Here is a 140,776-nt window from a genome sequence, read left to right on the forward strand (position 1 = left end):
TTTTAGTTAATCCATTCCTTAATTTCATAGTAGGTAGGACTTAGCGTTTTTGAGCTAATCCCCCTGGTATGTCACCATTCCATACTGGTGCATACAATCCATCATTCCAACAGTTAATAATACAGACCATGCATGTAAATATCAACTAAGTCCATAAATCCAACAATTGAGAATAAAAACATTTTCCATAATGAGCATACCTAAAGTTATGTATTTTAATATGTTGATTTAAACTACACAACCAAAAATCCAACAATTAACCATACAATAGTATATGTAAATATCAATTTATTCCCAAGATCCGTATAATTGAGAGGACATAAATAAATGTCTGCACACAATTATAAATATATTCATTGATTTCATATAGCCATGATATAAAACATGGATACAATCTTTGCATATTATTTAGCAATAATAATCTAAATAGCATGCATATAATTTATTTTATACAAATTATCAGGTATCTCAAATTGACTATATAACATCCCTAACATAATTAAACTATTTCAATTCAATTGATTGATTTAAAACAGTTTGAATCCATAAATTAACCATTACGTTAATTTTATTCCAAACCTAGCATATCATTTATATTATGCATTCCAGTTAATTGTCGAGTCCCAGAAGTTCACAAAAAATTAACCATTATGTTAATTTTAGGCCCAACCATCCCTAAATACCAACTCCCGTGCCAAAATCCAACACTGGACAACCCATATGAGAGTTACAGGAACTAGTTGATGTAAAATCCCAAGTGTTGACTGGTATGCCTAAACTGGTTGATGTAAAATCCTAGGTGTTGACTGGTTCGCCTAAACCGGTTGATGTATACATCCTAGATGTCAACTGGTTTGCAAAAATTCACTGTGACAGTTCGTCTTCCACGACTCCGGCGATTGACAGAGCCTCTGTAATGTTTTAAATACTCATTCTAGGGTTTAAACTTAGTCCCAGATTAATTACAAGACATCCATTCACATACTAATCTCAATTAAACAAAGTTTAAACCTAAACAACAAGAGGAACAAATAACAGAAAATCAAAGACTAAGCAAACCAGTTAATTCAACGAGATTAAATAAAATTCATATATGTTTAAAAGATTTTTTATAATGTTTGTTTAAATCTGTTTGATCCTTTATTTAATCCCTGGAGTCTATCTAGGCATGCACATAACACAGATTAAAGGGAAAGAGAAAAACAAAGACTTGCCTTGAGACTTTGGATTAAAATCTCTAACTATCGTCTGTATTAACTCCGGCAACGTCGGTTGTGTTAAACTACCTCTGCTGCTCCTAATTCAGTCTCGAACTCCTCCTTGAATCCCTCCTTTAATCTCTTAAGGTTCTCTCTGTATTTTGTGTCACAAAACACACTCGGTTGTTCCCTGTATTCCCTCTGTAATCTTATGTACGTGAATATGGTGAATAGGGTTTACAAAAACCTTTAGCAGACGCATACTTATGTATTTATAGGCTTTATGTGAAACCCTAAATTCAAATCCTAAACCAACTACAAGTGGGCTCAAACCTAAGACACGATTTAATTTAAGCAAAACCCTAAGTAAATTCACGTAATTAATTTAGTCCATTTTAAAATAAAATCTAATTACAAACACATGAGATTAAAAATAATTAACCACATAACATAAAAATAAAACCATTTAATTTAACGAAAATAAAGCACAAGTAAATAATAATAAAACAACAAGTAATTCAAATAAAAACACTTAAATAATTAAACCAATTAAAATAATTCAATAAAATGCAATTAAATATAATAATTAAATTCCAGAATTGTCCTTTTAAAATTAGGGATATTACACAAACACAATTTTTTTTTTGAAATTAATTCACAAAAGCCCAAGAATATATGGATTAGAGACCTCTACCTCAAGGAGGATGAAAAACCCCCAAAATGGGTCTCAAAACCTGAATCCCTAGAGTGCACTAAAACTAAAATTGCTTATATGGATGTGAAGATCTCGCTGTGCTTTTCGAATTGCCGCAAATGGCTTCCAAAATTTCTAAGTATTGAGGAAGAAATCAAGGTTTGTAGCCTTGATACCAAATGAAAAAGAAAAAGCAAAGAAATGGGGTGAGAGAGACTAGTGGGGAGAGAGAGAAAATAGAGAGGAAATGTGAGACCTAAATGGTCTCTTAGCCAATTATAGTGGTGGTGGGTCCCACCACCAAAAATATTTTCTTTTTCTTTTATTTTTCTTCTCATTTTACACCACACACAAATATATATACACATATACACATATTAATTTACAACCACATAAAATACATTAAATAAAATGATTATGATGTATATGGACCCAAACAAAAACCCCATACGCAACAATTCCGGTAGCGGGTCCCACACGGAGTTGTTCGGCTCGAAAAACGAAAAAATGCAAAAATGATCATCCTTGCATGTCAAAGAGTCATGGACTTAATGAAATGCTCCAAACAACTCTCGGACATAACCGACACTCGCAAAAGTGTTCGGTACGCAAAACGACAAAAGACGAAAATGCTCTCACTGTGACAAAATTTTCGAAAAAATGAAAAATGGCGAAAATTTGGAAACATCACAAAAAGTTTATAAAAATAGGGTCAAGTGCAAAAAACACCCCTAAAGCATATTTACAGTGCATATCATACCCCTCAAGTGCATAAAACACTCATAAAGTTTCAATTTGATGCAAATAAGTCCCTTGACAAATTTAAACACTAAGTTGACTAAATTACCGTTACTGAACTATTTTATAAAATATATAAAAATAAATAATTTTATAAAATGATCGGAAAAAAAAAACTGTTTGAGAATGTCCCTTCTATGTAAAAAAATACTCTTAAAATTTTAATCTAGTGCAAAAAAAAAAAAAAAAAACCCCTAAAATTCACGTTGTTCCGCGCCATAACACTTTATGATCATGATCAATTGATACACCGGGTTGTGTGTTAGACTGTTGGTTGTGTGTCAGGGGGACATTTCATGGTCTTATTTACTGGTACACCCCTTATTCGAATTTCGAACTGTAGTATATGATTTAACATTTCATGGTCTTAATGTCTTATTATATACGGAGTACTAGGGTGGAATTCGAATAAGGGGTGTACCAGTAATTCTGGTGGCATCTTTAATAAATTCAATTTTTAGATAATAATTTTGTTTGATTTACCAAGAAAACATTTATGAATATTTTCTATAGGTTGGCTATTTTATTGAGACTCGGTGACATTAAAAAAAAAAAAAAAATTAATAATAGTTATTACAGATGCATGGTGTTGTACTTCAACCTATTAAATGCAACATCTAAAATTGTAGATGATGTCTACACCTTAATGATATTTAAGTGTGCCAGATGTAATTAATTAATTACTAGAGTCAATCGTATCTAACTTCATCCCAAAGGCTAAATTTTATATAAATGTACCTGTTGTTTACTAGAGCAACATGGGCATTAACGAGTGCTTCATTGCAAAGATCTTGTTACCATTTTGTGTATCTTCAATTACGTGCTAGTATTTTATTTATATATAACATAATATAATTACGTGCTGGTATTTTTTTTTTTTTTTTTAACGGAAAAACTTTAACTTAATTAAAAAATACAAAATAACTACTAATAAAAGTATGCATGAGGAATCATTGCAGTTACTATTTAAGTGCTATAATTTCTAAATGATCTAGTTGAGGCACGTGTTCGTGTGGTTAAATTGTTACTCATTGTGAATTTGTGAGGCTAAGAGGGAACTCTAGTCCTCTCTTTCATAGTGTGAGGGACACGGAATAATATGATATATATATACACACACACACATATATATTTCTGAAAAGTAATTTATTCTCTATTACTGATTAAAAAAATAAGAAGGTATATATACTAGATGGCTGGTTGCTTATGGAGACGAATGGCATCAATTCTGAATAATCCATATTCTTGCTGCTAGTTGATACAGTGATATGTGTGCTTTCTCAAATCAATAGAAGTCTCTCTTTTATAGTGACACAAGGATGTTGATTTTTGGCTGTTGACTTATAGAGGCTGAGGAACTTTTTTATATACCTATAAAATTCTAGTGTTGCCCTTCCTGAAATTAGAAAAAAAATTCACTTTTACGCGTCACGCTTCACTCAATTTCCCGGGTCCATCTGTGACTATGCCCAGTGCAGCATGAGTAAGATTTTTTCATATTTGGTGAGAGTTATTGAGCAAACATGTGTTATTGAAAATGAAGAGTTGGTGACTTTTTTTCAAGCAAACTCGGAAATAGCGCAACTGATACGGAATATTAGACACCAAGAAAGTTCAGGATATTAGACCAGTAAAGAAGTTGAAGTGACGTGAAAGCTCAAGAATCGAACAGACTACAAGTAATGAAAATAAGAACAAGTAACTTTCGTACTCCATGGTAAAAAAGTCAAGGAACCGGTATCACTTTCAAGACTCCTAGTGGTTAACTATTAAGGTACCACACAATTAAGACGGTAGCTGTCGTTGTTTGTTTGTTTTTTTTTTTTTTCCATTAATAGTTGGTGTGCACCGAGCCGACACTATGTCGATCTTCATTTTTATGTTCTTGAAGAAAAGACCGTCTATTCTGAATTGTGATAAATTTTACATCAACATATATATTAATTATATTTTTCAAATTTTCTAATTCGAAAGTATTGAGAAGAAAGAGCAGCAATAATCAATAAAACCCTCCTCTCTTCGACCACTCAACCAACATCCAATTCTCTTAATTTTCTTAGCTGACTATTGCAAAGTACATCCAAACTGAATTATTTCTAGTGGTTGGAGTGTTGCTGTGAGCCTAGACATACAACTAGATAGGGGGGAATAGAATTTTATATAAAGGGTGAAAGAGTCATTTACATTGCAAGATATTATTATTATTTTAATATTATAAATTGAAGGACATTAAATGACATTGAGTCAGTGCAATGAGGAGGCTACACACAACTAGATTTTTTTGGGGTATACAAGGGTAAAAGAGGCATTTAGATTGCAAGATATTATTATTATTTTAATCTTACAAATTGAAGGACATTAAATGACAATTAGGTCAGTGCAATGAGGCCACATACAACTAGATAGAAGGGGGGAGAGTTTTATATAAAGGGTGAAAGAGTCATTTACATTGCAAGATATTATTATTGTTTTAATCTTATAAATTGAAGGACATTATGACAATGAGGTCGGTGCAATGATTCATGACCACGCCATTAAAATTTAAAATACGTCATGTTTTGTTATTTTTTGTCTTGATCTTAAATTGTTTTTTGATTAATAACTTCAAAATCACTATGTTTTGGTAGGGTGAGTTTTAAGGGAGAGGATAGCATTAGTTATATCTGCTCGTGTAGAAGGGAATAATATTACTTATAAAGTAGTAATTTTTGAAAAATATTCTTCAAAACAAATTACTCTACTACCAAGATAGACCACTTAGAAAAGAAAGGGAAAGAAAAAAGAAAGGGAAGAATAATTTTGGTCTCGTGTTTACCAAGATAGACCACTTAGAAGAGAAAGGGAAAGGAAAAAGAAAGGAAAGAATAATTTTGGTCTCGTGTTTGGTTGATTATTGAATGGAAAAGAAAGAGAAGGATAATAATCATGTTTGGGGAAGAAAAGATAAGAATAAGAAGGAAAATTATTTTAATAAATTTATTATTATGCCTTTTTATATTTTAAAATATAAATTTATATATATAAAGGATTGGCCACCAGAAAATGAAAAAAAAATTTAGAGCAAATCATTTCAGCCTCCATCTCTATTCTCGTCCTCAACACTGAACTTGCCCTCTCTCTTTCTCTCTCTCTCTCTCTCTCTCCAACTACAAATACAAGAAGCAGCTGAAGTTCAAAACCCATATATTTCAGTTTATATATTTGTCTACAAGAATCAAAACTATAAATCCTATATCGGCATCATTTCAGATTATTCAAAAAATCAAAACTCAATTTCAGATTGTTCAAAAAATCAAAACCCATATCGATCTTTCAGTTTCCATCGCCCACGGTTCCAATTCGGGTTCGCTTTCGCAAGCTTCAGCCATTGGCCCTCTTTCTCTCAACTCTCAAGCTTCCCCCCCCTCTCTTTGTGTAACTGCTAAATTAACTAATCAAGGTCTGTAATTCTTATTTTGCAAACTAAATTCACATGTAAATTAAGGACAAAATTGACATATGAAATCACACACCAAACCTCTCATTTCCTTTTCCTTCATTTCCTTATATTTTTGGAAAGTTAAGAAATTTATTACTAAAACCTTGTGTTAACCCTCCAAAATTTTCCCTTTCGTTCCAATAATTTTTATCGAACACAAATATTTAATCCCTCTCTGTCACTTTTCCTTTCCTTTCTTCTTTTTGTCATTGCACCAGATTGACCCTAAAGTGGGTTTAAGAGTGGGAGTGCGAACCGATAAAAATTTAACTTAAGTGGAGGAAAATAACAAGAAGAGCATGCAAAGCTACATGAACGAGAAAGCACAAAGCGTAAAAAGACACATGTTTAAAAGAATTATGTTACTGGATCAATTCTTGATTCTTTAGTATTTATTTATTTATCATTATTTAATTTTGTAGGCCAACGCCCTATAGAGTCCTTCCATGCTATATATATATATATATATATATATATATATATAGTCAAGATATAGAAGTGACCCTCTCAACAGCAGTATACATGGAATCTGAAAGCAATATGAGCTCAATTAGTGCCACTGGTTCCCTCAATCGACGCAGTTTTCCAAATGATTTTGTGTTTGGTACTGCTTCATCAGCTTATCAGGTACATTATACATTTCTCTCACCGGAGCATTATAATGATTTTGTGTTTGTGTTTGTATTGTACCATTTTCAGGCGTTTGAACTGTATTTTATATTAGTGGGTGGTGAAGTAATTCATTTCATTTATTTTTGAATAAATTTCAGTTACATTTCGTGATGTTTGCTCCATATTAGTGACACAAATTAGTCAAAAATCCATCCCTAGTCTCCTCTGCATCGTCCATCCTTCACCCTCAGAACCCTAACTTTTCTTTCAATTCGATCCTCGAACCCCTCCTTCGCGGACGTGATCTTCAGATCCTTCGATGGAGACCACAGCAGCAGCGGCGAGATCAACCGTCACGATAGCACCGGAGCATTATCCTCCACGCCGTCGTCGAACTCTGAGTGATTTATGAGGTATTCGATTGAGTTTGACCGATTCAATTGAAGGTGTCATTGGATTGGATCGGCCGCTCTGTTGCTTCCTGGGGCTTAGTTGCCCTAATTGATTTTTAAGGATATTTCTTTTTTATTTTTTTATTTTAAATTTTGGCTGTAATCATGGATTGATTGATTATATATATATATATATATATATATATATATATATTTTAGGATAAAGTGCAAAAAAAAAAAAACCCTCAACTATATCTAGATTTGCAAATAATTCTCCTGAACTATGTTTTGTACATAAAATCTCCTAAACTATTATAAATTAGTTGCAAAATGTTCCATTGTCTTAACTATTTTTCATTAAATGACCATAATACCCTTTCTTATTGAATTACACTTGATGAAATATTTTTCTTGTTAAAATAAATTATGAAAAAAATTCATACTAATTTGATGAAATATTCTCCATTAAATTTGCATAAGTTTGCTTTTAATTTTTTAAACTAATCATTTAAATAAAAATTTTAAATGGAAAATTTTGAAACAATTTAAGTAATTTCTTAATTTTCATGAATATATCGCATTAAAAAGAAGATATTTTTTATTTACGTAATTTATTAATTTTTCATCAATATTGTTTGAAAAAGAAGATATTTTTTTATACTATTTTTTTTTAAAGTGGGTATAATAAGTTTTATTATAATAAGTTAATCATTTTAGAGAATGATAGTTACAAATTTATTTATTTTTTTCCATTTTTATAATCAATTAATACTAATTATAAAATTAAGGTAAATGGTATAATTAATATTTAAATAAGAGAAAATTTAATAAAAAATAATTTAATAAGAAATTACAAATTTAATAACAAAGGGTAAATTTGTATTTTGTATTACGTTTGTCCTTAATTGCAATAAATCAATAATTTAGGGGGTCAATCTTTAGTTCAGGGGGGGTTAGGTGCAAAAAGCCAATAATTCAAAGGGTTTTTTTGCACTTTACCATATATTATATTTATGTTTTTTCCTTCAATCTAGTCTTCCTATGATTGTTGATTTTGTAATGTGTGCCCCTTGTTTCTATCTCAATTTGGTTTGCTTTTTTATCATCAAATTCTGATAATCTTTAAAGCAACTGTGGGTTTGATTGAAAAATAATATTGGTAAAAACATATAGTAGTTTCATATCAGTTGCATTACAGAGTAAGGAGTGCAATTTGGTCACTTAAATTGTGTCTAATAGAGTTTGTTTAGCAACTTTAGGTTTTTTTCCAAGTCAAGTGAGAGGCGAAGGGTAACCATATCATTTTGTATGGTATCAGATCTCTGCAAATGGTGGCAGGGTGTTTGTGAATTACCTTACTGACCTGAGGGGTGCATTGATGACAATCGCCATAGTTTGTTTCTAACTGACATTAGGGCGAACCTCAGAGGATATTACTGAAATTTATTCTTTGTTTTTTGTTCAGTATGAAGGAGCAGCAAGCGAAGGTGGTAGAGGACCAAGTATATGGGATACTTTCACACAAAGATACCCTGGTCTCTTCTGTCTCTCTCTCTCTCTCTCTCTCTCTATATATATATATATATACACACACTACCATGTGTGTGTGTTCTTTTGTTAAAAATGTTTTATGCAATTTACAGGTAAGATAATAGATGGTACTAATGGAAACATGGCAGTTGATTCTTACCATCAATACAAGGTATTCTCAAACTTTGTGTAATCCAATTTGACATCATGTGTCATTTGGGCTAATTGATCAGTCACTTTTTAGGAATTCAAATATATTTAGATCACTTAACTCTAAACCACATTGTAATATTAGTATGAAATTGCAAGATTTAGTGGGAACTTCCTTAACCATGTTGTAGCCTTGTAGGAGGATGTGAAGATCATGAAGAAAATTGGTCTAGATGCATATAGATTCTCAATCTCATGGTCTAGAGTATTGCCAAGTAAGTACTGAATTTTACCATCCTATTCTGCTATGCATTCATATTTGGAATTCCCAAGCAACTAGAAGTATACAACCATACTTAACATTAGAAATTTCAAAAAGAATTTTTATTTTTTATTTTTTCATTCACAACATGCCTCTAAGAGAGCTTGAAATTTCAACCTCTCCTTTTGAGAGGAGAGAACATGTCAAAAAAGGATTTTGAAACTAGAGAATATTGTTTATTCTTGATTGTAATAGAAACCAAACAATAAAATCCCTTCTCAAGACGGACATGAAGTATTGGATTTAAATAAATAGATTGACCTTCGTATCACTGAGTAGAGGGAATAGCTTATTATGAAATCGAATCATTCTGTCAGCTTAACTAAGCAATTTAGTGCGGCATTTTAGCCCCTTTGTTATTATGCCATTTGCAAGTTTTTCATAAGCATTTGATACAAATTTGTATATATATATATATATATGTTTTGAAAGGTAAATGTAATTGTATTAATGTACAGGCCCAATAAGATTGGGCCAAAAGCAGGCCTAAGCCATTACATGCGTGAGACTCTAGCCCAAGCCCAACACAACTTTTTGCCTGTGAAAACTATATTTAAAAAAAACAACCCTTATGTAACAGTTACTAATCCGGTGATCTTAGCAGCAAATTTGTGATGGCATCAATGGTTTATCATCCTTTAATTCGTAGGTTAAAATTTTTGATTCTCTTATTCTAAATTGTTCATTTTATAAATATTGGAATTATGTCAGCTGGAAGTCTAAGTGGGGGCGTGAACAAGGAAGGAATCGACTACTATAATAACCTCATTGACGAGCTCCTAGCTAATGGTTGTGATACAACTCCTTTTTTTTTTTTTTTTTTTTTCCCATTATTGTTAAATTGTTAACATGTTACTTAACATAGTTTTCATCTTAAATTGCTTATGCTATCAAATATATACATGTTTAGGGATAAAGCCCTTTGTGACCCTGTTTCACTGGGATCTTCCTCAAGCCTTAGAAGATGAGTATGGTGGCTTCTTAAGTGGTCGGATTGTGTAAGTGGCTGATTTTCATCTTACAATCCTTTTGTTTAGTTGATTAGTATTTTTTGTATTAGGTAAATACTCACACACATATTACCCACATCAGTCATTTTATAATAAATCAGGTAGGGATAATGAAAAATGGAGCAGATCTGGAGTAGACGTGTTAAATTAAGTCTAATTTCATATTCTAAGATCAAGGTTCATTTGTGGATTTGAATCCAAGTCATATTCAATCCATATAATAATGAATAGTCCAAAACAAATTCTAATATACTAAAAGCCATATGGGAGGTCCGTGTCATAACTTTGTACATGTGGCATTTAAGAGAAGAAAACTACTCCAATTCCAAGCAGAATTATAGTACATTGTAAGACTTAAAGTGTGTGCCTGAAATTCTAAGGATATTGTGCATTTAACTAATACCATTTAATCTGCTTAACAGGTCAGATTTTTGTAATTATGCCGAGCTTTGCTTTTGGGAATTTGGTGATCGAGTGAAGCATTGGATCACGTTAAATCAGCCATGGACTTACAGTGTTTATGGATATGCCGATGGTAGCCTCGCACCAGGTAGAGGTTCTTCTTCGCCTGAGCCTATAAGGAGTCTCAATCAACAACAAAATTGCTCCTATGGAGATCCAGGAAGAGAACCATATATAGTGGCACATAATCAACTTCTTGCGCATGCAACTGCGTTTAATTTGTATAAGGAGAAATTTAAGGTTTTACACTTAACCCGTATGATCCATATATTAATTTTTACATTATTGTTTTTATTTTATTTTATTTTATATTTTTTATGTTAATCCTTGATGACAGTCTATACTCTATACCAAAGAAATTATCCAGGTGTGAGTGTTTTGTGATGGTTGTGATCAATTGAATGTTGAATGTGCATAGGCAAGTCAAAAAGGAATGATTGGCATTTCACTTTTTTCCCATTGGTATGAGCCTCTCTGCGAAACCAGTGACGAGGACAAAGACGCTGCAAACCGTGCTCTTGATTTCATGCTTGGATGGTGAGTATTCCATGTATTGCTTCATTCATAGTATTTAATAGTAGGTTGAATCATGACTTTGTTTTGTTAAGCATGCATAGTTTGCCTATCTGATAATAAAATTTCATTGGTTGAAGTAAACCCATAAAGAAAAAGTGGGACAAGATCTAGGTTCATTGAAAGTGCTTTTGGATTAAGTTGGCCATTTTCATGAGGTCCTAGAACTATATGAGTTAGAGCCTAAATAAATTTCTTACTTCAAAGAAGTACATGGTAGTCTACATGATATAAGAAAGGTTATTCCATATTTTGAAATTGAAACCTCCAGATCGCAGTGAAATAACCTTACTGTTATGTTACTCACTCTCACTAGTTTCTGTGATACTACTAATATGATCGCTATCTCACTTTGTATATTAGTGTCCAAAATTCCAGGTTACTTCTTGTTAAGTATACCATTCCTATACGACCAAGGGTTGTCCGATGGTTTCCGGTTCGAGTCCCTTAAAGGATACTTGGGTTCAGGAGTAGTGGTGGAGGGAGCATATGCCCGAGGGGGGACTTGCCATCTCTAAATTTTCTGAAATTTCGCAAATATCCCCCCAGATTTTTTACCCTATAGATTAGTGATGCTATAAAAAACTTTGGTGCTTCTCCACCTACCAAATAGAGCCCCAAGAGAAGAACATGAATTCATTCTCTCCTAACAACACAATACCTGCTGTGGGGTATTATTATTGGTGCAAAATACTACTACTAATATAGTTGGTTGTTGTGAGACAGTATTATTGATGCCGTGGCTGGTGCTTTAATTGAAGCTACACTAACTGATATATATGTTGATGGATTGCATCAATTATACGTGCAATAAAAGGAATTAGTGTATTAGGATTGAAAAATTAGTGATTTTTTTATGAATTTTTTTTTCCTTGTTTGCATGTGAAAATTTTATATTTGTTATCTTGGTTGATTTTTTTGCATGTGAAAAATTTATATTTGTTATCTTCGTTGATTTTTTTGCATGTAAACCTTATTTTTTGTGGTTGGTATGTAGTCATTGATCTCCGTTGTTCAAGTAGCTTCGGTTTTTTTTTTTTTTTAAAAAATTGTTTTCATAAAATAAGGTTTAAATTTGATTTTTCAATTTTTTTCACTAGGTTTTTAAAACCCTTGACAAGTGGTTGCTATCCGTCTACCATGAAATCTAAGGCTGGAGAGCGGCTTCAGGACTTGGATGATAAAGAAAGCGATTTGATAAGAGGGTCATTTGATTTCATCGGATTGAACTACTATACGGCCAATTATGCAACTGGAGCACGCCAACCTATTGGTGTAAAGTTCAGTTACATTACTGATTCTCGGGTTAAGTTTACAAGTAATTATAGCCAAACTTTGCATTGTTCAATTACAAAATTTCTAGGGAGCTGATATTAGCATTCCACATTGACCTCAGGCAGTCCACTTTTAATTTAAATAGTTGAAATAACAAGTACCCTTCATCTCCTTAAATGAAGTCTATAGGATTTACTTGGAAAGATGGTACAAAAACGGGGACAAAACAGTATTTCAATTGCTAAATTTAAAAAGTGGAGTTTCATAAGTAAAATTTGACGTGCTAATATCAGCTCCCAATTTCTAATGTATCACTGTAATAAAATGACCACGGTTTTTTGTTTTGGTAGCTGAGCGGAATGGAGTCCCCATTGGTCCAAGGGTAAGACCTTCAAATAATCGACCTCTTTTTTTTGGTTGAAAATTCAAGCATACACACATATTCACAATATTATTCTTAGCAGAAATCAAACTCTCAAATTCTCCTTTAGAGAGGAGAGATGATACCATTTGAGCTAATGTCCATGGTTGGGGGTAATTTACAACTTTAGATAAATTGGGGGTGTTTTCTGTCCAAAAAAAATGAATTTTTTTTTTTTAATTTTTTTTTTAATTTAAAAAAAAAAGAAATTTATTGTAACTTTTTGATAGTACAGGGGATTTTAGTGCAATTTGACCTTTTCTATATATAAATTTAGTAATTATAAATATGCCCCACTGAACCCCTAAAAAAATTCACAAGAGATCTTAAAAAACTTCAAATTTACAAAAAGAAACCTCATTTTCTAACTTATTGGTCCAACATAATTTTCGAAATTCAAAAAAGATCCATGCCTTTTCTCTCACATTATAATTAAAAATAAAATTTTAAAAAAAACCCACTTTGCTATTTGTTCCAAATTTCCTATCATATTAGTGGAATGGTTGCCCCATCTGATTTTTTTTTTTTTCCAACTCCGCCCCTATGGTGCTTCTTTGGCAGAGTTACTTCTACAAAATTATAATGTGGTTTGAATAGTAGTAGTCGATTTTGGTTTCAGTTCACTCAAATAGAATATCAGTTTCTATTGATGACACCAGAGTGGCTTTGAAAACCTATGATGGTATACTCTCTCAGTGTATATTACAGTAAGATCATTAAGGATTGATTTCTAAGTCTTGTCTGCAGGTTTCACTTATTACTGGAAGCTTAATGAATACATTCAGTTGTCATATATAACTGTGGATCTTTTAATATTGTTACAGGGTGCTTCAGATTGGCTCCATATTTATCCGGAAGGGATTTACAAACTTTTGAACTACGTAAAGAAAAACTATGGTAATCCAGCCATTTACATCACAGAGAACGGTAAGTATTCAAAATAATCATTAAATTTCTCTCTAATTTACATTGTGCAATGTTAATTATTATTTTTATTATATTATGACACACCTACGACATGCCCTGGTAAAGTTCGAACTCTCGACCTTCCCATGTGGAGGTGAGATCATACCGTACAAACTAGTGGCTATGTTGGTAATTTTATTGTCATTATCTTTTGTTGTTTTGTAGGGGTGGATGAGGTAAATGATCCCAAATTAACGCTTCTTGAAGTTCGTGATGACAAGATTAGAAGAGATTACCATGACAAGCATCTTCGTTTCATTCGAGACGCTATCAAGTAATTTTGTCATAAAACTCACTGTTTCTTGTGTACATATCCCCAATTGTGCTAAGAAGTAAATTTTATAATAGTATTAATTTATAGAAAAATTTTAGTTGGTAAAGTAAAGAATCATGAGCTCAAGTGTTATTTATTACTATATTTTACTAAAAATAAATAAATTATGTGACTTGGATTTTTGCAGCGAGGGTGTCAATGTGCAAGGATATTTTGCATGGTCTTTGCTAGATAATTTTGAATGGACTGCGGGTTACACTGTTCGGTTCGGTATGATCTATGTAGATTACAAGAATGGGTTCTCAAGATATCCAAAAGACTCAGCAATATGGTTCATGAATCTCCTCAAACAAGACGGTCAAAAATCTCTCAAGGATTCTGGCCCTGACGATTATAAACAGGATAGTTAAAAATCTCTCAAAGGATTATGGCCCTCGTGGTTACTGTATTTGAGTCGATAACTTGGACCTAAAACAATTGTCGGAAGGCTTATCTATCCTTATGTATGTTTCAAGCGAGACCGATGTTTATTACTGAAAACATATATGGGGATGAAAGCCTTTTGACTAGTGTTTTAGGTCTGAAATTATCGGGGTGAGGTTGCATGGTTGTTCGGCAAAAGCTCTGTACTTAAGAATTATTCTGAGAAGGCTCTGTAAGTGTGGTATTTGTGAATTATTTACCACTTTCTTCTATTTTTGGTTGTGATCTCAATTTTATTTCTGGTTTATCTGTTGTTTTATGTATGGAAAACTCAAATTAATAATGATGCAATCAGCTTCCTGACGAATGCAATAATTAGACTTCAAGATATGCACTTCATATTATGGGGAAGGAAAATGATTTTAATGTTGAGGATTTTGGAAGAATTTCTTAACCGAATACTTTTAGTAGGAGAATGTGGGTTTGTAATATGATCGTAGGGTTATATCTAACCGTCGCCATGCAAGGTGTGGATAAAATTTGTTACTCGCCCAGTAGAGTGTTTTTTATTTTATTTTATTTTATTTTATTTTAACACAAACTAACAAGGAAGAAATCAATGAGAAACAACATACTCGGTGAGAAGAGTATTTAATAAACACGAGAGCCATATGCTCCACTCTAAATCGCCACATTTGGCTTTAAAAGCAAATTTGCTCAACAGATGAGCAATACAATTTCCTACACAAGGAACCCAGACAAGGGTAGAACCCAAACACAAACTAACATACCAATATCCTTAAACACCACCTTCAGAGCAGTCGTTGAAGCCTGCAACTTCATAACCGGAAGACAATCTGCTTCCACAGCAACGTTGTGATAACCCCATTGATGAAGCAGAGCTAAAGACTCCCTTAACACAAGACTCTCCGCCATAGACGGGCTGCACACATTGTCAAAGAACACTGAAGCAATCTTGACTGGATATCCTAAATGATTCCGCAGGACCATGCTACGTCCGCAATGCCTCAAGGAAAGGTTGAAAGAAGCATCCAAATTGAGTTTAAAACATCCAACTTCCGGCCCCTTCCACCATGTCGGAAAAGGCAAAACCGACACCGATGTAGAAGGCAAGAACTTTGGACAGTTAACTACTGCCAGAAAATTTTGAAAATCGTGGAGCGCCTGCAGGCTAGCCTCATGCGGATCCCATCTCTTTCAAGAAAAAAAACCAAGTCATTGCGATACTTCCAAATCGTCCAACAAATGTAAGCTCCCAAACCCATGCACTAAGCGGACCGCTCTATCCGACCAACTATCACACAAAGAAATCCACCTTTTAGGCCAAAAAGAATGCTTCTGCCCACTAAAGTCCAGACGAAGAGGACAAAGTTTTCAAACGAGGCATGCAACGGACAAGTGCAAAGAAGAGTTCGCTATTCACCACTCTCTTTATATAATATAAAGATAATATATATTTGTGTTAACGGTATTCTCAACAACCCTAAACTAAGAAGTAAACTTTTTATGGAGCATCCAACTGCATTTAAATAGTATTTGACATTATTCTTCACTTAATTTGTCGAATAAGTCCCAAAATTATATCATTTTTATATGATATATCACACTTCCCACCAGCAATCTGAAATCGTTGGCCAAGTGCATAGACTTTGGATGGACATTGTGCCTTGAATAAAGTTATAGAGATGGGGAAATATATATATATATATATATATATATATAAGAATTTTGTCTAATGCTTATTTATATGCATACCCTCGTCCCATCTCTACTGAATTTTGTCAAATTTTCATTCACATGCGTGGACTTTGTGCATTCAATAAATAATAATTATTTTTAGGTTCATTGTATTTGTCCAAGTTTATCTACTCGACTACTCCACTTGATGCATTGGAGTTACATGAAAGTTTTTAAAAAATTATTAGATAATTTTAAATCATATGCTTGTGATCCTCTGCTGTAACTAGTCCCTACTATAGAGTGAGATTTTTCTGAGAGTTCGTTTTTCATAGATTCATAGTTGTTATTTATAGTAGTAGCTAAAAATTTGTGTCTCCTAAACATACACACATACACACACACACACACACACGTCATAGACTATATAAATATGGCAGTGTACAGGCATTAGTTAATATGTCATTCTAGCAGAATGAACTGGCAATGACTGGTTGATGTTCTCACTAGTAGAATTCAAGGTTCCACATTCTCTTTCCCACGATGCGCCCACCAGTCATTATATAATGCACCGGCAAGATAAACGACCTATTAATTTTTCGAAGTCTTCCTTTTTTGCTCTCAGTTTGAATTCTTTCAGATCTGACCTATGTCACACAAATTTTCTTAGCGGGTGTTGCTCTCACGTTCCGAGCGCGCACTTGTTCTTAAGCTGCGCGCGCATTCTAGCTTAAATTCTCACTATTTATGACTTAATTATACCGCTTTCATACTTTTGCTCTCGAATCTCCCACTTTATGTGACTTAGGATCTAACCAAGTGAGAATTAAAAAAAAAAACCAAATGTCTAGGTATGGTTTTATACTACTAGTTGCTTGATTAATGTGATAGAAATTAATTCCAAATTAAAAAATTTGAGTTTGGATTCTTTAACTATTTTATTCTCCAATCTAAACTCAAATTTATTCAATTAAAAAAGCAACCCAGAAGTCTTAGCGTCACAACTATTTATATATTATGGCTGACTTCAACGAAAACATAAAAAATTTAGCTAGTGAACGATCTTAAATTATTTTTTTAAAATGTGAGTCATTTTTTATTTTATTTTTTGTTTTGATCTTAAATTGTTTCTCCGTTTACCTCCCTCTTCAAAGTCTTCCTTGAGAGTAGGGTGCGGGTCATTCTTAATTCTTCATTTATTTATTTATTATGTTTTTTATTTTTTATTTTTTATTTCTTAAATTTTTTTTAGGCCAATGCTTAGTGTCTTTCCACTATATATACAAGTCAAGATATAGTGAAGCTCAATAACAGTAGCTAGCCAAATTAAAGCAGTTATAAATGGAGTCTCAAAGCAATAAGAGATCAACTAATACCACTGTTCCCCTTAACCGACGCAGTTTTCCAAGTGATTTTGTCTTTGGAACAGCATCTTCTGCTTATCAGGTATACATCTTAGACTTTTTTCGACCCGGGTAATGTTACGATGTTGGAATTGTTTTCTTGCTGATTTCAATAATGTCTAACAAGGACTGTTACAAATTAATCAATAAAATAGAGTTTCTCTTTGTTTAACGTATTTATAGTTCAACGATAGCCACATCAGCTTGTTATAAAAACTAATCGGTACTTTTATCATTTTCCTTTTAACATTGTTCGTATCTTTAGAGTTTCTCGATGTGTTCCTAAATAAGTACCTTTCGGTACATTTTTAACACTTTTTCAAATTAATAGCCTAAACCTATAAACTTTGAAGAGTTAGCTTTAAAATTTTATAAGAAACAATGCGTGTTTTCTTAAAAGTTGAGACCCCTAGAGATAGTGATTTTGTAAATAATTAAATGTTAAAATTAGTATTACATATTTGTAGAGTAATTTTTTTTTTTAGCTCAATTTTGAGCGAATAAAAAACTTTCAAAGACATCGGTTGGGACTTCATCCCTCTTTGCTTTCACCATCTCTTCACTTCCGTCCAATAAAACAAGTGAAGTTTCTTATATATTTCATGTCTTCTATCATTCTTCAATCCTCCCTTTCCGAACGATGAGAAATCATTGGCTACTATAGGAATTTGACAATATAGTGATGTAATCCGATAAGAAATGATTATTTTTTATAAACAAGAAAAATAGTTACTACTTATTGGGTGAGGACACAATGTTCTTTGGTACCCAATACTCATACTAAGTTGACGGTGACCGACTCTCTCACAAGAAATGTGAGCCCCACTTACATACATCCTGTGCCCGACATGGTTGGAAAAGAATTATTCTATTTTTCTATTTTTTTTTTCTTTTTTGTGGTTCAGTTTGAAGGAGCAGCAAAAGAAGGTGGCAGAGGACCAAGTATATGGGATACCTTCACACAAAGACACCCTGGTCTCTTTTCACTCTCTCTCTCTCTCCACACACACACACACACACACACACACACACACACAACTAGCATGTGTATTATTTTGTTAAATAAGTTTTATTCTTGACATTTTTTATGGTGAATTAATGATAGGTAAGATAAAAGATGGTACTAATGGAAACATGGCGGTTGATTCTTACCACCGATACAAGGTATAAAACTCCTCAAACTTTGTGCAACTGTAACCTAATTTGACATCATTTGGGTTAATTGGTCAATCACCTTTTAGGAGTTCAAATATATTTACATCACTTAATTCTATACCACATTGTAATAATGCATTATATTAGTGTGTATATATATTCAAATTTTATATTAGTATATGACATTGCAAGATTTAGCGGAACTTTCTTAATCATGTTGTAGGAGGATGTGAAGATCTTGAAGAAAATTGGTCTAGATGCTTATCGATTCTCAATCTCATGGTCTAGAATATTGCCAAGTAAGTATTGATTTTTATCATCGAAAAATCAAAAGTTAAAGTAATCGAAGGCACAATTTTTGAGACCAATCTGATTTAATAGAGTTTAAATGGATCTGATCCAATTCGTAAAACAATCTGATTGGAATCATATATATTAGTGTTATATATTGGACTTTTACAACTAGCCCAATAAATTATTATTATTTTTTTAATCCAATGTGAAATTGAGATTAAAGAATCTATTAGAATACTATTTATGATTCTCCATCCTTTAATTGTGATAGTCTCCCTGCAGAGCAATTGACAAAGCTAAATCATTGGGGGCTAAAATACATCCTCAATTCCAATTTCCAAATAACAAAATCCTACATTAAATTTCAGTTTCATTAAATCGAAAAACAATCTCAACTATATACAATATTTATATATGTTATATAAGTAATGGATCGAATCAAATTCACAAATCGAATTGTATTTTTGAGATTCAAATTCTTGAATTGATCCAATCCTTCAAAAAAATTTATTTATGAATTCGCTACTGAACAGTTGAGCTAAAAAATCAATTCGTGGTTATGGATCAAATGAACACGCTTATGTAACGGTTTGCTAATCTGGTCATCTTAGTCAAACGCAAATTTGTGATTGCATCATCGGTTTATCATCCTTTAATTAGGTTAATTTTTTTGATTCTCTTGTTCTAACTTTTTTATATGTATATAAATATTGTAATTATCAGCTGGAAGCCTAAGTGGGGGTGTGAACCAGAAAGGAATCGACTACTATAATAATCTGATAGACGAGCTCCTAGCTAATGGTTATGATTCAACCTCAACTTTTGTTTTTCCTACCTTATTACTCTTAATATGTCACGTACACATAAATTTCATCTCAAAATGCTTATGCAATTATATATATATATATATATATATATTCAGGTATAACGCCCTTTGTGACCCTATTTCACTGGGATCTTCCTCAAGCTTTGGAAGATGAGTATGGTGGCTTCTTAAGTGGTCGAATTGTGTAAGTGGCTGAATTTACATCTTATGTTCCTTTTGTTTAGTTGATCAGTAATTGAATTATAATAAGTAGCTAGAGATTAAATGGAGCAAATTGCTTTTTGGCAAATAACTCCCTGAATTATAAATTGCCCACTTGAACTATTGATTTGTTGCAATTAAGGACAATTTCATCACAAAAAACCATTTGACCCTTTTTCATTAAATTTGTCATTTCTTATTATATATTTTTTATTATCTTTTCTCTTTATCTAAATGTTAGCTATACAGTTATACCATTTACCTCAGTTTTATTATTAGTACATCTATCATAAAAATGGGGAAAAAAATAAATTTGTAACTACCATTTTCTAAAATGATTAATTTATTATTAAGAATTTACTATTTATAATAAAATTTATTATACTCTGCTTAAAAAAATTTATCATAAAAAATATATATATATATATATTTTTCATTCAATATGTTCTTGAAAAATTAATGAGTTACTTAAATAAAAATACCTGCCTTTTCATGCAATAAATTTATGAAAAATTAAGAAACTACTTAATTTTCTAGTTAAATTTTTTAATTTAAACAATTAATTGAAAAAATTAATGGTAAATTTAAGCAAATTTGATGAATAATATGTCATCAAATTAGTATGAATTTTTTTTCACAATTTTTTTTAACAAGAAAAATACTTTTTAGTGTAATTCAATAAGAAAGGGCATTTTGGTAATTTGATAAAAAAAATTTAGGCATTGTGACGTTTTGTAACAAAATGTGATAGCTCATGGGATTTTAAGTACAAAATATACTTCAAGTTATTTGCACATTTGTACATTGTTTAGGTTTTTCTTTTTTTTGCACTTTACCCAAAAAAAAAATTAAAAAGGACAATTTACGTGACTGCCCCCATTCATATGGGACAAATGTGACGATGATGCATCTTACTTAATCTACTTAATTAACAGATCTGATTTTTGTAACTACGCGGAGCTTTGCTTTTGGGAATTTGGCGACCGGGTTAAGCATTGGATCACGTTAAATGAACCATGGAGCTACAGTGTTGGCGGATATGTCAAGGGTTTTCTAGCACCAGGTCACGGTTCTTCTTCACCAGAGCCTATAAGGAGTCTCCATTCCCTTTGTCGTTCTTCTTTCCATGAACAACAAAGTAGCTCCAAAGGAGATCAAGGAAGAGAACCATATATCGTGTCACATAATCAACTCCTTGCTCATGCAAATGCAGTACATTTGTATCGGGATAAATTCAAGGTTTTGCACTTAACCTATCACCCATATATTATTTTTATTTTTAATTTTTTGTTAATCCTTAATAACAGTCTTTTCCAAAGAAATTATTCAGGTGTTGAGTGTTTTCAAATCGTTGTGATTAATTGAATGTTGAATATGCATAGGCAATTCAAGAGGGTATAATTGGGATTTCACTCGTCTCGAGTTGGTTTGAGCCTTTGCATGATAATGAAGATGACAAAGCCGCTGCAGACCGTGCTCTTGATTTCATGCTTGGATGGTGAGTAGTCCATAACGATTACACGTAGTAGGTTTGAGTGACATTGTCATTATAAGCATGCATGGTTTGGCCCATTAATTTTTACCCTAAAAATTCACTGGTTGTAGTGAAAGATCATGGCTAGATTTAGGTTCATTGAAAATGGTTTTGGATTAACTTGGCCATTAGTATAGTGTCTCATGAAGTATTACGTGTAAGATTCGACTTCCCTCGAGTGTAAACAATTTTTTAAGATCATGTGGAGGAGGCGTTTTGCTTGGTGTCTCAAAAATTTATTCGGAGTCAGGACAAAGCTTCAGAAATATCCCCAGGGACGGAGCCAGCTTATAGTCGGTGGGGGCAATTGCATGCTCCCATTGATTTTTTTTTTTACTACTATATACCACTAATTTATCTTATTTTCAATTATATACTTATAAAATTTTTACTTTGCCCCTCCTAAAATTATAAAAAAATTACACTAATTCACTTTTGCGCGCCCCGCCCCCAACTTATTGGATCCGTCCCTGAATACCCCATTTGCCTATATATATTCACACACACGTCTAGTCATACACATCTATTTCCAAAATTTAAAAGAACTACTTGTTGTCTATGCAAATCCTATACCGCACTAAGAGTTCTTTAATTACAATAGTATTTCTTTTATCTTTTGAAGTAGATGGTTGCCGTTTCAAGCAACTGGATTGGTGACTAATGGTTTTGTTGCACATTTTATAGCTATCAAAGTATAGAGTTTTTTGTTTTTTTATTTTAATTTAAGTCTTAATAAATTACTAAGGATTAAATTGGAATTTTAACATGTTTTTATTAGGTTTTTAAAACCATTGACAAGTGGTTGCTATCCATCTACCATGAAATCTAATGTTGGAGATCGGCTTGACGACTTTGATGATGAAGAAAAAGAATATATAAGAGGGACATTTGATTTCATTGGATTAAACTACTATACTGCCAATTATGCAACTAAATCACGTCAGCCTATTGGTGTAAAGCTTAGTTACACTACTGATTCTCTGGTTAAACTTACACGTAAGTAATAATTTACAGCCAACTTTTGCATTGTAAAATTACTAAATAATTTCTAATAAACATTGCAATAAAATGACTTGTATGATGTTTTTGTTTTGGTAGCTGAGAAGAATGGAGTCCTCATTGGTCCAAAGGTACAGCCTTCAAAATTCAAATAGTCAACCTCCTTTTCTTGAAATACGTTTAAAAAATCGATAATAATTCTTAAACCTAATAATTTAATCAAAAGGTCTTATTTGAAAGAATTCTATCAATGACTTTCTATTAAATTATTAGGTTTGAATAGTATTTAAAACCTATCGAACTATTAGGTTTGAAGCTGCTTTTCAAAAAAAAATGAAAAAAAAAAAAAAGAAACAAAAAAAACTACTATTAGGTTTGGAGCCGATACGCGACCTTTTTCAAGTTCGATACGTTACGTAACTTGTATCGACTAATTTACACTTAATTTATCCAAACCCGTTACACCGCGATCTATTAAAAACCCATCGAGGCTTTCTCTACAAATTTCACTTCTTACTATAAGTACATGTAGTTCTCATATATAACCATGTATCTTTAAATATTGCTGCAGGCTGCTTCAGATTGGCTCTATATTTATCCGGAAGGGATTTATGAGCTTTTGAACTACATAAAGGAAAATTATGGAAATCCAACAATTTACATCACGGAAAATGGTAATTATTTAAAACAGTTATTCAATTTTTTCTTTAATTAAGGTTAATTATTTATGTATCACATATTTGTTAAAAATGTTTTGATCCTGATTGTTGGAAAAAGACATTGATTGTTGTTGTATTAATTACATTGTTAACAACATCTCATGTTTCACAGGGGTGGATGAGGAAAATGATCCCAAATTAACGCTTCTGGAAGCTCGTGTTGACAAGATTAGAAAAGACTATTATGATATGCATCTTCGTTTTGTTCGAGACGCAATCTAGTAATTTTCTAATCAAATTCACTATTTTTCTTGTGTATGTATATATATGAAGAAGTAAATTTTATAATGGTAGTAATTTATAGAGCAATTTAAATAAATAATTTAAAAATATAAGGGCTCAAGTATTATTTATGATATTCTTCTACTAATAAATGGCAGTTTATGACTTGGATTTGTGTAGCGATGGTGCAAATGTGATAGGATATTTTGCATGGTCATTTCTAGATAATTTCGAATGGAGTGAGGGTTACACTGTTCGTTTTGGAATGATTCATGTTGATTACAACAATGGGTTGTCAAGATATCCAAAAGATTCAGCAATATGGTTCATGAACCTGCTTAAACAAGATAGTCAAAAATCTCTGAAGGATAATGGCCCATCCCAGAAGGACAATGGCCCTAATGACGATTATGTTAACGATTTTGATATTTGAGTTGATAAATTAGACTTAAAATACTAGTCATTCGGCTAGTGTTTTAGGCATAACTTATTGATTAGGCTAATATTGTTTTTCCACAAAAGTCCTACCTCAAATAGAGATTCTTGAGAATTATTCCGAGAAAACTCTCAAGTGAGACATTTGAGAATTATTTACCACTTCTTCTCCTTTTATTAGTTGTGATCTCAATTGATCGTGACAGGTTAAATTTCCATTTTGATTATAAGGGAGGGCTACCCCTGTTGTGTAGCTCACTCAATAATGAAGAAAAATATTTATTGGTGTTTGTCAGAGAAAAATCACATTCGTTTTTTTGTTTAGGTTGGATAAAGAGTTTAATTGCTTTTGTAAAATATTAGACAGATTTGATAAGTACGGAAGAAAATAATAGAATTTAATTGCCATGCAAATATGCTGTAATTTCCTGAAAAAAAAAAATACAAAAAAGACTGTAAAACGCCACATTTTCACTATCTATACCTTTTTCAAATCATTTCTTCAAAATTTAGTTTAAATTAGGTGTGAAATTAACAACTAAATCAAGATTGTACACACAAAATTCGTGTCTGGAAATTTAGAAACGAAAATGAGTAACAAATAACAATTTCATTAATAAAGCATTTATCAACTTTTTTAATCGTGTTCTCACTTAACTCAAACATTTTTTTTTTTAATCTTTTTTCTCATCCTTAAACGGAGCAAGCGACTATGTTAAAAAATCCATAACATTGGAATTTTGGATGCAACGTGGTAATCTTTCAGGGGAGAAAATTTTAATTGTAAATACTTTCGGCAAAGGAATGGAGTCAGGAAATTGTGTGTATAGCGGAAGCAATAGTGAAATATTTTTATAATTTTGGTGGGATAATTTTTAAATTTTTTTAATATATATAATAACCCCAAAAAAAAAAAAAAAAAAAGAGTATATATTATATAATATTAAATTTGTCAGTGCTGGTACATTCTTTCCTTGGCAATTTTACAAAAATTAATGAATTGTAAAATGATGCCATAAACATTATCTTCTATTTTTCTCTATTTTTCGTTGGATCACCATCATTGCCTTAATTCAAATTTAATAAAGCTTTTAAATTAGGTAAAAATGCAATAAACTCGTCCGATGTTCCACCAAATAAGCATAATATCAATTTATTTATTTATTATTTATTTTTATTTATTTTATTTTTTTCATAATTAGTGTTGAAAGCATAATATCATTTTGTGATATAAAAGTAAGTTAGTCCTTATAATTTCAGAAGTGAATAACTTACATTCTGCGTTTTAACTCCGCCAACTTTTAATCCGATATTTTTTATATTTACAAAATTATTTTGTATAATTTACTTTTTTAAAAGAATTAAAAAGAAATAAAAGGCAAATTACTTTAAAAGTCATGCATTACGTGATCCTAAATTGACTAATAATGAGTATGTAATTTCCATGAAAATATACAGCCTAATTGACTAAGTAGACATGTGTAAGCGTGACACACAATTAAACCATAATCATTGCCTTCACACTGCACTACATCAATTACAATATTGGGTGAGACAAAAAAAATCTTGGGTCAGACAAATTGGATACATATTACATGACTAGAGCTATCAAACTCATGAGCAACCCCATTGCATTTGTGGCTCACCTATCCCAACCCCAAACCACCGTGAGAATATCTTACTTACCCACCGTCCACTGCATTGCATTCAATACGACCTAATAACACAATTTAAACATGACACAAAATTAATGATTTGGGTTGACTTTAATCGCGTTCGTATTAACCTATTTAATATATTTAATTAATTATGTCGTATTCGTATTTTAAAGCCCAACTCATTTAATTTAATCCGATTAAACTCGTTTAATGAATCGTGCCAAGTCAACTCGTAACCTATTTTAACCCCATTATTATGAATATTTCTATTATTTTCATATAAATTCAATATGGCTGGTGTATTTGGAACTTTTTTTTGTAATTGTATTGTCTAAATTATTCTCATTTTCATGAATTTTATTTTTTATTATCTCAATTTTATTTTATTGTATTTTTACTTTTTATACTTAAGTTATGGTCACGTTCGTATTAAAAGTTTCTGACATAATTATCAATCAAATTTTGTTCAAATTTACCTATTTAACATAATACTCATAAATCAACACGATACACGTGAACATAAATTATTGTACGAAGGCAGTGTGTGTGAGTACTAACTAGGAAAAAAAAAAAAAAAAAAAAAAAAAAAAAAAAAACCGGCCAATTCATTGAGTGGGCCCATCACATTTATGACTCATTTTCCAAACCATCCTGGCACCATGCATGTGCTTTCACTAAATTTTAATTTAATTTGATAATCTAACTAATATTGGAGAGAAGATAAGACTTCATTCATTTGGTAGAAATTAGAAACGAAAGGAAAGGAAAAAAAAAATGGATGAGTTATTCTTTTTACATTACAAATTTTCAACCCTTTAAGTATGAAGAGCTTATTATATAATGTCATATAGTGATTGGACCCACTCAAATAAAGAACTTTTACTTATGTGGTATGATACAATTCATAACTTGATGGCATAGATAACGAAGTATTAAGGGTAGGTTTTGTTAGATGAAAATAAGTAAGAAAATAAAATATTTGGAAAATGAAAAAAAAAAAAAAAAAAAGTAAAGTGAATGAAAAAAAAGAAGTTATTTTCTAGTATGCATTTGGTTAATATAAAAATTTATTCAAGAAAATTGTAAGAAAATTTTAGTTTGTTATTGTGAATAGCATGAAAATGGAAAAAAGTGATTGAATATACCAAAATTGCCCTTATGATTTCAAAAACTAAAAATAAATGAATTTGTATTTTGTGATTCTATTTTTAGCAAAAAAAAATAGTAAAATGATGGATTATTAAATTTAATAATATGATTGTTTATATTTTATTTATATTTAAAATAAGGCTTCATAATATTTTTTAGGTAGAAGTAAAACTAATTATTAGTTTAAGAGAAAGAAAAAAACAACAACAACAATGGAGATGAAGAAATTGACGGTAATACTAATTTTTGAGAAATTTGATTGTATGTTGTTATTGCCTATGAACTTGTGGAAAAACAAAGAAATAGTTGTTTTGCAGAGAACTTGGTTCTTCGAAACCAGTAAAAAAATAAAAAAGAAGTTGCAAAAATATTATTTTCATTGTTTTGTACAGCAAAAGTTATGAGATAAAATAGGCAAGTATGAAAAACAAAATTTTCATTAGGTTTCTTTTTCATCTATCCAAATTCCAAAAGAATTTAAAATTTTTCCTTTTTCTTTTATTTTCTAGTTCATTCCACCAGACTAAAATGAAACTTAAATGATTGTATATAATATTTAATATTTATAATATATTTGTAAAAAATATAAAATTAACAAAACCAAACCGATCTAATGGATTACCACTTTTAAAATTCATAATCGAACTGTTGGATTTAAAAATCGATTCTAAGTGTACAAATCGGACGGAATGGATCAAAATGAACAACTTTGAGCTATATAAAGAAGGTAATAATTACTATTTATTCCTTCTCTGGCTCTGCAATTAAAAGGAGAGGTGCTCAATTAAAAGGTCCTACAAAGTGTAAACGTCGGCGAATTTCAGAAACTTTTTTCCAATGTTTCGGCAAACTATTTCCATTACTGATAGCTCGTTACCGTCAATAACTAGTGTTCTGGATTATCGATCCTCACGTCCGCTCTTCTAGCAGAAAAATTAGCACAGAGCCGACCTAGCGAAGTTTAATCAGTTTACTCCAACCTCTCAAATAGCATTAATTTTGAAAATACATTCTATTATTTAATATAACACCCAAAATCCAAAATTATGCTATAACTCCAATTATTTATAAAAAAAATTGGATATATGAAATTATGTAGTCTATTTAAAAAATAAAATCACAGCATACACCCGAGCATAAGTATAGCATGATGGAAATGATAATAAGATTTAAAAGCACATAAAGTGTGGGAAGTCAGAGAACATAAAAATTACAAATTTCAAATTTTTTTTATGAAGAAATGGTGACTAGAGCAAGTACATAAAAACCGACAATATAATTTTATCAAAATATCAGTAGATATGGCAATATTAGCATTGCATACAAGCACCACACTTGATTTTTGTAATTACAAAAATCAAGTGTGGTGCTTGTATGCAATGCTAATATTGAAAAATAGCATAATTATCTCTAAAAATCAATATTTAGGAAAAAAAGGAAACAAGTTTTGGGGGAGTTGAATGGTGTGAGTGCTTTTGGAAAAATTATGTTTAAAAAGAAACCTCCGAAGATTAATGAAGAAAAGTTGGTGGTTTGTTTATTCGAGATTGGAAAAATATCGATTGGATCTATTGAAATGCGTTTTTGCTTTTAGTTTTATGTTCTGCTCTAAACGATGCCCATGAGTGAGCTTATAGGATGCTTTATTTCGATGAACCAACCGGACAGTTACAAACAATAATAAGGAAATAAAAATGAATCATATAATATTCATAAAACCACTTATATTTGTGATAATGAACTAATGACTGTTGTTTCTATTGCATAAGATAGTGGATTCATTGATAAGGATAAATACTTAACAAAATGTTACATTACCAGTAAGGATTTTTTTATATAATTAATATATATATATATATATATATATATATATATATACACAAAATAATCAATTAGATAGAACTAGTCCAGACTCCGGATAAATCTAAAACAGTCCATGAAATATATTAAGCACTGTTCTAAATTCTTAATATGCAAAATATAAGTCATTCATGTAAATTCACACAATTAAGCCCAAGTCAACTCAGCCACCGTATTAAAATAAAGGCCCAAGCCAAATAAGCCCAAGTTCGGCCTTCACCTAAGGCCTACTAACATAACTCGAGACACAAAATTAATGAGTTTGGGTAGACCTTAATTGTTTTCGTGTCAACCCGTTTAAGACGTTTAATTAATTATTCATATTCGTATTTTGGAGCTCAACTCATTTAATGAATCGGGTGAGGCCAACTCATAACCAATTTTAATCCAATTATTATGAATATTTCTATTATTTTCATATAAATTCAATATGGCTGCTGTAGTTGGACTTTTTTTGTAATTGTATTATTGAAATTATTTTCATTTTCATGAATTTTGTTTTCTATTATCTCAATTTTTTCATTGGATTTTTACTTTTTATACTTAAATTAAGGTCATGTTCATATTAAGAATTTCTGACCCAATTACTAATCGAGTCATCTTCAAATTAACCTATTTAACATAATATTCATAAATCAACACGATACATGTGAACACAAATTACGCACTATACATATGAACACAAATTACTGCACTATTGTGAACACACCACGCACACCATTTTGCATAGCAATGGCTGCCAACTCATATACACAACATTTTCTATGAAAAATATTACATGGTCCCGAAACAATTAATTTTGTCATTTTGTATAGTGTGTAATTTACGACTCATTCTCAAACCATCCTGGCCCTATCAACGCTAATAGTCATGCGGTAGAAGATAAGACTTTTGTGGTAGGGACAGAGAAATAAAATGGATAAGACTTATGTGGTAGAGACAGAAATAAAATGGATGAGTTATATATTTCTACATCACAAATTTTCAACTCTAAAAATATGAATTATAAGGAGGGAGAAAATTTTAAATGAGTCGGCTGTAACGATGACACAATATCACCGCCTATATTAAATAATTTGTCATATAATGATAAGACTTACTAAAATTATAAAAATTTACTTATATGGCATGATACAATTGGTTATTGGTTAATGATACAAATAATAGAATATTAAAGGTGTAAGGAAGTTTTTCTCCAAAAGAGGATAAAAGATAAATAAGATTGTTATAAAATTTTAAAATTACAATATTACCCTTCACAAATATTAGATGAATTTAATAGTAGCAATCTCTATCCCTCCTCCTCCTAACAAATAAAATAGGGTGTTACATTATTCTTTTCTCTCCATCTAACCAAATAAATAAACAAATAAAATAATAATACTATTCTTCCCTTAAAATAATCTCATCAATCTACTTTTCTTCCTTCTAATTAACCAAATTGAATATTAATTTCGAGTATTGCTTGATAAAACGTGTAAGGAATTTTTTCTCCTAAAGAGGAGAAATAAGATTGTTATAATATTTTAAAATTACAATATCACCCTTCACAATTATTAGATATTTTTAATAGTAGCAATCTCTCTCTCTCTAATCCATTTCGGATATAGCCCACCGGTTTACTCGCTGGACTTTGAAGCTTAGCAAGCCCAATGTTTAGGTTCGAGTCCCGCTGGGTGTTCTTTGTGGCTAGCATCCATAATTCCTGCCGTGACTTACCCGGCCCAGATAGAGAGGTACCCTTCCGGGTCTTCGGGGATAAGTAAGGTTGTTGAGGGGCCCTAAAGGTTCGTACTATCCCGGACACTCCGAATTAATAATAATAAAAAAAAAATCTCTCTCTCTCCCCTTCTCTTAACAAATAAAATAGAATTAATCTCTGCTCTTCCATCTAACTAAATAAATAAAACTATTCTTCCCTTAAGATAATCTCATCCATCTATTTTTCTTCCCAAATTGAATATTAATTTCGAGTATTGCTTGATAAAAGGTGAGCCATTTTTTTACTTTGTTTTAATCTTAAATTGACAGGGGGGTGTGGGTTATTCTTAATATATTTTTTAGTCTATCATGCTTCAAAGTGTTAATTTCTTGACAGGGTGGTGGGTCATTCTTAATTAATTTTTTTTGTTCTTTTCTATTGATTTTTTGGGCCAAGGCATCGAGCCATTCCATGCTCTATATATATATATATATGCATGCAGTATAGGAGCCAAGATAAAGTGAGCCTCAATAAGTAGCTATATATCCAGATTAGATATACATATATGGCGTCTCAAACAAATCCGTGCTTAATTGATCATGCCATTCCCCTGACTCGACGCAGTTTTCCAAATGGTTTTGTGTTTGGTACAGCATCATCAGCTTACCAGGTACAATACAAACACACACACACACACATATAAGGGTAATCATCTCTTTCTCCGAGGTTAAATTTATTGTACCAAATATTCTGATAACAGTTGGATACATATGATCTCTGACTCCCTGATGTGTATAAATATACACACACATACAAATTTATTGTACCAAATATTGTCGTGCATTATATATAAATATATATACACACACATACACACAGAGACGAACACTAAAAAAAAATAATTGACTATTGGACCAATCGATATCATTAGATTACAAATTCCTTGCTTAATTGACAATTCTGTTAACACGTGTGAGCGTGTGGGTCCCAACCGTCTCGCTCGAGAAACAATTATTCTATTTTGATTGGGTATATCCATTCATTAATCATTATTGAGTCAACTCTATTTTTATTTTTTTTATTTATTTTTCCAGTACGAAGGAGCAGCAAGCCAAGGTGGCAGAGGACCAAGTATATGGGATACTTTCTCACAAAGATACCCTGGTCTCTTCTCGCTCTCAACTTTTACCACTATATCCGTAAACATATTGGATTTGGACTATTCCAATCCGAATTCGATTATTTATTGGGATGAATAATTAATTAATAAATTTATATTCGATTTGTTATTAATTAATCGAATATTTGAATGCCCTTAATCTACTGTTGTTGTTGTTGTTTCTTTTCTCTTTTTTTATTTCTTATTTTTTTTATAAAAAAAATTAAAATTAGGAGAGAAGGACAGACACTTTTAAAAAAGAATATAAAGGAGGGAAAATCGAAGACAAATAAAACATGAAAGGAAGAAAAAAAGAAAATTTATTTTTTTACTCTTTGTTAAGAAAAATAATACATTCTTTAAATTCGAAGAAGGATGCGAACTGAGTATTATGTGAGTGGAGATATTGACTTTACCAGATGACATCACTCTGATCATATAGTGGAACCTACACCCTCACTCACATATTTCCTATGCAGAATCCTTCGAACTGGGAGGATCCATCGTTACTGGTTTTGTTAAATAAAAAACACTTGTTTATCAAAGTAAAATAAAAAATACTTCAGAGAAAATAGAGAGACGGAGAAGAGAAAATCATTATAAAATCATTTTGACAACATGTAAATATTAGTATATATTATAGTATGAATAATATATGTTTAAAATATTATATAATATATTATTTATGCAGGATTGGATTATGTGTTGGATTGATCTTAATTCGCATTTTCGATTTGTTTAGTTACTCGATTATTAAATTTGGATTAAATTTTTAATTTATTTTTGAATGATCAAATTAAATTTAAATAAAATTCGGATTAAAATCCGATTAATTAGCACATATAAACATGTGTGTATTCTTTTGTTAAAAATGTTTTACTCTTAGACATGTTTTTATGGTGCAATGACGACAGGTAAGATAGCGGATGGTACTAATGGAAACGAGGCAGCTGATTCTTACCATCAGTACAAGGTTTTTGCTCAAACTTTGTGTAACCCAATTTGACACCATTTGTGTCTCATTTAGGCTATTAATTAATCAATCACTTTTAAGGAGTTCAAATATATTTATTAGATCACTTAACTCTAAACCACAATATTGTAAGCCTTCTTAAGCATGTTGTAGGAGGATGTGAAGATCATGAAGAAAATTGGTCTAGATGCTTATCGATTCTCAATCTCATGGTCTAGAGTATTGCCAAGTAAGTTCTTATTTTTACCATCTTATGCATTCATATTTGGAATTTCATTAAACATACCAAGCAACAAGAAATATAAAACTATACTTAATACTGAATTTCGACGTGGGACAAATAATCTCTTCTAACATTCTTCCACCTTTTAACATTCTTTCCATTTATACCTTTTTTACTTTTCATCTGAATCACGATGTGGGACAAACACCCCTTGTAACATTCTTTTCCATCCGAATTCGCAATGCCCTCATTGCGATCGGGCTACCCTGCCTACCCGAGTGGCTCAGACGCCTTCCGGGCCTGGCGTGGTATCAAATCAATGATAGAGTTTGACTTTAATACTAACTGTAATGGGTGGACGTTTGCTCATTTACTCAAATACTCATTGTAAGTGTTGTGACAATTATCTGTCACGACGAATAACAAGACTCATTTGTGATTACATTTACGACTAATCATCCTTCAATTGGAAGGTTAAATATTTTGATTCTCTTACTCTAATTAATTTGTTATTTTTATAAATATTGCAATTATCAGCTGGAAGGCTAACTGGGGGTGTGAACAAGGAAGGAATCGACTACTATAATAATCTCATAGATGAGCTCCTAGCTAATGGTTATGTTACAACCTTAAACTTTTTTCTTTTTTCTTTTTTTCCAACCTTTTTTTTTTAATTTGTCACTCAAAATGTTTATGCTTCCATATACATAAAATTTCAGATATAAAGCCCTATGTCACCATATTTCACTGGGATGTTCCTCAAGCCTTAGAAGACGAGTATGGGGGCTTCTTAAGTGGTCGAATTATGTAAGTGGCTGATTTTCATCTTTTGATCCTTTTGTTTAGTTAATAATTGAATTGATGAGTTATTTTATAATAATTAAGTAGAGACTAAAATGGAACAAAAACATATGTAAGATGAAGTCTAATATATTTAACATTTAAATTTCAAGGCTCACATACGGATTTTGAATCCATGAAATTCTAATGTAATTGAACATTTAAGAATCTTTGAGGTTACTACTATATATTAGGCAAAGCGTAAAAAAAAAAAAAAAAAAAAAAAAAAAAAAAAAAAAAAAAAAAAAAAAACACTCTCTGAAAAATACCCTCTGAACTATCTGACCAATTAATACTATCATGTTAATTAATTTGCTTAACAGATTTGATTTTTGTAATTTTGTGGAGCTTTGTTTTTGGGAATTTGGTGATCGAGTGAAGCATTGGATCACGTTAAACGAGCCATCAATGTTCTGTATTGGTGGATATGTCAATGGTACCTTCGCACCAGGTCGAGGCGCTTCTTCACCCGAGCCTGTAAAGAGTCTCCATTCATTTTTACGTGATGCTCCCCATCATCACGAAAGTTGTTCCGATGGAGATCCAGGAAGAGAACCATATATTGTGGCACATAATCTGATTCTTGCTCATGCAACCGCTGTACATTTGTATAGGGAAAAATTTCAGGTTTTGCCTAACCTCATCATCATTACTTTCAGCCACATGAATTCTCTGTCTTCATATTTTGTTTTATTACATGTCATATCATTTATTATATTTAAAATTTTCAAGTCATTTTTACCCTATAATCCATATATTAACTTTTTTTTTAATGTACGTTAATCCTTAATAACAGTCTATGCCAGAGAAATTATTCACGTGTGAGTGTTTTCAAATGGTTGTGATTAATTGAATGTTGATTGTTGAATTTGTATAGGCAAGTCAAAAGGGTATGATTGGCATTACACTTACTTCACCTTGGTATGAGCCTCTTTGCGAAACTAGTAAGGAGGACCAAGACGCTGCAAATCGTGCTCTTGATTTCATGCTTGGATGGTGAGTAATTCATGTATATTTATATATATATAGATACACACACACACACACTCGATTCTTTCATGATGAGTACATATGATATAGTAGGTTGAGTATTCTGTCACTTTAAACATGCACGGCTTGGCCCATCTGACCATGGCCGAAATGCGAAAGAGCATAAAGAAAATTGAAAATGCTTTTGGATTAAGTTGGCCATTTTCTGATGTGCGTATGAGTTAGAGCCCAAATAACATTCTTAATTACTTGAGTCTACGCAACCAAAAAAAAAAAGAACATATATACTAGTGCACCTACGAGACTCTTCATTTCATGGTTTGAAAAAGAGTTAGTTATACGTAATCTTACTTTCATAATGGATAAATTAGTTTTAGTTTTGAATCTGGAACTTCCAGGTTGTAATGGAACGATTTTACTGTTGCACCAAAACTTACCCTAAGTATTTTCATAAGACTATCTACCAAGAGTTGTTTTGAATCACCAAATATTGTAATATAGTGATATTTACTCACTTCTTAAAGTGAAAGAGGGGTTCAAATTCTCGCAAAGGCAAATAGTGGGTGTGTGAATTTTGAAAGAAAAAAAATAAAAATAAAAAAGTTATTTTCAATCATATTCCTTTTTATATCTCAAAGTAGAGAGGTTGCATATTCAAGCTCACTTGAGTGTAAATTGAATAATTGACATTTTTTTTTTTTTTTTTGTACACCTTACATTTTTTGGTTGAATAATTATGCACAAGTGGTAGTTATTATTGTTCTTTATTGCACATTTTATAGCTATCTAACTAGTTTTTTTTTGGTTACCGATGTCTTGATAAATTAACTAAGGTTTAAATTTTATTACTCCATGTTTTGATTAGGTTTTTAAGACCCTTGACAAGTGGTAGCTATCCAGAAACCATGATATGTAATGTTCGAGGCCGTCTTCCACACTTTAATGAAGACGAAAAGGAGTTGGTAAAAGGGTCATTTGATTTCGTTGGATTAAATTACTATACTGCCACTTATGCAACTCAACCTGTTGTGCCGCCACCACCTCCACATCATCGTGGAAAGTTGAGTTATGCCACAGATTCTCATGTTGAGCTTACAAGTAATTTCACTGAACTTTTGCATTCTTTAATTACAAAATCAATTTCCTAATATACACAACATTGTAGTAAATATATTGACTATGATGTTTTTGTTTTGGTAGCTGAGAGGAATGGAATTCCCATTGGTCCACTGGTAAGTGTTAGGAATTGTCTCTCAAATTCTATTGTAATTAGGTTTTTATTTTTAAAATTATTTTATTATGGTAATTTTTATTTTGTAGAGACATGTCTTAAACTTTAAGAAATTGTAATTATTGTTCACCAAGAAATTGGGTATGAGATTCTATAAACGTATACCTAAATTATTGTTAAGAGGTATGAGTTGAGAGAAATGGAGCCTCATGAGGATTGGAATTGATGAACAGAGTGTAGTTGCACGTTGAGTAGAGTGAACACTGATGACGGAAGGAAGTCTCGTAGAGTACACGGACAAGGGCGGAGCCAGGACTGTCCAGCTGAGGGATTCCAAATTTTTTTTTTTTTTTTTTTTAAATTACCACTGAAATATATATATAGGAGCTAGCATCTATGCATCGAGGACTTTTTTAATTGATTGGTTTTAAAAAAATATACATCAATTTAATATTAATTTATATGCTTATATATTTATATATATATATATATATAATTGTATATATTATACATGCATATTGTATAAATGTATATCAATAAATGTAGTGTACCGTATATATTCCATTTATATATCATTATGCATAGGTATATTTGATGTATACAAGAGGATTAAAAAACCAAAAAAGAAAAATAGGATTAGGACTTTGCTTCGTGTAGCGCATTCCAAATTTATGCTTTGTTATGTAGTTTTGGGTTATATTAGGTATACAATGTATAACACATCATATTATATGGTACTAATATTATATTACCATAGCTAATCTTTTATTATTATTTGTGTTAAGTGTACAGGACAACAGCATGTATATGTTGTTGGATTTGGGCTTAAATTTTTTTATATGGGTTTAAAGTTGTTAAAGGCCCAATGAAGAATTTTATTGGGGGGCCGAGTATGGACTTATCCTTATTTATTTTTGTTGGGCCCTATAGCAATAATCACTTTCAAAAAATTTGGGGGGCATAGCCCAATACCTCCGCCCTGTAACATGGAGAACTTGGTCTAAAGTTTGTGGTGTGCATGGTCCAGTGCTAGAAATTCTCCACTGTTATAATATCTCTACATATGTAGTGAATCACTTCTCATCCGTGGACGTAGCCCCCTTGATTTTGAGTAAACTACGTATATCTTGTATTTGTTGTGTGGTCGTTTATTTCTTCTTTTGCTTCCGCAACCCCCACCAGTAAGGCCTTCAAATTCAACTCTCTTTTGTAGAGTTGTATTACTTTTAAATAATTTGCATAACAAAAATGATTAATCCTCCCAACTTATAGGACTGAAGGGGAGCAGATTGACCCTGGTAGGTATTCGATGCTCTAGGCTAATCAGAGTCGTGCATGTATAACACGTGCTGACGTGTGCACATCACAAACATCTCTGATTAGTCAGGTGCACGCTGCACCGATTACACTAAATATCTATTCTCACATCAGACGTTGGGGGTGACCTTCGGTCCCTATTCAGCTTCCTGCTCAGAGGTCGTACCATTGCTTTTTGCATAATGGTTTCAATTTAGTGTCATCACAATGTCTTTGATATCTATAATGGTATATTACAGTAAGATAATTAAGGATTAAGTTCTAGGTGTTCTCTGCAAGTTTCCTTAATGAGTACATTCATTTCTCTTATTTATAACTGCAAATCTTTAAATATTTTTGCAGGCTGGTTCAAGTTGGCTCTATATTTATCCGAAAGGGATTAAACAGCTTTTGAAACACGTAAAGGAAAATTATGGTGATCCAGCCATTTATATCACGGAGAACGGTAATTATTTGAAATCGTTATTAATTTTTTTTTCTAATTAATGTTAAGCAAGGTTATTTATTTATATATAAATCACATATTAATTAAAAAGAAGTATCAATCTCAAATAATTTGAAAAAGACTTTAGTAACTAGTTATTGATTAATTGCAATGTCAATAAATGTTTCATATTTCACAGGGGTGAGTGAGATAAATGATTACAAACTAACGATTCTGGAAGCTCGTGATGACAAGATTAGAAGAGATTATCATGATAGTCATCTTCATTTCGTTCGAGACGCAATTAAGTAATTTTCTCACAAAAATCACTCTTTCTTGTGTATATGTCCCTATTTGTGCGAAAAAAGTAAATTTTATAATACTATTAATTTATAGATAATTTAAATAAGTAATGTAAATATTTTTCTTCATGAGCTCAAGTGTTATTTATTAATTTTTACTAAAAAAATGACGGTATGTGACTTGGATTTTTGCAGCGTGGGTGTGAATGTGAAAGGATATTTTGTATGGACCTTACTAGATGTTTTGGAATGGAATGTGGGTCACACTGTTCATTTTGGTTTGATCCATGTAGATTACAAGAATCGGTTGGAAAGATATCCAAAAAGCTCAGCAATATGGTTCAAGAATCTTCTCATAAAAGGTGGTGGTGAAAAGTCTGTTAAGGACAATGGTCCTAAAGATTCCACAAAAACTCTCAAGTAGAAGAAGGTATTAGGTGTGCCCCGCACATTATGAATTAGGCTCATCCAAATTATACATGTTGCACACGCGTGAATGCGTGTTATATATATACAATTCAGATGAACTGCTGCATCATGCACATGGCGCACCCAATATTTATTCATACTTGAGAATTATCTACTTACTTCTTCTCCTTAGTTGTGATCTCAACTTTCTTTCTGCTGTACTGTTGTTTATGTGTGACAACTCAAATTAATAATGATGTTTGTGTGTGTGAAAACTCAAATTAATAATGATACAATCAGAGTGACCGGTGAATTGTATAAATAATTAGATGGAAATGTATGATAAATTTCCATCTTGATTATAGGGGAGGGCTACCCACTGTTGTGTAGGTCACTCAATAATGATGAATAATATTTGGATTAGTATTTGTTAGAGAAAAATCACTTTTTTTTTTATTTTTTATTTTTCTTGTAGTTTTGCTTGGGTTGAATAAATAGTTTATTCGCTTTCGTAAAATATTAGACATAAAAGAATCATCAAAACATGATTTTATAAGTACTGAAAAAAAATATCAAAAGGCATCCAGCCTAATTGTATAACCTCCTCATTCTCAAAGAGGAAGGGAGGGAGTTCGAGACCGGGTGCTGAACGACTTATATGTGTGAGCAGGTACTGAGCATGTAACATTTTGCAGTAAATTTTCTTTTTACATATTTTTACCAAAAAAAATCACCTCAACCAAATGAGGGGCCTACTTTTAATTTTTTTTTTTTGCCAAGAATACCCCTACCAACTAAGTCAATGAGAGTTTTATGCAATTCATCCAATTACGTAAATTTATCCAAATGATTATTCTTCTTCTTTTTTTTTTCTTGAATAATATATTTGAATTATATTTTCTATTACATCCATCAACATATTTTTAATTAAAGAAAAACATAATAATCAAGAAAATAAAATTCATAATTATGAGTGCAATTACATATAAATTCAAATCTTGTATGCAATTCATCCAATTGTGTGGATTTATCCGAACATTCTTCTTCATTTTTCTTTGTTGAATAATAATATTTGAACTATATTTTCTACTACATGCGTCGCCATACTTTTAATTAAAGAAAAACAAAAAAAAAAGTAAATTTCAATATTATGAGTGCAATTACATGTAAGTTTGAATCCTATATGTTTACTCATATCATATATTATATATATCATTACTGTATTATTTATACAATGCGTATAGAAGAGTATATGAGATGGACACTTGATCCTCGAATAATAATATTTAAACTCATATTTTCACGCATCACCATACTTTTAATTAAAGAAAAGTATCAAAAAATTAAGAAAGTAAAATTCATAATTATAAGTGCACGCAACTACGTATAAGTTCAAATTTTATATGTTTATTCATATTATATATTATATATATCATTATTATATTTTTTATATTATATATTTTATTTTATACAAAAATGAATTTAATTACAAAAGTAATTGAATGACATAAAATAGTAGGTTTTTCTCTCATTTTGTTCAGTTGAATAGTAAAAAAGAAGAAGAAAAAAAGTAAGGGATATTGCAACATTTAATTTTGTCAGACATATGCTAAATAAAAAACATGGGTTGCTACATGTACAACAAAACCCAATCCGTAAGGAAAAGCCCAACCCAACCCCAATCCGTAAGGAAAAGCCCAACCCAACCTAAAGATTGGGTTGGGCTTTCCCTTACGGATTGGGTTTTGTTGTACATGTAGCAACCCATGTTTTTTATTTAGCATATGTCTGACAAAATTAAATGTTGCAATATCCCTTACTTTTTTTCTTCTTCTTTTTTACTATTCAACTGAACAAAATGAGAGAAAAACCTACTATTTTATGTCATTCAATTACTTTTGTAATTAAATTCATTTTTGTATAAAATAAAATATATAATATAAAAAATATAATAATGATATATATAATATATAATATGAATAAACATATAAAATTTGAACTTATACGTAGTTGCGTGCACTTATAATTATGAATTTTACTTTCTTAATTTTTTGATACTTTTCTTTAATTAAAAGTATGGTGATGCGTGAAAATATGAGTTTAAATATTATTGGGTTGGGCTTTTCCTTACGGATTGGGTTTTGTTGTACATATTGTTATCCTTCGGCCAACTTGCTATTGGGCCTATGTATACATTTAAACTTTACCTTACACCAAAAATAAAAAATTAAAAAAAAAGTTTACTTTCAAAGCGCTACAAGTTAAGAGAGTTTTAATGTCTTAAAAAAAAAAAAAAAAAAAAAAAAGTGATGTAGTTTATGCAAGAAAATAATGCAATTTGACATACAAATACAAAAAGAATGTCAACGACACCACAATTTTTTTTTTTTTTTTTTTCACGATACCACATTTTCACCATCTGGTTTTTATGTCAAACTTTGGTTTTCTTACACGGTTTTAAGTCAAACTTTGATTTTCTTGCACAAAATGCAAAATGTAAGAACTTCAACTTGAAAATTTCCCCTAAAAATTGTTCCTTTTAATCAGAATTATGATTTTAAAATAAAATTAATTCTTTCTAGAACAACCAATTAGTAAAAGTCAATGAGATATTTTTTTTCTTCAATTTTTTTATTATTTTTTTCTAATAGGCAAGACAGACACTCTTAACTCGCACACACAATTATACCGATGAAAACTTGACCACTCAACCTCCTTATACGCCACCGAAGGATGCAATATCACTTGATTAAATGCACAAGGGTGGCCTTTAGTTCTAAGTTTTGGCAATCTATTAAAAATACTTGTCCGAAATTTTTCTGAAAATGACTTCCTCTTTAGATATTTGTTGTGAATGCATCTTGCTTGCAACGGTGCACCTTAGGAAAAAGACTGAAAATTATCTTTAGAACATAATATTAAATGCTAGATTCTATCCAAGTTCAGATCTAAAGAGGAAGTCATATTACAATTGATCTAAACCAAATAGTTTGGAGCGAACGCAATTCATATTTCTAATAATATATATGCATTTTTGAGTTAGAAAGAGTATTACACCGAGTGGTTTACCATATCCACGAATTTGAAATGTTGTTACTAGTAGTTGGAGACCATTGTATCCTGAAAGACAATCATTGTGGAGTCCGTCAACACTATATGGGGGAGTAAATTGTCTTTAAAACATAATATTAAATACTAGATTCTGTCCAAGTTCTTTATTTATTATTATTTATTTTATTGATTTATTTTGCTTGATAAATTAATTATTTAATAAATTATTTTTTAGCATATTTTAATTATCTCACGACATATTAGTATAAGGTTTGTTATATGTTAAGTGTCATATAAGCATATATTTTCTAACATATTTTTATAAGGTTTGTTATATGTTAAGTGCTATATGAAGCATATATTTTTTAACATATTTCAGTTTATATAAATGAAAATTTTCTTGTGTGTTTTTTATTTATTTATTTTTAATGAGGCCATGAAAAGTTTTACCACGGATTTGCAATTTTACATAATGCGGTAAAAGAAATGGAGAGAAAAATCCTCTGCAAGGCACCTCTCACTGGAGGCTGTCCATGGTGGGGTAAACTGATGACATGGTTGTCAGTAAAAAAGGTATTTACTTGGCTGTATATATATGCCTATGTATCTGTTATTTATACAAAAAATTTATACGAATTTCTTCTATATACAAAATGAAGTTCAATTTCTTTAGTTCACCGTAAGAGAGAGAGAGGAGAAAGAGAGACTCATATCATCTGAGAGCATCTCCAATGCTAAAATGTCAAATTCGGATGTCAAATTTATATTTTGACAGTGTTACAGTGTCAAAATGTTATATTTTAGCAATAGTGCTCCAACGATGAAAATGCTATTTTTTAACAGAATTACTATTCTTTTTCAACTACCATTCCTACCATTCATATTTGCATCAGTAATGTTAATATTAGGCACATTATTAAAAAGAAACTAAAATTAAACTTAATTAAAAAGAATCAAAAATCTAAAATATCTCGTCAAAAAAGGACCCAAAAATATATATATATATGTATAAATTTATATATTTGATTATATTATTATATAATTTTTTTTATATATAATTCTTTTTTCTTTTTAGGAAATTTATATATATTATCAATATATATATGTATATTATATATATTTGATTATATATATATATATATATATATATATATATATTTAGGGCAAATCATTTCAGCCTCCCCAATCGCCTCCATCTCTACTCTCGTTAGAACTTGCCCCCTCTCTCTCTCTCTCTCTGCAAATGCGAACTACAAAATCCACTTGCCCTCTCTCTCTCTCTCTCTCTCTCTCTCTGCAACTGCAAACTACAAAATCTACAAGAATTTCAATTTATCTATCTGTCTACAAGAATCCAAAATTCAAAACCTATTACCTATATCAAAACCCATATCATCTCTCTCTGCTTACTCTCTGTATATCAAATTTCAGAACTTCCCTCTCTCACACACATTTGTGTGAAAAGCAGCTTTTGAATCTCTGAAGTTGGATTATGAGAATTAGTGTTGTTTAATAGCAACGATGGGAAAGGGGAAGAGCGAGAGGCAATTGGTGGTTTGAATCTCTCTCTCTCTCTGTTGCCCTGTGATGGAAATAGGATTCAGTCCGTTGCTTTCTGTGGCCCCAGCCCATATAGCAATTGCTATATATTTTGAAAGTAACAGCCCAAATAGCATTGCATTGGAGAGCCCATTTTGAAGTCCAAATAGCATTGCATTGGAGAGCCCATTTTGAAGCCCATCTATTATATTTTGAATTAACAGTCCAAATAGCAGTCCCATTGGAGCTGCTCTCAGGCTAAAGGTTGAGACTCATCCCATCTTCCTGTAGCAAAAGAGAAAAAGAAAAAGGCAAAATCAAAACCCTAAAACAATTTTACGAATTTCTTTCACCAGAAAACAAAATCTTTATCTCCTGATCTCTCACACACATATACACATCATGTACGCATAGATGCTGATAGTATCTTGGATCGGAAATCATCGGACCTAATCAATCCACTTTTAGATTGATCAAAACGTTTGATTATATATCCATTTATATATGTTTGTATGTTGTGAAATGGAGGTGAGGGTATTTTGTGGTGTTGATTAAAGGGAGGTGCAGTTCTTCTGGATCTGGAACCCTAAAACATCAGCTTGGAAATCGATAAGCATTAGCTGAAGGTAAGTGTTCGTAGTTGTGATTTTGATTACAAGATCCCCAGATCTGTATCACAAAACCTTGATTTTTTCAGTCTTTTTGAGACTAGTCTTCTGTTTGGACTTAATATGACCTAAAGGACCGTCGATTTAGGGTTTATGTTGAAGATTTAACTGCTGATTTCAGCTTAATAATAATTATAATAATATAATGAACAGGTCCTGTGGACTGTAATTTTTGTAGCGAACTTTGATTGAAAATTTTGGGTCTGAAGAAGTAAAGTAAAAAGTGAATGGAATCAGAGGATGATGAAGGAAGAAGGAAGAAGAAGAGAACAGAAGTTGAAGAAGAAGGTAGACGAAGAGAACAGAGAAGGAAAAAGTTAATTGGGTAGGTAAAAAAATAATATTGTATATAATTTTTGTATACGTTATTTTACATAGTAAAACAAAATTGAGTTAAGTAACTTTATTAACTTAAACAAGACAAATATGAATGAGATGACTTCATCACAGCCATTAAATCCTCCATGAACATGAAGAGGTTGTTTCCCCAAGGGGGTGTGATGCATGTGTAAACCTCTGATCATTTTTCCTTGGAAGTCAAATTTCACTTTTTCGTTCTTGTGTAGAAACATTGATTGCAATTAAAAGAATTAATTTCTAAAATTATCTCCTAACTTCTTCTTTTTTCATCTATCACTCTTTAAATTCCTTTAACTCCTTTGAAAAAGTAAAATTTATATGCTTCAATTACGCATTAATTCTTTTTCTTTCAAAGTTATGTTTTTCTTTTTCTTTTTCTCTTTTTCTTCTATTTTTAAAAAAATCTTCTACTCTTTTTTTTTTTTTTTAACACTACACACGCTGGCTCTACCCATGGTTACTTGTACTTTGGATATTGACGAGGATGTAGCGGATTTGGTAGAGAATGTTACAAGAATGATTCTTTCGGATGGCAATTAAAAGAAGTCCAGAAGGTCTTGAAGCCTATAAGAATAGGTAAATATCACCATCTCACAATTTAAACTTAACGAATTTAAGAATTTACGCAAATTTGATAAATGAAACTCATATCTTAAATAAAAAAGTTTTTATTTTTTAAAAAATGAACAACCATTTCTAGTTCGAGGCTTCAAAGGGAAGCTCCCAAATGAATGGACTATGGCTTGATAGAAAAATTATAGTGCGGATTGTGAGCTGATTATTAAATAAAAGAGATGATTTATGCAAACCTTTCAACCTTACGGATCCGGGCAGATTCTCAATTGATTTATATGGGTCAAAATCGGATTATTAATCAAAACCGCATATTTAACGGCCCAACCCATTCCTCACATTAAGCCCTAGAAAGAGTCCTCCAAAAAAGTCCAATGATCCTCGTGACCCAAATCCCTCTTTTTTACTAATCAATATACATTAGGGGTGTAACTTGGGCTGGCCCAACCTAACTCAACCTAACCTAACCTCAATCCGAAATCGGGTTGGGTTGGGTCAACCCGAATTGTACTAAACATGGATTGGGTTATAACTCGGACCAAATATGTTTGGACGGGTCGGAGCGGGTTCACGGTTGATTTTTATTTTTTATATATATATATATATGCTAAAATATATTTAAAAAATAAAAAAGAGAGATGAATTTTGTTTTACAGATTGCACTCCACCTGTCTAATCTTTTAAGTAGAGTGACAGGTTATTCATAAGCCATTTCTGCAATAATTGCAACATTTTTTTTTATCAATCTCAGTGGAGACTTACAAAAATAAAGTTTAAATTTTGAATGCAACTTCCAAAAAGATTGTCCAAAAACGATTCTACAAGGTGAAAGTGATGTAATTAAAATTAATATATATGTACAAATAGTATATATTATAATTTGACTAAAAGATAAAGTAAACACATCAACATAGTTAAACCCAACCCCATCGCTTACACAGTTACACTCCTCAGTCTATTCTTTTATATATATATATCTACACACCTGTGTCTTCAATCTAGCAAAATGGCCACTCAGACCCATTCACTCCATTCTCTATTCACTTCCGTCCCACTCACCTATAAAAGCTCACGTTCATCAATCCCACTCTTGAAGTTGAAACCAAACACTCTGATTATCGCCGGAAAATCTGACCCACGAATCTCTAGCCGCAAGCTACGCGCCGTCGTCAGCGGGGGCCCAGCCGGATCCTCCGCGGCTGAAACCCTTGCCGCGGCAGGGATCGAGACCTTCCTCTTCGAGCGCAGCCCCAACAGCGCCAAGCCCTGCGGCGGCGCCATACCTCTCTGTATGCTCGACGAGTTCTCCATCCCGCCGGAGCTCATTGACCGGAAAGTGACCCAGATGAAGATCATCTCCCCCTCCAATCTCACCGTCGATTTCGGCAAAACCCTAAAGCCCCACGAGTTCATCTCCATGCTCCGCCGTGAAGTACTAGATTCCTACCTCCGCTCTCGCGCCGAATCCAACTGCGCAAGCATCATCAAAGCCCTCGTCGTGAAGTACTAAGTTAGGGTTTGTCACTTCGTGTTTATGGTGGTTTATTATTATTATTATTATTATTTTTTTATGAAATGTTTAATTTGGGCTTTCGGGTTGGGTTCGGGTTGAACCCAGCCCAAACCGAATAAGGTTGGGTTTTCAAAACTCAACCCGACTTAAACCTGAATTGTGAATTTATATGTCCAGATTTTAAAATTTATGGCCTGAACTCGGGTTGGGCTGGGCTAGCCCGCCCAAGTTACACCCCTAATATACATTAGTAAAGTATTTTTAAACTTTAAAAAATAACTTACCCCTTTAAATTTCAATAAGTTCTTATGAGATAAGACCTGGTGAAACTAAGGTCGATTTGTAATTTGGAAAACAGTTTTTTATTCTCATAAAACTGAAAGTAGAAAACTGTATAAAAAAATTCTATTTAGTTCAGTTTTTTGAAAATTCGGTTATAAAAAGACCTGTTTTCAGATAACTATTTTTTATTGTTCTCTGAAAACTGTTTTATGTTTTCTGAATTCTTAAAAATTATTTTTAGAGTTACAAATCAAGCAAGGCATAAGTGTAACGACCTAAAATGATACCAGTCATAATAAATAAAAAAAATTCGGCATGACCTCTGCTAAAAAATATCCTATCACAACCTGTTGAATTGCATATAAAAAGTAATGGCCTCACTTGGCCTTAAACTAATCTATCCTGTCCCAATGTACAATGCAAATAATATAAAACATTTCCAAAATAACAACATACGTATAAAAAGAGTCTCATTCCTCTAATTCCTTCAAAAACATGGAAGCGTCAGTCCACTACCTAGTCTCATACTCATTTACAAAGAACATACTCTAATTACATCAATGTACAATACATGAAATATAGCTGAAATCAAAAGTATATAATTTAAAACATTATACAAATTATACTAAGTTTTACAGAATAGTCAAGATTTACATTTACAAAATATTAAATTTCTAAAACAAAAATAACAAAATATGAATCTCTAATCCTGTCTAAATTTGTGGTGGATGGTTATCCGCCACCTTCTTTTCGTGTTCTGAAAAATATTAATAATAAAGGGGTGAGCACAATGGCTCAATAGGAGGTGCCTAAGACATACCTCTTGTGACCCAATGAATCCAAACAAGGAATAGGAAAAAGAACCGGGATGATGCCATTTCTGGGAAAAATATAACCACAACATCAACAACAATAATCCAAGTTATAAACGAACCATCTCATGTTATGGAATGCAATGTCACTCTCCATTTCCAAAACCTTTTCCGTCATCATTTTCAAACCATTAGTATAACTCGTCCCATGGCAACTCTATGGCGGCACGAGAGAAAGATTGGTTAACTGTCCCTGACCCATGGCAAATCTATGGCGTCATTTGGGGCTCAGGTAACTCAACCACGTTAGGGAAATCTTTCCAGTTCCCTCTATGCCACACTAACGCCGCAGTCCCTAGGCAACTCCTAGACGATCGGGTTTTTCTCAAACCCTTTCATAAAAAAAAAAAATTTATTTCCCCAAAAGATCATTTATTTCCTTTTCAAATCAAATTTCCCATTTTCTGCCCAATGCCATACATGAATGCATCATGCCTTTCCATGTCATGTCAATATCAATTTCCACATATTTTATATACATCATTCTTGCATACAAAAATAAATAAAATAAAATAATTAACTCAAAAGCTTTAACAAAAATCGAACTCAAATTTATAACATATAACATTTTAGGCATATATGGAATTCAAACTTAGCATCTTTTTTCATATAATTTCAATTAAAACATATTCATAGCATTAATTTATCACATAACAATACAACTAGCATGATTATTACACATAGCCCATATAACCACAAGCAAAATCATATAATTAAGACATGGTCGAGTCAAATAATAGAGAAATAATTCACTAAAATCAAAGATTGTATGCATTAGAGACCCCTACCTCCAAAAATGAGAAAATTCCCAAAATGGGTCCAATTTTTTGAAATCCCTAAGGTGGCCAAAAAGTGTGAATTGCTGGTATCTATGTGTAGATCTCACCGTACTCTCCGATTTGTCACAAATGGCACAAAAAATTTCTCAAAGTTAGAGGAGAAATCAAGCTTTAAAGTTTGAAAAGAAAAGGAAAAAAAAATAAAAGAAAGGAGCGAGAGAGTTACAGACGTGAGGAGAGAGAGATAGCTGATCTGCATAATGGCTTTAAGGCCATAAAAACGAATGAACAGGTTGGTGGGTCTCACTTGCTTTAATAATATCTTATTTTATTTTATTATATACAATGTACATCCACTAAATCCACTACACCACATGTACAAGCACACAACTACATAAAATGCATCAAATAATAATGCATGAAATGAAATGGACCCGATACTCAACCCCTGTGCTTAACAACCTCGACAGCGAGTCCTGCTTGGAACCTCCTAGCCCGAAAAATTGAAAAATGGCAACTAATGCATTTTCAAGAGTCTTGAACTCAAGGAAATGTTTCAATCAACTCTCTGACACACCCAACACATCCCACGGTATCCGGCACACAAAACGAGTAAAGACGAAAATACCCTTGAAAAATTATAAATTTCCAAAAAATGGAAAATAAAGAAAAACAGGAATATTACACTACGCATCTAAGAGAGAGATGTTATACTAAAGATGTATGGTTGTTGTGGCCTCCCATATAGTTGCATCTTTTGGTTTTTGAAAAATATTTCAACAATTGAAGCCAAAAATCAGAAAAATAAAAAGAGTTAAAAATTATTTTACATGTAAAACTGTTTACCATAAAAATATTATATATGTAAAGAAATGATCATAATGTCAAAGTAACAAAGATGAAGTCTTATTCCACCTTGTATCTTCTTTTTTGAAATATTGAGATGCTCCTAGGCTCCTAGTTATAAGGGTGTTTTGAAAACTAGGTAGATCGAAAGTTTGGACCGAATCGGACCGGACTGAATTGGACGGTTTGGGCTAGTTGTATAGCGGTTTGGTCCGATATTGGGCCCAAAATTATAGAAGTGTTATTTTTTAATCCGGTCCTAGTTTAAGGTCCTGTTGGACCGGACCGGCCCGGACCGAACCGTTACTATGTTATATATGTATATCCATACCTTAAATCTAAATCAAGTAAAGTTCTCACATGCTTTCCTAAATTTTTGATTTCTAAAATTATCTTAACTTCTTTTTTTCTTTAAATTCTTTAAATTTCTTTTAAAAAAAGTCAAATTTCCCTTTCTGAATCATATCTCAATTTTCTTTCTTTTTTTCTTTTTAAAATTCTTCTTTTTGCGTGTTATATCAATGGTAGTTGAATTTTTTTTTTTAAAACTTTGCCTCCTCTGAATTAAGTCCATATTGTTGGTTTCTATTGATGTATTATATACTGAGAAAAATAAGAAATTTTGTTTTTAAAAATAAGAAATTTTGTTCGGTTCGGTTCGGTTCGGTTCCATGGGTATTATGGTTCAGTCTGGTTTTAAAAATAGTGGAACCATTATAAATAGTTTTGTCCCAAAAAAAAACTTTCAATTTGATCCAAATCGAACCGTGTGCACCCCTACCTAGCTATACCAATCTTATCAATCACCTCCATCTCTTCTTAAAAGTCAATTACATGCACATCCTCTATTATTGTTTTGAAATGTTGTTGTTGATTTCTTTGATTGAATGATACTGATTTACTCGCTGTTAAACATGTTATCACTCTTTTATTTTTTTAAATTGTTGTCATCAATTTCGTTTATTGAATGATATAAATTGACTCACTATTTTTTCATAAATAGATGTTGTTTGATAATCTAATTTAGTACTACTTAATTTTGAATATTGAAAGTATTTATCCAATTAAAGTTCATTTGATAACGTAATTTATATGACTTAAAAAGGTAAATGCCACTTAAAATGACTCGAAGGACCACGGACTATTAAATTTTAATGACATTTATATCAATAATATTCCTTAAAACGAGGTCACTTCGATGACACCTAGACTTCAACCTCCAAACTAACTACCCCTAGGATTCCAATAGTTACTCTCTCTCTCTTCGTTTTTCTCTTTTAATGCTTTGCTCTAAACCTAGTTTCTTCCCCCTTTCCCCTTTCAACAGCTGATGTATATTCTCTGCACATTCTCTTTCAACAGCTGATGTACATTCTCTGAAACAAGTTCTAGAGCTTGTATGGAAAGCTCATTACAAGGCAGATTTGCGAGATCAAAGTTCAGATGGCAGAACATGTGCACACTTTTATCACACTTTTACGAAAACATGACTACATTTTTATTTATTTATTTTCACTCCTTTAAATAAAAATAGGATACACAATTTCATATATTGTTTGAATTTGTTGTAGAGAAAAATGTTACAAAACGTAATCATACAAATGCCATAGTGATTCTCAATGCTTTAAAAATTAATAGAGAAGTTTGCACTTTGTATTAACAACAAATTTTGAACTACAAATACTAGACCATTTTTTTTTTTTTTTTTTGCTTAAAACGATTTAATAATAAAGTGAAGAGTGATCAAGAGCATGATTTGTTATCTTACTGAAAGTTAATTTCAAAATTATAATAATAAAAAATCTCCGAAAAAAAAATAAAGTTAGCTTTGCAAAATTGTCAATCAAACAAAATTTTCTAACAAATTTTAAAAAAAATTCTTCAAATATTAATGGCTTGTTTATGAGTTTATTGGTAATTAAAGTAGGGTCTTAGGTGAATTAGTTTCTAGGTAAAGTAAGGTCTTAGGTGAATTACTTGCTTGTTCATTAGTTTCTTGGTAAAGTAGGGTCTTAGGTGAATTACTTGCTTCTCCAAATTGAGAACATACTGAGATAGTTAGAACAAGAGAAATTAAATACTTCATAAAGGTGCCAACAGTCCTAAAGATATCTATATACTCTATTTTGTATGGATTATACGAAATATGTGAAGTATATTCGAGGTAAATACATATTTATTCTCTAGTTTCAGCTCATGAAATCATAAAAAAATTACAATCCAAATCCGAATTTTTACCAATAAAAATGCTTCTCAAAAGTCAAGTCTTACAACTATTTATAGCAGATTTTAAATAAAATCTTATTAAAATAACTAGTAAATGATCCTAAAAAATTAGATAAATTACACTCACACCCGTACTCACTAAAATTTGTCTTTATCATGCATGATGGTTAAGATTGGACCTAACTACACGGCCTTAACATGAAATTACAATGACCCCTTGGCAATTACTTTCGGTTAGAATGGTCAATATATATATATATATATATATATATAGTAATGATTAATTTGTCCTTTCCCATGACAGTACACTACCATGGCGGTATCTATTTGTATTACATTTTTAATTTAAATTTAAATTTAAAATTTATTTCATTATATTACTATATATAAATTAAATTTTCATATCATGATTTACAATGAATTTATATATATATATATATATATATTGATACGGAATATTAATAAACAAGTAAAAAAAAGTCTAGAATATTAAATACCAGTATTTATTTATTTATTTATTTATTGCTGCTTAAAAAGAATTAATAATAAAGTGAAGAGTGATCAATTGAGATCACAATTAATAAAAAGAGAAGAAAGTTAAATGAATAAATATATGAGAATGAATAAATTCGTTGGATCACAATCATTTCCTTAGTTCATATTTTATAAAGCCTTTAAATTAGGTAAAAGTGCAGTGCAATAAAACGTCCGATGTTTTACCAAATATAAATTCAATACCCTCTTGTGATATGAAAGTTAAATAAGTAAGTCGGTGTAATTTTATAAGTGAGCAACTTATACCTCCACATTTTACCTCTATCAACTTTTTGTCGGATGTCATCGTATATTTATCAAATAAATCTATATAATTTACTTTTTTTAAAAAATAAAAATAAAAGATTAAAAAATTCTTTACAATTGATGCATTATAGGATGCTAAATTGACAAAGTATGTAACCCTAATTGGCTAAGTAGTCGTACCCGTTACATAGACACGTGTACATGTGACACAATTACATCACAATCATTGCCATCACACTTCACTACATCAATTAAAATCTTGGATCAGACAAAAAAATTCAAAAAAATAAAAAGAAAAATTTCTTGGGGCAGACAAATTCGACACCATTTCACAATTTTTTTTTTTTTTTGTTCGGCAGGTCACCATTTTACAATCTTGTGGCTCACCCATCCCAACCCCAAACCACCATATATTAATATCCTCTACACCCACCGTCCACTGCATTATTAACGCCTTGACTTGAAACAAGACATGGTGCAATATTCATGCACGCGTTTGAAAATTTAGGGGTTTGAATTTTTTTAGAATCGTCTAATGAAACGTCTTTGAAAATTTATACAATTTTTACGATTTAATTATTCTATTTATAAAAAAATATGCAAAAACAAATAATATTTATACCGCGTTCAGTGATGACATAAACCAAAACAAAAAACATAAGATTTAAAAAACAAAATACAATAAATGTCACAAATTCATGAGAAATTCTCTCAAAATAGTCTAACTCGGTTAAGAAGTTCCAATATCATACAGTTAGTCATTCACTATTTAATATTTATACGAACTTTGTGTTTGGGCAAAAAGACATTTAATTTTAAAAGGTTCTTACCTTTTATTCTCAAATTTAAACATCAATTAATTAGTAATTAATTAGTGCATACCCATTTTTAATGTTTTCCAACCCAATTTGGTGGTTTCGAGGATACTCATGTATCCATGTGGATTAATTTCGACCCCAAAACACACACTCATGTGTTTGGATAATAAGTGTGTTTGTTTTAAATTTTAAAATAAAAAATAAATAAAATAAAATTAAGGATTAGGTTGTTCTTATTGACTCGATCGGTTGAGAGAGATTATAGGTAATATATATTGTGGGAGTGGCAAAATTCTACAAGGCTTACTAACAAAACTCGAACACGATACGAAATTAACAAATTTGGGTTGATCTTAATTTTGGTCGTGTCAACATATTTGGAACTCAACTCGTTTAACTCATCTAATGAATCGTGTCAGGTCAATTCATAACCAATTTCAACCCAATTACTATGAATATTTCTATGATTTTCATATAAATTCAATATGGCTGCTGTATTTGGACTTTTTTGTGATTGTATTATCCAAATTATTCTTATTTTCATAAATTTTGTTTTTTATTATCTCAAATTTTTCATTGTATTTTTACTTTTTATACTTCAATTAAGGCCATGTTCATATTAAGAATTGTTGACATAATTATTAACCGAGTCTTTTTTTTAATTGACCTATTTAATATAATACTCATAAATCAACACAATACATGTGAACACAAATTACAAAGGATACATGCGAACACAAATTACTGCTCCGTTGTGAACACAACACGCACACCATTTTGTATAGCAATAGCTGCGAACACCAATTTCTATGAAAAATTATTACGTGGTTCGATGAAATAATTTCGCCATTTTGTATTAGTAAAGTTCTCCCAATTCATTGAGTCACATTTATCACTCATTCACCCAACCATCCTGGCCCTATTAACACCTATTAGTCATGCATGTGCATTCACTAAATTATAATTTAATTTGATAATCTATCTTAGTTGAAGGAAGTTATTGCAGAGAAGATAAGACTTCATTTGTTTGGTACAGACGTGAAATAAATGGATGAGTTATCATTTTTACATCATAAATTTTCAATTCTATAAATATGAATGGGAAAAGGGTTGAAAAATTTAAATGAGCCGATTGTAGTGATGAGATGGTATCACCAACTTATTAAATACTGTTATATAGTGATAGGATTCTCTAAAATTATTAAAATTTACTTATGTGACATGATACAATTTGTTATTGGTTGATGACACAGGTAACAAAGTATTAAAGGTGTAAGGAAGTTTTTCTCTGAAAGAGGAAAAAAAAGAAATAAGGTTGTTATAAAATTTTAAAATTACAATAAAATAGGATATTACATTATTCTCTCTCCTTCTCCTAACAAATAAAATGGGGTATTACATTATTCTCTTCTCTTCTCTTCTCTTCCATCTAACTAAATAAATAAAATAAATAAGATAACATTATTCTTCTCTTAAGATTATCTCATCCATCGAATTTTCTTCCTTCTAACCAAATTGAATATTAATTCCCGATATGAGAAGTGCTAATTGCAGTCGCGCTTGCGACTACCCTTCCACAGTCGCGCTTTTTATTGGTCACAATACTTATATGTTCATTTATGAGATATTCCTTACCTTTATGGAAATTTAAAATATAAAATTTTAAGACAAAATTGCCCTTTAACCTTTTCTTATCTCTCTCCTTTTATTCCCCTCCTCAGGCATATATATATATATATATATATATATATATATATATATATATAACATTCTAGATTGCCAAAAAAAAGGGGAATATATTATTTACTTTCTTTTTGGATTTGTCAAAATAAGTAACATTACGAGAATTGATTATTTTATTTCTTTTTTTAAAATTATATTTTAACTATACATATACGGCTCTAAAATGATATAAAAAAACTTATACGTATATATAGTGATATATATATTACATATGCTATATATATAATGTACATCAATTAAGAGAGGAGAGAAAAAAAAAAAAAAATTATATGAATTATGATTATAGAAATTGAACCTGAATTCATATATAGTGCATATATATATAGATAGTTAAAATATAATAAAAAAGGAAATAAAATAATCCATTCCCATAATATTATTTGTTTTGTCGATATATATATATATATATATATATTGACAATCTAAAATGTTATTGATATAAGAAATAAAACTACGGAGATGAAAATAAAAGGAGAGTGATAAGAAAAGGTTAAAGGACTATTTTGTCTTAAAAATTTATATTTTTAATTTTTATAGAGGCAGAAGATATCTCATAAATAAATGCATAATTATAAAAATTATGACTAATAAAAAGCCTGACTGTGGAAGGACAGTCGGGACGCAGTTACCCTTCCTCTTTCGAGTATTGCTTGATAAAAGGTGAGCCATTTTTTATTTTGTTTTAATCTTAATTGCTTTCGGTTTATAACACGTGTCTCTCATTTTCGTGTATTATAGATATACAGCAAAAGATCATTTTCGTGTATTATAGATATACAGCAAGCAAGAGATTATTGTCAATTTGTCGTGCATTAATTATATATATATATATACACACCAACAAACACAAAAAAATAATTAACTATTGAACCAATAGGTATCATTTGGCTACAAAATTCTTTGCTTGGTTGACGCATCGTCTTATCTCTCACAAGAAATGTAAGTCCTATCAATTCGTGTGAGTGTGTGGGTCCCAACCGCTTGAGAAATAATTATTCTATTTTGATTACGTAGTTTATCCATTCATTAATCAAATTGTTTTTTTATTTCAGTACGAAGGAGCAGCAAGCCAAGGTGGCAGAGTACCAAGTATATGGGATACTTTCACACACAGATACCCTGGTCTCTTCTCTCTCTCCACTTTTACCACCATATCCGTAAACATATTGGATTTGGACTCTTGCAATCCGAATCCGATTATTTATTGGGATGAATAATTAATTAATAAATTTATATTCGATTTGTTATTAATTAATCAAATATCTGAACCCCATTAATCTTTTGTTGTTGTTGTTTATTTTCTTTTTCATTTTTTATTTTTTATAAAGAAATTAAAGTTATGAGAGATACCCACAATTTTTAAAAAGAATATAAAGGAGGGATAAAAGAAGACAAATAAAATATGAAAGGAAGAAAAAAAGAATAATAAATTCGAAAATTCGATTCATTAACAAATTTTTAAATTCGAAAGTAGGATGACAACCAAGTGTTGTGTGAGTTAAGGTATTGGCTTTATCATGTGGCGGTGCTCACATCCCACTCACGTATTTTCTATGCAGCATCCTTCGAATTGGGAGGATCTATCATTACTCGTTTTGTTAAATAAAAAACACTTATTTATCAAAATAAAATAAAAAATACTTGAGAGAGAGAGAGGAAGAAGAGAAAATCATTATAAAATCATTTTGACAGCATGTAAATATTACTATATATTATAGTATTAATAATATATGTTTAACATATTGTATAATATATTATGCCGGATTGGATTATGTGTCGGATGGGATTGATCTTAATTTGTATTTTCGATTTGTTTAGTTAATTGATTATTAAATTCGGATTAAATCTTCAATTTATTTTTAAATTATTAAGTCAAATTTAAATCAAATTCAGATGAAAATTCGATATTACCACATATAAACATGTGTGTTCTTTTGTTAAAAATGTTTTATTCTTAGACATGTTTTTATGGTGCAATGACAACAGGTAAGATAAAAGATGGTACTAATGGAAACGAGGCAGCTGATTCTTACCATCAGTACAAGGTTTTTGCTCAAACTTTGTGTAACCCAATTTGACATCACGTGTGTCTCATTTAGGCAATTAATTAATCAATCACTTTTTAGGAGTCCAAATATATTTATTAGACCACTTAACTCTAAACCACAATATTGTAAGATTTAGTGGGAGCTTTCTTAACCACGTTGTAGGAGGATGTGAAGATCATGACGAAAATTGGTCTAGATGCTTGTCGATTCTCAATCTCATGGTTTAGAGTATTGCCAAGTAAGTTCTATTTTTACCATCCTTTGCATTCATATTTGGAATTTCATTAAATATACCAAGCAACCAGAAATATAAAATTATACTTAATACCAGAAATATGTATTGTCCGATAATTCATTAATTCAATACCTATTTATGAGTAATGTAATTTCAATATCATTTAAAATGTGGCATAATCTTAAGTGACAGTGATTTCATGTATCACTTAATGATGAACACTTAATATTTAAAAATATATTTTAAAAAATCTCAAATTTTATTTTTTTTCAAAAATTATCTCAAATTTTATTACTCCTAAAAAATTTTGACACTTAAAATTCAATTATTAAAATTTTTAACAATTAATTTTCAGTTTATCACTTTAAATTTCGAAATGGGATTTTGAAACAAGAGAATATTGATTATTGTTGATGGGATGGAAACCAACAATAAAAAAATGTTGGCACCTTTTGTCGTTGCACTGCCATTTGATAGTGTTATCATAAGCATTTAATACAAATTTGTGAAAGAAAAATTACAATGTATTTATTGCAAATGGCTACTGTCTTAACATTCACAACTGCTTTTGTGCGGTATATAGTGATGGTATGTCATAGTGTAATTTTCATCCGAATTTGCACGCCTTTGTTGCAGTCAGGCCACTCTGGCATCATATTAAGGATTAAATTTGATTCTAATACCAGTTATAATGGGTAAATACTTACTCATTTATTCAAAAACTTAAGTAATTGGTAGTATTTACATACCCACCAATTTATACTCCTTTCACTTTTTATCTGAATTCCGATGTGGGACAAATATCCCTTATAACATATAGCCTCAGAATTCATTTGTGATTGCATCAGCGACTAATCATCCTTTGATTAAAAGTAAGAGTGGCAAATTATGACATGACACGACAACACGACACGAGTTTAAAGGGTTTGGGTTTCGCATAAATTGGTTTGGGTCATAAAAGAATCGACACGATTAACCCATTTACTTAACCGTGTTGGGTTAGGGTTGAGGGGTTCAACCCGTGTAACCTATTTATGACATATTTAACTCAACATGTTATAATCGTGAATATGACTTTTGTAATATGTTACTTGTTTAAACCCAATTACTATAGATAGTTAAGTTATTTCAACATAAATCTTATTTATGCCTTATAATTTTTCTTTTTATTTTGAATATTTGGGTTAATTATGACAATTTTTTTCTATTATTTAATATTTGATTAAATATTAAATGTCTCGTTTGGATAAACAGGTTATTAAACGAATTAACACGTTTACCTGTTTAATAAACGGGTTGGGTTAGTGTTGAAGATTCTTGACACGATTATTAAATGGGTTGGATTTGAATTTACCAATTTAGTATAATACCCTTAAATCGATACGACATGAACATGACCCACGAACACGAATTGTCACCCCTAATTAGAAGGTTAATATTTTGATTTTTTGATTCTAATTAATTTGTTCTTTTTTATAAATATTGCAATTATAAGCTGGAAGGCTACCTGGAGGTGTGAACAAGGAAGGAATCGACTACTATAATAATCTCATAGATGAGCTCCTAGCTAATGGTTATGTTACAACCTCAACTTTTTTTTTCTTTCTTTTTCCAACCTTTTTTTTATTAATTAGTCACTCAAAATGCTAATGCTACCATATATATATATATATATATAATTTCAGATATAAAGCCCTATGTCACCATATTTCACTGGGATCTTCCTCAAGCCTTAGAAGATGAGTATGGTGGCTTCTTAAGTGGTCGAATTATGTAAGTGGCTGATTTTCATCTTTTGATCCTTTTGTTTGGTTGATTATTGAGTCATTTTATAATATTGAATTGCTATTTTATAATAAGTAGGGATAAAAATGGACTTCTAGCATATTTAATATTCTAATTTCAAGGTTGGTATTTGGATTTTGAATCCACGAAATTCTAAGGTCATTGAACATTTAAGAATGTATGAGGTTACAACTATATATTACCAACTAACTAATACTACCATGTTAATTAATTTGCTTAACAGATCTGATTTCTGTAATTTTGCGGAGCTTTGCTTTTGGGAATTTGGCGATCGAGTGAAGCATTGGATCACATTAAACGAGCCATCGATATTCTGTATTGGCGGATATGTCAATGGTACCTTGGCTCCAGGTCGAGGCGCTTCTTCACCCGAGCCTGTAAAGAGTCTCCATTCATTTTTACGCAATGCTCCCCATCATCACGAAAGTTGCTCCGATGGAGATCCAAGAAGAGAACCATATATTGTAGCACATAATCTGATTTTTGCTCATGCAACAGCGGTACATTTGTATAAGGAGAAATTTCAGGTTTCGCCATTAACCCATCATAATTGCTTTCGGCCACGTGAATTCTCTGTCTCCAATATTTTGTTTTATTACATGTCATATCACTTATTATATTTAATTTTTTCAAGTCATTTTTACCCTATAATCCATATATTAACTTTATTTTTTATTAATGTTAATCCTTAATAATAGTCTATGCCAAAGAAATTATTCACCTCAGTGTTTTCAAATGGTTGTGATTAATTGAATGTTGATTGTTGAATATGTATAGGCAAGTCAAAAGGGTATGATTGGCATGACACTTAATTCACATTGGTATGAGCCTCTTTGCGAAACTAGTAAGGAGGGCCAACACGCTGCAAATCGTGCTCTTGATTTCATGCTTGGATGGTGAGTAATTCATGTGTACATATATATATATATATATATATATATATATATATATGATTGGCGTTACACTTAATTCACATTGGTATGAGCCTCTTTGCAAAACTAGTAAGGAGGACCAACACGCTGCAAATCGTGCTCTTGATTTCATGCTTGGATGGTGAGTAATTCATGTGTACATACATATGTATATATATACATATGTATATATATATATATATATATGATTCTTTCATGATGAGTACATATAGTAGGTTGACTGATTTTGTCATTTTAAGCATGCACGGCTTGGCCCATCTGACCATGGCCGAAATGTGAAAGAGCATAAAGAAAATTGAAAATGCTTTTGGATTAAGTTGGCCATTTTCTGATGTGCCTATGAGTTAGAGCCCAAATAGTATTCCTACTTCAAAGAAATACATAGGAGTCTATGCAACCAAAAAGAAAAAGAATACACCCACGAGACTTTTGTCATTTCATAGTTGGAAAAAAACTAATTACACGTAATCTTACCTTCGTAATGGAGAAATTAGTTTTAGTTTTGAATCCGATGCTTTTAGGTTGTAATGAAACAATTTTACCGTTACACCAGAACTTGCCTGAGGTATTTTTATAATACTATCCATCAAGAGTTATTTTCAATCACCAAATATTATAATCTAGTGACATTTAGTCACCTTTTAAAGTGAAAGAGAATGGTTCAAATCCTCGTACAAAAAAATAGAGGGTGTGTAAGTTTCGAAAAAATTAATTATTATTTTCACTTATGCTTTCTTTATCTCACAAAGTAAATAATTGCATGTGAGCATAAAGTGAATTGGAATTATTTTTTAATATACACCTTATGTTTTGTGGTTGAATAATTATGCACAAGTGGTAGTTATTGTTCTTTGTTGCACAATTTATAGCTATCTAACTAGTTTTATTTATTTATTATTATTATTATTATTGTTAAATATGTCTTAATAAATTAGCTAAGGTTTAAATTGGATTTTTCCATGTTTTGATTAGGTTTTTAAGACCCTTAACAAGTGGTAGCTATCCGGATGCGATGATAAGTAATGTTCGAGGCCGTCTTCGACACTTTAATGAAGACGAAAAGGAGTTGGTAAAAAGATCATTTGATTTCGTTGGATTAAATTACTATACTGCCAATTATGCAACTCCAGCTCCACATCATTGTGGAAAGTTGAGTTATGCTACAGATTCTCATGTTGAGCTTAAAAGTAATTTCACTAAACTTTTGCATTCTTTAATTACAAATTCAATTTCCTAATATATGCAAGTAGTAAATTGACTATGATGTTTTTGTTTTGGTAGCTGAGAGGAATGGAGTTCCCATTGGTGAACAGGTAAGTGTTAGGAATTGAGTTTTAAATTCTATTGTAATTAGGTTTTTATTTATAGAATTATTTTATTATGATAATTTTTTTTTGTAGAGACATGTCTTAAATTCTAAAAAATTGTAATTTTTATCCATCAAGAATTCAAGAAATTGGGTATGAGATTCTATAAATATATACATAAGTTAGTGTTGAGAGGTATATATGAGTTGAGAGAAATGTAGCCTTAGTTACACGTTGTGTAAAGTGAACACTGATGGTGAGAGGGAGTCTCGTAGGGTACACGGACAGGGGCGGAGCTAGGACTCTCCGGTTTGGGGGGCCAAAAAAAAAAAAAATTACAACTGAAAAAAATAAATAAAATAAATATAAATAAAAATAGGAGCTAGCATCTATGCATCCAGGATTTTTTTTACGGATTGGATTAAAAAAAAAAAAAATACATCAATTTAATATTAATTTATATGCTTATATATATATATATATATATATATATATATAATTGTATATATTATATTTACATATTGTATAAATGTATATCAATAAATGTAGTATACCATATATATTACATTTATATATCATTATGCATAGGTATATTTGATGTATACAAGAGGATTAAAAAAGCCAAAAAGAAAAATAGGATCAGGACTTTGCTTCGTGTAGTGCATTCCAAATTTATGATTTGTTAGGTAGTTTTGGGTTATATTACATATATAATATATAGCATCATATTATATGAGACTAATATTATACTCTCTCTGTCCTAAAAAAAATATCATGTTTTTATTTTTAGTCTATCCCAAAATAATTGTCACTTTCCTTTTTCAAATAATATATTTTACATTCTTTTTATATATGTCAATGGAGTTTAAAATTTCAAACTTGAATATTCAAAACTTAGAAGGGTAAATTAGTAACTTTCTAGAGAGATAAGACATGTCCCACATATTTCCTTAAAAATTCCTATTCTCCAAAAGCGACATCTAAATTGGGATAGAGGGAGTACTACCATAGCTGATCTTTTAATATAAGTTGTGTTAAGTGTACAAGACAACAACATGTATATGTTGTTGGATTTGGGTTTAAATTTTTTTGTATGGGTTTAATTTTTTTGTATCCCAATGAAGAATTTAATTTGGGGGGCCTAGTATGGACTTATCCTTAATTATTTTTGTTGGGCCCTATAGTAATAAGCACATTCAAAAATTTGGGAGGCCATGGCTCCTGCTTGCCCCCCTGCGTCGGTCCTATAACAAGGAGAACATGGTTAAGAGTTTGTGGTGTGCATGGTCCGGTGTTAGAAATTTTCTATTATTGTAATTTCTCTACATATATAGTGAATCTCTTCTCATCCGTGAACGTAACCCCCTGATTTTGAGTGAACTAGGTATATCTTGTATTTGTTGTGTGGTTTCTTTATTTCTTCTTTTTCTTTCGCTGCCCCCCAACAATAAGGCCTTCAAATTCAACTCTTTTTTGTAGAGTTATTACTTTTAAATAATTTGCGTAACAAAAATGATTAATCCTCCCAACTTATAAGACTGAAGGGGAGCAGATGGCCCCACATAGGAAGTAGGTATTCGATGCTCTAGGCTAATCATAGTCGTGCATACACAACACGTGCTGATGTGTGCACATCACGAATGTCTCTGATTTCGGCCTCCTGCTCAGAGGCCGTACCACTGCTTTTTGCATAATGGTTTCAATTTAGTGTCATCACAGTGTCTTTATATTTATGATGGTATATTACAGTAAGATAATTAAGGATTAAGTTCTAGGTGTTCTCTGCAAGTTTCCTTAATGAGTATATTCATTTCTCATATTTATAACTGCATATCTTTAAATATTTTTGCAGGCTGGTTCAAGTTGGCTCTATATTTATCCGAAAGGGATTAAACAGCTTTTGAATCATATAAAGGAAAATTATGGTGATCCAACCATTTATATTACGGAGAACGGTAATTAATTTTTTCTCTAATTAATGTTAATCAAGGTTAATTATATATATATATATATATATATATATATATATATATATATATATATCACATATTAATTAAAAAGAAGTATCAATGTCAAATAATTTGAAAAAGACTTTAGTAATTAGTTATTGATTAGCTGCACTGTCAATAACTGTTTCATGTTTCACAGGGGTTAGTGAGATGAATGATTACAAATTAACAATTCTTGAAGCTCGTGATGACAAGATTAGAAGAGATTATCATGATAGTCATCTTCGTTTCGTTCGAGACGCAATCAAGTAATTTTCTCACAAAATTCACTTTTTCTTGTGTATATGTCCCTATTTGTGCGATAAAGTAAATTTTATAATACTATTAATTTATAGATAATTTAAATAAGTAATGTAAATATTTTTCTTCATGAGCTCAAGTGTTATTTATTTATTTATTTTTACTAAAAAATGACAGTATGTGACTTGGATTTTTGCAGCGAGGGTGCGAATGTGAAAGAATATTTTGTATGGACTTTCCTAGATGTTTTGGAATGGAATGTGGGTCACATTGTTCATTTTGGTATGATCCATGTAGATTACAAGAATGGGTTGAAAAGATATCCAAAAAGCTCAGCAATATGGTTCAAGAATCTTCTCATAAAAGATGGTAGTGAAAAGTCTCTTAAAGACAATGGCCCTAAAGATTCAACAAATACTCTCAAGTAGGGAAGGTATTGAGTGCGTCCAGCAAATTGTGTATCGTGTTCATTTGAATTGTACATGTTGTACGTGCGTAAATGCATGTTATACATGTATAGTTTAGATGAATTGGTGTTATACATGTATAGTTTAGATGAATTGGTGCACTGTGTAACTAGCGCACCCAATATTTATTCATCAAGTAAATGATATGCTTGAGAATTATGAATTACTTCTTCTCCGGTTATTGGTTGTGATCTCAACTTTCTTTCTGTTGCTTGTGTGTGAAAACTCAAATTAATAATGATGTTTGTGTGTGTGAAAACTCATATTAATAAGGATACAATCAACTCTTATTAGTGAATTGTATAAATAATTAGATGGAGATGTATGATAAATTTCCATCTTGATTATAGGGGAGGGTTGGTCACTTAATAATGATAATAATATTTAGATTGGTATTTGTCAGAGAAAAATCACATGTATTTTTGCTGTTTTTTTTTTTTTTTCCTTGTATTTTTGCTTGGGTTGGTTAAATAGTTTATTCGCTTTTGGCTTAATGTAGCGGGTGGACACTTGTCCATTTATTTAAAAATTTAAGCTGTTAGGTAATGCTGCATACCCACATATTTATACACAATTCAACTCACATCCAAATCCAGTGTGGGACAAGTCCCACTTGTAACATTCTCTTTCACCCGAATCCACATAACGCCCACATTGCGGTCAGGTCACCCTGCCTACCCTAGGCCAGACCCGGACGCCCTCCGGACCAAGCGCTTGGCATGACACCGGATTAAGGACTGGGTCTGGTTCTGATACTAACTGTAACGAGCGAGCTCTTACCCTATAACCCAAAAACTCAAATTGTTAGGTAGTGCTGCATACCCACCCATTTATACATACTTCAACCGTCATCCAAATCTGATGTGGGACAAGTCCCACTTGTAACACTTAACCTCTTCATTCTCAAAATAGAAGGAAGAGGGTTCGAGACTATATGATGAATGACTTATATGTGTGAGTAGGCACCGAACTTGTAACATTTTGCAGTAAATTTTTTTTTTTTTTTTGGCTGGCACCGGAACTCCCCTAGGTAGGGCCCCTTAGGGACCCACCCCAGATTGCAAACCGGGGAAGCTGTCGATGGCCCTGCACCTCAGCAACAATTTTAATCACAGTAATAAAGGAGCGGGAAGAGACTCGAACCTGGGCCAGGGATAGCCCAAGCCAAGCCCCCTCCCATCTCATCCAAGCCGCAGGGGCATTTGTAGTAAATTTTCTTTTTACATCTTTTTACCAAAAAAAATATCCCCTCAACTCAATGAGGGGGCTACTTTTTAATTCTTTTGTCAAACATACCCCAACCAACTAAGGGTGCACAAAAAAATCGTGGAACTGTGAGAATCGAACCTGGGACTTCGGTTCCGGTTCCAGTTTCAGTTCCGGTCTCGGTTCTGAAAATCTGGAACCCTGGGTTACGGTTATTGTTACGGTTACGATTCCGGTTCCAAACCCGTGGGAACCGAAACTGTATATATATATATATATATATATATATATATATATATATATATATATATATATATATGATTATATATTTAATTATATTCTACTATTTTGTATATATTATATATATTATTTTTAAAAGTTTTAGAAACCCAATATGCTTTATTGGGCTTAGTGTTCTACATTTTCATTTTTTATATTGATTTCATTTGCACGCCTCTGGTCTCCATTTTGTCCCACTGTCCCAGCTGTCAGATGATCCCACACTCACATTCTCTCGTTGAACCAACCCAGATCACTAAACCCAATCTTCTCTTCTCTTCTGTCGTCTTCTCTATTCTTCTTCTTCTTCCTCTCTACTTCTCTCCCATCTATTCTCTTCTCTTTTTATTACTTACCCATTACAACAACATAAAAAAAAAATAAAAAAAAAAACCTAGGCAAGTAAGCATCTCCAAATAATTTTCGGCTAGTTCACAAACTTTTTGTTCTTCTCTTCTATGAATTTTTGTTCTTCTCTTCTGGGAATTTTTTTTTTGGTTCTTAAACTCCTTTGGGTTCAAAGGGAACCGCAACTGAACCAGTATTACGGTTTGGTTCCATGCACACACAATTTCAGTGTCGATTCCGATCGGAATCGTACCGTACCGAACCGAACCAAACCGTGTACACCCCTATTACCAACTAAGTCAATGAGAGCTTTATGTAATTCATCCAATTGCGTGAATTTATCCAAAAGATTATTATTCTTTTTTCTTTCTTGAATAATAATATTTGAACTATATTTTCTATTACATCCATCACTGTATTTTTAATTAAAGAAAAACATAAAAAGTAAAATTCATAATTATGAGTACAATTACATATAAGTTCAAAATTTGTATTCAATTCATCCAATTGTGTGGATTTATCCAAAAGATTCTTTTTCTTTTTTCTTTATTGAATAATAATATTTGAACTATATTTTCTATTACATATGTCACCATACTTTTAATTAAAGAAAAACATAAAAATTAAGAAAGTACAATTCATAATTATGAGTGCAATTACATATAAGTAGAAAAACATAAAAATTAAGAAAGTACAATTCATAATTATGAGTGCAATTACATATAAGTTTGAATCAAGGGCAGATCCAAAGGTGGGGCACCAAAAAAAAAATTTATATTATATATATTATTGTATTATTTATACAATGTGTATAGATGAGTATATGAGATGGACACTTGATCCTAGAATAATAATATTTAAACTTACATTTTCTGTTACTTACATCACAATACTTTTAATTAAAGAAAAGCATAAAAAAAATTAAGAAAGTAAAATTCATAATTATAAGTGCAACTATATATGAGTTCAAATTTTATATTTTTTTCTCATATATATATATATATAATTATTATATTTTTGTATTATATTTTTTATTTTATACAAAAATGAATTTAATTACAAAAGTAATTGAATGACTGAAATTGTAGGTTTTTCTCTTATTTTGTTTAGTTGAATAGGGAAAAAAATAAATTAAAGAGAGTAAAGGATATTGCAACATTTAATTATGTCAGACATATGCTAAACAAAAAAATATGTAGTTACACTTGTAACTATGCATTTTACTTTTAAAATTTTCTTATGATATATTTTAATTAAAATTATGGTGTGATGCAAATGACAAAAATATTATAAGTTTAAATATTGAGGAGCATGTCTCTCCTTCAATTTCTGTCAACATAGAGAGGGATGTGAATTGCTATTGTGCAACGGTTGTGTTCTGTTTTGTTGCCAGTTGGTTCTTTCTCTAGGTTGGGTTGGGCTTTCCCTAACGGATTGGGTTTTGTTGTACATATTGTTATCCTTGGGCCAACTTGCTATTGGGTCTATGTATACTTTTAATACAATTAAACTTTACCTTTCACCAAAAAAAAAAAATTTAAAAGAAAAAAAGTTTACTTCAAAAAGCTACAAGTTAAGAGAGGTTTATTAAAAAAAATGTAATGCAGTTTATCCAAGAAAATAATGCAATTTGACATAGGAATACAAAAAGAATGTCAAAAATGTAATGCAGTTTATCCAAGAAAATAATGCAATTTGACTTAGGAATACAAAAAGAATGTCAATGACACCACAATTTTTTTTTTTTATTTTTTTTTTTTCATGACACCACATTTTCACCATCTGGTTTTTATGTCAAACTTTGGTTTTCTTGCAAGATTTTAAGTCAAACTTTGATTTTCTTGCACGAAATGTAAAATCTAAGAACTTCAATTTGAAAATTTTTACCTTTAATCAGAATTATGATTTAAAATAAAATTAATTCTTTCTAGAACAACCAATTAGTAAAAGTCAATGAAATATATTTTTTGTTTTTTAGTAGGCAAGACAAACACTCTTAACTCGCACACACAATTATTCAGATGAAAATTGAATTATCAACCTCCTCATGAGCAAGGATGCAATATCACTTGACTAATGCAATGCCTTTAGTTCTAAGTTTCGGTAATCTTTTAAAAATACTTGTCCTAAATTCTTATTAATATCACTTCTTTTTGCAAATGTAACTTGCCTGCACCTCAGGAAAAAGACTAAAATTAACGTGAATGTGACTTTTGTTATTATATTACGTTAAAATTGCAACGTGAATGTCAACCATGCAAGGTCACCTTCAGAGATATCAATGTTGCATGTATTGTAAAATACAAAATTCACGTTATTTAACACATCTTCTTATGGAAAACTTCGATCGGTATGTTATGAGAAACTCCATCCTTTACGTATTTTGAGCTAGACACATCAAACAGTACAAGTTTTTGGCAACTAAATGTTTGCAACCCCTGAGGGCACGTGGATTCGTATGTGGAGTTTGGGTCACCAATTGTGTTTGAACTAATCCAATGTTGAATGTTCACAAATTAAATCTTCTACTGCAATTTGGAGTTAATGTTGGATTGTTGATCAACGTTGTAAGTTAACAAGAGTCACGCATTGACCCATTGCAACATATTAGAATGCATGGGTCTGATAATGAATAAACATCTAGTTGTATATAAATATCCAACCCCTTGGCTATATAATTATTTGTTCAATTCATTCCTCCCTTTCTCACTAAAGATGAATCCAACCTAAGTGGGTGTGGGTCCAAGTCATATGATCCTGTGGGTCGCAACATCTATAGTAATGAGCGATATTGTTGTTGATCTAAACCAAATAGCTCGGATCCCTAATCCACAAAATTAAAAAAAAAATGAACAACCATTTCTAGTTTGAGGCTTCAAAGGGAAGCTCCAAAATGAATGGACTAAGGTTTGATAGAAAAATTCTAGTGCAGTATGTGAGCTGATTATTAAATAAAAAAGATCCGGGCAGATGCTCAATTGATATATATGGGTCAAAATCGGATTATTAATCGAATCCACATATTTAACGGCCCAACCCATTCCTCACATCAAGCCCTAGAAAGAGTCCTCCAAAAAGTCCAAGAACCTCATGGCCCAAATCCCTCTCTTTTACTATTCAATTTATATTAGTAAAATATTTTTAAACTTAAAAAAAATAACTTACCCTTTAAATTTCAATATGTTCCTATGAGATAAGACCTGACGAAACTAAGCATCTAAGAGAAAGAGAAGTTATAATAAAAAGATGTATAGCTCTTGTGGCCTCCCATATTTTTGCATCTTTTGGTTTTTGAAAAATATTTCAGAAATTAAAAAATTAGATAAATAAAAAGAATTAAAAAATATTTTATATGTAAAACTTTTTACCATAAAAATAACATACATGAAAGAAATGATCATAATGTCAAAAGTAACAAAGATGAAGTCTTATTCCACCCGCGAAATTTGTATCTTCCTTTTTGAAATATTGAGATGCTTCTAAGCTCCTGGCTATTACCAATCTTATCAATCACCTCATCTCTACTTAAAAGTCAATTGCTTGCACATCCTCTCAATTTACCCTATTCCTCCTCTATTATTGCTTTGAAATATTGTCCCTAATTCTGTTGATTGAACTATATAGATTTCTCGATACAGATTTATTCACTGTTAAACATGTTATCACTTTTTTTATTATTTTGAAATGTTGTCACCAATTTCGTCTATTAAATGATATAAGTTGACTTACTATTAAACGTGTTAGTATCACTCTTCGTAGCACATACTAAATTGAGATATCTAGGGTTTCTTATATGACTTAAAAATATAAATATCACTTAAAATGACTTGAAGGGTCACAAACTATTAAATTTTAAATGACATTTATATCTAGATCCGTAGTAATAGTCTGTAGTAATCCACTTAACAAATAAAAGGTAAACATAGTGATCATGAAAGTATTTTCTTGATAGAGATATTATAAAGTTTGTATTAACACTACTCCTAAGTTCATATGATCACATAAATCATGTAAATTGCGTTTACTAGCTAAAATATACTCTATCTGTTCTAAAAATGATCTCTTAATATATATATATATATATATATATATTGTAGATTGTGTTTAGGCTCCATTTATTAGCCGAACCTACCAAGGAGGAGCCTGAGACGCGGCAAGGCTGCATGTGGGGGTTGATGGCGTAATTCAACATAAATTCGTTAGAATTTTGGTAGGAGTTGTAAAGTCAGAATTACAAAGCAAAAAGGGCACTTGGCAATAGTTCAGAAAAGATTGAAAAACAGTTGTAATTACTTCAAAAATTGCATAATACAGTTGAGAGGTTACAGAGAGTTACTTGTAACTCGTGGGATCATGGAGAACTTAAGGGCTTTGTTTGTATGCGTTTTTAATGTTTTTGTTTTTAGAGGACACTGTAGTAGGGAATAGTGAAAAAAAGGCTTTTGGTAAAAACTATTTTGTTTTGCACAGTACTGAAACGTTTCGTGAATAGTGGCTAAAAATCGAAACATCAATTTTATATTTTTGATACTGTAAGTAATTTTTTTAAAAAAAAAAAAAACTCTTAAACGACATTTTTAAACTAATTATTATATTTTTCAAACTTGCAACACATTTTTTTTATCAAATATGTTTTTTTGTTTTTGCTTCAAAAAATCTTACAACAAATGGACGTGCTTCTGATTATTATTCAAAATCTTTACAACAAAACACTTATTTTGAATTAAAACAAAACATCAAAAATAAAAAAGGTACCAAATAGGCTGGGCTCATACACGAAAAAGCCAAAAAGATAAGAGTCCCTAACACTAATTTTACAACTTGAAAGTAAGTTAAAAAGATAAGAGTCCCTAACACTAATTTTTACATACTTAAGCACTTATTTTATATATATATATATATATATAGAGGTTTAAATTTCAATGTTAACGCTAAACAATTAAAAATGAAATTACTAATGAAAGAAGAAATCCCCAGTTCTTGAAATCATATAAATCATCCTAATATATGGAATATTCCATGTTATTTGCATTACTCAAAACAAAGTGGTTCAGTTATTGTCGGGGGCAACATTGTGTAGGCAGAAATTTGGGAGGTAAGTCTCTCGCTTTCGAACTGCAACCTTGATCTGAATAGTATGTGTATTATAAGATCGATACACCTACTATAAAAATAAAAATAATAATAAAATAAAATAAAAAAAAGTGATTCAGTTACGTTGTTGAAGATCTCATTCTTGAGGAGATTCCCAACTTGGAATCCCTAGTGAAATCCATCACCAAACCTGACAAATCCACTAGTCATATATGGGGAACCCCAAGAGGGCTTTTTCATGGCATGAGAGAATCGCATCCATCATCAAAAAGTTATGTCCATCTTCTAAACTCATCAACAGCAAATTAAAAAACGTCGTCCTCATGGTTTAAGGGTGTTATTAGATAATCAAATAATATATATTAATGTTATAGCGCAGAATTAATATTCCAAAATTAAAATTAAAGATATCAAACTTTAAATTTTAATTTCATCGAACTATAATTCTAAGATTTTGATTTAATGCTACGAAACATAATATAATTGTAATTTAATAAAATTATGATCGAGAATTGATTCCAGTGAAAAGCAATAGGTATTTCTGTTATTTTTAACTCAACTATTTGTGAGAAGAAGTTAAGAACTAATAAATTAGAGAAAAATAAATGTGGTTTAGAAGAAAAAATGGCTATATATATAAAGTTTTTTTTTTTTCTTGTAATTTGCTATAAATAAAGTTGACTATAGAAGAAGTTTAACCTACTTTTTTTTTTTTTCACCTTTTCTTTTTTGGAGGGGGCTGAGAGAAAGAAATTAATACCCTTCCCTTCAAAGTAATTACAATATGAAATATGCTTTCAACCAAAAAAAAGATCCTTTTTACTACAAATGATAAAAGTAAGAGTTTGTTTGATTCAATTTTTTTAAAATAATTTTTTATTCTGAGATAACTTTAAAAAAATATAGTTTAAAAATTCTTCTGATTGATAATTTTATAAGAATTGTTCTCTGAAAGTTGTATTAAAACATTATTTAATTTTACATAACAATCTTTTGTAATACTCTCAAAACTGTTTACATTTTGAGAGTTCTTAGAAAACAAACTCATAGCTTCAAATTTGTAAAATCTTTAAGAATTTGGAGGGGTAAGATATTTAAAAAAGACAAATTTTGTAAATTAATTTTACTAATTGATATATTATATGTCTCTAATATGATATTTTGTTAAAATCTATAGTTTGATTTAGAATTTATCTAGCTTTTTAAGTAGGGAGAGTAGCGTCCAAAAAATCATTTACCTATTTCAATATCTAGTTTTGACAATTATTACAAGAATTAGTATAACTGACGTTGTGGACACTTGAAATTGTAACGCTAGTCAACCACATTTATTGAAAGAAATAAGTGATATGCACGCAACCACCGAAAATATTAATATTAAATAATAAAGAACCTATTTGATTTGTCACTTAAAAAAGTTATTTTCAAAAACTTAAAAACTAAAAATATATTTTAAATTTTTTATAGAAACTTAATTTTTTAAAAACTGATTTTTTTAATTGAGTTTTCAAAAATTAATTCTCAAAAGTTGTTCATTAAGCAAGTTTTTATATAATTTTTTAATTTTCAATCCTTATAAAGGTGTCAAAATAAAATTGATCCAGGTACAAAGCATTGTATTTAGAGTTGTTTTTTTTTTTTTTCAAATTAATGTTATAATTATAGTGAACAAGTGTAATAAGGTTTATTTGTCCTATATTAGATTCAATTGCAAAAGTAATTAAGTAAAAATGAGTAATATATAATACTATTTAATAATTTAAATTTTTAAATAAATGATCAATCGCTCACCTTAAACTACAGTTAATTTTAAAATTATATTTAATTCTTAATTCTTAATTCTTAATTCAATATCACGCCACGCATTTGACTCGAAAGGTCTCCGAAGGAGAGGGCCTTGCTGGGTATGCAAAAAGGGGCTGTGTAAATATCTTTAAAAATTGTTTATTTTTTTAATTTTTTAAACAGACAAATGGCACATGGGGTCAATTACCTAAATGGCCCAAGGATTGAACCGGCTCAACTATATTATTGGTAGGAGTGTAGAAAAAATGTAAGGATAAAAATGTAAATGCACTCCGTACAATAATCCGTACCGCTAACCCCATTGATCTGAAACTGAAAATAGTGGGTGAGTGGGCCCCATCTTTTATATAATCAGTTAATTTTCCTTAATTTGACTCAAAACTTTGCAGGCCTTAGATTAGTAGATTTTTCTGTAGAAAGTAAGTGAGACTCTCTCTCTTCTCTCTCTAGACTCTCTCTCATTATGTCACGTTACGTTTTGTGGGGCGGGTGGGCTTTGTATGCTCTCTCTCACAATGTGGGCTAGCTGTGAGACTTTGTCCTAATCTCCTTTGATGAACTCATCTCTCTCTTTCTCTCTTTCTTTTTCTCTCTTTGTATAATTGATGAGTGTTTACTCTCTTTCTAGAAATGTGTAATTCTTTGTGATGCAGAAGGAAAGATCGTCTCTTTCATGACCTCTTCTTCGGTGTCAGAGCCAAAGAAAGAAGATTACACAGTTTTATGACAAAGAGCAAAGGAGCCAAAAAAATAAGTATTTAGAGAATGAATGGTGTTGCACATCAAGAACCAGATTTCTCAGAGTTCGTTGAAGTTGATCCAACTGGAAGATATGGCAGAGTAATACAAATCTCTCTTTCTCTTTCTCTCACCCCCTCTCTCTCGTTTTCTGGTTGGAGCTCTGAGTTTGATTTTTAGTTTCCATTTTTTTTTTTGGTTGCAGTACAATGAAATTCTCGGCAAAGGAGCTTCAAAGACAGTGTATGAATTGAAACTTATGTTATCTTTTGTTTTACTGCATACCCATTTCAGATTTCTTCCAAATCTGAAGTGTGAGGTGTGTATGTTTATTTTATTTTATTTGAGTCTTCAGCAGAGTTTTCTAGTTTCTGCTACAGGGTATTTGACAGATTAGTCAAATACCCATTTCAGATTTCTTTGGATTTTGAAGGTCTTTGGATCACTTTGGACCTTTTTTTGTGATAGATTTGTGGAATGCCATTCTAGATTGTTCACAAAATATGTATATATATATTTTTGGATAATTATTGGGGTTTTCTGATTTAGTGATTTGTGTTGATTGATGCAGTTACAGAGCATTTGATGAGTATGAAGGGATTGAAGTTGCTTGGAACCAGGTGAAGCTCTATGATTTCCTGCAAAGCCCTCAAGATCTTGAGAGGCTCTACTGTGAAATTCATCTCCTCAAAACATTGAAGCACCAAAACATCATGAAGTTCTACACTTCTTGGGTTGATACTGCTAATAGGAACATTAATTTTGTCACTGAGATGTTCACTTCCGGGACTCTTAAACAGTAAGTTCTAATTACTTTAAAAAATTCACGATTCACTGATTTTCTTCTTGTTCTGTTGATTTCGCCATGTGGGTTTTTTAGATTCCACAGTTTCTCATTCTGGGCACTCTTTATTTTCTCTATTTGGTGGAGTTAGGTATAGGCAAAAACATAAGAGGGTTAACATTAGAGCAGTGAAGCATTGGTGTAGGCAGATCTTACAAGGGCTTCTCTATCTCCATAGTCATGACCCTCCTGTGATCCATAGAGATCTCAAGTGTGACAATATCTTTGTCAATGGGAACCAAGGGGAAGTGAAAATCGGCGATCTGGGGCTCGCTGCAATCCTTCGAAAATCGCATGCTGCTCATTGTGTTGGTATGCTGTTAACTCTTATTTAGCTAAGTTTAGTGCATGCATAGTGACCCTTGTGTGTTTTCAATTGCCTTTCTGTGATATGTTACTTTTGATGAGCTAGAGAATTGATATGATTGAAAGAAAGTTATATTCAGATTGTATATGTTTGGGGTTTGTTTATAATCAGGGACACCAGAGTTCATGGCTCCAGAAGTCTATGAAGAGGAATACAATGAATTAGTTGACATTTACTCTTTTGGGATGTGTATGTTGGAAATGGTCACTTTTGAGTATCCATATAGTGAATGCACTCATCCAGCTCAGATCTACAAGAAAGTTATCTCTGTAAGCACCCACCAACTCTCTCTGTCTGTTTGTCTGTCTCTCCCTCTCTCTCTCTCTTCATTGAAATGCTTTATTGTTTTAGGGGAAAAAGCCAGATGCTTTGTACAAAGTAACGGATCCGGAGATACGACAATTCGTCGAGAAATGTTTGGCCACTGTGTCTCTGAGGTTCTCTGCAATTGAGCTTCTGAATGACCCTTTTCTCCAAATTGACGATTGTGAATCCGATTTAAGACCGTTAGAGTGCCAGAGGGAACTAGATTATAGAGACCCTCTGTTAAGGCAGCCTTTCCTTGAACAAAGTTATGAAGGAGGGTCATATGGTAATAGCTCCTATAATGGGTACTCCAATGGAGTTGCATATGAAGCCCAAAATGGATGGGAGCATCATTCAACAGAGAATGAACAATGTGGGATCAAGCTGTTTGAGTGCAGTGATGATGAACACGACGAACATCCTACAAATGTTGACATTACCATCAAAGGGAAGATAGTGGAAGATGATAATATCTTTTTGAGACTCAGAATTGAGGACAGAGAAGGTTTGAAACATACTTGATATTGTGTTTAGATATTATTTCCATCAAACATTTGCGTTTATTTACAACTGAAACTCAAAATGGCATTACAAATTTACAATTCTCTCTCTTTTCAGGCCGCATCAGGAACATCTATTTCCCATTCGACATTGAAATTGATACAGCATTGAGTGTTGCAACCGAAATGGTTGCCGAGCTGGATATAACCGACCAAGACGTGACTAAAATAGCTGATATGATTGATGGGGAGATTGCTTCCTTGGTGCCTGATTGGAAGCCAGGGCCAGGAATAGAAGAAACCCCTCGCTTTGCAAATTCAAGCTTCTGCCACAATTGTGCGTCCAACTATACCTCCAATGGTTCCTTCACGAATTTTTTGACAAATAATCCAGGTTCTAAGAGTATGCAAATTTTGCAGTGTTCAGGAAGTGGTTGTGCTGCTATGCATGGCCGGTTTGAAGAGATCACATACCAAGTTGATGTACATGAACATGATGAACATTTTGCTTCAGATTGTGCAAAGAATCCAGTCTTGTCAAGTCAAACAAACGGTTTCCATTACGCACAAATGTGGGGTCAGAGCGAAAGCCTTGAATGTAGTACACTGGGCTCCGGGGAGAGCCATTCGGATGAAGAAAATGGAAAATTGGATCATAAAGTTCCAGCAAAGGATAAGAGAGAAATAGGAATGCAGAGCAAAATTGCATCTAGTGCTGCAGCCATATCGGGCTCCCATTCGTTATTTGTGATCCCTTCATTGTCTCGTGATCTTTCGAATGATCATGAACACGAAAATCAGCAGGAATTGAGATGGCTCAGAGCAAAGTACCAGATGGAATTGAGGGAGCTTAGAGATCAACAGCTAGGACTTATACCAAAGTCTCCAAAACTTCATTCTGGTTCATCAGATATTAGTAACCACACAACCACTAATGTGTTGAAATCTTCTGCCTATGACAGGCATTTTAGCTCAAGTCTCCATGAACATGTTCAGAAAAGCTGCACCATTTCGGATATCCAAAGGGTCCGAAAAGGCGAGGCTATCATCGGCTCTCCTAATGCAGAGGACATGGTTACTGTCAAGAGTTTCTGCACAGGCTCATTGCTTCCCAACACTCTTCACAGGACAACATCCCTACCAGTTGATGCTGTTGATATATAAAATCTGTAAGACTCTTCAGTTTTTTTTCCGTTATTTTTTTTTTTTTTTTGACAAATTTCATACACAAGTAGAGGCTGCATTGTCACAATCTATACTCACTTATGAGGCACATCCCCAGTTATTCCCTCCTCTCATTCTTATCCACCCTTTTTATAAACTTATAGCAGATGGGGATTGCCAATACAGCATTTTGTGTAAGTTGATTAGAACAAAGTGAATGGTGGTGGTGAGTGTCACTCACATTATGAGAGATGTAATTATTGAGGCTTTTGTAGGGTCTCCAAGTTGAATGACTTGGTTGAATTTCACCGTTCATGTACACATTACATTACTCCCTTTGGTACCTTAAAACTACAAAAAATAAAGCATCTTAAAGGCTGTCTCTGTTAGTGCCTTTATTTTATTGAGATAGAGAAAGTTGTGTGTGTGTGTGTGTGTGTGTGTGTGAGTGTGTGTGTGTTTTTCTTTTAAATAAAGTGACTTGTAGATTTTTTCTTTTAAATAAAGTGACTTGTAGATGACAGTGATGAAGTGAATTATTTGGTGTTTGTCAGTTGTGGTTGGCCAATGGGAGCTTTTCTGAGAAATTCAACACCTCTTCTTGATTGTTGGCTCCTAACTTAACCATCTCATACCAATTATAGAGAGATTTTCAAAGAGAGAAATAATTGAATGGCCCACCAAAGGCATCCAAAAATCTACTGAATCTGTGCTTATCTCTATTGATATAGAGAGAGAGAGAGTGCAATTACTAGGCCTTGGTCCACATATCAATTGGTCCCATTTCTTAGTTTTATAAGAGTTTTAACATAAATATCATGTCAGAGTCCATGTTACCAAAAGCCCCACATTTATTGCATTTTTACTGAATACTGGTACACTACAAAGAGCTAATTACAAGCAACGAACGTGGTTTTAGAATTTGCCAACCTTATTTGGGAAAAGTCAGACCAATCTATATCAAATGAAATTTTGAAGAGAGTCAAGTTGGTGGCTTCACCTAACACGAACTTTCCTTTGTTTAAAAATCGAAAATTATGGAAAACCAAACAATTTGGTTGTTTAAAAATCGAAAATTATGGAAAACCAAACAATTTGGTCATATTATTTTAGTACTATTTAGGAGCAACTATATGTGTAAAGTAGCCCAAATCTTTTGACCGAATAGTCCGAATATATCTCTATTAGTTTGTAAATTTAATACACGTAAGCATTTTCGTCTCGAGCAAGGATCCTCTACAATACACAGCACGTTGTTTTACCACAAAGTTCCATTCAAAATATGGAATTTTAAGCAATGTTGTTTTATTGCTCCCTGTCATGCAAAGAGAATTATCCGTGAATTCAGTTACGCAAACCACCAAATTCTATTGGTGGTTCTGTAGTAGCGGGCAAACCTTCAAATTCTATTGACGGTTTTGTAGTAACGGTTGGATTATATCTTACGAATAAAAACAAATTCGCTATTAATATTTTCTGCACACCGGGAGCAATTCAAAAATAGTAGTCCTAATTGAAATGCAAGAAATATATCTATTAGTTTGTTAATTTGAAAATTGTAAGCATTTTCGCCTCGAGCAAGGATCCTCTACAAACACATCACGGTGTTTTTCTATAAGGATCCAATCCAAGTTATGGAATTTTAAGCGATGTTTAATTGATGATTTTGTAGAAGCGGTTGCAATGTTGCATAATATCTTGCGGATAAAAATAAATTTGCTAATAATATTTCATGCACATAAGGAGTAATTGAAAGTTACTGGTCCTAATTGAAATGCAAGAGGTGTCCTAATTGGAATGCAAAAGGTGGGTGTGGTTGACAAAATTGAAAAGACAAACTAATAAAAAAATAAAATAAAATAAAATAAGTGCCAAATTGACACTAGAAAACCTAGTGGTCCCCAAAAAAAAAAAAAAAAGTTCCACTCTAAGCCTCTTGAAGTTGAAAACCAAATCCCCAAGTTTAGTTATGAGTTAGGGGTAATTTGTGGAAGCCACTATAGCTGTCTCATCTGTGCATATCAAGAAATTAATGGCGAATTAATTCCGTAGAATATGATAGCATGGGATTCATTGGTGAGTGAGTGCGTGTGTGTGTGAGAGAGAGAGAGGGGATGAGAGAGAGATCATATTTGAATGATTAAGGAACTTTTCATTTTCTCTCAATAATAATGTGAGCATGATGGTGATAAGGATGATGGGAAGATTGCTTTTGCTCTTTGTAACACTTTACTCATTAATATCACATCCTTCAACAGAGAGAGAGAGAGAGAGAGAGAGAGTTGAAGAAGAGACGGCAAGGTTTGGACCATAAGCACAATAGAAAGTGATTTCCACTCACTACCACACACACATTATGTACACATATTCTTTTGTATACCATTCAACTTTTTTTCTCATATACCACCCCCGTAGTATTACACACGTTGAATTCAAACACAAATATTGCATGATTACATCACTTTTGAAAATGTCCAATCAATGTCCACTTTAATATTTTCTTTTTGTGGACACCAAAGTCATATTTTGATATATACATGCCAATTTATTTTTTTTATTTTTTATTTTTTATTTTTTATTTTTTTTTTATGAGTATTAGAACACCCAAATCTTAATACCTAAAAGATATGCCTCATATATAGGCATAGATGCTAAAATTGACTTTAATCCCCGTCATCCTGTCAACTCAAAATATTTATAGTATATATTCAAACAAAAGATATTTTAATCCCAATGTTCATGGAATAGACACCAGGGCACTTGCTAAGATTGACTTTATACTGAGAAAATAAGAACCGCCATTGTATTTCTTTGATACATATAGGAGCTATGCTTCAATAAATGTATTTTGAGATACCCAGTACAAATATTTATTCCAAAAGTCCATTTCACCTTACAAACGGGTTGAGTCAAGTTTGAACAGGATTAAATATGGACGGGTTAAATATGATTGTGATCCATATTCAATCCATTTGTTAAGGGTTAAATATGGATTTGGTGAAATGGTAAGGGTCAACCCGTCATGACCAGATAACCCGTTTTAAGAAGAAAAAAAAGTTGTTATTTTGGATAATCTCATTATTGTTATATAACTATTAATTAACATAAACAAAAATATTAAAACAAAGAACTTTGAGAGAGATGACATAATATAGAGAGAGCTTTCTTTATTTCCTTTTGCTTTTTCTATATATCTCGAATACACACCAATACCCATACACACACAGATATATATGTGTATATATATATATAACCATAACCCAAGCTTACAAAGCAAGCTAAGAAAACAATTTGCTTGTATGTATTTAATGTATTCACACTTACAACATTATATATACAATGAAGCTATACACATAATTCATTCAAACCTGCATATCAAATTCTCTCAATAGTGGGTCACGCTACTGATTCCATTTCTTTCAATTTTTCATAAATAGTAAATCACACACCATATATATATAAATATAACAATTATTATAGTTTTTATGGGTAATATATGGGTCAAAACGGGTGACCCATATTCAATCCATATTTCACCCATTTTAACCCATATTTTAAAATGGTTCATCCAAATCCATTTTAAAGCAAACAAATATGAACGGGTTGGTGAATCATGACCAATTTTGCCACCCCTAATTTCACCTTACATATTATAAATTTTGTTGATAAAAAGAATCCCTCATTATTCGGGTGCCATCAAATTTCTTTTGATTTCATAAAGTGAAACCCTTTCATTAATGAATTTCAATTTTAGTTATTCATTGTTACTAATAAAATTCAATTGCATAAACCAAATGGTCAAATACTTTAAATTCGTGTCAAAATTAAGGTAGAACCCTAGTCCATTAAAAATCTCCTTTCAATCCATATAGTTTGATGGTTTATGCAACCGTGCTGATAAGACCATTGGAGGGAGGTACTCTCCGTTTCTAGTTCAAGTGTCATTGAAGTTGAGGCCTGGATTTAATTGATGCACGTAATTTGCGGACAATTGCATGCATCTAGAGCACGTAATGAAATTTGCGGACAATTGCGTGCATCTAGTTGCATGCATCTAGAGTACGTAATGAAATTTGCGGACAATTGCGTGCATCTAGAGTACGTAATGAATAGGTTGATCATATATTGTCCAAGAGCGGACACTGTGTCTAATGGACTTGATATGGAGGCTACAAACCTCCCCACCGCCCACTGTCCCCTGCCAACTCTAGCCCTAAAGAAAAGGAACAAACGTACGTATATAAAAAATAAAGAGGACTTGACCTTATTGAGAGGCAAATTCTATCATAAAAGAAGTATTGGTTAGTGTTAGGCATGACACTTGAATTAGTGATTGCTACACTAATTCAAAAGCTTAAGCCAACCTGTGTTAGTTCCCTGTCAATCCTAACCAGAATAGATGTGACCAACCACCTCCCCGAAGAACAGAATATAGGCCCAACTGTTACACAGACCATAGCTGCAATAATTTCAATCTTCCCAGCAAAAACTATTCAAAAAGTTTGGCAAATAACAAATATATATATATATATATATATATATCCTCCTTTTCTTTCTGTTCCATTCAATCTCCCAATCCTTTTCCATCCAAATGTCTCAATCCTTTTCTTTCTTTTCCATCCAACTCTCTTCACTTGAATAATAATAATAATAACAACAAACCATCCCCACCACATCCCCCCCCCCCCCCCCCCCCCCCCCCCCCCCCCCCCCCTTCCTTTTCTTTCTCCTCCATCCACTCTCTCAATCCTTTTATTTCTTTTCAATCCTTTTCTTTCTTCTCCATCCACTCTCTCAATCCTTTTCTTTCTTTTCCATCTCTCTCTCAATCCAAACTGAGTCTAGATCTTTCTCCCAACTCCTTGACACCCACCCACCCCCAAGAAAAGGAAGAAAAGAAAAAAAAAGAGGGAAAGAGAGAAGGAAGAAGAACTAGTAATAATCTAATGCAAAATAAATGAATAGATAATTATTGGCAATTAGTCATTTGAATAGTCAACTAAAATACAATTTTGATTAATATATAGGGATTGTGATAGTAACTATTAACAAGTGAAAACAAAAAACATTAATATGCATAATTGCATTCCAACATCATAAGATCACCATTTTAGGATTTTGAACTCCTGAAATCAAAAGATTGCAATTGCAAAGACAGTGAAAGAAGGCTTTTGTTTCATAGTGGATATATACACTCTGCTTGTTCATTTACAGATCAAGTAAATTTTATGTATCTAGTCAATCTCACACATGTAAAACTTCCCTGTATCATAGACAACTTTTCTTCCTATAACTAGACTTGAATAATTATAGCAGTTTAGCCCATACCTCTTACTTAAAACTGCAAAGCAGCACATTATATATTTTTATAGAGGCCGCAAAAGCGGGTAGTCTTCAAGCAACTCTCGCTCTGACAAAGTGTCGTTTTCATTCTGAGGAGTCCACAACACCTCCACTGCCTGCATGAAAATCAATGAGTTTTGACATGGAAAAAACATAATCCAAGGGTTCCGAATCGGGGACTATTTCTATTCTTACCAGTGTTCTACTTGAGGGGATAGAACCAAGCTTTTGCAAAGCTTCCTTCAAGTCTCCACTGCTATTGATGGTTGGCAGCTTATGCACTCCTTCAGCAGCCACTAAGATTGTTATCTGAAATTGGGAATGACAGAAGAATGATAATCAGCCAAAAGAAAAGAGCGCTAAATAAAAAATTCAGATTTCTACACACATAAAATTCAAATCCTAATAAAACCAACTCTATAGAAATTGCTAATATAGATCAAGCCTCTACAACACCCAACAAGAATATAAGCTACCAGAGACTGCCTCCTTACACACGGTCATAAATTTGAGTTTTGATATTGGCCTTCAAGTGGCCCAAAAAAGAGCAAATCAATAAATTTAAAACTTGCTAATTATAGAGGAATATAAGCATCCAGTACTATTTAATCTTTGGAAAAAATTCCAAACTTAAACTATAACCATCCAGAACTTAATTGAAGAATTGGAAGTAGAATTTAGCTTAGTTTCTTGCAGTCTGTCTTACACCAAAACGAGGTTAGAAAAATTAAAACTAACCTACGTCAGTTTAATCTCAAAATGAGGTAATCTGAACATAGTTGAATCGGGTAGAATCCAGAACTTCCTGTCTTATACCAATTATTTATGTTATCATAATCTGGTATCTCACACACAAATCATTTCTGGTGATTATTCTAAAGCCCAGCTTGTCGTCATTTACAACTAAGGTTGCCCAAATTAATTCAGTCAGGCTTTAAGCTAGAAAAATGAAAACTAACATAGGTCAGTTTAATCCCAAAACGAGGTAATCTGAACCTAGCTGAAGCAAGTAGCATCCAGAACTTGTGTCTTATACCAAATTTTTCCCACTTTCATAATCTGATATCTCACACACAAATCATTTGTGGTGATGATTATTTAGAGCCAGCTTCGTCCTCATTTACAACTAAGGTTGCTCAAAATTAATTGAAGTCTTGAACCTAAAAGCTACTACTAGAATATCTAATATACAAATTTGTTGAGCATCTACTCTTAAATCCAGAAACTATTATCAGTTCCCCACAAATTAGCGCTAGACTGACTTGACCAAAAGAGGGAGGAGTAGAACAATTATTACATACACAGAATCATTCTTCACAGCTTTGACTTCATTTTCTAGGAAACTCTGATATACATAATTAAAATAAACAGACAAGAAACTACGCGACATGTGGAGGATCCTCATGAATTGTATGCATTAAACAAAACAATGTGCATTATGCCCATCTCATTTGAACCCTTCCTAAATGAACTGGTCATCAGAAAAAGTCAGATTATAGTGTGAATGCTGTATAAATATCAAAATGAAGCTTTCTGGGGCATGAATCCATATAGTGAAATAGTTAACAACAATAGCACTTTTGTAAAAGTCAGCCACAAACTTTGCGTTTGTGACATTGTGGAAGGAATTGCATGCATTAAACAAAACAATGTGCATTATGCCCAATCTCATTTGAATCCTTCCTAAATGAACTGGTCATCAGAAAAAGTCAGATTATAGTGTGTCTATAAATATCAAAATGAAGCTTTCTGGGGCATGAATCCATATAATGAAATAGTGAACAACAACTGCACTTTTGTAAAAGTCAGCCACAAACTTTGAGTTTGTAACATTGTGGAAGGAATCCCCCGAGAAGGGTTAGAATGGCAGTTCCCACTCCTTGGGAGGCACCAAATAAATGACTACTTGAATTGGGGTTTTGAGCCTGTCCCACTAAAAAGAAAAGGCATTGTCTAATCAAAAATGAAAAGAACTGAACCATTTTATCAAGCCTAGAAGCAACCAGGACTTGTTGTCCAACTAAAGAGGAAAGAAAGTGAGATTCATTTCCACAAATGAATATAATTATTCTCACCACTATGTACTCATTGCTGAATCCATTAGCTCTCTGGTTTGTTGGGCTTTGTCTTTTTATGTTGTTCACATTGACCAGCGTCTCTTCATCAAATTTTCCCCGTTCCTCAATAGAAAGTTTATTGAATCGTTTCTCTCCTTCCTCCATGCTTCGCTTCACATCAACCTGCACATATGTGAGAAGTACACAGTTTGTTCAATACTCTTAAAGGCCTAATCAAAGATGTTTTGGCCAAAAAACATTAAATAATAATAATAACAATAAAATGCTTTCTATTAGTATATCATATGTAAACAGCAGGCATACATTGACTAAATAGAAAACAATTGAACAACGGAAAAGAGAGAGAGGAAGGATCGAGAGACCCATTGGGGATGGTTTATGTTGAAGAATGCTATTGGCATATCATATGTAAATGTAATTGATATAAATTTCATAAGCAGCAATCAAAACAGCCATATTTTAAGAAAGAATTTTAAATGACCAAGATACAACAATCCATATAGGATAAAGACAGGGATGATGATGATGATACAACATGTTCATAAATGAGCATGTATGAAATAAAGATACATGTGAGATAAGGTAAGAAAGAATAAATTTAGAAACAATTTCATAAATAACATTAGTTTATATAGAAGGTAACAAAGAGGCCAGCCAAAGCTAACTTGGGATGAAATAATTAAAAAGGATATTAAAAAACTACTGACCCTACTTATTTGGAATAAAGGAAACAATGATGACGATGATGATTTTATTCGTAAGATGGTGGGAGTTCACCGATTAAAGATAAAATAATAGAATTAACTAAGACAGGAACAACTAACAGCACCAGTGACGAAGGATGTCATGGTCGAAATGAAGCTAATGTTATGAAAGGGGGAAGAACAAACTAATAGAAGTTGATATAGTAAGGAAATATATGATAATGTGTGACCCTTGATAAAGTAGAATGACAAAACCAGACGTATGTAGCTAGCACAAAACTAGTTGGGACAAGGTTTTGTTAAGTGCTTGAGATAGCATAGAAATATTTATAGCATGATTGTTCTCCACCTCACTCTAAGATACAAGTTCTACCACTCAAAAGCTTTGAGAAAGGAGTTTAAAGGGGTAGATTAACGAGTGTGCTTTCGGTAAAGCCCTTTTCCGACAGCAGAGGGGAGAGATAATTTGACAAGAAAGAAATCCAATACCTTTCACTAAGTAATTTAAAACCGACTTTATTAACAATATGGTGTGGATAAGCAATCTTCTTTTCATATTACAGCACACGCAGTAAAGGGGTATTCCTTTGATTCACGGGGTAACGGAAGAAGTGGGTTCGCCACCTCTGTGATACCAAATGAAAGAAAGACAATAAGTGCACCGGGTACGGGCGAGGAATCAAATCTTTATTGAATTTCATAATATGAAAACAGATCCTTCGAACAGGCTGTGACTCTTATAGCCCTGATCACCATCTATCTAAATATACAAAGCATGTGTACAAAAAGGGGTCGGAAACATGAAATGAACATGTTAATACAATAAAATTTAAGAAAGTGAAACAAGGACACGACAGCAAAAACATATATCTTCATATAAAAATAATAGAACCAACAAATAAAGACTCTGCATGTAACATGATATTTGTAACTTATATATAATACAATTATAATTATCCCTATAAAATAGAGAAAGACAACCAATATGACAAATATCCACGCGTGTGATGTGTGTATATTCATTCGTCCAATAAAACCCTTTTTATCTTCTGTTTTCTAAATATGGTCAACTTAATTTAAAAAAAGAACCTTAATTTGACTTTTTCTTATAATTATACTATTTTTCATGCTAAAAGAAAGTTTTATCCAACATTCAAGATTCACCAACCGCATATTAGCACACGTCAAAGAATTATCAACCATGTGCTCAAAATTAGGGGTTTTTTTTTTTTTTTTTTTTTTGATAAGTCAAAATTAGGTTAATTTTATATAATGAACACATGACAGATGTGCCTAAACATTTTTAGCAGAGTCCAACAAGTGTTAGTGCCAGACACATATTTGACACAGACACTGCTCATTCTTGGAAGTGACACAAATTTGAGACTTAGAGAATGAATACATTGAGATACATAAAGAGACAGAAAAAAGGGGGAAGTAGCATAAGCCTCCCAAAAGTTTTCTCCCTTTCCTCTAGTTCTTCCCCTCTTCAAGTCTCTCTGATGCAACTTCGTGTTTAATTTTAATATAAGATGTAACTTGCAATATTTTAACATAGTGAAATGCTAGCCAACTTTAAGTGTGAGGTAGTTTAGTATTGTAACCACTTTTAGTGAACAAAAGAATGTGCTATGCACTTTTAGTATTCCATTTAACAGCCTCTTCTTCCTCTTGGTCATCCAGATGACTGCGAGTCTTTTATCCCCTGATGTTTTGTTCATGGCTCACTCCACTGTGATGGTCGCCTTTTTACCTTAGCCAACCACCACTGAGGCCATTGTTACCTTAGCCAACCACCACTGACTGCCACCACTCATTGTCACTATCAGAACTCATATCACCAACCAACATTACCAAAACAACCATATACCGATTACCACCACAATCTCCAACAACCACATGCCACCCATTGCAGCGCCGTATCATAATTTCTTCCCACTTATTAGTTCATCTTCACATCATTACCTATTAGCCCACTACTATCACCTTCTTTTTTTCACAGTCCAATGGTTGGACTACACAATGGAAGAAATCCCCTGCACAAAAACATCCTCAACCTAGATGAAGGCTTTATTTAATCCCAGTCTCACAGGTCTCAGGCACAACTACCAAGAAGCTTTGCTAGCCAGGCTAGCATCCCCTTACTACCGTTTCTCCATATATCTCTCTCTACTATCACAACCATTATCTTATTGTTTATGACAATCGCCAACTGTTCAACATTGTTGAAAAATAAAAATAGTTATGAAGAAAAAATGCCAAAGGGGTTTTCTACAGGAATTCAGACCACTAGAAGGTTTGTTGGGAAAAAGATAGTCATGCTGTTTTGTGATCTAAGGGATGCCTGCAAAAGAATGAACCCATGCTTATATCCATGAACATTTTAAAAAGCATCTACAGTTTCACTAAGTCAAATTACGAAAAGATCCCCTGTTTTAATGAAGTGGATGATCTTTGATGTACGGTAGAAGTGAAAATGTTGTAGCATTTTCTTCAATTATATATCTAAGAGTTAGATAGGGGTCAAAGCATATACATGCATCCCAAGATAGAAAACCAGTTGTTTTAATACCATAAAAACTAAAACCATAACCATGTAGGCACTACCCAAGATGCCAAAGGGCACAAGAACACAAACCACTATAAGTGGTGCCATGGTAGTAATTTTTTACTTCTACAACCCAGGTACCACCTCGGAATCTTAGACACCAAATAACAGAATTAAATGAAAGAAGTGTTGGTGATAACTCTGTGATATGAGACACATACGTATACCCTATCACATCTCTTAAGTATATAGAATATTGCACATTATATAAGATGCTAATCTATGTGTGGCTTTCTAAGCCTATTATGAAGACGTAAGGATGTGCCTTTCACCATAAAGATGAAATTCTTTATAAGATCGTATCATCATTGTTATTATAGCAAGTGCGGAAAAAAGCATAGCATGAATATAATGGTACAGTGCCCTATTCAAGAGGCGGAATATAACAGAACAAACTCCAAGGTAATAGGAAATGTATGAAGAGCTATAATTTTTTTTTTTCCTAGATTGGTTTGAAATTTAGAAGCAATTATTGTGTTATAGCATAGAGTGCAGCAACAAGATACACAAGGAGATGTATCTAACTTACAGATGAATAGCCAGAGATGCAATAATCAGGATGCCGAAGCAAAGCAAGTGTTGTCTCTGCAACCAAAAGGAAGATGGTAATAAACTATATCATTAAGGTAGCAGAATTATGAAGCAGAAATAAATAAGTAGACATTTTACATGTAACAACGTAGAATTAAGAATCATAAAAGAAACAAAGCCTCGAATTCCTACAGCTACATATATCATAATCCGAAAGTAGGATAACAATGTGGCAGTATACATCTATAAAACAACAATGGGGTCAATCATATAATCAAAACTAGAGAAGAAGCAGCAGTACAATGACTTATCAAAAAAAAAAAAAAAAAACAGTACAATGAAGGAACATCACAGGGGTGAGAATCGTGAGATCACATAAGAAAAATCGATTTTCTATGGATTAGAGATAAATCAATTAGGAAGTTGATTCATGAAGCATGCTTATGGTGATTTCCCTCACAAAGCACGGTTAAGAAAGTTCCACACATAATAAGTTTTCTCATATTGCAAGTGCTCAACAACACAATATCAGCAACACAAAAGGATGTAGAAGATGGAGGCTACAGCTCTTAAACATTTTTTTGCAGGATTCCTGTTGGCTTTCTGACTGTTTTTACTTTCACCTGATCAGTACTACCATCTGTAAGAAAGTCGCTTAGCGGCATTTAATCTTCAATTCAATGAGATGGATTTTATAGATTATGAATTATGATTTGTTCAAGACTTCTGGTGGTTAAAAAAATTCTTGCAAGCTAGGATACTGCATAGCAAGGACATAGAAACAAATAAATATTTTTTATATGTAAAATGATAATACAAGTAACAAAAATTATGTTATGATTAGTTAATCTGATATTTAATTCAAGACATAAGAAAGTTAGTTCTCAAACATTCAAGGTTTTCCAGTCATGTGCTGGTGAAGTGTCAAGATGGTCGGCCACATGACCAAATTCTGCAATTTTGTTTCTGAATTATTAACACGTTCAAAAATTGTTGCACACATATATAAGAGTACCCGGTAGACATTGGTGTCCAACATGAAACAGGACCTTCTTGGAAGTTTTTAACAAGTGTTTTATGATACTAATTAAAAATAATACATCTGCATTAAGCTACAGCAAACTCAGTGACACTCAAACTTTAAGGATAGTGTTTCAAAGTGTGAAGTGTAGACCTCATGCATCAACACCCAATAGAGAACTAAAATTTCAAACCAAGCATCTAACACACACTAAACCCCACTAGGACGAAGAACTCAAAAACACTTTCAATTTCTTGTACTATTATCGAGTATCCTTTTTTCTAATAAGTAGTATGCACAAACACATGTCCCAGCAAAGCTTGAACCATGCACCTCCACTTTTGGAGATGGCAGGTAATACCATTCAAGCTAACATCTGGTGATTGTTTAACATTTACTATCTTACAAAATATTTCACAGTAATGGTTCCAAAACATATAGGGGTTTCACAATCAGTGAAGAATAAATTCTTTGACACTAGATTATTGGCCTGCACTTGGAAGCATGAAGCAAGATTGGTGGCAGAACAAATCCACAGGTAATTGAATTCTTTTGGTGTGTGGGAAGAGTCAATCGCTAATGTGCCCTCAAGTGGTTAAGGGTTTGGGGCATATGGAAGCAGCCAATAGCCGTGTGCAAGTTTGTCTAGGCATGTGCATAATGCATTTAAGGAAATGTCAAAATAAATTAAAATGTTTACAGAAAAATGTAATAAACAAAAGTTCTTTCCAAAATCATATCCAGAATCTAAAGTATACAAATACATTAAATATACATGTTAATGTATTATCAATAGAGAAAACGGTTTGCATGTCATGCAAAAAAACATTGCTCTAACATCTGACTTTCATGCTATTTGTGTATCAAAATAACATTTTTGGATCATATAGCATGCCATGTAGACTAGTTAACTAATAAAACTTAATATATATATATATATATATATATATATAATAAATCAATAGAACAAACTATGAAAAACACTTCATAAAATTTTTTACCAGTCAAAACGTAGCTCAAACCCTCTGGAGTGGATGTGTCGGCAATTTGAGCAATCCGATTTAGATCCCTTTGAAGTGATCGCCCCATCCCCAACAACCCAATCTAAAAAAAAAAGCGATAAGTCAACAGTTAGTCAGATTTTATTTTCTAGTCAGACAGAAGCCATCTTTTTCCTTAAACATATGAACGTCAATACACACCAAGAGTTTCAGGCAATCATCCTGTTCTTTCTCGACATTTAGATCTCACAAATTGTCATCAAATCCATTCTCTATTCTCTATGCAACCTCTTAAATATCCAAACCACCTTACCCATACTAATTTCACATATGGATTTGTGACATAATCCTGACCTGTCTAGCCTTTCAACCCATAAATCTAAATATCCCTTCCAAAATTATAGTCATTGTATAAGGACCTCATTGTTTGGCACCCAACATTTAGTTTCTTAAAGCACACCACCTTATCTTCTTGACTTCGCAATATATCACCATGTGATCCGGCCTACTAACTTCTCTACAGTATTATAATAATCTAGACAACCCCAACTCTGCATCAACATTCATAACACCCAACCAAATGTACGAAAGAGGCTACTCATAAATATATTAACTGTTATACTAGGAAAATATTTACATTTTTGACAATTTGATTATTAATCTAAAAAACTGCAAAATAAATAGTATTAAGTCAATCAGATGAGTCAGATAAAGCTTAGTGAACAATAATTACAACCAAATCAAGTAAACACAGCCAAACAATAACTATCTATATATATTTGTAGAAAATACTGAACATTAAATCAGTTAAAGCAAGTGCAGTACCTGAAGCTTGAGAACACTTGTCTTCTCAGTAGCAGTGAGAACACCTCCCTCCGACCTATCCGACAGAAACCCAGAAACCAAGACAAACGCTGTGAAACCCATAAAGATCAAGAAGAAAGGCGAAGCAACGCTCACTCCAACACCCACTGCCGGCCCAAACGGCGAAGGGGAATAATACGGCACCGAGTACGAAAAACCCGACGAAAAACCCGGGCTCGACGACCGCATGCTGTAACTCCCCGACGACGAAGACGTCGACGACCGCGAAGAAAATGACCTACCACCCATCCTCCCACCCGAAGCGGCCAATGCCGAATTGGGATCATACATCATCAACAACCCAACCAACACCGCAGCTATTGCCGGCTTCTGCATGGCCTTGATGGCTTTCATGATTGTGTTGGCAACAATTTCCAACAAATTCACACCAGTCTCTTCGTTCACCAATTCAGTACTCGTATTCTTCGAAACCCTCTTCATGAAAAGGCATTTGACGCTCAAATTAGAAGCTCTTCTGGATTGGGTGGTGGTTGGGATTGAAAAAACAGAGTTGTTGGTGGGTTTAATGGGCGAAAATCGAATTGGGTAGGGGAGTAACAAAGGGTTCCATTTGATATTCGATTGGAGCAAGAAAGGGGTCGCCATGAATTGAATTTGGCTGATAATGGAATTGAATTCTGGAGGTGTTTGTGAATTCTGAGGTCTGGGTTTGAGAGTGATGAGATATTTGTCAATAGGGTTTGAGCGTGACAGGGAAGAAGAAAGTACACAAACCAGAGAATGGAAATCCGGGTGGCCCAATGGTTGAGGCCAAGCAGGGAGAGTTGTGTAACCAACGCTTATCCACAATGTCCCTTCGCATTTTAAATAGATTCTGTTATATGGTCACGTGGCTGGATTTCAATGGCACGTGACCAATTGTTGTGTGGCCCAAATACATCTTGTTATAATTTTTCTGTATTTCAAAAGTAAATAAATTAAGAAAAATCATATTTACATTTGTGCAAAAAAAAGATATTTAATACCAAAAGGCACAACTCTTTCCTCCTCTTTAATACCAAAATATGTACTTGGCTCGAACTCTTACCTCCACTTTACAATAAAAGTTCCTTAACATTTATTTTTTATTAGTTATATGACCATAATTATAGTGATAGTTAAATTTAATTATAATGATCGTTAAATTTTTTTTTCTTTCTGTTAACTATCTTTTTGACACTTGTAAGCAAGAGATCATTTTTGTTACATTATATCTTCTATACAATAACTTTTCTTCTCTCGTGCATTTGTTGTACTACAATGTAATGTATTGCACTAGCAAGTAGTCTACCATGGCACAAGATCTTTGCCATCGGATGGAATTCGAATTATTTACTTTAAACTATGAACATCATGCAATGGTATCATCTAACCTAAAAAAGATGAAAAATGAAAAAAGAAAGAATTTTTTTTTTTTTTGAAAGTTGGTTCTAAATTTACCTATTGGAAGTTATGAATGCTCAAACAACTCCTTTGGTCTGTGACGGTCCAAACGGGCCATATGCATAATAAACTATCATAAATTATTTAAAAAAAAAAAAGAAAAGAAAAAAGATCAGAAATTATAAACATGAAAGACAAGGAGAGCGCAATGGACCTATATTGTTATCGTGAAAACCCAACAAAATGAAAAACAATCAAGGCTCATAGTAGTTGCCAACAATTCTTCATTGGCCCAATAAAATAAAACTTAATTCATAGGTTAGCCCGAAAATAATGGGCCCAGTTTCAGATTCATAGTCCATGGTCCAGGTTAAGCCAATTCGGACCCGAGTCTATAGGCAGCCAAAAATCTAGGGCATCGTTGGAAGCCCTAGATATAAATTCTAGGGTTTTGCCTTTCTTCCCTTTGTGCTGAATACTGCGAGTTGCGACTGCCTCCTCACTGCGTGCTTCGTTTGCTGTACAGTGTAGCAGATTCACACACGACCTCCATGGCAGACAAGGCAGTGACTATCCGTACCAGGAAGTTCATGACCAACAGGCTTCTCTCAAGGAAGCAATTCGTAAGCTTCGTTCTTTCGCTCTATATGTATATGTATATATCTTTCTATGGTGTGTATTTATAACTATAACGTAGATATTTGGTGTGTTCTTACATAAACAAGCTGAAAGATCTGAAATCATATGCTATGTCTCTGTTTGGTTGACTAGAAAGCGTAGGAATAGGGAAAATGCGGATAGATAGGGATTTTTCCCCTTTTTTTCTGAACGGCCATATGGGTCGTTGAACTATCCACTTTGGTCATGCGAAGGAAAAAAAAAAAGATCTGAAATCCTAAGCCGAGTCTCCGTTTGGTTGCCGAGAAAACGTTGCAAGATAGAAAATAGGTTACAAAGGGAATTATTTTATGAACGGCCATATGGGTCTTACAACTATCCATTTTAGCGATGTTAAGATTTAAGATGTAAGATCCGAGGCTATAAACATAACCCGGAGACTGACCAGTTTGTTAAATACTGTATTTATAGGACAAAATGGAGGAGGAGAAAAGGACCTTAAAAATATCAAGTGTTATTTTTATTTGTCTATAGATATATTTTTTGTGAAATTAAAGAGATTTAACTGAATGGAGTTGAAGTACTTGTTTTCTTTTGATGTTAAAAGCTCTGAACCTTTTAGTTCCTTTTTTGTGTGTGCAGGTCATTGATGTTCTTCATCCGGGAAGACCCAATGTTTCAAAGGTATATCTTGCTCCAATCCAATTATCCAATGTTCTTCTCCTTCAATGTTTCTTTTAGAATTTTGAGTGAGTTATCAATCTCGGTGTTTTGTTACATTCATGTTATAATTTAGGCGGAATTGAAGGAGAAGTTGTCGAGAATGTACGAGGTGAAAGACACAAATGCAATTTTTGTTTTCAAGTTCCGTACCCATTTTGGAGGTGGAAAGTCAACTGGGTTTGGCTTGATCTATGACTCTGTTGAGAATGCAAAGAAATACGAGCCCAAGTACAGGCTCATCAGGGTAAATTAATTCTAAATCTCTTCTTGCAGTACTTATATATATGTTTAGATTTTTTGAATGTTATTTTTGTTGTGAATTGTGTGTCATCATGTAACTGGATGTCCCTTTTTGTGCTGGCATATGAATAGCTGACTATTTTTTTGTTTCTTGCAAATAATGTTAGGTTTGATGCATATTATGGTTTTGTTGTTAATTTAATTATCTGGATGACCCAATTGCTTTGTTTCATCTTGGGGATATTAGTTTTAAGTTAGAAATCTCTATTTGCGAGGGTTATTTTAATTGTTGTTCTTAAATGTTTCAGTTAATCTACATGGTTTTTTATATTCAGCTTTATTATTAAAATGTCAGTTTGCATGCTACAGATGTCTTGTTAGTTTCTAAGGAAAAAAGAGTTGATGGTTGCTACTGTTCACTGAAATTCTCTTCATTTAATTCGGAACACGATTACACGACATTTATTCAAATAACCAATTGGGATGGATTTATGTGCTGAGAAGGCAACAACCTTTTAGTTTTATGAAGTTTGTTAAAAAACTGTCCTCAGTTTTGATTTTTGATTTTTGTTTTTCTTTTTGAAACTCTATGTTGCATCCTCAGTTTTGAATTTTGATTTTGATTTTAAATTTATTTTTTTTAATTTTTCTCTTTTTGAAACTCCACAATCTAGCAACAGCACAAGATAAGGTTTGATCTGTTTGCATCTGTTTCAGTCTCTGGTTTTCTGTTTCTAAACTTCTTCTAATATCTTTTATATGATTTTAGAAGCATTTTCCAATATACATTTTATAAGGTCTAGACTCTCTAATTTATCTTGTCAAAGCTACGGTTAATGGTTTCTTAACATCACATGATCAAATTTGAGATCCGGCAAATCCATACTTTATGTCAGTGAAGTCCTAGTAATTTTGGATTTTATGTCCTTTGGGGTTTTCAACTTCATGTCTATCATGTTATTAGACAAAGCGATCTCATAAAATCTTGTAGAAAGATTACAACCTAAATAATGTTTTATTGCATGTAAAGGACCATCTTGGTAATTTATAGGCTGTTTGATCTTGGTTTGATTGGGTTTGGTTTGTTCAAACCTGAACGGAATGATTTTAATATTGTCCAATTTTGGCTTGATAATTTGACAAGTTGCCCATCTTGGGCTTAGTTTGGTCCAACTGAGCATCACCCTTCTTTAATATGCCCAATCTTGGCTCAGTAACTGCTAAGTATTTCTTTGTACAGCAAATTTTATAAGTTGATTTGGATTAACTTTTGGCACATGTTCAAGCCCTTTAAGCACAATGTGTTTAGTCAAATGTCATTCCCTCTGCCTGGCCTAATGTGGAACATACAAGTTCTGAAATACCATACTTTTATCATGATCAATGTGGACGTGGAACAATGGTCCTTGCATTAATCTGTGGCATTATAGATATGGATATGCTCTATGAGAATGACCAAGCAGCACTGTATTCTTGAGCCTCGCTCCCCTCATACTAGTGCTGTGTGGCTGTACAAGATGTATTGTCATTTAAATCGTTCCGAGTAATGTATCACTCTTACACACATATTTAATCTGAGCGTTGTGATGGCAGAATGGACTTGATACTAAGGTTGAGAAGTCAAGGAAACAGTTGAAGGAGAGGAAGAACAGAGCCAAGAAGATCCGTGGAGTAAAGAAGGTAGATAACTGTTTACATGTGCTGTGGTTACTCTATTTTTCGTCTTTTGTTTTTGTACTTTTATTTCTTTTCTTTTCCTGTTTCTAAAAGAGTCTTTGACTTCTTAATTTGCTTTGCTTCTCATTCTGTGCTGTGCAGACCAAGGCTGGTGATGCTGCCAAGGGTGGAAAGAAGAAATGAGTTTTCTTGCGTTATGAGCTAATCTTAAACCAATATATGGCGATGCTTTTCTCCCTTTTTTATAATTTTCTCCATTCAGTAGAGGTGAACTCTTAGTATCAGTGAAAGTGTGAAACACAATGTTTTGTTGTCTCCTATTTGGATCTTGGTACTTTTGACTTGTTTTAAAGCATTTTGAGTATTATTGAGAGGATTTTTTTTCTTTGAATGTTTAAATAGTAAGTTTCTCTCTGCTTCCTATCTAATTACAGCGATTGCAGCCTATAATTTAAAACTAATGTGGCCGGGTATTTGAGTGAATTTTGCTTTTACATCTTGTGTGACATCATAAGCAATTTGCGACGCTACTGCATCCCTGCTTGCCACCGGATTAGCCTGTAGTATTTATTGATGTTTTGAAATGCTCTTGTGGCGAGGTATGTGCTGGAAATTACATGTTTTGGTCATGGGATGCGTTCCATATTGATACAACACTCAATAGGATATCTGTAGTTGCTTTATGATTGAATTTCAAGTTTGTTCTTGTTTTGTTTCCTTTGAAGTTCATGAACCTAAATGGCAGCTGCACCGGCTCTGTCACACTTCACAGCGTGAGACTCTTTGGTGTATAAAGACTTGCTCTAATAGGCTGTATCCGGTGTCGTCTTGAACACCTGGTCCTTTTACAAGATTAAGATATGTACTACACAATAGGCCATTTCTTGAGTTTTAGTTTTAGTTTTTTGAGTTTTGTAGAATTGTCTTCGGAGTGACAAATCAAGCAGGCCATTTCTTCTTCGTTTTCAGTTAAACTTGTGAAATCATGTTTTTATAAAGTATTCAATCATGGTGACATGAGACTGCTAGGTGAATGATGGGAATGAGTAGTCACATGTTTGAGCTTTATTTGAGTGACGTTAAATTTGATAATGTCAATCTCAAAAAAATTGGTTAGATGACTTTATTGTATGTTCTTGTGTTATTTAATTTGCCATTCGGTGTTGATTTTTTTTTTTTTTGGTTCTTTAAGATTTAAGATATTTGGAATGATATGTCAAATAATATGATTAAAAAAATACTTACTATTACGTGTCAACAATAAAACAATTGTTGAAAAATCCATCACAACACAATAAAATGATAATTGTTATGCCGTCCCAAAAATCATAAGATAAGAAATGTTTTAGAAATTAAAAATGTTTTAGAAATTAAAAAGAGGGTTTTGGGGCATGAAATGGGACATGCTTGATACTTTGATCCTTATCCGATTCAATCAAAAATCTATTTGACTAAAAATTTCAAAATTAAAAATTATATGAACACGAACTTTCTTTTAAATGACTATCATCATTTAATATTTGCAAAAAAAAATAATAATTTTTACATATGATCCAATCTAAAAAAATAATTTTTACATATGATCCGATCTAAAGTGGGATCGTTGACAAAGAGATTATAACATTTGCTTAAAAAAAAAAAAGTTTTTGCATATGATCCAATCTAAAGTGGGATAGTTGACACAATTACACAAAAATTAAAATATTTAAATGAATCCCATAACTGTATGAAATAAAAAGGTGAAAGGATAAAATTTTGTTAGAGAGAATATATTGTTATTTAATATTAATATTCAAATTAGATATTCTTTTTGTTTCATATTAGATATCTATGTTAAAAATTTAAATGAATCCCATAACTGTATGAAATAAAAAGGTGAAAGGATAAAATTTTGTTAGTGGACTCATGTGAGAAGTAATGAGATAAATATCTTAAAAAGAGAGAGAATATATTGTTATTTAATATTAATATTCAAATTAGACATTCCTTTTGTTTCATATTAGATGTCTAAGTTAAAAATTTAAATTTTTAAGTGAATATATAATTAATGCATTATTCATTCTTGAAATTATAAATTTGTCTTTTTCAGTTTAGATATGTATATAGTATACTTACCACGTTTGATTTGTTTTTGAAAAAAAAATTATTTACTTTGACTTTTTAGTATAGACAATTAATTTAGAATATTTAAAAATAAAATAGTAAACTAATAATATAAAGGTATTACATTTTAATTGATATAAATATGAAAATTAGGTATGTCCACTTAAAAAAGCGTGCGTGATTCATTTGTTTAAGTCCTAGAGTGATAGTTCTGCAAGCGGATATTTAAAATGGGGCATGAGTAAATTTCAACCGAAATTTAGGTCAATATAGGCTCCCATTCAAACTCTAGATTGTCGGTGCCAATCTCCTTAGTCAAAAAAAAAAAAAAAAAAAAAAAGAAAAAGAAAAAGAAAAAGGAGGAAGGAAAAGAAAAAGTACAATATCTCCTCTCTCCCCACCCATTATTCTGTAGTTAACAGGGGAAGAAAAACCCAGAATTTTCACAATCACTTCGTTTTAGACCAAAAGTAATCGAAAGACACCAGCTAGAGATTCCATTTTGTCCTCTTAACCTCTTTATTTCTTTGTCGGCATTTTGGCTCTTGAGTCTGGTCCCTCTCGCTCTCTCACCGTGAATCTATAATATTGAAAAATTTGTGGACCAGTTTTTTCTCGTTTGCTTCTACGTCTTCCCCTCTCTTTATCTCCATCTTTTCTCAACCAACCCGTTTCTTCAATACCCATTTCTTGGATTCATTTGCTTCCTCTGTTTTTCACCCCCAAATTCATCATGGAGGAGGCCAAGGGTAAGACCCTTGTTATATTTCCGTTGTGGGTTTTTGTGATTATGTGATACCCTCTGCTTTTTTTCAGCATTTGTTCATACATATATATATATATATATATATTGTTTTGATTGATTGGATTTTCATATAGTTTTTTTTTTTTTTTTTTTGAAAATTACCGTTATGTTTATGTATGATTTCTAAAATTGCATCAGCCATTTCTTTGTTGATCTCTGAGATGAAATTCTCAGTTGGGTGTCTCTTATTTTTAGTTTTTGGGATGAATCTGATATTGGGTATTCTGGATTACCTATAAAAAAAAAATGAAAAGAAGGGTATTTCATTGCGATTGTTGACTTGATTTTTGCTCAACCCAAGTTTTAAATTGCATTAGTTGCTTTGCAAATCCATCATGAAAAGATGGGGCATCGTGGATCCATCATCACAAGTAATGAAATCCATGATGTTTTTAATTTCTCCTAATTTGCCAATTGTGGATTATGTTGTGTAAAGCAGAACAAAGCCATTCATTCAAGGTGTCTTCTGGAATATGATGCACAATTGTTAATTTTTTGTGTATGTTTTTTGGATTTCTTTTCATGGCTAGCTCTGCAACATTTTAGTTGCAATATTTGTTAATAGATCCTGAATCTGGAATCCACAATTGGATAAGATTATTAGCGTTTATCTATTTGATCTGATTTCTTGACCTACCATATAATCCGGCATACCTTGAGATTTTAGTGGTAGTTCAATTTGAAGGGTATTCTTAAGAATGGTCTTAGTTTTTGGGAATCTGTATTATTAAAACTGACTTCCATCTCATTTACTGTATAATTTGTTTGATCCTGTATTCACTTTTTACTTTTTCCTGTTTGTTAGTGGTTGAAGCTAAAGATGGAACCATTTCTGTTGCTTCTGCATTTGCTGGTTATCAGGAAGGTAATCTCAAATTCTTGATCATTTATTTATAGTTCTTTTTTTTCTGTAACTATTCTTGATTATACAATGTTTTTTGCTATGTATATGCACTCTCGTCTTGGTTGGGTGGTTTGTATTTTTTTGTGATATATAAAGTCGGATGACATAAATAATAACTCTACATTCACATTCAAACCCTCTTCGTTGTCTTCCTTACTGATAATAACTCTCATGGTTTAGATAGGTAATATTGTTTTTTGTGTCATTATATTTTTAACTCTCCAATAAACTGGTGCAACTATGGAATAATTGTTTCTGCGACTTTGTTAGATGTGGAAGTACATTTGATAAAACTATTTATGGTCTACTTGGTGAAGAGACCAATTTTATGTGAAAGTTAAGGCACGTTTATAACAATAGTTATCTTGGTTTCCTTTTGGTGATTGTCAACCAGCTGTAAAGGACAGAGATCACAAATTCTTGTCAAAAGCTGTTGAAGAAGCATATAAAGGGGTTGAATGTGGGGATGGAGGCCCATTTGGTGCAGTTGTTGTTCGTAATGATGAAGTTGTTGTAAGCTGTCACAACTTGGTGTTGAAAGACACAGATCCAACTGCGCATGCAGAGGTTACAGCAATAAGAGAGGTTAGACTCAGAAATTACTCACGTGACCACTCATGATTATCTGTCTGCATTAAAGTCTATTGGTTTCGGTTGTTTAGATGCTGTTTTGTCTTGTTGTTATTCTTGAAGAGATCTTATTGATATTAGCCTGGTATTTCTTAAATATTTTTCTCTAGTTGAATATTTGCAAAGCAAATTTGCAAGGGTTAAGCATATAGTGTACTTATAAAACAAAATGTTAAGCATATAATGTTGTTTCATAACTATCTCTTTGACTTTAGGGTACAAGGATTTCATCTCTGTCTCTCACTCATTCACTCACTCTCACACAGGCACAAAAATATACATGAAACTAAGATATAAATTTTGCCACGGGGAGATTTCACCTAGCTGTATGCCACTTTGCTACCTGACAAATCACAGTGCTGAACCAATCATATCAAACTTGTACATAGATTAAGGATAAGGGTTGTGTAAACCTTGTTAAAATCAGTCAAATTTATTACCGATGCTTAATCTGCCCTTTTATTTGTACTGGAACAACTTTCTATGACTTGCAAACAAGAATTAACTTATTTGCCAATTAAGTGTTTTTTTACATATTTTGCCTCTACTGGGCTCATGACAGTGTTTCTTGACTTTGTTTTCCAGTCAGGAATATATCTGGTTTCCTTTTAATTTTTGAGTATATTCCTCTTTGTAATTGCTCCCTACCTGATCTGCTTACTCTCTTCTTTTTTGTATGTTTAAGTTTCACAAATTTCAAGGGCATTTAGTTTGTGAAATTATACTATAAATAATAGTGTTGAGGACTTACAGTTCTTGGGAATTATGTAATGAACGTTCCTGAAGAAACATTGTCTTCTCATAGAATATTCCCTCTACAATTTTACCTCTTTAATTATGTCTGTCCAATAGCTGGGAGGCTTAACATACAAAGAAAATGGTGGATACTTCACTGGTTGGGTAGAAGGCAATGAGCTTGTATTTTCTTGTAAAAGGAAAGATAAAAGAAGGAATGCTAGCTGGCTCGTGGTGAACAGAACTTATGAGGCGATGCTAGCTTGCCTTGTGATGTTCTTGCTAATTTCTCTTTTGGCATTAAGTGAACTTGGATCATGAGTAACTCTTTTATTTTATTTTTTCACATTGTAGCCCTAATAATTTAACTGCACAAATGACCTTCGTATGAAGTTTGTGTTACTGTCGGGTCTATAGGCTTCAAAGGAAATCTCAAGTTAAGAAATTGCATACTGAATTCTACTTTTGCCTCCAATCTGTTTGCCAAATTTTTTTGTGATGTAGTGGTAACTGGATGACCCTGTTTGAGTGAGGCTCCCTATTGTTTCAATTAGGATTTATATCCTTGATTAGATTCCTCTTACCTCTTGGTAATGTGAAATTGGCAATGGTCAATATATACTTTAGAGTCTAGGTTTACTGAAATTTCTCGCTCTTCTCATTCTATGTATCAACTACATCCTTTAACTTTCTTATGTGTGTAGTATATTTTAGTGATTCTTATGTGGTCTCATCTATGCATTTGCTTGTACTTCCTTTGCCACTACAATCCTATCTCCATTCACTTTTTTTGTTTTTCTTTGTTGTTTTTTGTTTTTGTTTTTGCGAGATGGCATATCTAACAGGATCGTGATCTCATTTTTTTATTTTCCTTTTCTTTTTCCCCATCTTTACCAATATTATTGTATAATCTATGCCTTTTAGCCTTTTAGGGTAGGTGGAATCATGGGGATTTTTTTGTTAGCAAATGTTTTGAAATTGAAGACACTTTGGCCTTGTGAGCTGGGAACAAGAACTAGAGTGGTTAGTGGATGCGGATCCTATGCCCTCTGCTTAGTATATAGATCATGCATTGCCTAGATTTCATTTAAGTAGGGTTTAATTGAGTCATGACCATATGACGAAAATTTAAATAGAACCAACTTCACGAGGTAAAATCATTAGAAATAAGACACTTTGGCCTTGTGAGCTGGGAACAAGAACTAGAGTGGTTAGTGGATGCGGATCCTATGCCCTCTGCTTGGTATATAGATCATGCATTGCCTAGATTTCATTTAAGTAGGGTTAAATTGAGTCGTGACCATATGACGAGAATTTAAATTGAACCAACTTCACACGAGGTAAAATCATTAGAACTTTTTTTTTTTCACTTAAAAAAAGGCATTAGAATTTTTTTACATGTAGATGTAATTAATTCCATGAGATCTCTCATTTCTGTTGAACATGTTGAGTTTCTCCTTGATTCTTTCGGAAAAAAATTATGACTTTGGTTATAGAAAGTTGAAATCTGTTCTCTCGTGAGTTATACAAAAAATGGTCTTTTACAATGGAAAATATAAACTTGTTTTATACAGAAATTAAATATTTAATAGAAAGCAAAAAAGTAAATAGATGGATGTAGTTAAATATTTAATAGAAAGCAAAAAGTAAATAGAAGGATGTAGACGACACAACTATTTTTGGAGCTAAGTTTTAAGCAACCATAATAATCACACTATAGGACATCATTGGCTTACACACTATAGAAAATTCGCTTACCTGTTCACAACTTCACAGAACCAACACAATGAGTGCAGAACATTATTGGCTTTGCCTGGAGCTTACACACAAATTCCTGGAACACTGAGGATCAAAATTCCTATAACCGATCCAGCAAATGGTGTTGGCAGTCTCCTACAATGATAAAATTAACATCACTAGACTTGTACATGTTGATTTAGTTTAAATTTTAAGCTTGAGTATATGCGAACCTTGGGAGACTATTTTTAATCTTAAGAATCAAATCATTTTGGGATAAGGTTGACTACTTTTATGTTGGCCTATCAGCCTATCCTTGGTATAATATTTTTTGGATGAATTCATTGTTTGTAATCCTAAATTAAATATATATTTCCCAAATTCGACTGTTATCTCATGAATCAGAGCACAAAAAGTGAGGAGGAACTTGGATTTAATCACTTCTTTACATATCCAAACGGACCCTCAAAATTCATGATCTTCATTGAAAGAAAGAAGTTTAGCCTGCAACAACCAAAAGTATTATAAAAAAAAAAATGAGGTTCCCCTGCAGGTTATTGAAACCCACTTGTTGAACCCCAATTGGTGCTTTAAAAATAACGCAAAGCAGCAAGCAAGCCTCTCAGCCTTAGCCCTTTGGGCGACAGTTTATCGTTCGATCAACATTGCCTTAAAAATAGCGCAAAGAACTAACTCTGAGCGTTCCATTGACCTTTGCATGAAAGCTCCTGACAGAGTGCATTTCTGAGTGTAAATGAGAAAATCTTGAATTTCCTTGCAACGTTTATTTCCATGTAAAAAAGCTTCAAATGAGGAAGTCTGAATTGTGGTTCTCTTGAAATCAGGAAACTTGTGTGATATATTACCGGAAAAGGGATGCGTTTTTGTTCATGTTCTTGCATGTATGAGCTTGATTTTCTTCACTTTCAGACTTGGTGAAACTTCATGACTTGTGGATATTGCATCTTTGGTTATATTGCCATTTGATTCTCATTATCAGAATGGGATATGTTTTTCAGGCATGTAAAAAGCTCAATCAAATTGAGCTGTCAGACTGTGAAATATATGCCTCTTGTGAGCCTTGTCCAATGTGCTTTGGCGCTATACATCTTTCAAGAATCAAGGTTCGTTATCCTACCCGCCTCCTTTTTTCCAGTGATTTCTTGACGTTTTCCCTCACCATTTTCTCTTTTGCGCAGAGGTTGGTTTATGGAGCCAAAGCTGAAGCAGCAATTGCGATCGGATTTGATGATTTTATCGCAGATGCATTGAGGGGTACCGGGTTTTATCAGAAGGCTCATTTGGAGATCAAAAGAGCTGATGGTAATGGGGCCATTATTGCAGAGCAAGTATTTGAGAAAACAAAAGCCAAATTTCCAATGTACTAATCAATTTCCCACCTTTTTCTGCTTACGATACAATCCCATAACCTTCATTCCTAACAGTTGGGTTATTGCAAAACTGTTTACATGTTCTGGAAAAAAACAGGTCCTTTGTACATCTGATTGAAACCATTTTACATCTCTTGAGCTTCATATGGTTTGATTTGGAAGTTTGATGTTGTTGCATCTATCTGGTTATCTGCAAGATTTTTTTCATCTTCTATTAATATTTAGGTCTTTGATTGCAGCCGGGAAGAAATAAAAAAAAAAAAAAGGGGAAGGAAAAAGAAAACTAATCCCTTCAAGCCTGTTTGGGTTTGGAGTTTATTTGTAGTTTTAACCCTTTGGTGATGGAGGAAAAAAAAAAATTTGAAGAAGAAGAAATCATAGACTTGTGTGTTTCAAATTTCGGTCTTTTTTCTTGCCAGCCTTTTTTTTGGGTTATTGTTTGGTCCTCTGTCAATTAAAGTGTTGAGACAAAACAAACATTCAGTTATGTGTCAATCCAAACTTGATTTGTTCTTTATTCATGTCAAGGGCTTGATATAAGCATTATATACTTATTAAAAATGTTATTATTATTTTTAAAATTTGTCAAATGCAAATATCAAGTATAATCAAGAAAAACAAAAATTATAAAACAAAATATTATGCAAGTGTAATAAATATTTATGATTTAGAAATTCAACATATACGAGACAATACGAATCCTATTTCCAATTTCTATTAAAGGTTAAGGGTTTGAAGTCTATTAAAAAATGAGAGGAATCTTGATTTGGATCACTCACCTTATGCCTAGGGATAGCAACGAGAGCAGTTTTGGGTGAATGTACCCTCCCCTTTCCGGTCCAAAACCAATTAAATGGGAGACTTTTTTACTCAATTTTTACCTTTGTTTAACTTTTTCACCCTGCGGACACCCGCCACTCTCCATTTAGTCTCAGTATGTTTGTTCCTTTTTAAATTTTTTGCCCCTCAAATACAATAATATATAAAATCCATAAAAAAAAAAAGGGCCATCAATACTTTATATAAAATTCAACATTACAAACATTGAATGAGAATATAAGACCTAAGGTTTCTAATGCTACGTATATATGCTAATAAAATAAGATTAATTTATTAATTTATCTACCTAAACAGGTGGGGCGGGGAGACCTCCACCGCCCAATCCTAAACCCACGCAAGCTTTTATTAGTAAAAATCATACTCGCCAAAATAAGCTAAATGGTTCTCCAAAACCACCATAAACATAGTGGGACGGGGTGTGGGGCAAATTGCAATCCCTTCTTATGCCTATCTCCTGCACTTTAAAGGCAATCATATAACACACTACATTACATATGCAACATCATATAACAACAACACATTTACATCGAAGATACAATATTCACGCAACATATTTCATTCGCGAAAACCAATAAATTAATAATTCAAGAACTTTTCATAGTTGTTTAGTTGTCGATTTAAAATTAATGCATTAAGATTTAAACGCACAAAATGAAAAAGAAAAGAAAAAAAGTAAATTACACTCAGACCCGTGAGGTTAGGTTATTTCTCACTTAGATGAAAATTTTGATTTTATTTTTCACTCATATTTGAAAGAGTGTTTTGTATTTCATTTACACCCCAAATGTCAATTTGGAGGGTAAGTAAAATATTTTTAAGTATAAAATGACTATTCTACCCCTTTTGACCATCTGTTGACTAAAAAGAAGTGTATTTCAATTTTTTCATGACAAAAATACCCATAAGGCCAACTAACAAAAGCCATGAATCAAAGACTTGTACCATTTCATCGAAAAAACTTACAGCTTCCTTCAACCGGGCTGCACTACACAATCCATTAATCAAAGAACTACAAACAATAACATCTGGAGAAACTCCTCCGCCAATCATTTCTGTGAAGATATCAATCGCCTCACTTATCAACCCATCCTCGCAAAGAGAATCAATGATCATACTATATGTAAATACATTCACCTCGCAGTTTGTCTTTAACATCTTCCTATGCAACTCAAGAGCGGATCTTACAAATCCAATTAATAAGAATTCCGTATGCGAACAAGTCTCCTTGGACACCCTGTTTCAGTCATTTCATCAAACAACTGGACTGCATTCATAACCCTACCTTCCATACACAAACCCTTAACCAGAGTACTGACGGCTTCAAACCTCTCTTCAAAATCTCCCCAAAAAGACCAAACCCAGAATTGACATTATTCAAGTGACAACAACAACTGATCAAAGTGTTCAATGCACACAAATCAGGCTCAATTCCAGCAAAACCCATCTTCTTATATAGCGAAAACACAACCAAATAGCATCCGAGCTTGGAGATAGAACCCAATAGATGATTAAACGTATCGATTGACGGCATTGGTTGCGTTTGATTCAATTTGTCAAAGTACTTCATGGCATCATTGAGTTTAATCCTACCCGATTTGCACTGATCTCTCACGTAATATTCAAATCGGTTTGGACAACCCTTAACATTATTTCTCCTACAGATTTCGCTGGTTTTGGAAGTTGAAGAAGAATATTGAAATGGGTTTGTATATATGGAGGTTAAAGAGTATATAGAACATTTGCATTCTTTTGCAACATTAAAGTAGGAGTATTTGGAACTGAAAAAATTGTTCAGATATATGTGCTTTGGAAGTTACAAACATGCATATGTATGAATATAGACTTGCAATATCAAATCATATATCAGCTGCAGAAAACTATGGACAGGTTAATGGGCATGTCTTCTTGATTATGGGATACAGTAGAGTATAATTTATTAGATGTATATTCTGCATTTTCTTCAAAATATAAATTTGACGTAGTAATGGATATTCTATTTTATTACAGGTAGTATTCACTATTCATTGAACAAAATGAGTTGGGGATTTGAGATCGCAAAATTTGCTAGTACTTTCTATTTATCTTAAAGTGAGGGCTTCGTGGGTTATATATATATTTTTTTTTCGGAAAATATTTGTGGGTTATATTTTCCATGAGTACATAGGTTAGTTTGGTTAGACAGAGATGCAGAGAGGTGTGTTGGGTGCTTTGTGGTGTGTGTCATTTGGTGTGTTACTGTGTTAGTATATAATGAGAGGGGTAGTTTTGTCTTTTAGAGTTATAGATTTTGTTGTATTAAATTATATTAATAAAATTAAGGATAAAAGGGTCCATTTACATGTGTCAGAGTTCAAAAGGTAAGTTAAGGTGTAAGTGAGAGTAAAAATCAAAATATTCATTTATGTGAAAAATAACTTAACCTCAGGGTGTTAGTGAAATTAATCCAAAAAAACAAGAGAGAAGAGGAGAGGATTTGATCCAAAGGGCAGTGAAAAGATACAATTGACAAATTCAAACATAAATACATAATTACTCATTATATACCAGCATACCATTGCATTTAATTTCTGTTGTGTTGGCCATCCTTGGATGTGTGTCACAATTGGCATTATTAAAGATTACCAGTTTTGGATGATTCCCATTCCCATTCCCACTTCTAACTTCTTCTTTTTTTTTTTTTTTTTTCCAATTATTTATATATAAAAAAAATTAAATTGTTAAGTATTCACAATTTTTTAAAATAATTTCATTACAAGCAAAAGATAAACAGTACAAGAGTGAGCATCAGCTCTAAGTTATTCAATTTTATTTTATTTTTTGATGACATCTCCACGTCTATTGTATACAATAGGCTCTGCTTGGTACCGTGAATATGTGAGGAAGAACATATATCTATGGTTATAACATAATATATATATATACACACACACATAACATAAGAAACAATAAAGATATACATTATGATTTGTAAACATTTTGGGATATTTTATTCTTTTTATTTAATTATTTAAGTTAAAAGATATTTAAGTTATTTTACATTAATTACGGTAGAACTGTTACTATACAAGTACCGGTTGAAATGTGAGTGGAAAAGAGAACAAACATTTATAATCTTATAATTATTTTCAAAAGATATTAAACAGAACAAACATTTATAATCTTATAATTATTTTCAAAAGATATTTGAATATGATATTTGAGCAAACTTAGACATAACTTTTAAAATATCTAACATAACTCGTAAAAGGATAATTTGGACTCCAACTGTAACATAAAATTTGCAATGTAGGACAAAATAAATAAATAAATAATAAATCAAAATTTGCATTGCCCGATATGATACAAAGGCTATTTAAGATCGCCATTGAACGCTAATGAGCTTGGCTCGGTATGTAGTGTTGAATGTTCAAGCCCTAATAGGGGGCAACATTGTCGGTAAGTATGCACTTGCTTGTACTTTCGAAAAAAAAAGCTTAATAATCCACCAATATAACAACAAAATAAAGTTTTCAGGCACATAAATTTTCACAATAGTAGCATAAGGCAATGACAGATTCTCTGGAAAGAAAACAGACCAGGGCACCTTCAGGGGATGAGAAATCTGGTATTCCAAGCCTAAATAATGCTTTTCAAACATATGAAAAGAACGGTCTTGGCCATAGAAGACGTCAAAATGTTGCTCGTGGACAAAATGGTCTCACCATATTCAATTAATTTAAACACTTTCATGTGATCGGACACACTTTATGCGAAAAAGTAAGCAAGAACACAATAATATAACTCATGAACATTCAAAAAGAAGCTCAACTTTATTGACTGTAGAGTAGAGTAATCACTCCTGTAACCACCTGCCAAAAGCCCTTTGTCGAGCTCAAAAATGTATATATATATCCACACTTGTATAAAGTTAATCATTGTTACAACCACCTCTACAAATCACTCTGCTCAGCTCAACGGGGAGAAAAAATAACTGGGATCTAGTCTCTTAGGTCTTCTATAAACTCTATTTACTCTAGCCATGTCAACATTACTAAAAAAACCTCAAAATGATGCCATATTCTAGTTTACACAGATTACGGTACAATTCCGAACAACTAAATTGAAAATTTTGAATACGTAATCTGAAATTGCACATGGATCTACTGGCGTCGTTAATAAAGATACAGAGATCACTCATGAATCAAAGAGAAGAAGATGGTAATTATCCGAAGTGAAGGTGTTTGCCATACAAAAAAATAAAACTTAGGTAGGTCCATTATGTAGTTGCAGCAAGAAGTATGGCTAAATTACAGCCCCATGAATCTTCTTATTTAGTTATTACATATTTCTAGAAAACATTTGTTCATTTCATCCACACTATCTCATCTGACCTTAAGTGCATCATATCAAATATTACTCTAATATTTAGTAGGATTCGAGTGAAAACAATACTTAAATGGTCATGATGTATCACAGTAGATGACCAATTTTGGACATGGAAGACATCTGTCTCTCTACCAATCACCAATTAACCAATAAATAACAATTTTATTCATGAGAACACACACACACACATACTTGTCAATAAAATACATATATACTAAAAAAAACTACAAGGCCTTGACGAAGGTGGAGCCAGATTCAAATCCCAAAAAGAAACTCTTACCACTAGCTAATATAAACTATTCATAAGAAAAAAATAAAAACACACACCAGGCCAGTGGCCTAGCGATACTAGGCCCCTACTTCCCAAAAGAAGGTCAGGTTCAAACCTCAATGGAGGCATGTGTATGTGAGTACAAGGCCTCAACAAAGCTGGAGCCAGATTACAAATTCCAAAAAGAAACTCTTCCCAATAGCTAATATAAACTATATTTAATTTCCAATATATATAAACTATATTACATTACGTGTATCCAAGTGCAAGAATGAATCATGAATGTTCGAAAAGCATTATAAGAAAACGAGAAGAGCACATTCAAGGGCTCCTATAGCTACTTGAAAAGAATTCAATTTACTTACTTGCCTTAGAGATTGAAATCTGAAAAGAGATAATTCACCAATAACATTTAGTAAAAACATCTCTTCCACAAGTACATTCCTATCTCTGAACTAACATACAGTCTCTCCAAGACAAATACACCACCCTCTTACTTGTAATGCACAATGGCTATTTCCATAGGCGTGACTGCCTTGGACTCACCTCTTGCTCTTTTTTTATTTTTTTACTTTAAAATTCAACTTCCGAAATCTTTTGAGCATTTATTTTGGTGCTTGTAATAAGATATTCTAAAATAGGAAGCCACACCCTCTAAATCAAAAATCTGTTCCTCATTGGTAAGTAGAGAAAATTTATCAAAAACATTTAATCAGAACTACTTTCCGGTTACATCCTTCCGATTAAATTTAACAAATGACTCTTAATCAGTTAATCATTAATATGCCTAATGGAAGTTTCTCCAATATGTCATCTTTCCAACCGATGCAAACGACTTTTGACCCGAGCTCCTTTACTCGTTGCAATATTGAAAATACCTCTGCATCAGATGACTCTATTTTACCTGAAATGACTTATCATGGCTAAACTATCTCCTCTCTCTTTTATTGTAGATTTATTCAATTGTTAAAAGGTATTTTCAACGTCCCTTTTAGTGTTTTCCAACCACTGTAGCAACAATACATTGAGTATTAAACTTATTCATAAGAAGCCCATACTATTCCTATTAGTATCTCAAAAAATAAAATAAAAAACTCTCAAAATTTTGAACATAAGAATTATGCACAGAACAAACAACCAAAAAATTCGGTGTAAACAAACAATTTCTTACCTGTGACTACATAATACTGTTGTAATAACAACAATAATTTGATGTAAAAGCAAACCATAATACTGGCTCCGTGAATAACCAAAAGTTAACAATAAATCAAACAGTAGGCAAACCTAAAAATATTGACACTAAAAAAACATGAACATAATAGACTATACGGCCAAAACATAATTCACCAATGACACAAAAGATATTTTGCAAGGAAAATTCCACCCAGAGTCTAAAAGCATCATCAGAGTGCTCATTTTGGGTCAATCCTGTATTATGCCAATTTATACTTTTGATTCACAAAGCCGGCTTACTAAAGTCACCAAAAAAACCTTAACAACTATTATCCTCTCAAAGGGGAGAAAAACAAGAAAGGAATCCTCTAAAGCATGAAAGTTTTCTATCCTGAATTTTCCCATCTAATAACTATACTTTGAGACAGACCTTAATACAATTGACAAGACCTCCATCTTCATCCCACACTGCAACACTGGGAATCTTACCACTGAGTTGAATATTATAGAGAAGATGGATCGCCCGCCAAAAAATGAAAAAAAAATTGAAAAAAAAAAATGATATGAAGAAATTGCTCTACAAGGAATCAGAATAGGCAAGATACATATTCCTTTAATTCCAACCATGCAGGTACCATTAACAAGCAAAAATTCACAGGATATAAAGCTTGTTGAGAAATAAAAATCATTCCTTTTTCTATAATTCACTCCCACATACATGTCAAACAACTATCTTCACAGAACCTTAGGAATTCGAACAAGCTACCAAATGCTGAATTCATAAATATCATTATTCAACAACTGTTAAGGTAAATAAACAAGAAAATGAAATCTAAACAGACTGCAACTACAACCTACAGTATTTAACCATTGATCAATGACCAACAAATTTATGAACCCAAGCAAAAAGAAAACTTTAAGTTACTTACTATTCAAATTCAAATCCAAATTGAAAGCTTTATCAACTACCTTTCGATCTCAGCTCCTCCAAAGACGACTTAATCTGATCCTGCACCAACTCTAATCGCTTCGAATAAACCTCCAACTCCAAAATCTGTTGCTTCCTCCACTTCTCATCCACCATTTCCCCACTGGTGAAATTCATCGGTCCACCGAAACCCAGAGGCATCGGATTCAATGTCAGCCCTCCGAAACCTCGCGAACCACACGGCCCATTCATCACATTGTGAAGCAATTCCTTGAACAAAGGCGAGAGACAACTCCTCACAGTGTCCTCGATCAAGTTCGGAATCGAAGCTGCGGTTGGAACTGCAGGTGGATGAGGTTGTTGATTGAACACTGGTTTTTCTTCAACTTTGACAGCTCGCGATCGTTTTCGCGACCTTGACCCCTTTTTCTCTGCACTATTCACATCAATACCGTTGTTGTTGTGATCATTTATGTTAGGGCTAGGGTTTGCTTCGTCATCTTCCAACCCACCTTCTTCTCCGACACCTACGGCGGCGGCGGCACCTCCGCCGCCACGCGCGGTGGCGCCACTCCAAATCTTGCGAGAGATCTCAAAAGTCGTCTGATCGTGCGGGCTCTTGAAGACGTACTCTTTACCCGAACCCATCTTGCTCATAACGTTCCGATATTTCTTCTTCAACCTCCTCAACTTCTCCACCAATTGATTCTTGTTGAAATCGAGCTGCAACTTGCTCTTGATCTGGTCATAGAACGCCGTCGTATCATGATGGTGCGACGAATTATTCGTCCCTCGCTGCGTATTATAATCGAGAAAACCCTGCAACAGCTCGATCTCGTCCTCGTCAGTCCACAGCCGTTGAAACAACCTCCGAGACTCATCCAAGGGCAACGGCTTCTTCTCTTCGACGACGGTCGCGATCGAGACGTTCTCGACGCGTTGACGCTTCGGATCGGGGAGCGAATCGGCGATTCCAAGAGACGGCTCGCCGTTGGGGACGCCGGCGACCGCTATGGTGACTTGGCCGGCGGTAGAAGGGGCGGCGAGATTGGAGGAAGAGGTGGAGTCCTCCTCCTCGTCGTCAACGTCGACGTCGTCTTCGAAGTCTTCTTGGGGTGGATTATTTAGGGTTAGGTCTTCTTCTTCGCTCTCTTCGTCGTCGTCTTCGTCGAGGTCTTCTTCGCCGTAGACGGTGGGATCTTCTTCGGAGGCCATGGGTTAGGAGAGAGAAAGTAGAGAGAGAAAGGGGGGGGGTTTGGGGTTGGGGCGGAGTGGGTGAGGGTCAATTGGGGTAATGGGTTATCTAGGGTTCGGACTAGGGGGTGCGTGGTGGTTGGGCCGAGAGTGAAGGGGTTCACGAGTTTCTTCCATATTTCGTGTATGACTGGGTTATTGGGGTTGCCTTGCCGCTTCAGCACACCGCACGTGACTGGCCCCGTGGGTCTTTCGTTGTCACGTGATGATGCACGTGACTTATTGTAAAGGTTATACCTGGTAAAGTAAGCCAAACTATCAAGGGGTCGTTTGGCAACCGTTGCTTGTTTTACCAAACGGACATCTCTATCTTCAAAGAAGGAGGAAGGGTTCGAGTCCGGCATGAGCAAAAAAATGGGTGAATATTTGCTTTGCCATCCCAATAAAATAAAAAAAAAACACTGTTGCTTGTTTTATTATTTCCTTTTTTATTCTAAACATGAGGAACGCATCCACATGACAGAAATACCAAAAAAAAAAAAAAAAAAAAAAAAAGAAAGTAGAAAAAGAAAAAGGAAAGAAAAATGAGAGAAATTTTTTTAAAAAAAAAAAAAAAAGAGAGAGAGAAATTGAGAAAGAAAATTTTGACTTTTCCCATTTGGTTAGAGTCAAGTAACCAGAAAGGAAACGAAAAAGATTTTAACTTTTAGTAAGTTTGGTGAGGGTGAGTGAAAGTTTTGAGGAAAATAGGATTCCCATTTTTTGTGCATAAAACACATGAAAATTAACTTTACCGCAAAAGTTGTGCATTTTATATATTATTTTCCTATTATACTTATGTCGATTATCTCTCTCCAATTTTCTTTATGAGTTGAAAGTAGTTTCATTCTTCTGTAAATTGATTGTTTATACAATCATGTATTAGTAATTTAATTATTTGTATTTTTATGTTTACATCCAAAAATTAATTTATTTTTTCCTTTCATTATTAAATTATTTTTTCACATTTTTTCGGAAGGATTGAAATTAGTAAAATATATATTTTTTCATAATTGATAATGATTAAGAGTGGTTATTATACATAACTATTTATTAATAGTAAGAGTGTTGAGTGAAAATTGGGTTAGTGTTGGGATTCTTGGTTGTCATAATAGGGATAGCAATTTGTGTTCGCGAGTCGTAATCGTGTCATATCAATTTAAGAATATTTTACTAAACAACTCAACCCGAACACGACATGCTTAATAATACGGGTTACACGTGTAATCTGTTTAATAAAATTAAATATTTTATTATTTAAATTATTAATAATACTCTATCAAACATTAAATACTAGAAAAATATAAGTTTCAATCTAATCAAATTACTAAATAATCTATACTCTACTAAAAAATAAATTATAAGATACAAGTTTAGATAGTTATTTTGGAACTTAAATAGAAATTTGCTTATGACACGTAAGTTAAACGGGTTACATGAGTTGAATCCCTCAACTCAAACATGACATGATTAACTAAACAGGTTAATCGTGTCGATCCGTTTACGACCCAAACCCGTTTAAGGTAAACCCAAATCTATTTAACTCGTATAGTATTGGCAGGTCGTGTCAAACTTTGCCAATCCTAGTTGTCAATCTCTCCTATCACATTATTTTTTTTTCTTCATAATATTATATTATATTTTCTTTCTGTTAACTAAATGTATGATAGAAATTTAATTTTTCTTTCTAACCAAACGGACCAGGAAAATTAATGAATTTGAAGAGTAAAAGAGAAAATAAAGAAAAAATAAAAATAAAAAAATTTAGGGGCAAGTGTATTAATTTTTTTCATATATATGAAAAAAAAAAATACCACATATACTATAGAGGGTAGGGCCGGATAGTGAGGCACGTGCCCCTAGGCCTTCATTGGCTCCGTCCTTGGCAATATATGATACACCCATTGTTTGTTCGAAACAAAGACAAAATTGATGATGTTTGGAAACATAAATAATGTTATTGGAATTATGTTTTGTAACTTAAATTTTGTTACAAAATTTTTGGAAACAAAACAAAAACTTGCTTAGGAACACCATTGAGTAAAAATGACTAGGGATGGCAATTTCTTCCAACCCGCTGGGTTTCCGTTCCGCTCCGCTCCTAATGAGGCGGATTTGGTAGCTCCATAAATGGGTTTGGGACGGATATGGTAAAAGAATTGAAAACCCGAAGCGGGTTTGGGGCGGGGGCGGATTTAGTGATACTCCCACCCCACCCCCGCCCCGACCCCGATTATATATATATATATATATATATATATATATATATATATATATATAATTTAAGTGTTTATTAATATATTTTGACTATATATTCGCTGGAATCACTACTTACTAAAATTTTACAATTGTGCACGTGATTCAATCTTCAAAAATTCAAGATCTTAGTATTCTATCCCAAGTTCAAGAATTAATTCAACAGTTTCAACTTTACCGTAATTAAACGGAGTCTGCGAGGTGGAGTTGGTATTTTGTCAACCGAAGTAGGGGCAGGGATGGTATACCAATTATAAACTCGTCTCGGAGTTGGAGCGGAGTTGGTATAACGAATTTTTTAATGGGGCGGAGTAGGGTTTAGCCAACTCCATCCCAACTCCGCCCCGTTGCCATCCCTAAAAATGGCTGGTTGTAGGGTATCTTACGGTGTTTAGTAGCTGTTCACAACTATGGTGTTTGTGCTACAATAGGAAAATAATATAAAATACAAAATTTGGTATTTTCTAATTATTTTTTTTTTTGGTACTATTCAAATTACAACAACTAAATCAAAGTATTTTATTTTACACCACACCTAACATGAAACAGGCAACAAAAAATTATTAGGACCCCAAATGTTTAAACTAAACTAAATTAAAAACTAAAAAGGGGTGTCCATATTTGCACTTTCCTTTAGAATAAAATGACATAAATGTCTTAAAATAATTAGGAAAACTAAGTATTAGTATATTTGTTATTAAAAAAAGAAAAAAAAGAAAAAAGAAAAAGAAAAGAATTGCATGTACTATCTCTCTAAAAGATGGTTCATGTTTAAAGGAATGTCAAGAGTCTGATAAATTTTCAAATTTTTGTAACTTCGAAAGGTATTTTCTACTTTCTCCTCCGACAGAATTTGAAGTTTTTTAAAAAAAAGCTAAAAAGTGATATTATAGTACTATAACATGTCAATGAGATTAGAATGACATCAATCAATAAAATAGAAGCAAAAACAATTTTTGAATTGGTTCAGTTTGTGAGCTGAGGTATAGGGCGGGGAACTTTAGCTTGTCCTTTTTATGACTTGTTCAATACCTTCACACTTAGGCAAAGGTTTTAGATTCACATTTATTACTAGACATTGAAATTTAAATGATTATTAATTAAAAATTAAATTTATAATTAATACTTAAAATATTGAGTTAATTTAATAAAAAACACTTTAAGAAATCATAATTACTAGAATGTAATCACTTAAAAATAAACCAATTAAAAATCACTTTAGGCAAAAGTTATTACAAGCATGTCAATATTTGAATGCATGAGACAAAATTGCCCTCGAGTACTTTTTCGACTTTACTAAACTATCCTTACTCCTTTTATTTATTCCCTTACGAGCTATAGCTGGGTTACTCAAATTCAAGAACACATTTTGCAGACATAGGACAGAGTTAAAGAAGGGGGTGAAGATAGAGTGTTTTGTTCGAGACTTTAGAGAGGGAAATAAGAGAGAGGAAGGGGTAGGATCAAAGGAAGAAAGAAGGAACAAGGTTGGACTGTAGGCATTCCATTTTCTCAATCATCTTCGTAATCATCACATCTTATCACCATGTTCATTATCTTCATATGACAGTTCCGACGACCCAACCAACGATCGTTCCGGCGACTCAAATTGCCATGAGCCTATAGTTTATTGTGTTTCTTTTGCTACACCAAGTGTCAAATGCATCGGAGCAATAAGTGTAAATTTTTTTTTTTTTTTTGAATAATGTAATACATTTACTGAATGGTCATTAAACTCGTGTAAAACATTCACTGCACCAATTTAAAATATTTTTTAAATAATATAAACTTGTACTTAAGCAAAATAAAGCAGGGTAAGAAAGTGAATGCAACGCAAATCTGTCAAGTGGGTGCTAAAATGCCCATTTTGAATACTTCTATCTTACATTTGGTATTCAGTTTATTTGGATGTATTGTAATGATTAACTTTGCACTATAACTTCCAATTCATAGCAATAAAAAAAAAATATTATAACTTAAATAACTGATCATGCACATTTGGAATTGAGAACCAAACACATATACCAAGCAAGGAACACATATTACATTCACTAAATTTATGTAAAACGTTCACTGCACTAATGTAAAGCCTTAATTGAATAATATAAAACTTTTACTTAAATAAAGTAAAATGATAATTACATTAATGTAAAATATTTACTGAAAAATGTAAAACTTTCACTTAAGAATATAAAACTATTACTTAAATAAAGTAAAACGTTTAATGCACTTGAGTATTGCATGAACGTGCTTCTAGAATTGAGTTTCATTATGTGGGATCTGCCAAAAAATACATTTGTACAGGGTTTGGATTACTAGAACGGTAATTGTTTGAGTTGCCAGAACGGTCATACGAAGATGATGAAAATGGTGCTAGGATGTGATAATGGTAAAGATGAAAATGATTAAGAAAATGGAATGCCTACAGTCCAGTCTTGTTCCTTCTTTCCCCCTTTGATCCGGCCCCTTCCTCTCTCTTCTTTCTCACTCTAAAGTCTCAGACACAACAATCCTTGTCATCATCTTTTTGAACTATGCCCTAGGTCTACAAAATGTGTTCTTGAATTTGAGTAATCCAACTATAGCTCGTAAGGGAAGAAATAAAAGTAGTAAGGACAGTTTAGTAAATTTCAAAAAATATTTAAGGGTAATTTTGTCTCCATGTATTCATGAACAGTAAAAATTGGTAGACTTGAAATAACTTTTGCCTAAAGTGTTTCTTGAAGGGTTTATTTTTAACTGTTTACATTCTAAGTAAATATGGCTTCCTAAAGTGCTTTTTATTAAATTAACCCTAAAATATTGATCTTTAATTTTGGATAAATTACACTTTGGATAAACATGCTTAAACCTTCAATGAGATTTAACAAGATGTTCAATGACATTTCTAATTTTTTCTTTTCTACACTTATTGACCATATTTTATAAAAATGATAAGTTTTACTTTCTCTTATATAAGAGGAGATCAAAATAATAATTGATCCAAACCTCAAGTAAAGCAAGTGTAATTTACATTTTAATTTTTGGACATTAAAAATTTAAGCATAACACATGAATCATGACTCCATGAGATTGTTATTGAGAAATACGTAGTCATAATGTGTTATTTTACTCCTTTAAAAAACAAGAAATGCTCCCAATGATATACAGAGTAGTTGTGGCGTCATCATGTCTTTGCATAAACGGTTATAATGCAGCTCCCAATGAAATACAGAGTTGTTGAGCAACACAGGATCAGTGGATCATATCCAATTCCCACCTTATCCAATTCGCTCTCCTGAAAGCATATGCTCTCTCATGGATCCCTTCGATTTCTCCTCCACCCAGACCCATAGCTGCAAGAAGACAACCTAAAACAAACTCAGATTCTGCACAAAAATCTCTGTTTCTCTCTCTCTCACACACACACAGAGACCAGTGAGAGTGTGTGTAATACACAACCCAACCGAACCCATTAATGGCTTTAGCAAGACCCTCCTTCACATTCAACCTCTCGATCTCTCCAACTCAATCATCCCCTCTAAAACCCAAAACCCACCTCAAATTCCCAATTTCACCTCCCCACAAACACCCAAAACTCAAATTCACTTCAAACTCCATTGATGTCTCGAAAGAAGACACCCCCATTTCGGAAAAACCCATTTTGGAACAACCCAATTCAGCTCCACTTTCTTCTGAGACTCCATCATCGGAGCCCGAAAATATCGATAAACGCAGACTGGAAGAGAAATTTGTGGTCTTGAATACCGGAATTTACGAGTGCCGGTCATGTGGGTACCTCTACAACGAGGCCGCCGGCGACCCGGCTTATCCGGTCCCGCCGGGGCTGCAATTCGACAAGCTGCCGGAGGACTGGCGGTGCCCGACTTGCGGGGCGGCGAAGAGCTTCTTTGAGAGCAAGAGTGTGGAGATTGCAGGGTTTGCTCAGAACCAGCAGTTTGGACTTGGTGGTAACACACTCACCTCTGGCCAAAAGGCTGTGCTCATATATGGTAGCTTGCTCTTCTTTTTTGTGTTGTTCTTGTCTGGTTACTTTCTTCAATAATGGAGGATTACATGAAATTGGTATAGTTTATAATTTTGTAGCTTTATGTGTTGTGACATTCTGTTTTTGTATTGAAAATGTTGTATTGAATATATGAGATAGAAGAGTTCAATGTTAATTGAATGGTTTTTAATACCATATTTTGTTTGCATAGATATTGTGTTGTTCTTAGCTGGTTACTTTCTTCAATAATGGAGGATTATATGAAATTGGTATAGATTATAATTTTGTAGCTTTATGTGTTCAGACATTTTGTTTTTGTGTTGAAAATGTTTGATTGAATGCTTGAGATAGAAGAGTTCTATGTTAATTTTATGTTTTCTATGTTAATTGTTGGCACCTTATATGTGTGGATACCTCCCAAAATATGAATATTCAGTTTTAAGAAAAATACAGTGAGCACCGGGAGAAAGGAGTGCAAAACGATTAATATTTACAAAAATCTCTGTTTCTCTCTCACACACAGACAGACAGTTAGTGTGTGTGTAATACACAACCCAACCCAACCCATTAATGGCTTTAGCAAGACCCTCCTTCACATTCAACCTCTCAATCTCTCCAACTCAATCATCCCCTCCAAAACCCAAAACACACCTCAAATTCCCAATTTCACCTCCCCACAAACACTCAAAACTCAAATTCAACTCCATTAATGTCTCGAAAGAAGACACCCCCATTTCGGAAAAACCCATTTTGGAACAACCCAATTCAGCTCTACTTTCCTCTGAGACTCCTCCACCATCTGAGCCTGAGAATATTGATAAACGTAGACTGGAAGAGAAATTTGTGGTCTTGAACACCGGAATTTACGAGTGCCGGTCATGTGGGTACCTCTACAATGAGGCCGCGACCCGCCTTATCCGGTCCCGCCGTGGCTGCAATTCGACAAGCTGCCGGAGGACTGGCGGTGCCCGACTTCTTTGAGAGCAAGAGTGTGGAGATTGCAGGGTTTGCTCAGAACCAGCAGTTTGGACTTGGTGGTAACACACTCACCACTGGCCAAAAGGCTGTGCTCATATGTGGTAGCTTGCTCTTCTTTTTTGTGTTGTTATTGTCTGGTTACTTTCTTCAATAATGGAGGATTGCATGAAATTGGTATAGTTTATAATTTTGTAGCTTTATGTGTTGTGACATTCTGTTTTTGTATTGAATATATGAGATAGAAGAGTTCAATGTTAATTGAATGGTTTTTAATAGGGTCAAGTGCAAAAAACACCCCTATAGCATGCATATAGTGCATATTGCACCCCTTTCATGCAAAAAATACCCTTAAACTATAACATTTGTGCAAATAGGTCCTATTTATAAAAATTGAACTAAAATGCCCTTAGCAACACATTTTATAATATATATATATATATATATATATATATATAAAATAATAATTTGTGAAATGAATAAAAAGGGTTTAACTAAAAATATTTTTTTTGCTTAACTGGACATGTATATATATATACATACACCCACATACATATATATTATACACACCACCACCAACACCAGGAGTCGATGGCAGCGGGGCAAACGTGGCAGGCAACCCATCATGGTGACCAGATCCCGGGCGGCGACAACTAGGATGATTGAGTGGCACGCGGAGGAGCGCCGCTGCTGGGAGTTGGAATTCGGCCAATGCTGCCTTTAAATCAAAAGACGATGATGGAAGAGAAGACGTCGAAAGTGATGCCAAGGACTCCGACGGCGTCGACAATGGCGGTCCAGCGTTAGGTCTTGCATTTTTGTCTGTCTCTCTCTAAAATTTTCTCGTCTGCAAATTTTGGCTGTGGTGATGGCTGATTCGTTCTTAGATTTGGGGATTTCTGGCTGAATCGTTCTTAGTTTTGTCTACAAATTTCGATTTGGTAATGATTCATTCTTGGATTTGGGGATTTCAGCCTTCTTCGCATTTTCATGTATTGTTTGACTTCTTGTACATCACTTGTCACCACACAAACAGGCTGCAGTATGGAAATATCAGTGTGGCTGATGCTACGAGTATAGTCATGAACAACAGAGCACAATCTCTATTATCATTGTTCATCCTAGCGAGAGATAGAAAGTTATGAGGATGATGATACAGGGGATATTGTTTTTAACTATTTTGGAATGGAATATAAAATTAATGAGGAAAGATATGCTAATTAAGTACATCAATTAATTTAAATCTATAACAGGATTACAGGAATAAAAGCTCATCTTCTGCAATTACAGGAATAAAAGCTCATCTTCTGTAACCCCCCTCCCTGTTATCTCTGTCTTCTGCCACGACTCAAGCGCGTATGGATTCCCTTCTTCGATCCCTTTCCCAAAGGTAAGTTCAAGCCTTAACATAGGACTCTCCATCTATAGAGTTGCACTTTACCTCTGTACCATGTGTTTGGCAGAAAATTATGTCTATACATACCGGTATTTATGTCCTTTTTGCAATTTATGGATACTGAAAACAGAAAAGGCTTTTGCCTCTTACGATTTTGGGATTTTGTGGTTGTGGTACTGATGTTGACGATTTAGGGTTCCGGTGATTATGAGAGGTGAGTTGTTACGGTAAAGGGGTGGAGATGGTTGCTTTGTATGGTGTCGATTGTGGGTGGTAGTGGTGGAGAGGCCGATTGTGAGTGGTGGCAAAAGGTTAGAGAGAGATGAGAGGACTAGTGGCGGCGGCCATGGTGGTAACGGTGCCGGATAAGGGCTACACACAAAGAAGAAGAAGAAGAATAGGTAGTAAGGTTTGGTAGGGGTATTTTTGGAAGAGTAAAATGATAGAATGGGTATTATATTAATTGAGGGGTGTTTTTGCACAAATTGAAAAGAATAGGGGTGTTGTTTGCACACCTTTTTAAATAGGGGGTAAAAGTGTTTTGAAAAGTATGTTTTTTGCACTTCCCCCTTTTTAATACCATATTTTGTTTGGATAGATATTGTGTTGTTCTTAGCTGGTTACGTTCTTCAAAAATGGAGGATTATATGAAATTGGTATAGATTATAATTTTGTAGCTTTATGTGTTTTGACATTTTGTTTTTTTGTTGAAAATGTTTGATTGAATGCTTGAGATAGAAGAGTTATATGTTAATTTTATGTTTTCTATGTTAATTGTTGGCACCTTATATGTGTGGATACCTCTCACAATATGAATTCTCGGTTTAAGAAAAATACCTTGAGCATCGAAAGAAAGAAATGCAAAACGAATAATATTTACACTGACTGGACAGGTCGTGACAATGTATGTCCGGGTAAACTATGGATTATCAATATGTTTAAGTGTAAATTTAATAATTGTATTATACAAAAGTGCTAGTGTGTCCACTGTCCACTAACTGTAACATAAATGAATCCCACCAATTCAGTCAATTTTTAATTTAGCCCTTGACTCTTAGCTCATGACTCTAACCTTCATTTCATTGACACTTCTTTTGATTCTCGCATTCCCATAATAAGATTGCAAAATGAAAAGTTTGCAGCCTTTGTCGGTACAAGCCTTTTAGAGTTCCATGAATTCCAGAATAGAAAGGTAGTCCTCAAATGATATGAAAATGTATCATGTATTCATCAATATTTATCTCTTTGTATTTTCTTATGTGACCAGTATGCAAATATTAGGGAAAGAGGAAGATCAAAGTTGACGTGGATATTGGTTGTGCTAGTGATGAAGGATACGATGCATGTAGTTTGACCCCTTAAATAGAGCAGAGTTGAAACATAGGATTCATGTAGCCAACACCAAGTAGTTGTGAAAAAGGCTTGGTGGTTGTAGTTGTATTACCAGTGAGGTATGCACAAATTGAGGTCTAGGATCAGTGATAATCTGAGCTATTTTTTTCCCGATCTCAGTAGTTTGGCGTTTCCTGCTGACCTTCTTGCTAAAAGTAAAAATTCATAATATGTGGTGTTACAATCGTTTTCTCTGTAAATTTTCTACACCTTTTTCTCGGAAAACCGATGCATGTCAAGTTTGTTCTGCTTCTTTGTTTGTTAAACCTTCTGAAGAAACCTCACCTCTTCAAACCAAATTTTTTTTTTTTCCTGAATGATGCATGATAAGCGTAAGTAATGATTCTCCAAATGCAATGCAAGATTGAATATTGAGAATAAGAATATTAATAAATTGCTAGTCAAACTGATATTCCAAGGAAAATTTCCAAAAAGATATCTTAATCAGGTAGAATGGTGTTTATGAAACGTGGTTCGCAGTTACGGTATCGGTCGCGGTCGAGATGTAATGGATTCGGGATGAATATCGGTGTAAACCGACCGAATTGTTCGAACCTTTGAAGAAGGGTTACGAACCGTCCGCCATGCTATGAAATGCATAATAGCTAATATAGTGATAGCCAACAGGTCAGTGGTCTAGCGGTACCAAACTCTTACTTCCCAAAATGATATCAGGTGTTCGAGTCTCGGTGGAGGCATGTATGTGTGAGTACTAGTTAAGAAAAAAATATATATAATATAGTGACAGCCATTTCCACTTACTTTGACTTGTGAGGTATTAGGTATTAAACTCAAAATTAAATGAGAGCGAGAGAGACTGGGGAATTCTAAGGTCTTTGGATTTGTACAGATATCACTTAAATTCTCATTTACATGGAATTGCTCAGAAATAAAAAGCTCCTTTTTTTTTTTTTTTTTTAGGGGTACTAGAAAATGAACAATTTATACAACCCATATCACTTCAACCTTTCTATCACTTGAGCACAGATAAACAGATCTACTCTAATCCTGCTAAACTTTTTGCACCTGGATCCTCTGCGATAACAATTCTCTGATGTAGTGGTGTGCTGAAAACAGTTTTTTTTCTTCGTAAATGGTGTTGAACACATTAATTCTGCTTTTATGAAAAACCCTACAGCATGGTGCTGTAACAGCAGATAGCTACAACCCTTGTACCAGTTGAGTTGAGACCGGAAGCACACAGATCATTGCAAGCCACTTGGTGAGTGAAGGCTGAACGGTGTCGCACACTCGTGCAAAAAAAGTATGTTTCTCCACAGAACCAATGTCACAGCCCTTCTTCTGCCCAGTTTGAAATTACTGGACTCTGTCTCTTTTCTTTGAAGAACTCCCTCTATTTCATTTTGTGGGTTGACTCTGTCTCTTTTCTTTGAAGAACTCCCTCTATTTCATTTTGTGAGTAATGGTTTCCGAAACCGATATTTAAAGTGAGACGGAGGTAGTAGTAAGATTGTCCTGTAGACACCACCATGAAACCAAGCATTAAAAACTTTACACTAGCGGGATCCCTACCTAGAAGAGGGTCAAATTATACTTTTTCATTTCTACTTTGACACCACCATGAAAGCAAGTTCTGTACTGATTACATATTTCCATCAACAAACCACAAAAAAAAAAAAGAAGGAAATATTTGATGTAATTTCATTATGGAACTATTCCACTTCTGAAGAGTTCAATCAGAAATGTTTTATTTTTCGTTGGTTAGAAACACTGGCACACATTTGTACCTAACAAGAGTAAAACCCTCATCTTCCACTTTCAAAAGTAGAGGAATGTTGCTGGATTACAGACCTTGGCATACAACCAGCAATTTAAGAAGAAGAAAAAAAAAAGAAAAAAAAAAGATAACATTTCATCGTTGAAGCAAATTAAGAAGTACAAATTCAATTCAGCCATTACATTACACAACAGCCCAACCAGCAAATGTCTCCCATGCCTAAGGAGTGGGCATCACTTACAGTCTTACAGTACACTACACAACTTGATAGATAATTTCACAATAACTCAATAACCAAATGAAAAATACTGGACAGCCCAGCAATATATATATATATATAAGTTCCATGATTTTGTGATTCAGCATTAGTTTTCCAACACAGTATCCATTAAAATCCACACGTCCCCTGCCAAAAAAAGAAAAAAATGAAAAAAAAAGGGGCATCCATGGGTTTTGTCAGTCAAGAATGTGAAAATTATAATACCCAGTAACAATAAAATAATTAATAATAAGAATTGAACTCAAAACACCCCATAGATGTCTGTTACCATATTGTAGTGGCTTTGGCACAATTTTATATTTCACCAAAAATGATTCAAGTAGAAGTCTGCATGTGTTTTGAACATATGCTAGTCAATTTGCCTACCTCATTAATTTTAAATCGGTCCAATTTTTATTTTTATTTATTATTATTATTTTTTTAACAACTGAATTTTAGATGTTGAAGTTTTGAGCAGTATTTATAGATTGAGCATTTAAAAATATATATATATATATATTTTAAGTGTCCAGCTATTAGCAATAAGTGAAATCACTCAATTAAAATCTCACCTTATTTTAATTAGAACTTATATTTTTATCGATACTCAAATTGTGTTATACAATGATTCAAGTCATACTCGTGGTGAACACATATTACTTTGATGAATAATTGAACCCAAAAAGACTTGACATTTTATCAACCACCATCTCCTCTTTTCTAAAATCAAATTATTAATATCAAGTTGAGTAACAAGTCAGGAACCAAAACACTTTTTACCGTGTGCAAACTTGAGGATACACTTAAAAGTGTTTGACTCTTTTTATCAGTCCTCAACTACCTAGAGAACTTCCACCAATTTATGCAATGCTGAACAAAAAGAAACCTTGAAAAATCTAAATGGAGTACCTTGCCAAAATCAACCCATAATGACTTTAAGAGAGACCAAAAAAAAAAAAAAAAAATAAAAAGAACACAGATTAGTTGATGAAAGAAATTCAACATACAATAATGAGATTCCCAGCATTTTTGGACATTTAGTTCTTCAGTTTTAAACAACTGAATTTTAAGTACAGTAAATTTTAAGAATTGAATTTTAAATGTTGAAGTTTTGAGCAGTAATTGTAGATTGAGGATTTTTTTATATTTTTTTTTATTCTAAGTGTCCAACGATTAGTAATAAGTGAACTTATTTTTTAAGTCCTCCTTTTAAATAGAACTTATTTTAAGTAGAACTTATTTTTTAAGTCCTCCTGTAGACATAATGTGTACGAGTAGGAATTTGAAGACTGTACTGTGTAACAAATGAAGAACATTGGCTTGAAAGTTGTATTAGATTTAGAACTACCTGAAATTTCATGGTAGAAACAGAATTCTAATCAAACATAACCGTCACCATTTCTTACGCAGGAAAAAGTGTTATATGTCTTAGAAAATAAAAAATGAAGGAAAAAGAGAAAAGGATTTCAATAAAAAATTATAAGAAAACAACTTTGGATAGAAAGCAATTAACAAGGAATAGAGAACATTGAGAGGATCCGTGATTTGGTGGCCTTGTATAGTCACAAAGCTGCCTACAACAACTTATTCCTGTACCCGTAACATAATAGCACTTCCACCACGTACTAGCATAATGTCACACCACCACTGCCGTCTGCAGTGCAATGAAAGAGAAATTCAATGGATAGAAGAAAGAAACAAGTTTGGTTAAGTTGCAGGGACTGTAGAACAAGTACCTGATTCGGTTTTTTTGGACGATTACAAACCACTCAATCATTTTCACTCTAAGTTTATTATGTCTTCTCCAAAATCGAGCTGTATGCGGCGGATTCGGGAAATCTTGGACCAATCTTCCCCTTTCTCCCTTTGGCAACGTGGTTCCAGCAATGGACATCCTAGTATTCCCAGGAAAGAGAGGGAGTTGGGCAGCCCCTCTTCTGGCAAGGACCGGAGCTTAGGGCAATTCCAGATGGTTAGGTCTGTAAGAGAGGTGAGGTGTTGAAGGCCCTTGTGGTTCAGTGCTTTCAGATTTGAAAAGTTCCAGATGTAAAGTCTAGTAAGAGTGGTGGGCAACAGGCACTCCTCCGGAAATGACTCCAACTCTTCTTCTTCATTTTCACTTTTGATCGAGAATACTTCAAGAGATGGGAGTTTTTGCTGCAAATCCCACCTCATCCGGCCCTTCATCAGTTTATTGCAATTAATGATATCAAGTCTCCTTAAGTTGGATGGCAAACCTTCGTCTGGAAATGATTCAACTTCCGGACATTCTTTTATCTGAAAAGTATTAAGAGATTGGAGGGTGTGCATTTGATGCGGTAGCCGCTTCAGATTCTTGCAACCACAGATTGTCAAATACATGAGATTGGGAATGGCCAATAATACTCCTCCATCTCCACCACCATGGGGAAAGGATACCATTTTAGGGCAATTCACTATTCTAAGCGTTATCAGATGTTGAAGCATGGTTGGGATCAAGAGCGTCTCTAAATCCATACACGAGTTGATGTAGAGATCACGAAGCTTTGGAAAGAAGCCTAACCACAGCGACTTGAGAAGATCACAGCTTTCATTAATACTCAAAACTTCAATGGATGTGGAGTAATTATACTCCTTCATCTCCTCGGACAGGGGAAACTCTAATCTCCTACAGGAGGAGATGTTAAGTGTTTTCAATGTAGCGATGGGCAAAGACACCTTAACAAGAGATGAACAATTAAAGATGTGCAACTCTTCAAGACGAATATTATTGATTTCCTCTGATGGTACTGTTGCTGCTGCTAGGGACTGTAGAGCTTCACAACGTTTGATGCCAAGTTTTTTCAATGTAGCGATAGGAAAAGACACCTGACGAAGAGATAAACAATCAGAGATACGCAACTCTTCAAGACAATTGTTGATGATTTCCTCTGATGCTAGGGACTGTAGACCTTCACATTTGCTGATCTTCAGCGTCTTAAGCTTCGGCGGCAGCCCCATGTCTGGAAATGACACAAGCCTCGGGCATTCTTTTATCTTCAACCTTTCAAGATTTACTAATCGGCACAACTCATGTGGCAATTCCTTCAAGTTTGACATCCTTGAAATCTCCAATTTCTGTAGAGAAGACAGGTGTTGCATTTGCTGCGGCAATTCCGTCAAATTTGGAATATTTGGAATCTTCAACTCCTGAATGCAAGGAAGTCCTTGCAGTAACAGCCTAACTTGATTGGATCCGGAAATGTTAAGCTTTGTTAGGATTGGGGTGCGGATAGATAATTCACTGGTCAACTTAGGACAATTGTCTATAGAAAACTCTATAAGCCTAGAGAACTCTTCAATCCCTGATGCATCCCATTCCTCCCACTCTGCCATTTTATGAAACCTTAGTGTCTCCAAAGATTTAAACGGTTTGATTGAAGAAGAAGCATTCCCATACAGCTCCCCACCGACCTTCCTTATTGCATTCATGTTTTCAATTGTTAAATATTTTAGAGAGGGTAACTGCCCAATTGACGGCAAAGAAGAGCAATTTTTACAGCCTATAAGATCCAAGGACACCATGTCACGTAACAAATCACCTTTCTCTAACCAATTCGAAAATCTTGTGCCCCCATAGTTAATGATACGGAGATGCTTCACTCCCGCATGAGGATGTAGGTTGTCAAGTACAACTCTTTCATTTTGTAAATTGTCGGTATCGCTGCCCCATTTCAGCTCCAACCCTTCAAGATGCTCCTTTCCTTTCAGATTAGCCTCTGACGCCTCCGGACCACTGGTTACATTTTGAAGCTCTGAAATGCAGAGTTGCCCCCGAAGTTGACTGAGTTCCTTCAACCCACTAATTCTTGACCCACCATCCTTGCCAACTACAAAATCTGTTAGACGTTGGAGATCTTTCAGTTTGCTCATTTGCATTGGCATCTCAGCAAATCTAGTTTTTCGGATATCAAGATAGCGCAACTTTACTAGTTTTCCCATGTTGACAGGCAACTCAATAAGATCCTCACAAAATGACAAATCTAATGTCTGTAAGTTGCACAACGTTGTTACTGTATTAGGTAATCGTTTGAGTCGAGTCCGAGAGAGATCCAAATAGCGTAAATGTATCAAATTTTCAATCGGTTGAGGCAGTTCATGAATCTCATATCTTGACAAAGATAACACCCTTAAGTATCTCAAAGTTGGTAACATATCATGTAGGACCTTACTGCCCAAGAAAAAAGACCATCCTTCACTTCGAAATGATATGAAACTCCGTAAACACTTAACCTCATTAATAACCTTGAATTTCTCAAATGCATCATATTCGCACCGAAGATATGAGAAATGGCGAACTTTTTCACATATATTATGAAGTGGTTTGTCATCATCCAACCTAACAGAGAACTTCCCAGATATATCTTGAGCTAAATCATTGAGTAGGTCATGCATTACAAAATAGGAAGGACTGTCACTTAATCTCTGAAAGAATGACCTTGATAGTAGTTCATGAAAGTAGTCATTACCTTCTTCTTCCACTGAATTTTTGCTTTTGGGCTGCTGCGGCACAAGATCTTCTGCTATCCATAACCGGACTAATTTCTCCTTCTCAAATTCGTAATCTTTAGGAAATTTCGAACAATATGCAAAGCATCGCTTTAAATACGAAGGAAGATACTGATAGCTCAATCTTAGAGCTGGAATAACGTTTTTCTCCTTCAAACCCCATATCTTACTTTCCAGTATTTTTTTCCAGTGCTCAATATCCTGATTGGACCCCAAGAGACCCCCAAGTGATTTTACAGCTAAAGGCAGGCCTCCACACTTCTTCACAATTTCTCTTCCAATTTTCTCTAGCTCTGAATTAGGCATATGACCTTCATTCACAAATGCATGACTTGCAAATAATGACCAAGAATCGTCAACCAACAGTGGCTCCAAGTGATGACTAGAAATGGCGCCCATTGCTGATGCAACATTGTCACTACGTGTTGTTATGATAATCCTACTTCCCTGTGCTCCACCAATGAAAGGTTTTCTTAAGCTGTCCCAGACATTATAATCATCATTCCAAACATCGTCTAAAACAATAAGAAATTTTTTCCCAGCGAGGCTCTCTTTCAAATTGATTTGAAGCTTGTCAATGTTGTCGATGTTATTGTTTGTTTCGGTGACATCGTCCAAAATTTTCTTTGTTATCCTGTAACTATCAAATGAATCGGAAACGCAAACCCATGCTTTCAAATGAAATTTCTCATGTACTTCAGTATCATTGTATATATGTTGAGCAAGGGTTGTCTTTCCCAAGCCACCCATTCCAACAATGGAGATCACAGGAATCTGATTCCCAGTTGCAATATCGTCGGTCAACAATTTCATTATATCCTCTTTGTCTTTGTTCCTCCCATAAATCTGAGACTCATTCACCAGGGAAGTTTCTTCTCTGTTGTTTGGTAAGTGGGAAGTTCCTTGTCTTCCAACATTCTCCATCAAATAAAGAGAATTTTTTTGGTTGATGAACTCGTCCAACTTACTGATGACCTCTTTCATCATCGACTCTATAGCATTATCAGAATGATAAGCAGGAGTCGAGACAAAACAATTAATTCGTAACAGAAATTGCTTCATTAGATGGAGAAATCGACGAACAATACTTGTGCTGCTTTGGGTTTGGGGAGGATGATGATCATCAGCTTCCAACTTGTGCCTCAAGGCCTTGGTAGCTATCTCGTCCAGTAAGTCGTCAGCTTGGTAGACAACATGTTGGACCTCGTCCAGCCAAGCTTTCACTGCCGGGTTGGTAATCTGCTTGTCCTCGGCATCATCCAACACTACTTGAAGGGCCAGTAACTTTGTCTTCATATTGCTTCTGAGTCCATCATCAAATTTTTGTTTGGAAAAGAAGCTTTTGAACTCCGGAGAAGCCAGACGATCAAGCAGCACGTCAAAGGAAGCCGAGAGAAGTGCTCCAACCACCATTTCAGCCATTTTCTTGTTCTTTAAGTTGCTGAGTAAAGAGTAAATTGAAACCTAAAAAAAATTATGGCAAAAATTAAATCACTAGAATCATATTTGAGTAGAAGAAATAATTTTTTTATTTAAAAATAAGTTAATCAATAACCGTAAATTACACGAAATCTATTCTATCAAATTTAACAATAAAATAAAAAAATTTAAAAATAACTACGAAGGTAAAATTAATAGAATCATATTCAAATAGAATAGAAGAAAGAATTAAGGATTCTTTTAAATAAAAAACTTGAAAAATAACATAAAAATTAAATCAATAAAATTATATTAGAATATAATAAAAGAAATAATTTTTTTTTTAAAAAAACTTAATCAAAAACTCTAAATTAGACTAAACATATTCCATCAAAATTCACAAGCAAATAAAAATAAAAAATAAGTAAAATCAATAGATCGTACTCAGATATAATTAAAAATTCTTCTAAATCAAAATATTAAAAAACTAAAAAAAAAAAAAAACTCAATAGTCAATAGTCAATATCAAAGAACAAAGAATTGAAAATTCTTTAAAATCAACACTCTAAAATAACAGCAAAAGTAAAATTAGTATAATTATACTCAAATATAATTAAAAAAAAAAAAGAAGAAGAAGAATTTTATATATAAAAAAAAAAAAAAAAACTTATTTAATCAATAAAGCAATTTTTGTATAATTTTTTTTTTTAAAAAAAACTTATTTAATAATTTTGTATAGCATTTTCCAGTTAACATTGGACAAAGTAAAGCTACTTTGGATTACGGGTGCCCTCACGATAGCATCATGAAAGAAATTGCTCCAATAAGTTAATATGGTTGCTGCAATAACATGGGACAATGTACCTTCCAAATATATTTATCTACAATATTAAGTTTATTATTAAAAGTACAAAAATTGTTTTCAGTGTTTCAGTATATTAATTTATTTAATAATATAGTACTGAAAATACTAATAATAATAATAATAGTATAGTAATAGAAAATATTTGAAATTCAATAAAAGGAAACCAGAATAAAAAATATATATATTGAAATTCGATAAATGAAAATCTAATTAGAGAACCAAATTTATAATATTAAAAAATATATTTAATAATAGAGTAGTAGAAAATCTAATTAGTGAAGGAAATATATACAATTAAAAAACTAAAAATACAAAAATTCAATAAAAAGAAATATAATTGGATAAAGAAATATATAATATTAAAAAACTTATTTGTTAAATAGAATAAAAGGAATTATAATTAGAGGAGGGAAAAGAATATTGAAATTCAATTTTTTTGTTTCTCTCATAAAGTCTCTCACTCTTTGGTATAAATATATAAGTGATTATAATTGAAATCAAATAATGTTACATTTTTCATGGTAACATTTAAAGAGTTTAATTTTCAAAAATAAATAAATAAATAAAAATAACATGTAAATTTTTTTTCAATACACACATATTTATATATATAATAAACAGCATAGAAAAATTCAAACTTTAAATAATTTAGTAAAAAACTTCTTATATTCTTCTTTTCTGTATCTTTTTTTATTTCAATTTATGCAATTCTCTCTATTGTCTCACACCCTTGCAACTCCATCTCTCTCTCTCTTACTTTATGTACTTCTTCTTTTTTTGGTTTCTCACAAAGTCTCTCACTCTTTCGTAGAGATTTATCTCATTTTTTACAAAAAAAAAAAAAAAAAATTTGATGATAAGCAACAATATTTGATGATAAGATTGTACCCTAACCAAAACATAATTTTTCGCTTTGCATTGAAGAAACGAATGAATTAATTGAAATATATATATATATATGATGCAGATTACATAATATAAACAAGTAATATGCATTACTTAAGTAGAGATTCCGAAATCTCTGTTTGTTTTGAGGGTTATATGACAATCAACAAATAAAGTTGTGTCTTCAAAACAATAATTGAATAATTAGTATAAGTTCCAACAAGGGAGAGTAGGAGATACCACATATGAAATGAAAGATATAATAAATTCACAATTCAAATCTTTATATATTGTCAAATCGTAGCCAACTAATGGCGGAAACCCAATAGTATTAATTTTGACACACGAGTAAGGTTTGAGGTAGAAGAATAGTTCAGTGTCGGTCAAGTGCAGAAAATACTCTTAAATTATATTTAAGTACATATCACACCATTCACATACAAAAATCATCCCTAGAGTTTTAATTTGGTGCAAATACGTCTCTCTAATAAATTTAAACCCTAAGTTGACTAAATTACCATTACTAAACTATTTTATAAAATATATAAAAATAAATAATTTTGTAAAATGACCGAAAATGACATTATTGGAGGATGTCCCTCTCGTGCAAAAAAACACCCCTAAAGTTTCAATCTGGTGCAAATAGGTACCTCTAACAAATTTAAACCCTAAATTGACTAAATTACCATTTCTAAACCATTTTATAAAATATATAAAAATAAATAATTTTATAAAATGACCGAAAATGACATTATTGGAGAAACCTGGCAATGGACAAGTAAAGGTAAAAACATAAAATAAAAATAAAAGTCTAAAAGAAAAGTAAAGATAAAAATAAAAAAACTACAAACTAATAAAAATAAAATTTTTCCAAACTCCGAAAACAAGGGCACACTGATATTGGAATTTTTTTTTTTTTTTTTTTTTTGTTTAACAGTGTTGGTACGAAAAAAAATAAAATAAAGAAAAAAAAATTAGTAGAAAAGAGTAAATTGGAATCTCAAAAAATTCAAAACCTTGCTCTACAAATTCTCAAAGTTTTTTTTTAAAAAATGTTTAGAGATATATATATAAAAAAAATGTTTCAAAAAGAAAATATAAGGTAACGTGTAGTGTGTACATAACACCTATATAGTATGAAATTAGTAGCATATATACCCCCTTGGGCATTTTCGGAAGAGTAAAAGGGAAAAACATGTATTACAGCACTAATTTATATCAGATGGGATATTTTTGCACAATATGAAAAGATTAGGGGTGTTTTTTTGCACATTTTTTTAAATATGGGTAAAAGTGTTGGGCGGAATATAGTTTAGGAGTGTTTTTTACACTTGTCCAAAAATAAATGATCAAGGAAATTTTGAAAAATAACGTAACTTCAGATAATAGGTCACACTCAATAGGGGTTTTGGGGAAAATAAAATGTTGAATTCTCATTCCAATAGAACAAATAAACTATTACTTTAATGAATGATCAGTAATTGATTTTTGATTGTCTTAATTAATTAGTAAATGGTACTTCAAATTACCGCTCATGTTGTTTTTGGTTTTAATATTTTGGTAACGTTTTGGATTAATAAAATAAAAAAAATTACAAAATGTTGTACCTGGCAATTAATGCAGGGTCCGGTTCTCCCTTCTCAGTCCACACTTATTATAAATACTTCAGGCCAATAAATACTGCAACACAAGCCAATAGAATACTGCAACACAAGCCAATAGAGAGAGAGAGAGAGAGAGAGAGAGAGCAACTGTAAAAAGCCTGGAGAGAGAGAGAGTCGACTGTGATATTATTGCCAAGGGCAAGCCTTAGCAGTAAAAAGCGTCTTCAATGTTTCCATATTTTGATTAAGGAGAAAGAAGTAAAGCTTAGTGGTAAATTTTTTTTCTTGGAATTTTAAATTTTTGGGACAATAAAATAGATAAAAGTAAATCAAATTTTCTGGTAACAAATCAGAGATTGAAAAGGTTGTCTCATTCGAATAATTCAAATAAAAATAATTTACTAAAAAAAACTAAAATTTACCTGAAAACAAAAACAAATAAATATAGTAAAAAAGAAGAAGAAAAAAATAATATAAACACAAAATAGGGACATGAAAGGGTAAGTGTATTGAACTTAAGTACACACTTAGAAGGGGGGAAAACTTAATCATAAATGCTTCAAATATTGTTTTGTGATTAAATTGTGATGCTGTTACAGCTTATTACAATTGTTCTTTTTTGAGAATGAATAGATTATATCACGTAACTGCATGCCTTTTGGTATCAGAAAAAAAAAACTCTTTCAATCTTTAATTTTCTGGTCAAGTAAATTGCAAAAACTTCACAAATATGAATATATTCTTAAATATATTGACTAAATATACTAAAATATGAAAAAATAATATATAATAAAATTATAAAATAATATTATCTAAAATTTAGTTTCAACTTGGGAGTACATTTAAAAAAATAAATAAATAAGCTACTACTTTGGATTATATTCCTCATAGGCTCCCCCTAGATGCTTCTCGATCATGAATCATTTTGAAGGGTATAGCTTTTTTTATTGACTTGTTGTGGAACCCAATATGAGGAAAAAAAAAACAAAAAAGAAGGAAAGTTTTATTAAATTATTATTTTTATTTACATCTTTATCTAAAATGATAGATATTGATTGTAAAAAAGCAAAGGACCCATGCTGTCACACTAAAGCAAGAGCCAATCGTAATTCATTCGCTACTGTGTGAAAGAGACACGCACTCAAAGAGGTTTGTCACATATATACACATTACACATGGGATTTTAATAATAATAGGTGACGTTCCAGCACAACTGTGAATTTAGATTTGATTACACAAGTTACACATATTTTGTCGTCTTCTAGATTTAATAAATGTGTTGTTTTTTTTTTTTCACTTATATAAAAGAATATTTAATTTTTAACATGATACAAAAAGGACATACCCTTATTTAATTACTGAAAACTTCTAATTTTTCAAATACAACATTTATTTAATTTTCTCGATCACATAGAAACTAAGTGTAACATTCTGTCGCATTAATATATTTATTATCAACCAGTCTTTCAATGCGGTAAATTAGAGCAAATGCAAAATTTGTGTTATACTAAATAATCAATATCCAATTAGTAAAACATTTCTATTAGAATTTCCAAATTTAAAAAAAAAAAATTTTTAAATTAATCAAAAAATTGGCACATCAGCTTTCTTGTATAAGTCCAAAATTCATGAATGATAAACGCAAAAAAAAAAAAAGATAAAAGAGAGAGACAAAAAACATTCAGAAAAATCCTTGGAAAGAGAAGTATTTGATTTTTTATTACATTAATTAGTAAAAAATAAGTAAAATTACGTATTATATTGAACTCGCAAATTGAATTTGGTGGGATACATAACAGCTCAAGTTTCTAGTTTTAATAATTTGTTTACTTTTTTGGAAAACTAAATGAGAGACGATTGTAAGAGAAACAAAAAATATTGCATAAAGTGAGAGAGAGATGGAGTTGCAAGGGTGTGAGACAATAGAGAGAATTGCTTAAATTGAAACAAAAAAAGATTATAATTAAAAATAAAAGAATATAAGAAGTTTTTTTACTAAATTCTTTAAAGTTTGAATTTTGCAATGCGGTTTATTTTATATGTAAGTATGTGTGTATTGAAAATTTTGTTCCATACATAGGACATAGGCAACATATTTTTAAATGTTATTTTTAGATTTTTTTTATTTTTTATTTAGAAATCAAACTCTATAAATGTGACCATGAAAAATACAACATTATTTAATTTAAATTATAATCACTTATTGAACATGGAAATAAGTATATATATTATATTAGACTTATTGGAGGGATCACTACTCATGTCATATATATATATATATATATATATATATATATATTACTATATGTGCACTATGGTCCTAAATTTGAGTTCATTTCAAATTCAAGGCCTTACGCGATCGCCTTAATACCACAGGATTGACCCCTGCATGTGGGGGAGTGTATTAGACTTATACTTAATCCAATGCTAATTAAGCAATGTGATACACATATTAGACTTTTTTTTCTTTATTTATTTATTTAAATTAGAAGTAACTTTTTTTTTTTTTTGGAAATTGAAGCAAAAAATTAGAAGTAACTTTTGTCATAAGAAGTTGTGGACTGAGTACCGGCCCCTCAAGTGTCGGGTAAATTGATCATTAAAAAGACACCATTTATAAGGGAGTGATTAAGTAAACTAAATTATAAATTTAAAGAATAAATATTCTCAATTGCTAGATGAATATTTGCAGCTGCTAACATTAGTATCTTTACTTATATATAATGGTCAAAATTATCATTAATTTATTTGCTCATAATTTTGATTAAAAAACCATAGAAATTTATCATTGCTAATTATAATTTATTTCAAAAAATATCAGTGGCGGGTGGGTTTAGCTTTCTCAGGGGAGAGGGGTCAGTGAACTTCCTTAGTGGAAATATACAGTTCAAGATTTATAGGGTTAGTTGAATCCCAGCACGATGTTGAGAGAAAAAACTTAATAACCATTTAGTGTTAATTTAAATACATAAGATAGTTAATAATATATAAAATATTTGCGTTCTCATTCAAAATTGGCAAAGAAAATAAAAAGATAAACAAGATGTAAAAGATAAACAAATAAACTATGGCTAATCCCTATGAAACACGGACACGGACACGGGATACGGGTACGACACGACACGAATACGGCGACACGGCAAATTTCAAAAAAATAGGACACGGACACGGCGGGGATACGCTTATAAAATTATATATATATATATAAATATATATAATTATATATTCAAAATGTAATTACTAGAATCTTGTACAGATAAATAAAACAACAACAAATAACATAATCAATTTCAATAATTTTATCTCTGTTATAAGAAAAATATAGACAAGACAAAATAGAAAATAAATGAAAAATAAAGTTGATCCAAATTCCAAACGAAGATGTGCAGAAGAGACATAGCTATAATGAACTAAATATGTATATGAATAAACATGTATACTTTCAGCCTTTCACAAAGTTTTATTCATGTAACTTAAATATATATATATATATATATATATCTTGGTCATGAAGAGTGATAATTGAAGAAGAGGAGATACTGAGAGGAGTGAGAAAATAAAAGTGTCGGACCGTGTGTCTAAGCCTCGGACACGCGTGTCCAATAAAAAATAATATTTGGACACTTTATATAAGTGTCGGACACGTGTCCGAACCTCGAACACGGGTATCGGTGTCCAAAAAGTATCCGACACGAGTACGGGACCCCTGGGAGGGGTGTCTGTGTCATAGGCTAATACCTTAATATCGTTTATAGTTTTATTTTGCACATATAAAAGGGAAAAATAACTTAAGATCAACATTTTAAAATTGTGATATAGACAAGGTTATATTAGTAGAGATATTTATAGCCAAATATATCATTTTATAAAGGATAAAAGAAAATTATGTATTCCCGATCAGGCTCTCTAATAAAAAAAAATGCCGACACTATGGTAGTTAAAAAAAAAATGCTATCTCCAGTACAATTGTAATATAGGAAATTTAAAATCAAACTACAAAAGCAAGCAATGAATGATATTTTTAGAACTCTACACGAAAAAAAAAAAAGAAAAAAAAAAAGAAAAAACAGATTACCTAGTGGAGATTCCGAATTCTAGGGTTATATGACAATCAACAAATAAAGAAGTTGTGTCTGCAAAACAACAGTTGAATAGTTAGTATAGATTCCGAGAAGAGAGAGTAGGAAATGCAAAAGAAGAAGGGTCTTGAGCTAGATTGAGAGACCACATGTGAAAGGAAATGAAAGAAAGATATAAATTCACAATTCAAATCTTTATATACTGTGAAATCGTAGCGAACTGATGGAGGAAACCCAATTGTTTACACGAACGGAACTCAATAGCATTACTTTTGACGCAGTATGGTTGAGGTAGGATAGCTGAGTGTCAAAGAATTGTAAAAACTCAATTATTTAAAGATAATTAAGGGTGAAAAGTTCATTTTATTCTTTACTATTTTATTAATTTTAATTATAAAATATCAAAATAATTAAAGGACCAAACTACCCTCTTCCATCTCTCTCTACAGACTTCCACTCCTTCGTCTTCTTCCCTCACACCCATTTCCACAGTCAGCTGTCATTACCACCCTCTGGTTCTCCAACTTCATGGCCTCTCCACAAACACTCTTCTCTCTCTCTAAAGCTTATCTTTTGTCTAGATGGGCAAAGAAAAAAGGGTTTAATAATTTATAAATCCGTCATACTCACTCACCATCATCTATATATAATATATATATATATATATATATATTTTTTTTCTTTTTCTTTTTCTTTTTGTGATTTGTTTCTGTATGTACGTTGATCTGTTATTTTTTGTGAGGACTACTATAAATTTTTTCTTCCATTGGCAACCACCAATATTATATAGAAGGAGAGAGGCTGCAGATATATATATATATACACTCACATATACAGAGAGTGGCGACAGACACATAGAGATACTATATATATATATATATATATATTCTGAATTTTTGATAGAGAGATGGTGTGTGTATATTCTGAGTTTTAGATTGAGAGACAGTGGGCTTGTGTGTGTGTGTGTGTGTATATATATATATATAGAGAGAGAGAGAGAGAGAGAGAGAGAGTGGTTTAGGGATTTTTGGGAAATTAGGTGGTGTTTGGGTGTGCGTGATTGGGTGTTTTGGATTCAAGTGTTGCAAAAAGAAAAAAAACAAAAAACCTTCATTGGGTGTTGAGATCAAAGTTGTTGCATTTTAATTCTGACAAATAATCATGATTTTTCAATTCAAACCAAGGAGCTTCATGTACAAATTGAGCCAAAAATGAAGGTAAATCATATACAAATTGAGCCAAAAACATAGTAGAGTGCGCCAAACAGAAATTAAAAATCAGAGAGGTCCAAAACCTAAATCTGAATAGTTACCTTCAGAGACCAAAAACAGTAAGCTTTAGGGATCAAACCAACAAAGAACAACGTCCAACCGGAAAAGATTAAGTATTGGTTGCAATACGACGCCAATGAATGAATGAAAGAGATAAGTTGTGTGGTGATAAGGGTGCTGCGGTTGCTGAGGGGAGAGAAGGAAATAAATTGGTCTACAAATACTAAATCAAGTGGAGGTTAAAAAGGTAATTCAAAAGGGGTGTAGTTATTCAAAAATAAAAATCAAAGGGCAAAAATATTAATTAATTATCGTTGGGGTGTCTTTGGTGGCTGTATTAAATTTGAGGGGTTGTCCCAAAATAAGCTAAGTTTCGTCGTCTTTTTGACAAACCTGAAAGAGTGTTATTGTACTTTATAAAATAGAACCACTGTTAAAAGTTTAACTGAGGTGTGTACTTTATTGTACTTTATCAACTTATCTACGACATATCATCGGGTTCGTAATTTCTTTTTAAAGATTCGATATTGTTACACACCCTCATAAACTATTCAATTCGGCTAATTTATATTAATATTCACAGTTATACCGCAACTGCGACCGCGAACCGTGGTATATATATACACCAGTGACTTTCTTCTTTTTTTTTTTTTTTTTGCGCTTAAATTGAGACACTGATAGAGATTGTGTTCCGGTATATGGAAAATTTGGCAAAAGTTTGCAATTTACCATCCAAGTACCTGTCAAAAATAAAAAAGGACAAAGTAAAGCTTCTTTGAATTATGAAAAGAAATACCATCATGAAAAGCAAGTTGGAGACATCAATGGATTCCACACACACACACCCCAAAAATGCGACCAAGTCCATGGACCCAAGCAAAGGAAACTTACCTGGAGGGAGGACAAAAGCATATGCCAAGTTAATAAATCCAAGAACTACCAACAAACTTATAATTTCACGAATTACAGCATTTATTTATGTTTTTCGGTCGCATAAACTAAGCAATACTACAATTTTGGACAGTCATATTTATTTCAAATCACAAGCGGTGATTCATTTACTATAAATTAAAGCAAATACAAACATTTGTGCTATAAGAATAATTCATATTCAGCTCCAATTTGCAAAGTACTCTTAGTAAGGGCTTCATGGAAAATATTTCAAATGTTGAATTCTCACTCTAACAACACAAATAAAAATAGTAAAAATAAAATAAAATAGAATATGAACATGAATACAAAATCAGGACACGACAATAACGGGCAAGTGTATTGAACTTATGCACACATTAGAAGGGAAATTTTTTAAATAGTTTATGATGATGATGATAAATATTTCAAATATTGTTTTGTGATTAAATTAAGTTGTGGTTATTATTGTGAGATGCAATTGTCTGAATCATGGATTTTAACAAGTTTTCTAATAAATCACGATCACTTCGTGGTTTTCATCCCGATTGGTTAAATTTCTTCCAACAAAAATTTTCGCCAACTATCACATTCAACTAGAATTCCCTTTATGCATTAGCTCAAATAATCACAAGATATTCTCATCTTCTCTAAAGTGATGAAATTTAGGGATCAAAAACTTTTAAAGAGAAAAATCGAATAGGCTTCTGCACAATAATCTACCTACCTACTGTAGGAAAGAGACAAACACTGAAAGCTGTTTGAATGATGCATTCACATTCACCTTCACATTCAAGTTCAGCTGAATGATGCATGTCATTTCCTCTTTTCTATCAAAATCGACAGTTCAGCTGCCACAAACATTTGACATTTTGGCCTTACATTGACTAACTTATGGAACCACACAAGCCAATAATGCATTTGAAACTATGGACTTTTCGCATACACACACACACACACATATATATATATTTATTTGTTTTATTTTTGTTAGAGAGATTATATTCACTGATAAATTACACTCTAATATTTCTTTTTTCTTTTTTTAAGCAAATAAAAGTGTTCTTAATTCCCATGCACTTAATTATAAATTTATGGTTAATGATGTTATTTCACCTAAAATTAAAGTGCATTTATCAAATATTTGCAGTGTGGATATTACTTTGCTTTTATAAGTTTTCATATCAAGCCTAAAAAAACACAGAAAAAAATAATACTAATAAACTGCACTACCAAATT

General features: G+C 32.5%; 11 protein-coding genes and 2 pseudogenes across 23 annotated transcripts; 10 read left to right on the forward strand and 3 right to left on the reverse strand.

The window, feature by feature from the left end:
* Positions 1-6,420: 6,420 nt before the first annotated feature.
* LOC132299835 (raucaffricine-O-beta-D-glucosidase-like) lies at positions 6,421-14,886 on the forward strand. Of its 2 annotated transcripts, XM_059796694.1 has the most exons (14): positions 6,421-6,501; positions 6,592-6,796; positions 8,639-8,708; positions 8,817-8,875; positions 9,053-9,128; positions 9,887-9,964; positions 10,086-10,173; positions 10,608-10,887; positions 11,066-11,184; positions 12,321-12,538; positions 12,846-12,877; positions 13,741-13,843; positions 14,048-14,156; positions 14,344-14,886. In XM_059796694.1, exons 2-14 carry the CDS (start codon positions 6,692-6,694, stop codon positions 14,564-14,566), a joined length of 1,560 nt encoding a protein of 519 aa, XP_059652677.1. In that variant the 5' UTR covers positions 6,421-6,501; positions 6,592-6,691; the 3' UTR covers positions 14,567-14,886. The 2 variants fall into 2 exon arrangements, with proteins under 2 accessions (XP_059652677.1, XP_059652678.1); XM_059796695.1 differs by lacking the exons at positions 6,421-6,501; positions 6,592-6,796 and adding an exon at positions 6,959-7,194.
* Positions 14,887-18,697: 3,811 nt separating this feature from the next.
* Positions 18,698-24,355, forward strand: LOC132299837 (raucaffricine-O-beta-D-glucosidase-like; annotated as a pseudogene).
* Positions 24,356-30,938: 6,583 nt separating this feature from the next.
* Positions 30,939-38,493, forward strand: LOC132299838 (beta-glucosidase 13-like). Its single transcript, XM_059796696.1, has 13 exons — positions 30,939-31,104; positions 31,529-31,598; positions 32,508-32,566; positions 32,720-32,795; positions 33,327-33,404; positions 33,509-33,596; positions 33,953-34,256; positions 34,507-34,625; positions 35,485-35,717; positions 35,820-35,851; positions 37,510-37,612; positions 37,791-37,899; positions 38,089-38,493. The coding sequence occupies exons 1-13, from the start codon at positions 31,000-31,002 to the stop codon at positions 38,315-38,317; spliced, it is 1,605 nt and encodes a 534-aa protein (XP_059652679.1). The 5' UTR covers positions 30,939-30,999; the 3' UTR covers positions 38,318-38,493.
* A 7,005-nt stretch (positions 38,494-45,498) lies between these two features.
* LOC132301229 (geranylgeranyl diphosphate reductase, chloroplastic-like) lies at positions 45,499-58,432 on the forward strand. Its single transcript, XM_059798502.1, has 6 exons — positions 45,499-45,995; positions 55,425-55,494; positions 56,331-56,417; positions 56,583-56,658; positions 58,151-58,228; positions 58,341-58,432. Exons 1-6 carry the CDS (start codon positions 45,499-45,501, stop codon positions 58,430-58,432), a joined length of 900 nt encoding a protein of 299 aa, XP_059654485.1.
* A 229-nt stretch (positions 58,433-58,661) lies between these two features.
* LOC132301230 (raucaffricine-O-beta-D-glucosidase-like) lies at positions 58,662-63,377 on the forward strand. Its single transcript, XM_059798503.1, has 8 exons — positions 58,662-58,961; positions 59,239-59,357; positions 59,464-59,514; positions 60,366-60,580; positions 60,675-60,706; positions 62,553-62,655; positions 62,849-62,957; positions 63,149-63,377. The coding sequence occupies exons 1-8, from the start codon at positions 58,662-58,664 to the stop codon at positions 63,375-63,377; spliced, it is 1,158 nt and encodes a 385-aa protein (XP_059654486.1).
* A 9,172-nt stretch (positions 63,378-72,549) lies between these two features.
* LOC132299839 (serine/threonine-protein kinase WNK1-like) lies at positions 72,550-76,621 on the forward strand. Of its 2 annotated transcripts, XM_059796699.1 has the most exons (8): positions 72,550-72,989; positions 73,093-73,130; positions 73,459-73,686; positions 73,823-74,043; positions 74,210-74,367; positions 74,450-74,909; positions 75,023-75,241; positions 75,325-75,510. In XM_059796699.1, exons 1-8 carry the CDS (start codon positions 72,915-72,917, stop codon positions 75,363-75,365), a joined length of 1,440 nt encoding a protein of 479 aa, XP_059652682.1. In that variant the 5' UTR covers positions 72,550-72,914; the 3' UTR covers positions 75,366-75,510. The 2 variants fall into 2 exon arrangements, with proteins under 2 accessions (XP_059652682.1, XP_059652680.1); XM_059796697.1 differs by having other exon boundaries at positions 72,553-72,989; positions 75,023-76,621.
* Positions 76,622-81,208: 4,587 nt separating this feature from the next.
* On the reverse strand, positions 81,209-91,021 carry LOC132299840 (uncharacterized). The gene is made up of 6 exons (XM_059796700.1): positions 90,180-91,021; positions 89,355-89,457; positions 87,331-87,386; positions 83,487-83,651; positions 81,607-81,720; positions 81,209-81,527 (listed from the first exon to the last, which is right to left on the reverse strand). The coding sequence occupies exons 1-6, from the start codon at positions 90,822-90,824 to the stop codon at positions 81,435-81,437; spliced, it is 1,176 nt and encodes a 391-aa protein (XP_059652683.1). The 5' UTR covers positions 90,825-91,021; the 3' UTR covers positions 81,209-81,434.
* A 1,031-nt stretch (positions 91,022-92,052) lies between these two features.
* Positions 92,053-95,250, forward strand: LOC132299841 (small ribosomal subunit protein eS24z). The gene is made up of 5 exons (XM_059796701.1): positions 92,053-92,224; positions 92,862-92,903; positions 93,016-93,186; positions 94,776-94,862; positions 95,001-95,250. The coding sequence occupies exons 1-5, from the start codon at positions 92,153-92,155 to the stop codon at positions 95,040-95,042; spliced, it is 414 nt and encodes a 137-aa protein (XP_059652684.1). The 5' UTR covers positions 92,053-92,152; the 3' UTR covers positions 95,043-95,250.
* Positions 95,251-97,310: 2,060 nt separating this feature from the next.
* LOC132299842 (guanosine deaminase) lies at positions 97,311-103,325 on the forward strand. Its single transcript, XM_059796702.1, has 5 exons — positions 97,311-97,711; positions 98,573-98,632; positions 99,066-99,256; positions 102,793-102,897; positions 102,973-103,325. Exons 1-5 carry the CDS (start codon positions 97,696-97,698, stop codon positions 103,159-103,161), a joined length of 561 nt encoding a protein of 186 aa, XP_059652685.1. The 5' UTR covers positions 97,311-97,695; the 3' UTR covers positions 103,162-103,325.
* A 7,240-nt stretch (positions 103,326-110,565) lies between these two features.
* Positions 110,566-112,100, reverse strand: LOC132299843 (probable transcription factor At3g04930). Its single transcript, XM_059796703.1, has one exon. It carries the CDS (start codon positions 111,954-111,956, stop codon positions 110,775-110,777), a length of 1,182 nt encoding a protein of 393 aa, XP_059652686.1. The 5' UTR covers positions 111,957-112,100; the 3' UTR covers positions 110,566-110,774.
* A 5,343-nt stretch (positions 112,101-117,443) lies between these two features.
* On the forward strand, positions 117,444-118,430 carry LOC132299844 (uncharacterized). Its single transcript, XM_059796704.1, has one exon. It carries the CDS (start codon positions 117,688-117,690, stop codon positions 118,273-118,275), a length of 588 nt encoding a protein of 195 aa, XP_059652687.1. The 5' UTR covers positions 117,444-117,687; the 3' UTR covers positions 118,276-118,430.
* Positions 118,431-118,556: 126 nt separating this feature from the next.
* LOC132299845 (uncharacterized) lies at positions 118,557-119,599 on the forward strand (annotated as a pseudogene).
* Positions 119,600-122,700: 3,101 nt separating this feature from the next.
* On the reverse strand, positions 122,701-138,965 carry LOC132299847 (putative disease resistance RPP13-like protein 1). 11 transcript variants are annotated; one of them, XM_059796708.1, is made up of 6 exons: positions 137,785-138,663; positions 137,561-137,657; positions 137,354-137,411; positions 133,282-133,354; positions 125,715-129,969; positions 124,926-125,632 (listed from the first exon to the last, which is right to left on the reverse strand). In XM_059796708.1, the coding sequence occupies exon 5, from the start codon at positions 129,925-129,927 to the stop codon at positions 125,758-125,760; it is 4,170 nt and encodes a 1,389-aa protein (XP_059652691.1). In that variant the 5' UTR covers positions 129,928-129,969; positions 133,282-133,354; positions 137,354-137,411; positions 137,561-137,657; positions 137,785-138,663; the 3' UTR covers positions 124,926-125,632; positions 125,715-125,757. The 11 variants fall into 11 exon arrangements, 6 of the variants coding, with proteins under 6 accessions (XP_059652691.1, XP_059652690.1, XP_059652688.1 ...); XM_059796707.1 differs by lacking the exons at positions 137,561-137,657; positions 137,785-138,663 and adding an exon at positions 138,670-138,964 and having other exon boundaries at positions 133,282-133,337; XM_059796705.1 differs by lacking the exons at positions 137,561-137,657; positions 137,785-138,663 and adding an exon at positions 138,670-138,964.
* Positions 138,966-140,776: the final 1,811 nt, after the last annotated feature.

Source organism: Cornus florida, unplaced genomic scaffold (genome assembly GCF_030987335.1).
Source record: "Cornus florida cultivar Cherokee Brave unplaced genomic scaffold, ASM3098733v1 CherokeeBrave_3.0.0_Hap2_Chr03, whole genome shotgun sequence".
Lineage (NCBI taxonomy): Eukaryota > Viridiplantae > Streptophyta > Magnoliopsida > Cornales > Cornaceae > Cornus > Cornus florida.

Bases quoted from the DNA above. Each gene is read 5' to 3' on its own strand.
- LOC132299835 (XM_059796694.1), top strand. From the start codon at position 6,692: ATGGAATCTGAAAGCAATATGAGCTCAATTAGTGCCACTGGTTCCCTC. The intron at 6,797-8,638 runs GTACATTATACA...TTTTTTGTTCAG, and splicing joins CTGCTTCATCAGCTTATCAG to TATGAAGGAGCAGCAAGCGA. The intron at 12,539-12,845 runs GTAATTATAGCC...TTGTTTTGGTAG, and splicing joins TTCTCGGGTTAAGTTTACAA to CTGAGCGGAATGGAGTCCCC.
- LOC132299838 (XM_059796696.1), top strand. From the start codon at position 31,000: ATGGCGTCTCAAACAAATCCGTGCTTAATTGATCATGCCATTCCCCTG. The intron at 32,796-33,326 runs GTAAGTTCTTAT...TGCAATTATCAG, and splicing joins ATGGTCTAGAGTATTGCCAA to CTGGAAGGCTAACTGGGGGT. The intron at 37,900-38,088 runs GTAATTTTCTCA...GGATTTTTGCAG, and splicing joins TTCGTTCGAGACGCAATTAA to CGTGGGTGTGAATGTGAAAG.
- LOC132301229 (XM_059798502.1), top strand. From the start codon at position 45,499: ATGGCCACTCAGACCCATTCACTCCATTCTCTATTCACTTCCGTCCCA. The intron at 55,495-56,330 runs GTCTCTTCTCTC...TTTTATTCTTAG, and splicing joins TTTCACACACAGATACCCTG to ACATGTTTTTATGGTGCAAT. The intron at 58,229-58,340 runs GTTATGTTACAA...ATATAATTTCAG, and splicing joins AGATGAGCTCCTAGCTAATG to ATATAAAGCCCTATGTCACC.
- LOC132301230 (XM_059798503.1), top strand. From the start codon at position 58,662: ATGTTAATTAATTTGCTTAACAGATCTGATTTCTGTAATTTTGCGGAG. The intron at 60,581-60,674 runs GTAATTTCACTA...TTGTTTTGGTAG, and splicing joins TTCTCATGTTGAGCTTAAAA to CTGAGAGGAATGGAGTTCCC. The intron at 60,707-62,552 runs GTAAGTGTTAGG...ATATTTTTGCAG, and splicing joins GAGTTCCCATTGGTGAACAG to GCTGGTTCAAGTTGGCTCTA.
- LOC132299839 (XM_059796697.1), top strand. From the start codon at position 72,915: ATGAATGGTGTTGCACATCAAGAACCAGATTTCTCAGAGTTCGTTGAA. The intron at 73,687-73,822 runs GTAAGTTCTAAT...TGGTGGAGTTAG, and splicing joins ACTTCCGGGACTCTTAAACA to GTATAGGCAAAAACATAAGA. The intron at 74,910-75,022 runs GTTTGAAACATA...CTCTCTTTTCAG, and splicing joins CAGAATTGAGGACAGAGAAG to GCCGCATCAGGAACATCTAT.
- LOC132299840 (XM_059796700.1), bottom strand. From the start codon at position 90,824: ATGGCGACCCCTTTCTTGCTCCAATCGAATATCAAATGGAACCCTTTG. The intron at 89,458-90,179 runs GTACTGCACTTG...TTTTTTTTTTAG, and splicing joins CAAGTGTTCTCAAGCTTCAG to ATTGGGTTGTTGGGGATGGG. The intron at 83,652-87,330 runs GTAAGTTAGATA...ACATATGTGCAG, and splicing joins GCATCTCTGGCTATTCATCT to GTTGATGTGAAGCGAAGCAT.
- LOC132299841 (XM_059796701.1), top strand. From the start codon at position 92,153: ATGGCAGACAAGGCAGTGACTATCCGTACCAGGAAGTTCATGACCAAC. The intron at 93,187-94,775 runs GTAAATTAATTC...TTGTGATGGCAG, and splicing joins CCAAGTACAGGCTCATCAGG to AATGGACTTGATACTAAGGT. The intron at 94,863-95,000 runs GTAGATAACTGT...TGTGCTGTGCAG, and splicing joins AGATCCGTGGAGTAAAGAAG to ACCAAGGCTGGTGATGCTGC.
- LOC132299842 (XM_059796702.1), top strand. The intron at 99,257-102,792 runs GTTAGACTCAGA...TATGTTTTTCAG, and splicing joins AGGTTACAGCAATAAGAGAG to GCATGTAAAAAGCTCAATCA. The intron at 102,898-102,972 runs GTTCGTTATCCT...TCTTTTGCGCAG, and splicing joins TACATCTTTCAAGAATCAAG to AGGTTGGTTTATGGAGCCAA.
- LOC132299843 (XM_059796703.1), bottom strand. From the start codon at position 111,956: ATGGCCTCCGAAGAAGATCCCACCGTCTACGGCGAAGAAGACCTCGAC.
- LOC132299844 (XM_059796704.1), top strand. From the start codon at position 117,688: ATGGCTTTAGCAAGACCCTCCTTCACATTCAACCTCTCGATCTCTCCA.
- LOC132299847 (XM_059796710.1), bottom strand. From the start codon at position 129,927: ATGGCTGAAATGGTGGTTGGAGCACTTCTCTCGGCTTCCTTTGACGTG.